This window comes from Alosa alosa, chromosome 23, assembly GCF_017589495.1.
Source record: "Alosa alosa isolate M-15738 ecotype Scorff River chromosome 23, AALO_Geno_1.1, whole genome shotgun sequence".
NCBI lineage: Eukaryota > Metazoa > Chordata > Actinopteri > Clupeiformes > Clupeidae > Alosa > Alosa alosa.
Window position 1 is genome coordinate 28791996 of NC_063211.1, and position 122059 is coordinate 28914054.

The 122059-nt window shown below is 42.4% G+C and overlaps 4 protein-coding genes and 2 long non-coding RNA genes across 15 annotated transcripts; 3 read left to right on the top strand and 3 right to left on the bottom strand.

Moving 5' to 3' along the window:
- Positions 1–9367: 9367 nt before the first annotated feature.
- On the top strand, positions 9368–22776 carry marchf7 (membrane-associated ring finger (C3HC4) 7). 3 transcript variants are annotated; one of them, XM_048234550.1, is made up of 10 exons: positions 9368–9422; positions 12975–13159; positions 14882–15034; positions 17114–17279; positions 17649–17822; positions 18061–19303; positions 19428–19597; positions 19803–19906; positions 20127–20228; positions 21754–22776. In XM_048234550.1, exons 2-10 carry the CDS (start codon positions 12977–12979, stop codon positions 21925–21927), a joined length of 2469 nt encoding a protein of 822 aa, XP_048090507.1. In that variant the 5' UTR covers positions 9368–9422; positions 12975–12976; the 3' UTR covers positions 21928–22776. The 3 variants fall into 3 exon arrangements, with proteins under 3 accessions (XP_048090507.1, XP_048090509.1, XP_048090506.1); XM_048234552.1 differs by lacking the exon at positions 9368–9422 and adding an exon at positions 9437–9965; XM_048234549.1 differs by lacking the exon at positions 9368–9422 and adding an exon at positions 20916–20964.
- A 1951-nt stretch (positions 22777–24727) lies between these two features.
- Positions 24728–57175, bottom strand: ly75 (lymphocyte antigen 75). The gene is given in 36 exon segments (XM_048234544.1): positions 24728–25347; positions 25667–25840; positions 26997–27119; positions 27633–27794; positions 27929–28106; positions 28606–28838; positions 29382–29567; positions 31318–31440; positions 32903–33064; positions 33467–33629; positions 34023–34246; positions 34639–34768; positions 34983–35137; positions 35406–35511; positions 35901–36037; positions 36905–36981; positions 37148–37215; positions 37487–37656; positions 37860–37895; positions 38369–38492; positions 39183–39254; positions 40637–40718; positions 41587–41729; positions 42451–42650; positions 45334–45491; positions 46565–46653; positions 47541–47645; positions 47796–47953; positions 48493–48684; positions 49217–49354; positions 49636–49749; positions 50301–50456; positions 51207–51395; positions 53778–53821; positions 53823–54162; positions 56426–57175. Coding segments are annotated over 36 exon segments (5193 nt in total). The 5' UTR covers positions 56532–57175; the 3' UTR covers positions 24728–25171.
- A 154-nt stretch (positions 57176–57329) lies between these two features.
- pla2r1 (phospholipase A2 receptor 1) lies at positions 57330–89402 on the bottom strand. 5 transcript variants are annotated; one of them, XM_048234545.1, is made up of 30 exons: positions 89118–89400; positions 83197–83580; positions 82778–82951; positions 82221–82385; positions 81732–81875; positions 80524–80676; positions 79815–80006; positions 79030–79187; positions 78723–78830; positions 77006–77118; positions 75603–75772; positions 75157–75365; positions 74010–74155; positions 73738–73834; positions 72859–72994; positions 72681–72716; positions 71619–71779; positions 70443–70504; positions 69863–69966; positions 69538–69674; positions 68745–68862; positions 68245–68384; positions 67572–67719; positions 66838–67073; positions 66318–66492; positions 65655–65792; positions 64810–64932; positions 62150–62326; positions 61684–61725; positions 57330–58676 (listed from the first exon to the last, which is right to left on the bottom strand). In XM_048234545.1, the coding sequence occupies exons 1-30, from the start codon at positions 89254–89256 to the stop codon at positions 58465–58467; spliced, it is 4497 nt and encodes a 1498-aa protein (XP_048090502.1). In that variant the 5' UTR covers positions 89257–89400; the 3' UTR covers positions 57330–58464. The 5 variants fall into 5 exon arrangements, 4 of the variants coding, with proteins under 4 accessions (XP_048090502.1, XP_048090503.1, XP_048090505.1 ...); XM_048234546.1 differs by having other exon boundaries at positions 65655–65786; positions 89118–89399; XM_048234548.1 differs by lacking the exons at positions 82778–82951; positions 83197–83580; positions 89118–89400 and having other exon boundaries at positions 81732–81871; positions 82221–82352.
- Positions 75584–119570, bottom strand: itgb6 (integrin, beta 6). 4 transcript variants are annotated; one of them, XR_007192472.1, is made up of 17 exons: positions 114953–115179; positions 114546–114625; positions 114254–114449; positions 113772–114018; positions 113279–113444; positions 112213–112374; positions 111809–111904; positions 111297–111386; positions 109318–109452; positions 101941–102200; positions 101638–101789; positions 100564–100786; positions 99427–99527; positions 92802–92918; positions 90723–90889; positions 90287–90480; positions 75584–75602 (listed from the first exon to the last, which is right to left on the bottom strand). XR_007192472.1 is itself a non-coding variant. In XM_048234553.1 (17 exons), exons 2-17 carry the CDS (start codon positions 115011–115013, stop codon positions 90379–90381), a joined length of 2355 nt encoding a protein of 784 aa, XP_048090510.1. In that variant the 5' UTR covers positions 115014–115031; positions 119161–119570; the 3' UTR covers positions 89865–90378. The 4 variants fall into 4 exon arrangements, 3 of the variants coding, with proteins under 3 accessions (XP_048090510.1, XP_048090512.1, XP_048090511.1); XM_048234553.1 differs by lacking the exon at positions 75584–75602 and adding an exon at positions 119161–119570 and having other exon boundaries at positions 89865–90480; positions 114953–115031; XM_048234555.1 differs by lacking the exon at positions 75584–75602 and adding an exon at positions 115196–115213 and having other exon boundaries at positions 89865–90480; positions 114953–115031.
- On the top strand, positions 87768–95549 carry LOC125288310. Its single transcript, XR_007192474.1, has 3 exons — positions 87768–87934; positions 90704–90828; positions 95463–95549. It is a non-coding gene; the product is annotated as an uncharacterized LOC125288310 (long non-coding RNA).
- Positions 99543–101631, top strand: LOC125288309. Its single transcript, XR_007192473.1, has 4 exons — positions 99543–99901; positions 100394–100471; positions 101055–101152; positions 101252–101631. It is a non-coding gene; the product is annotated as an uncharacterized LOC125288309 (long non-coding RNA).
- Positions 119571–122059: the final 2489 nt, after the last annotated feature.

Below are 122059 nucleotides of genomic sequence, written 5' to 3' on the forward strand. Positions count from 1 at the left end.
TTGTTTTATACATAGAGATATTAAACTTTCCCCCCATAACCCACTGCTTTCTTGTTTGCTAACTCTATTAAAACAACACTGAAAGAGTAGTATAGCCAGTTAATACGTATTTTAATATTAGAGTATTTAAATGCTCTATTATGTAGATAAATATTGCTTGAGCGGGTGTGTTATGACAGCTCAGTTTAACATTGTATTATCTGAGTTTTGTTTACCTGTTTACATAAAACCTTTAAACTATTTAAAAATAATTTGAGCCAAATACATGCCTCTCCTCATCAGTCCATGTGTGTGATGGAGGCATTGTCTGGACTGATTAGTCCTTTCAGGTCACTGCTATGCCCGGCTGTGGGGATGTTCGCCAGAGCCTCCATGTTGTCTCAGCTAAAATAGGACATCACAGGCGTGATCATAATGGCCACATCTCATTTCCCCTGTGATGTGTGTGTATGCCTGCGTGCACACTTTTGTGTGTATGTGTGTGTGTGTCGCGCATGTGTGCATGTGTTCCTCAGAAATCATCCATCTCAGCGAACACACAGTGGAGTGCACCAGGGAGGGAGGGGCTGACTAAGCCAATCACTCAAAAACGTTTTAGAGACAAAAGGAGAGAGAGAGAGAGAGAGAGAGAGATGAGGCTGAAAGGAAAACAAGAGAAATGGGCAGATGTGTAGATGTCCATGGATGCGCAAATAAAGGTTTATATAGCCGTATTTCCCCCCTATTCCTGTAAAGCAACAGCACAGTTCAGATTTGTTTTTGCTGTCTCTGTAATCAGATTTGCTCTATCTCCAACAACACCCACTGAAACATGTAGTGGCTCTCAAAGAAAGACAGCCACAGAGCTGTGTATATTTTGTTCCTTGCCAGGGTACTTTTCTGCAGTTATACTGTGGTCTGTGTCACTCGCTGGATCATGTCCCACAGACCCATATCCTCCCTGTGACACTGAAGTTTGAACTGAACCCCTTTTGTCTCCCAACATTGCGGTGATTCACCAGAGAGCACTGATATTGGTATTGATATCTCAGGACACATACCCTTTTGTGTCTCTTACTAAGCTTGCATTGAAAATGCATCCTCTAAGATGCACATGTGACAAAGAATGAAAGGAATTGGGATATTTTGGAGGAGAAAGCAAAAGGGGGAGGAAAGTGAAAAAAGCAGGCGGCGTGGGAAACGAGGGGTGCTGTGATGGTGGAAAAACGAAGAGGTCCCAAGGCATTCCTTTGTGATTACACACATCTGTGGAGGCCAGACATTCTTTTGGCTGTGTCTGAGGCCTTCTGACCCTCAGCCCTAATGCGCAAGCATCATTTGATACATTCATAAATGTAAAGAGAGAGAGAGCCTCTCTCAAATCTAGGGACAGAGTATTGAGAATGTGTCTTCTTTCTAGGATCCCATCTATTTTGATGGTTATAGATTCATTTTCAGATACATATATCATAGATATCATATATATCATATACATCATTAGCTAGGGCTAGCTTTGTTGCGGTGTCCGTACATCATCCTAAATCACTGACAGTTTAGTCCCTGCTATCCCTGCTTGACCAAACATCCGGGCTTGAGGTGGCCTTGAAGAACAGCGCTCCAGTGCGAGACCAAAATAAACCCAATGTGTGCTAATTATTCAATGGGCCACACGTCAGGAGATGGAGGGATTAGGGCAGAGAGGAGGAGTGAAAAGGAGATGGAGAGGAGCAGAGTGGAGTAAAGGGGAGAGGAGAGGAGTATAGGGGAGAGGAGTATAGGGGAGAGGAGAGGAGGATAGGGGGAGTATAGGGGATAGGAGAGAAGTAAAGGGGAGAGGAGAGGAGTACAGAGGAGAGGAGTAAAGGGGAGGAGAGGAGTAAAGGGGAGAGGAGAGGAGTAAAGGGGGAGGAGAGGAGTAAAGGGGAGAGGAGAGAGGAGGGGAGTAAAGGGGAGAGTATAAGTAAGTATAAGTATAAGTATATATACTCTTTTGATCCCGTGAGGGAAATTTGGTCTCTGCATTTAACCCAATCGGTGAATTAGTGAAACACACTTAGCACACAGTGAACACACACTAATCCCGGTGCAGTGAGCTGCCTGCAACAACAGCGGCGCTCGGGGAGCAGTGAGGGGTTAGGTGCCTTGCTCAAGGGCACTTCAGCTGTTCCTACTGGTCGAGGTTCGAACCGGCAACCTTCCAGTTACAAGTCCGAAGCGCTAACCAGTAGGCCACGGCTGCCCAAAGGAGAGGAGTAAAGGGGAGAGGAGAGGAGGGAGTAAAGGGGAGAGGAGAGGAGGAAAGGGGAGAGGAGTATAGGGGAGAGGAGTATAGGGGAGAGGAGGAGTATAGGGGAGAGGAGTATAGGGGAGAGGAGTATAGGGGAGAGGAGTATAAGGGGAGAGGAGTGGAGTATAGGGGAGAGGATATAGGGGAGAGGGAGGAGTATAGGGGAGAGGAGTAGAGTATAGGGGGGAGAGGAGTATAGGGGAGAGGAGGGGAGTATAGGGGAGAGGAGTATAGGGGAGAGGAGTATAGGGGAGAGGAGAGGTAAAGGGGGAGAGGAGTGGAGTATAGGGGAGAGAGGAGTATAGGGGAGAGGAGAGAAGGTGGTGATGGTGGTGGGAGGAGGGGGGGATATCAATGCCACCTGAGGCTGCCTTTAGAGGTGGCGCTGTCCATGCCTTTGCTGACCTCATCATTAGAAGGCCTTTGTTGTAGCGTAATCTCAAGGATTAGGTGCAGCAGCATAATCTGAAGCTCATCTTCTCCCCTACTGCTTGGCCTATTGGCCTGGGCTGCATAGCCTTAGTATGGGTTTGTTTGCCACTTGTCACAGCAGTAACAGCAATAGCTTAGGCTGCATGATTATGACTAAAAAAATAGATGTAAATAGTGTGATGTAAACTGTGATTATACATTGTCTACAGACCATATAATGTTCAGTTTTTCTCTGGGAAAATCTCCCACATATGTAATATATTTTTTTCTTTCATTTGCTTTTACTTTTATGCAATGAATTACTTTCTGTTGGGTCTATTAAGCTATTGCTTTAATGAAAATGGAAAATGAAATAGAAAAGCAATATGATATTGTACATCCATGAATTAACATAAATGTTTTATGCATGAGATTGTGTATATTAACAGTATCCTTTTGTTGATTTACTTACTAATTAAAACGGCTAGAATCAGTTTGATATTTATTATTAAAATTAATATCTAATTAGTGGTGTTTCAGAATGTTTTAATTACCTCTCTGACAAACAGCATGTTACATAAATAAGATAGATACTGAAAATACAATGCAGTGTCTGATTACATAAAGGTGTGAGTCCATATGCCCTCTAGTGGTCAACTTAACAAATCACATTTTGAAGCAAACGGAAAGGCAACAAATCCCAACCATCTTTATTTTTACACACAGTGCTGATTGTCTGCAGTAGTTTAGTTTAAGATAGCTGTCCTGATCCTATAACAACACCATATCAGACACAGAAAGAAAGGATGTACTGATGTTTGCACTTTCTTTCTTACATTTTTCTACTTCTGCATCTCCTTCCTACCTCTATTTCCTTCAACTACACTTTGACTTAAACTTCTACACTCTCATAATCTGATAGTCTTGTGGTGTTGTAAGCTAATGTCTTCTTTGCAATGAATGTTATCTTCATTTTGTAAGCTGCTTTAGATAAAAGCATCTGCTAAATGAATGAATGTAAATGTAACATCAATGTAAATCTCACTATGTCACACTATAGTCAGCCTAAATGCAAAGTGGGTTAACTCTACACACACACACACACACAAAAAAAACACTTCCACTTCCGGCAGATACAGTTGCAGTGTTTACTGCCTAGTAACATAAACATTTGCTTACATGTTTAGTTAACAATCAACAAAAGGGGGAGTGACGAAGAGTGCTTGCTGGTAGCGCTGGTAGCAATTTTTGGTCAGTGATTCCCGAAACTCCAGAACATCAGGATAGCCTCCCTAAGTTGATAAGGAATAGAAGCTTTTTGTACCCAGGGACCACATTTAAACATATATTAACGAAACTGAAATCGTGATATCCATCCACAATCTCGTGGACAGAACCACGAAACACATTCCTCACACACCCCTGGACGCTTTTGTCCAAACAGACTTACAACAATAGACTATCATGAAAACTAATACTTAAAAAATAGTCAAACAGCCTACATTAAACAGATAATGAAAACAACAACAAGTAGATGTATCGTATAGTGGTACAAAATATGATGACTGCTGCTTAGCCTTGCACATTCTCTCAGAAATAAGTCACGCTTGTCAATCTCCTACTCTTGCAACTCATTCTATGTGTATAAGTGAGTGTGTGCATGTTTTCTTCCGTGTGTAAGTGTGCTTCTGTGTGTGTGTGTGTGTGTGTTCTTGTTCATGAGGGTGTGAATGTGTCTTCCAGTTTATGAGTATGTGTGTAAGAGCTTGTCTGTAGCTCAATGCCACCATCCACAGGCCAACGGGTGAAAAGACAAAATTCAAGTTTTTTTTTACAATCACTAGATGCACACATAGGCCTACAAATTCATAAATCTCCTGGCCCCCACGACAGAATTTCATAAAACTGGTCCTGAACCCAGATTATGGGTTAGATGTCAGGGTGATCATGATCATACATCCTTACATACAGCCTTAGGGCTCCTGCAGACTGCCTGTGTGGCGTGAGCGTGCCAGCTGCGTGGCGTGTCCATTTTTATTTCAGCTCCCATGTTAACAGGTATGCAGTTGACATGCAATCGCCACGTTTGCGGTCTCTGTTTAGGGTGAGTTGCAGGAGTAGGGCATGGAAATTGGGAAGTCTGTTTTTTTCCTGTTTTGGGAAGTCTGTCTTTGAGTGGCAGTGGCAACACCATGTGGTAGATCGTGTTATTATTATTATTATCATTATTATTGTTATTTATTATGTGGCTGTTTTTATAAATATTCTATTAGGCTACTGTTCTATCTTTTTATTACTTTAAAATACTTTATATTGTATGCCTATTAATGTTTGGGTTAGTGGCACATATTAAGAAGGTATAAGATATATATTGGTGGTAAAATACTTTAAAAATGCATACAGACATGCAAACAACAGTGTAGGCTACCGATGTCTCAAGCATCAAATGAACTAAATTAACACAATGAAGTGTAATTGGTTGAAATAATCAAAATGACTAATTATATCATTAGGCTACTAATGCTAAACTCCAACTTTTAGAACGCAAAAGGGATAGGCTACCATGGATTAATAATAATAATAATAATAATAATAATAATATTAATAGTAATAATAATAATAATAATAATAATAATACATTTTACTTTTGGCGCCTTTAAAACCACCCAAGGTCACCTTACAATAAAAAAGTAGAAGTAAAAAGAGTATTAGCTAAAAAAAAGAGTAAAAAGAGTAAAAAAGAATAGAAAAAGTAATTAACAGCAACTAGCTAGCTAATGCTGATGGGGGTGCTTAAAGTTTATAGGCTGACTTGAAAAGATGAGTTTTGAGAGTGGTTTTGAACTGTGAAATGGAGTCTATGGCACAAATAAGGGAGAAGTGAGTTCCAGAGTTTTGGTGCAGCATGGGAGAAGGCCCTTGCTCCTATTGTGGAGAGTCTGATGGGGTTGCCAGTAATCTTGCTGATGATGAACGGAGTGAGCGTGGGGGTATGTAGGTCTGTAGTAATTCTGTGATATATGAGAGGGCGAGGTTGTGCAGGTTGTGTGTGCTTTGAATGTCATTAACAGGACTTTGAAGTTGATTCATAGTGATATGGGGAGCCAGTTCAGTTGAATCAGCAAGGGTGTGACATGGTCGGTGGACTGGTACGGGTGATGATGCGTGCAGAGTTTTGGAGAAGTTGGAGCCGGTGGAGTAGTTTATTGGGGATTCCTTGCAGGATTGCGTTGCAGTAGTCGATCCGTGAAGTCACCAGGGTGTTGACAAGAACTTCAGTGGAGTGTTGTGAAAGTGAGGGACGCAGTCTGGAGATGTTTCTGAGGTGAAAATAAGCCGTCCGGCAGACATTGATGTGGTTGGAAAATGAATAATAATAATATAATAATAATAAGCTTTATTTGTATAGCACCTTTCATACACAGAATGCAGCTCAAAGTGCTTTACATTTGAAGCATGTAACACAATAATAGTCAGTCAGTCATTATCAATCACTTTTGTTTGCTGTTTATGATCTACTCAGCAACATATCAAAAATATAGAAAATGACGTCATAAGACTGGCAACCTTAACCCTCTTACCCCCCACAAGCACGCCATATGGCAACTGTGGCAAGGAAAAACTTCCATATTCCAGGAAGAAACCTTGAGCAGAACCTGACTTAATAGGGGAGCCCATCTGCTTCTGGCTGGCTAAGCCCTCAATAGTAGCAGATGTAGAATAATCTGAAAATGTAGTCTACAGGATAAGATGAGTTAACTAAAAGCTTTCCTGTACAGGTATGTTTTCAGATCTTTTTAAAATATTTACTGAACTTCGCCTGCTTGATGTACAGAGGCAGGGTGTTCCATAGTTTGGGGGCATAATGGATAAACGCAGCTTCTCCACTTTGTTTGTGGAGCACTTTGGAGTGCGATTAAAAGATTAGAATTGGATGATCTAAGTTTCCTTTGTGGTTGATAAGATATTAAAAGCTCAGAGATATATGAAGGTGCTATGCCATTCAGAGCTTTGTAAGTAATTAACATAACCTTAAAATCAATTCTATAGGAAATAGGGAGCCAGTGCAGTTCAGCCAACACAGGGGTGATGTGTTCTCTCTTCTTAGTCTTAGTTAAAAGTCTAGCCGCAGAGTTCTGTATGAGTGCCAATTTCTTTAGATGTTTTTTGGGAAGACCAGTGAAAAGTGCATTGCAGTAGTCTAACCTGCTAGTGATAAAGGCGAATTAGTTTTTCTGCATCTTGTTGAGTTAAAAGGGCCGCACTTTGGCAATGTTTCTCAAGTTGAAATAGGCTGTCTGAGTAACTTTACTGATATGGGGCTTAAAACTTAACTCTGCATCTAAGATGACACGAGGCTTGTTACTTTTGGTTTGACCTGGTGTGCCAAGTTCCCCAGATTACTAAGAATAATATCTAAGCTTAAGTTTTGGTCCAACCAGAAGTACCTCTGTTTTGTCATCATTTAGTTTCAAAAGTTTTTGCTCATCCACTGATTAATGGAGGTTAGGCATGCAGTGAGGGAGCAAAGGCCATCTGGGTTAGTTGGCTCCACAGAAATATACAATTGGGTATCATCTGCGTAGCTGTGGAAGTTTACATTATGCTGACTTATGGCGTTTCCCAATGGAAGCAAATATAGAGAAAATAGCAGGGGACCAAGGCAGGTCCCCTGGGCCACACCAAAAGGCAAGTCATGTTTTCAGATACATGATCTCCTAGACTGATATAAAAATCTCTGCCAGTAATGTAGGTTTGAAACCAGTTTAGAGCATTATCAGAGAGACCCACCCACTTAAAGGCGGTGAATTAGGATGCTATGATCAATGGTGTCAAATGCCGCGACTCAAATCCAGAAGAATAAGGATTGAGACTTTGTTTGAGTCGGTAGCTAGTCTGAGATCATTGACTATTTTTACTAGAGCCGTTTCTGTGCTATGATTTGATCTAAAACCTGATTGGAATTTTTCAAGGATACTGTTTTAGTTGAGGAAGGTATTTAACTGATTAAAAACAACTTTTTCAAGTACTTTGCTCAAAAACGATAGATTTGATATAGGCCTGTAGTTGCTCAGATTGGTATGGTCAAGATTTGACTTTTTTAAGTAAAGGTTTCACAACAGCGGTTTTAAAAGCAGTTGGAAATATACCTGTTTCTAATGAGGTATTTATTACCTTGAGAAAAAAAGGGAGCTAAGCTATCATATACTTTTTGAGGAATGTAGTAGGGATTGGATCTAAAACACATGTTGAGGAGCCGGTTTGAGTTATAATTTTACCAAGCTCAGATTGAGTAATAGTGCTAAAGGACCTTAATTTTGGGGGGCTGTTTTTGGGTGTACTATCAAACATATTACTTGTGTTACCAATAGCCTCCCTTATAGAAATGACTTTGTTTTTGAAGAAGTCTGCAAATTCTTCGCATCTTAGAGAGGATGCCTGACTGAGTGTATCAAAAGGTGTTTGATGCAATAGCCTATCAATGGTACAGAACAACACCCTAGAGTTTCCACTGTTTTCAGCAATTACCTTAGAGAAGTGGTTCCTCCTCTCATTCCGAATAGCTCTATTATAATTTGCAATTTTTTCTTTTAAAAGGAAAGGGTACTGTCCAGAATAACTCCAAGGCTCTACCTGTTTAGAGACTGGTATGACATCCTCCCCAATGGAGACTGATGAAATGTTGGATTTTGAGAGTGTGGATGGAGTGCCAATGAGCAGTAGCTCTGTTTTGTTATTGTTAAGTTGGAGATAATTGGTGGTCATCCATGCCTGGATGTCATGGATACAGATGGTGAGGGTGTTTGGGGGGAGTGTGGCAGTGGGCTTGGTGTGTCATCTGCAAATGACTGGAAGTGGATGCCATGATGTCTGAAGATATTGCCTAGTGGAAGAAGGTAGATGATAAATAAAAGTGGCCCCAATACTGACCCCTGTGGAACTCCATGTTGGAGTGCTGAGCTGTCTGACTGGTGGCCTTCAATTTTGACAAAATATGTCAGGTAGTGTGTAAACCACTTAAGGGCAGTTCCACAGACTCCTATACTTTCAAGCCACTCACAAGCAACAGTTGGTGGGATATTGTGTAGAAGGCGGCACTGCATCTAGGAGGATGAGAATGGATAGTAGGCCAGCATCAGCTGCACGGAGAAGGTCAGTGATCTTGACAAGGGCTGTCTCTGTGCTGTGGCGTGAACGGAACCCAGATTGAAATTGTTCAAGAAGATTGTTATCATGAAGATAAGTCTGGAGTTTGGTTGCAACCACCCTTTCGAGTTTTTAGGCCTTTCAGCGTGATTTTTTTGTGGAAAAAATGTGCTGGACTATGCGGCGGTCATATTTTGTACCGCTCTGCGGTACATCTAGTTAAGGTTGTTATCAGTCCAGTCCTGTTTTTTCAGTGTGGATTAATTAGCACAACTCTTCAGGGTACATCAGCTATGTGGTAAAATCACCTGTGTTAGGTTGAACCAATACATGGCAGAACTTTAATTTTTTGAGGCTGGAGTTTTTCAAAGTTATCAAAATTATTTGAAACCTTTTAAACAACTCTGTATGTCAACAGACCCCACTGCTGTTCGACCAAAACGGTTGACTCTTATTTTGACAGCATACGGTTTGGTCTTTAAAACCATAGGTTACGTATTTCCTCTTGGTGTATGATTGCATTGTAAATCACATGACCTTCTTTATATCAACACACAGACGCCATTTATTTTGAACGCAGTGAGACTGGAAATCAGAGGTGAGGCACTTCTTGTTCTGTTTATGCGGAAGCACTGCTAAAGGCGTTGTTTTTGCCTACAGAACGTCATTTAAACGCGAGAAATTGAGACTATTTGAACGAAAGTAATTGTAAAATTTGGAGTAACACCGCATGCGATTGTAGTTAGCACAAACTAGCCTAAAATTAATTATTGTTGTAAGCCAGCTAAACCCTGTATTGTCAACAAAAAGCTATGCTGCTGCTAGCTAACTAACCAGCTAACGTTAGCTGTATTGCAAAGGCCCTGATGTGCGCCCCGTTCCTTGGTTCTAAATGCTTGATTAGAGGTGTTTATGAAGAAGTATTGCGTATATGTTGATCGTTATAGTGTTTTACTAAGACTATGCATTTTGAGCTAATCCTAACGTTATTTGGAGTGTATTCAGAAATGTTGTGTTCTTGACTGCTTGGTTCCAGAAGGAAATGGTGTTCTTGATTTAGCGAACCAGTTTGTTTACCTCGAATAGATTTAAGCGGAGTTCGCGTGTATGGGCCTACATCGGTTTTCCAACTAATTCGAATGTGAGTGCACGAATCTGATCTTAAAACATATTTCACTGTCATTTCGTCCAACACAAATAAAGCAATAGTATGAGTGCTAAACCACTGCTTTGCGTCCAGAGACAGACATTTTGAAAGGTCATGAGGGTGTTGGAGCCTCGAAGCAAGTTTTTCAGATAATGGAGGCGACTGGCTTGGTTTCTGTCTACAGCGTTAGCCTCACTGAAGTTGCACAACAAATAATTAGCTACAATCAGCACATGAGTCGTCAAACTTCATCATAATCTAAATGTGGCTCCGTTTTTACAAATTTGTTGTGCCAGATTCCACAATAAGCACAGGTGCAGAAAAAACTTGTTCTTATTCTGTTTGACAAAAATGGAATGTAGCCTACTGTTAGGGCTACTACTTGCTCAGTTCTGGGTCTGTGCTGTTGCGACATGCCATGTTTTGACATTTCATTGAAGTGCATACAACCCCCTCTAATTGACACATAATGACAAGGCCTTTGGCTTGTTTTTGGTTTGGGCTGGTTACAGCTTGACCTATGGGGTCTCATAGAAAATTCAAGAAATGGATGTGGACGCCCTCTTCTGAAAAACATCCAGACAGCAGGGTGTTAGCCCTTGTGTGCACATGTAAGATTAAGTGTATGTTTATGTCTTTGGCATGGTTAATGAACGATGCTAATGGAAGTTGGAAGTCCTCATCTAACCTGTCTTTGCTGGGGTATCTATTATGAATCCAACACAATAGAACGTGCAACAGCTTGCAGTTTGCTGGATTACACCTTTCTTACATCTTCATGTGTTCCATACACTGGTAGAAGTTGCTATCAAGATACAAAATCCATACCAGAGTGTGCTGTAGTCTGAGGAGGAAATGATTTGCAGGTTGTCCTCACGGGTTATGCATGTACTATGAGTTCATGGTCAGTAGTAAGGTTGTAAAGAGAAGCAGTCAGAGTGTGGGTGGGTGTGCATATTTGCAAGTGAAAGCTGTTCCAACCCTGGAAGTCTGAGCTATCGGTGTGTGTGTGTGTGTGTGTGTGTGTGTGTGTGTTTACACCCACAGTGCTGTGTCAGCGCTGTGAAGCAGTTATCAGTTTGCACCCTGATTAGAGTAAAACAGATCTGTCTGTATTATGAACACAGGGGCCATAAAAAACTCCATAAAAATGGTCAACACTACATCAGCTACAACTAAGTAGAATGCCCCCAGAGGACATTTTTACTTGTGAGCAGAATTGTTCTGCAAAAACCTATATTTGCAGTGTCAATCCGGATCAAATTTCTCGCCTCCAACAGGCATGGCTTGAACTACATAGTCTTTTGGCAGAGGATCAAGTCAACATGACCTGTTCCTCAGTCAACTATGTTGTTATCATCATATCAGAAGATATTGTTCAACTAGGAGAGTTAGCTTTGCACAAGCATTAACTTCAATATTCTGTGCAGTACTAAATGCATTGAGCATAAAGATGTTCCAGATTAGAATTTCATAGTTGCACTTTTACATTTGTTATTATTTATTACATGTTTATTGTCAGTTCACCTTTGATACTGAGAGCTTAAAAGTTGTATCAGCGGTTTCAGGCCCAAAAAAGGCCCAAACATAAATTATCATATTCATCTAATCTTTCCTAACAATCCGCTAGCTGCCTGCCCCATAAGCAGGCCATCAAAAAAACGTGTCTCTGTATGCAGCCTAGGCTCCGAGATCTGTATACAAAAACAATTGCTACCAACAAGGTTTGTCCTACTGGAGACATTGAAAATGGACTAGGCCTGAAACGTCTGTTGCTCCAGTTTTAGCCTCTGACTTCTTTTGTAACTTTTCGGCTACAATACACATTTTTCCACACAAGCCTTGTGTGCGCCTCCTTGTTTCATTACCTTAAGTAACCCCTCAAAAGCAAAATAAAGTGTTTCAACCAATAACCGACGATATGCGCATTTAGGAGAGTTTTAATTGCACGGAAGGGAGGGGAAGGGAGTAGCAAGCTAGCTCTCTGTTTTGTTTGAACATCAACAGAAGTGACGTATCCCCGCTATCGCTGATACAACCTTTAAATAAGCCTGATTTATCCTGAAAAGTGCATTAATGTATTCTAACCACCATATGAGATTTAACTGTTTTCACAATGTGACTCATTGTCCCAGAAGAATAACAGATATCGTGATTCTGTTAAATTGGCCTACATTCTGTGTCTCATGTCAGCATATTCACAATTTTCCTGTCTGAACTGTGATTATTTATAGCTTATATTTTGTATTTTGATGTTTACCGATAGTTTTGGTATGGATTTGGGTATTCTTTGTAATTCAGTTGAGTGTATTGGGTGTGACTCATAAAGTCATTATTTTGTTGAGGTTTTTATGATACACCAACTTTGTCTGGGCTTTATCAATGACTCGACCTGTGTGAAAACCTTAGCACACGTTAGTGTCTTGTTTACCAAATGTCTGAGCTGTTCAGGTGAAGGTCTGCTGCTGCTTTAAGTTTCGAGTCAGAAGCATGATGCATGGCCTAAGGCTCAGGAGATGTTGGTAACACTGAATTAGGAGTGTGGGAGTTCGGCTAACTTGTGGGGTTTGTTGAAAAGGCGCAGTTGAATCACCGCCACATTACTACAAGAAAATGGAATTCTAAGTTCTACTGTTCCTTGTAGCTCTGCAATGTGATATTAGAACACCAAAGCTATAATGTTATCATTTCTAATAAACTGCTCAAAGACCAACTGCCTGTTACAGTGAGCAGGACGAAAATGCTCATGCCAGTTGGACCGTAGTTTAAATGGCAGGAGTCGTTTTCTCAGAAAACCTCTTTTCATGGTAGAGCTCTGTCAGATTTTGGAGACCGCTTTTTCATAAGTATAACAAAAAATAAGCCAATGGTTTCCATCAGTTTGCGACCAACATGGCAATAGTTTAAATAACCTTGATAGACATGTCCTTTGCGCTCTTGTGCTAACTGGAAAGAATGTTCTGGAGAAATGAATCTCTTGTCTCTCTGTCTGCCTCTGTCTAGTGATGGATTCTAAGCCGCGCAGGCTGCTACCCTTTGGGGGTTCCAGCTCCTCATCGCTCTCCACACCTTCATCCCTCTCCGCCTCTTCCTCGCTGGGCGCCGGCTCTCTCTATGGCAGGGGCAGCGTTCTCTCTAGTGAGCGCTTCGGACGGACCTCTTCCAGCAAACTGGACTCAGACTACCAGGTAGTATGCCTCCCTCCCCCAACCACCACTAAATGAGCAGTTAACTACTAACTACTACTAACACTGGCTAAACTCTTGAGTAAAAATGTGTGTAATAACCGGAAGTTTAATTTTGTGTAAACTCATTTCCTGCACATTAGAGAAGGATGTCACCACATCCTGCAAAGCAGCACTGTAGGAGATCACCACTTCTTAGCATTATAGGAGGAAAAGTAGAAATAGATCTGAGCTATGGCATGACATCAAAAACAGCACTAACTGCATCAGTGTCAAGTGAACAATGCCTCTTATCAAAGATGGCCTGTTGTGGGCAAATAAAATAGCTTTTTGTTTAATTTAGTTTAGTGAGTGTCTTATGGATGCTTCTAGAAAGGCTACACACAGTGCTAACTTTGCAAGTTAACCCCGGGCAGTCTCCTGGTTGTTTAGCCTGCACCAGCACGCGCTAGCTGGCTAGCTGTCCCCGTGCTCAGGAGGGGAGGCTGTTCATGTTACAGGGGCTTCATTAGCCAGCTCTTTTTATAGGCCGGCCCAGATTCCTGGCCCCTGCACATTTCACTCTGCCTGTTAAGGTGCCGTCGCGCAAGATAAGGTTACTGTGTGTGTGTGTGTGTGTGTGTGTGTGTGTGATAGCATCATGAGAGGTGGTCACTGAGTTCATGATGTGTAATAATAATATTGCTGGATATCTTTTTCGTTTCAAATTATCTACTTTGAATTTTCAAATAATTATGAATTAAATTCCCTAAATAAATGTAATAAATCTGTCGTAGTCTGTTCCCTTGTTGATTTATTGTGCACGCTTGTGATGGTGTCTCCAAAGGTGTGCAAGTTCATTTCTGCTTCCACCGAATCCACCCTGTCTGGTGTGTCTCTAGTTTCTGAGCATGAAGTCAGACTTTCCTTTGGCCAACATCCACTTCTCATTGGTTAACGATAGAAAAGACCGCTCCTGCTGTCTCTTTGCACCACTGATGGCCATATTTATCTTGTACAGTACTGCCAGATGGATGCATACAAACATGTGTTCCCTCCCCACGTGTGTGTGGGGGTGTTATGTTTCAGAGCTCATGGGGTATCAGAGGCTCAGTCTCAGCTAATTGTAAACCATTGTTACATCACAGGGCTTAATGAACACAGTGTCATCTTGTGACTTAAAAGGTTTAATGTTACATTCCCCAGTATTTAAAAAAAAAATGTATTTTGGCACCCTCAGATAGTGTGGTTCATGTATTCCTCTCTGTCTTGCATATAGTAGCATCCCTTTTGCTTTCCTGAATTGCATCTTTAAAATAACCATTTTTTTCCAGTTTTCTTTCTTTATTTTTGTCTGTCACTCTCTCTACTAGCCAGGATGAACCCAGATGAACCTGTTAGCATATTTGAATTTGCTCTGCAGGTTGGTCTGGAAAGGAGCCCACTGACGCCCGTTTCCAAATCACCAAATACTCAGGAATGTGTATTTTCTTTGGAATTGAGAAAATAACGTCATGCCCTTTTAATGCACAAATGTACGTTTAATTTCACTTTGGTTACGCCTGTGGAAGTAAAACAGCAAGTTTGGAAACGGGCGTCAATGGGCTGCAGAGCAAATTCAAATTTGCTAACCGGTTTGTTTGGGTTCGCCCAGGCTATTTCTTTAACTCTTTTACACTTTCTCATTGTCCCCATCTTTCCCCCAGTCTGACTCTTTGATGTATTCTCTGTCTGGTTTGTTTCCAGAGTTCCCGTTACCTCAGTGGCTCCCGGGACTATAGCTCTTCCGAGAGCCGCCACTCAAGCTGGAAACTCTCCTCCCCTCTCTCCTCGTCCTCCTCTGTGTCCCGAGACCGCTCGTGGGTGGAGCCCTCCTTGGGGAGCAGCAGAAGCAAATTGGTGAGACCCATAGGAATGCCTCCAAAACTGGCCCCTGCACCCTAGTACCTAAGAGTGAAAGTGTGGTGCGTTTAAACAAGCTGACACTAGTGCTGTTCTGTGTATGTCGCCACATTCAAAGCTATATCCTGCCACCACACCTGAAACCAACACCTACCTAGACGTTCTGCTCAAGTTCTGTATGTCTACACAAATGGCACATTTGAAATGGGAACTGCACCCCTACTTCTCAATCCCAAGGTTTTGCGCACACTGAAGTCCAGTACTTTTTTGCCATTGTTTTTTGTTACTCCTTGGTATGATTTACAAAAGCAAGAACATGTTATGAGTTCTTCAGGGTGTTGACTCATTGCATCAGATCCAAATAACAAAATATTGCACTGTGAATGTTGCATACAACATTTCTTCACTCCCATGATTGAAAACAACCCACTACACATCATACTTGTGTAACTCAGTAAATTCGGAGGTGAGCGTGTTACTCTGCCCTTTTAACACTGTTATTTGAGAATTGGCCTGTGATACTATTTGGAAAAGCACACGTCTTTAGTGACTTGGGCTGTTGATCCATCAGTGCCAAGCATGTTGAAATTGTAGACTGTGTTCTATCCAGAGGTTGTATCTGGTTGTCACCAGAATGATGGCAGTTTTGATGTTGTGTGGGTGTGAGTTTGTATGAATGTGCCATATTTGGAATCCATACCCACTTACACCCACTTTGGCTCATAACTTGCTAAGAAAGCAGTTAAAGTTGCTTAGAACCCAGTGCCACAAACCTGTATAACAGCCCTAGTTGTTGGCTGGGTTGCATTAAAATAGACATATTAGAAGGGAAACTGTTTTGTTGAAAGGTATATTATGTGGGAGAACATTTTATTTATTTAAAATTAATTTACTTACTTTTGGTTATGAGTAGGTTGGAGAAAAACGTGTTTTCAGAAACTGCCTAGACTATTCACACTTCAGTGTAATTTAGTGGTCCACAAAAAGTTCACAACGCTGTAAAAATGTAAGAACTGCTTTCGCAGCACAATATCAGCATCAGCTAGCCAGCTAGCTAGCTTGCACCAGCACCAACTGTGAATCTGGTGGTGTTAGTGAGACAAGTCTCAGGTTTTAGTTAATGGGAACAACTCTGTTCTGTTGCTTTAACAGCATGTGGTGGTCTTATGAGACCTGGGAGTCCCAACAGCTCATCCAGATCTTATCCCTTCAGAAGCATGACCTCATCTAATGAGATCAGTAGATGAGCAGGGGGATGAAACAAGCCCACGCCCTGAATAATTCCCTCTGACATCAGTCTGTATGTCCCAGCAAGCCTACAAACTGTGACCTAACTGGCGATGGTCCTTTCTCCCAGTCACTTGTGCTGCAGAGGGAACAGAGCTAGAATGACAACATTGGCATTGAGTCTGCTGGGAAACAAGCTGTGGGACTAAGCGGAGGGAATACATCCTTAGCCCTATCTCAAACTGCCTGAAGTGTACAAAGAGTCAGATGACAGTCATTCGTCACCTAATGCCTCAGTCTGATTATACAAATGGGAGGAAAATAAATAGTAAAGCTGCAAGGCAGTATTACAGGGTTTCCCCCTGGGGTCTGAAAACGTCTTGGCCTAACATTTAATTATATGAATTTTAAGCCTTACAAAGTATGAAATACATTAGAATATTACACATTATGTCTTAAATACACTTGGGTAGGTCTTAATTATGTTAATGTTCATTTAACGCAACTTCAACAGTGGTCATTGATTTTTTTTTTTTTTTTTTTTTTTTTTTTCAGCTGCATAGATAGAACTTGTAGTTGTAATTCTTTCTCTCAATGGGACAGATACAGTATCACAATGTAAAGAAATTCTTACAAGAGTTGTGTGGAACTCATAACTGATAAAAACGAAACCTGCTGTTGAAACCTGTAGAAACCCTGTGTTATGCTACAGTATATTACTCAGTATTGGGTTTTGGCTTTTGTGTGGGTGTTGAGAGCTTATGAACAGTTTTCACCAAACTGAAAGGGTAAGGGGGAAAGGGTGAATGTGTGAAGCATGAGTACGATTTGTTTTCCTTGTTCTGACAGATGGACACAGAGAGGAGACTGGGTCCTTACACGGGCCTGCTCAGCTCCACGCAGGACGGCGAGTCCAAACGGGCCAAGCTGTCCTACACCAACCGAGCGGCCTACGCCAGGACCCTGTCCGGCTCGGCCACCAGCAGCTCCTACTCCTCCCTGAACAGCGCCTCAGGTAAATCCCAGCTTACCTCACCGTAGTCCACGTTTAAATGGAGAATCTGCTATCATACTCTGGTATCATAAAAGCCGTTTCTGAAAAATGAAAAACAATGGACAAGGAATAGTGAAATGGGCGGTGTCCTGAATAAATGTTGGTCCACACAGAGGAGTGGTGTGGGTGTGGGTGTGTAGAATTAAGTCAGAGAAGTCATCAGGCGTTGGCCGTTGAGGTGTGTGTATGTGTGTGTGCTCCCCACATGTCAACACAAAATGTCATCTGCTGGCAAAAAAGCACAGAGCCGGAATAACCTGATACCTTTGTTGTATCGGCTTGTACTTCTCTTTCACACGCAGGGGAATAACAAAGTGAACTTGTGTTTAGATATGCCGTGGAAGAGCCTCAGCCCTCTGTCCAGATCGTCTTCGTCCTCATCCACCTCCTCTAGCTCGTCTTCGTCCTCCGAGGGGCTGTGGGCGCGCAGGGAGCTGGACAAGAGGGGAGAGTCCGGCTACAGCAGCCTGGGAGAGCGCAGCTCCACCTTCAGCTCCTCTCTGTGTAGGTGTTCTTTTACACACACACACACACTGACCATTATTCTCCATTTGATCTCCTTAAAGAGAAACTGGGTTGACATTCATTTGATGTGGACCCACATGCATACCCAAACACACCACATTCTAGTGCACAACACTTCCTTCCATACACACACAGCAGGGCTCTCTTTCTGATGTGCGCACAATGTAGAAAAGCCAATAGTAATGTGTTTGTGTGCATATGTGTTTGTCCTCTCCAGACCGCCCAGAGCGTGTGACCTCCACCTACGCTCAGGGGGCCCGGCCCAAAGAGAGCTTCGGCTCCTCCAGCCGTCGGGAGACTCCTTCTAGCCGGTACCTCTCCTCCCCCGCCTCCAGCTCCTCGTCCTCCTCCTCCGACTACCTCTCCCCCTCACCGGCGCGCGCCTCCCTCTCATCTGACCACCTCACCTCCTCCACCTCCCGTGCTCGCTCCACGCTCTCTGACCCCTCTCGCCTCTCCTCCTGGAGCTCCATCCCTTACACACCGCTCTCTCAGCGCCAGTCCTCCACCACCACCCCCTCCTCCTCCACCTCTGAGCCAACCACCAGCACCACCTCCACCAGCACCAGCACCAGCACCAGTAGCAGCAGCAGCAGCAGCAGCAGCCAACCGGATGGCAGACGATCCACCCGCCATCTCCTCTCCCGCCTCTTCTCCCGCCGCTCCAGCCAGGACTCTTCCTCCTCTAGCTCAGCCGCTGCCCCCACCTCTCCTCCTCCTGCTCCTGCTCCTCCTCCTCCTGCCCCCCGACTGCCCATCCCCTCCCCATCCCAACCTCCGCTGGCAGCCCCTGAGCGCCAAGAGGAAGTAGCAGACCCCGTGCAGTCGGCCTTTGCCATGCTGCGGCGCCGGCGACAGGAGCTCTCGCCAGTGAGGGAGTCCCGTGGCCGGCCCTCAGTGGACGCCCAGCAGCAGCAGCAGCAGACCCTGTCCCCAGAGTTCTGGAGGAGCCGAGCGGCCGCAGCGGCAGCTGTAGCCTCAGGAGGAGGTGCAGGAGGAGGAGGTGGCGTCGGGAGCTCGTGGCTCTCCTCGTCCCTGCGGAACCGCTGCACACCCCTCTTTGCCCGTCGCCGCCGTGAGGGACGCGACGAAACGGCGGTGCGTGCCCACGTGCCCCCACATGCCAGCCCCGACGCCCCGCGCACACCCCTGGAGGAGGAGGAGGAAGACGACGACGATGAGGAGGAGGAGGAGGCTGAAGGAGCGGCGGCGGCGGCTCCCTCCATGGGGGCGCTTGGTCTGTCGGCGGCTCAGCTGCAAGACGCTGCGCGATTGGCCGGCCTTGGCCGTGGGCATGCCTTCACTCGGGTGATGTCCAATCCGCTGCTCCGCGTTCCTGATCACATGATGCTGGCAGTGGAGGTGGGTGGTGCTGGTGGGAGGGGCCAGCCTGACGGACAGGAGAAGGAGAAGCCCGCCCCCTCCAGGGACCCAGAGAGGCTGCGCAAGCTTCAGGAGAGGTGAGACAATATCCCACACCTGCAGTTTACTGGGGCTAGTAAATGTGTGTTGTAGCATTTTTCATGGGCACAGATGGTTGGGAGATGATTGCTCCATTCACTCCTCTCCACCCTCCCCCTACAGCCTGCTATTGGAGGACTCTGATGAGGAGGAGGGGGATCTGTGCCGTATCTGCCAGATGGCTGAGGAGTCCGGCTCCAACCCTCTGATCGAGCCTTGCCGCTGCACCGGCAGCCTGCAGTATGTGCACCAGGACTGCATCAAGAAGTGGCTCCTGTCAAAGATCAGCTCTGGTATGGAGCAACACACATACACACTCTCTGGATTAACAGATTAACCAGAATCTGTTGTGTCTATGCAAATTGGGACTTGCACAGCATATATTTACACACTACACCCTCAAGAAATTCCGTAGGATGTGTCTGTATCAGATATCATAGAGAATAACGGTGAAATGTCAAGAGAACAACATAGAAAACATGTCTTTCTTACCGTCAGGGTCGAACCTTGATGCCATCACCACGTGTGAGCTGTGTAAGGAGAAACTGCATCTGAACATAGACAACTTTGACATCAACGAGCTCTACAGGTCCCACGAGCGGGTTAGTGAGTGCATCTGCACTACAAGCAGCTGTACACATTTAGCTCATATTTGTCATCCATTCCTTTGAGCTTTGACTCAACTCATGATTACAAGCACTACCAATATAGCCTAGCGTCCTTGCTCATTCAACGTAGCAGTCATGGCCAACAGAATCACTTGGGAGTTTTTTTTATGTTGTGTTGTCCTTTATTGAGTGTGTGTTTGTGTGTGCGTTTCAGTCGGAGTATGAGTTTATCAGCTGTGGCCTGTACCTGGTGGTGCTGCTCCACCTGTGTGAGCAGAGGTTCTCTGATGTGCTGGGCGCAGCCAATGAGGCAGGGGTGAGTAGTGTCTGTCTGTGCTGCCCTCTCGGGCACAGCCCACATCACCGCTGCTTTAAACCGCTTTAGCATGTTCTCAGATCTCAGTACAGTTTTAAAGCAACGACCTGACCAGGGGTTATCCCGAAAGCGGGCTTTGTTAAAAAGAGTTTGTTGGGAATGATGAGGTAAACTCTGGGCTTCCCGTTTCAGTTAGAAACTCGTGTCAAACTTTGGTTCAGTGTTTCTCTATTATCTCCTCCCTCCTGTGGAACAGCCATTGTACATGCGTCTATCCATTTGATGTGGAGCTAATACATTTCCATAGCCTACACCCGGTAGAAACGAACAGGAATACTTGTATTCGTTTTTTGATGAAATGGGCAATGCAATGCACCTGCAACGAATATTAGAATTTCTAAAATGGTGTAACGTAGGAAGTGAGGTAACGGTTGCCATGGTAATTTGTCATTTCTGAGCTCCATTGATGATGATTTTTTATAGTAGTCAGGTAAGCACTAAACTCAAACAAATGTGTTTATTGAACTAACTTCAACGAAATCTCAGAGTCTCCCATCTCAGGGTAAATCAAGCCTGTTTGTTAACCCTTCTTATACCGCCCAGCTCCTTTTGTGTAGATTTCAAACCATATTATAACACCAGCGCTGTGATGTGTTATTTTTGAAACTCTCCCCTTCTCTCGCTCAGTTTTTCAACTTGGCGAGAACTCTTCATGAACACATGGACAATCTTGAAAGTATGTTGGAATGACTTTTTCCTTTTGATGCCTTGGTGTTTTTATTTTTCATTTGTTTGTCTTTGGATGCTGTTAACACTGTAAAACTAAAAGCTGCGACATTATTGTCTACACTATAGGACCTAACACTGCCAAAAGTTTGCTAAAACCACTCATTATGTTTAAATGTGCTTCCTTATAAAACATTTATAGGGGTAAGAAAAACACACTTTATTTCATTTGGTATTTGAAGTAGTCAAAGATAAAGATATTCATGCCCCCAAATGCAGTAGTTTAGGTCCTGTTGTGGTTATTTGAGAACAGTATGATCTGGTTCAGGAGCACTACTGGTTTAACAACAAGCTGTAGGAATGAGCAGATCCTGGGATGGACTTATGCTCCTCTGAATCTAGGAGTTTTCATCTCAAGGCAAGGCATGGGTGTGTTGGTGAGAAAGGAAGGCATAGCTGGAATATCCTAGATGATTCTGCACTCAGTGTGACCGGCAGAGCATGTCCAGATTGCTACGGCAATGCACCACAGTGCTGCTTTATTGCTGAGTATGGAATGCAGTTCAGAAAGAAGTCACGGCTGCCCAAAGGTGTTCACTGTCAAATGGCTGTGAGTTAAAGTGAAAGCATTATAGGTTAAAGGTGAGGATAGTCTTGGTATTGTTGTTAGAAATGAAGATGTTTGTTTACATTATGCACTGATATTTTTTCCCTCTCTGCCTGGGGTCTGCTACTTCCTCCTTTGTTTCTTAATTTGTCTTTTTTTCTCCCTCTCTCTCTCCCTTTCTCTCTTTCACAGGTTCATACGCTGAGTCCGATGAGGAGGAGCGGGACCACCGTCCGTCCATCGACTTCTGCGACCTGGAGGATGATGATGACGAAGAGGAAGAGGAGGAATACTGATCAAAGGGACGTGCAAAAGCCAGGGAGCTGCTTGTCCGCTCTCTGCTCCTTTCGCTCCAGGCTTGTCTGACTACACTCTGCCTTTGTCCTCCAGAAGAGGAGGAGCGAGCTGCTCCACCATGCCAAGAACAGGGGAGAGGAAGAGGAAGAGGAGGAGGAGGAACTTGCTTTTTCTGCCTTAAAAACACAAGAGAATGAAAAGTAAAAAAAAAAAAAAGTTTGTTTGGGTAGTTATTTTTCCCCCCTCCTTCTTTTGTTTAATCACTGTATCCCACAATTCCTCTGGAGAAAACGCTATGCCTTTTTTTTTCTTGTGTCTCACCATGCTGTTTTCCAACCATTATAGTTTTTCTAGTTCGTTCGTTCGTTCGTTCATTATTTCATTCATTCACTCACTCACTGGCTCTGTCACAAGGGTCAGGCACACTTTCATCAAGCTTGTCATTTTATGTGTATGATCGCTCTTGTCTTCATGTCTGCCCTGGGATATGATATGATATGATGTGTGTGTCAGTCATTGGGATGCGCTGAACCCTACTGACTGCGCTAGCCAGTTTTGAAAGACACTGAGGCAGTGATTATCACTGCTCTACATTTTCATCAACACCTTTTTGGTGTGTGTGTGTGTGTGTGCGCAGGCATGTGAAATGATGAAGAACAGCAACATGTATTCCCTTTAAACATCTTTCTTTTCTCTCCTTTTTCTGTATGTGAAAAACCATGTTGGTTGTTTTTGAGTTGATACTCTGATGTGAAACAGAGCTAACGTGATTTTTGTTTGTCTTTTATGTTCTCACTTTTTTTTTTGTCCTGTGTCACGGCTGTTTTGTGTTTGAAGAACAAAAAAAGGTAATGTAAGTTTTGCTTGGCTTACTGTTGATTTCCTGATTGAATTCCTAAAATAAAGCTTTCAAATGTATGCAGAGTAGGAATAAGGTCTCGTCCTTTGGGAGTATCAGTGGGAGTCGACCTTTACTTAGTCATCTTCACTGCTGTGTAATAATGATACTGCCAGAACATTGTAGTTGAGTAAAAAAAACACCTTGTATACTTGTATCCATTTTGTAAATCTTTTAGTGGTTTATTTTTTGTGCACATTTTATACATATTAGATTTTGTGTATTGGAACAATCTTCTGGTAGTATCATGCAGTTACAATGTACCCTAATCCAATCTGCTCACTGTAGAACACCGCCCTCCTCTGTGTTGGCATTGGGAAATTATTGACAGGCAGATGTATTATTGATTCATTGTAGTCATGCAGTTGGTGCACATGACACATGATCTCCATCTACTATGAGTGCAAAAAGGCGCTATTGTCTGCTCTCTCTGCAGTGTGTGTGTGCGTGTGCACGTGTGTAGGCCTTTAGAAGGACAATCTGAAAGGGAGGGGGATGTTGTTTGTATGGCTATTGAGTTTCAGAACAGCTTACTGCTGCCAGAAATCGCTGACCTTACCTTTTAAACCTTGAAAGTTGATTCCTCTCTGATACAACAGCAATCTGTAGTCAGCAAACCCAACACTACTGCATTCAAGCATAAATTATACAGTCAAGAGCCACCCTCTACCTGTGATATCTTCTTTGTACAGCTGTACTTCAGCATAGCAGTTTGTACTTCCCTCATGGACAGACCACTGCTCAATGTTGTTTTTTAACGGTACAATATGTATAATGTTATAGAGAAGCATTTAACATCAACAACAAAATTCTCGAGAGTAATTTGCTGTAGTCCTGGTATCCATAAATTGTTTGAGCCCGTTAACAAATGTGAACAACTTTTCCTGAGGGAATATCAAATCTTCAACAACATACTGTTGTACTTTACGTCGTCTCCGTCTAACATGGAACAAAAGATTCTATAGTGGAACCTTCTAGCTGGTGCTGGAAACAAGCACCCATGAAACGCCATTTTCATAAAGATGGCTGCGGTCAATTGCGGTGACTTGCACCCTGACTACACTGCTGCTTGATGAGTGTTTGTTTTTGTGTATGAGTGTGTGGTCTCTGCTAACAACTAAAACGTAAACATATTACATAAACATAATATTGAGTGGAAAGATATATTACAAAAACATAACATTGAGTTGAGAGATCTTTTGTTAGAATGGTATGTATGGTGAAGCAATATGTTTAAGTGTTTATTAAAAAAAGAACAGAAATACAGAAATCACAACTGCATTCCAATTTACACATAAAAAGCAGTGACAAAAATAAATGGAAAGAGTTTTAAAGTGCTCAAATTCTCAGTAGTTTGAGTGCATAGAAGAAGAGGGCTGAGATCTCCCATTTGTTAACACTTTAAATTGCACAATCTGAACACATGGACTTAACTGACATCATATGAAGGGAGTGATTGGAGAACTGAATCAAATGCCTTTAGACAAATTGCTTAATTAATGACTTAATCAAACAATACAAGTTTAGTCAATTAGTTTAAGGGCATTTACACCTTGATCAGTGCATGAATAAGAATTACGCCAGCTCAGGCATCAAACCCACTCAGAGATGTAAACATTTTTTTTTAAGAAATCAAAAACGTAATCTTCAAAAATATTAATTCATACACTCATGTTATCACAGTTTAAGCGACTTTGGCTTGAACAAAAATATATCAAGAGCTAAACAAGTTTATAAAAAAAAAAAAAAAAAAAAAAACTAAAAACAGTGGAAGTGCATCTTATGATCAAAATAGGTTTCGAAAAAAAAAAATTACTTAGTTTGAAACACACCATGCTAGTTACCTACGATATAGTCTCTTATTTTAGGGTGGCTTTTTAATTTCAAATTCAAAAACGAGACCCTGCCAGTGGTCAATCAAATCATTAAGCAAACAAATCACAAATCATCAAATAGTTTGACACACCCCCTCCGTTAAACAGAGCTGCTCACAGCATTCTCTATTCTCACATAACAACCAGTGTTTACACATAACTAAAGCAAGTGTCAGCAGTCCAGTGCCACCACTATAACTTTTAACATTCCACAGCCCTGCAGTTTGTCTTTTCATTAAAAAGATGCTTAGTCAAAACAGTTAATATCAACTAAAAATCGCAAAAATAAAATGAGTACCCGGATCTTAAGTATATCACCTGAAACATCATTCTGGACTTGAGTCAATATGTACACCACCTGTGAATATCAGCTTGAATTCTTGTTTCAGTTCTGGTTTTTTTTACGGTGGTTATGATAATAAATAATGGTGTTTATGCAGAGCAGGCGTAGTCTTGATTTTGGTTCAGTTGATGTCGGAAGCATGTTCATATGCAGAAAGGCACATTTTTTTTTTCCTCTGTTGAGTTGGCAGAAGTGCAGTTACTCTGTGTCGTTAATGATGCTTGTGCTGTCAACCTCATCGAAGCTGCGCTGGTAGCGGACAGCACTAAAGAAGTGGTGGCGCGTCTTCTTGAAAACAACATACAGTGCAATGCCCAATATGGCTGGTATCACAATGATGCAGAAGATCACTGCTGGTGTGATGCCACTTGACCCTATAGAGACAGACAGACAGACAGACAGACAGACAGACAGACACACACACACACACACAATAGCATATCAGTCTAGGCGGAACACTTTGGGCTTTTTTGTAATACTGAATGAGTTCAGACTGCACTTTCGTAGAGACTGAACCTTCTAAAGCCTTTCTGTAGGCTTCACCTTGTACTCAGAGTCTAACCTGGATCAGCAGCAAGTATTTGTAAAACACACTTCTTTACACAGGACTTGGGAATTGTACTATATGCAATTAAACAGTGGGATTTTTCGATAATAATCACAGACACAAACATAGATCCATGGGTCACTCACGCATAGGGGCCTTGCAGACGATGCGACTGCGGCTATCTCTGCAGCTGGTCTGTCTCCAGGTGCCTTCCTCATTGGTCAGCATGACAGCGCAGATGTTTGGAAGCAGAGAAGTCAACTTTTGATCTTTGTTCCACTTGAAGAAGTCCACTTTGCTGTCGTCCATCCATCTTAAATCTTAACAAAGGCAATATCTAATTATGGCTGTCAATGGCAAAAATCCTGGATGTCCATTAACCAATAAATCAATATTCTCTCAATAAGTATTCCACAAAACAGTGCATACGATATGTGGGGGCCTAGTAGTACACTAGCAGGAATGGCGTTGCCATGGCATAATGAAACACAGCAACTTTTTAATGGCAATTGGATAAAGAATGGTTAAGATATCAGCTCATTTACTTTATTACAGCGCCCCTAGAGGACAAATTACGGCAATTTCCTTGTGCGTTCTCACAATCAAGTACCAAGTCCCTGTGCCAACTTTGACTTTAGTACATCAAGCCGTTGCTGAGATATGAGCTCACTTTCTATACAGCGCACCTAGAGGCCAAATAATGCCATTTTCCTTGTACATCCTCACAATCGACTATAAAGTACAGTATAGTCTATAAAGATATAGACTATAAATACTGTACCAAGTTTGGACTTCATACATCAAAGCGTTGCTGAGATATGAGCTTACTTCCTGTTTTCAGCACCCTTAGAGGCCAAATGATGCCAATTTCCTAGTGCGTCATCACAATCAGGTACCAAGCCCCTGTACCAAGCCCCTGTAAGTTTGACTTTAGTACATCAAAACGTTGCTGAGACATCTCACTTCGTGTTTTCCCCCTATAGAGGCCCAGTGATTCCAATATCCTATTGTGTCCTCACAATCAGATACCAAGTCCCTATATCAAGTTTAGACTTTGGACATCAAAGCGTTGCTAAGATATGAGCTCACTTCCTGTATTGCAGCGTCCCCTGTAGAGGCCAAATTACATCACTTTCCTTGTACGTCCTGATTGTCAGGTACCAAGCCCCTGTACCAAGTTTGGACTTCGGACATCAAAGCGTTGCTGAGATACGAGCTCACTTCTTATATTGCAGTGCCCATAGGACATGCCAATGCCAACCATGGCAGAAGTAAGTATAATAATAAGAAAACATAGAAACACAATGGGGTCCTGCACTTTTAGTGCTTTATCTCTTTATCTCTCTATGAAAGTCTATGAAGTTAGAAGAAGTCATAGTTTAATTGACTTCCAAAATCAGCTTAAGAAACTGCTACATACTAAACCTCACATGTGAGAGGGGGCTTTCACGTTTAATCGGATTGCTGTTGTCTTACTTTTTGTGTCTGACTCGAGGCCAAGCCACACATGGCTGGTGATGTGGGGGTTGTCCCTGATGTACTTGGAGATAAAATCGTTCTCCACTTCGCTTTTGATGCTGAGCAGGTGTGCTGATGAATCTGTCAATCAAATGTAAGCAGAGGACATTCATGTAAAGGGATATTAATAGTAACACACACACACACACACACACACACATATAGGCCAGATGTTTTAATTCAGGTAATTTGAAAACCCTAGACAGAAACATCTTCACAAATATCTAAATATTCCATTTAATTTGGTCACACTCATCAATAAAGAGCAATGGCAATACATGAACATGTTCCTCTGTAAAGAGGGTAACAAACTAAGACCTTGAATCAAACAGACCTTGTCAAACCTGACCATTTATTTTGATATTGACACCAATTACCTGTCCAATTTACAAACTATAATTTGAAACTCATAAACTCTCATAAACTCTCAATTTATGATACCTGTAAACATAATCTAACATTGTCCATAAATAGACACAATATTTATACTCACACAATCATTTAGCACTTATGCAATTAGTTGTCAATCAGCGTAACTGTCTAAAGTACACAATTCATTAAAAACAAGTACTGCCTCCTGAGATCAAAATCTACCTAGCTCTTTGCAGACTCTCTTGGCGTCGTCAAGGGTGTAGACAGTGAAGTTGTAGAAAGTCATGTCGAAGGCGTAGCAGTGGTCCTCATGTTCCATCCATTGAGCGATACCGTCTGTCTTGGGGCAGCGGTTGGATTTCAGGGCTTTCCGAGGGCTCGTGCCTGTAGATTGTTGTGAGATTTTAACATGTTACAATCAATAATATCAATTAGAAATAATAATAATAAAAACTAACAAAAATAGTGTAGAGTGGCTCTTGACTGCTGATAGGAGGCAAAGTCACCAGCATCCTTACGCTCTAAGGTGCTGTTGTAGCAAAGTGCCCCCTCCATCCTCTCCTGGCAGCTGATACTCATCCACATCCCGGAGGTGTCCATGAACACACAGCCGTCCACCACAGAGCCTTTGTGGAAACCTGTCGGGATGTAGTCAAACTCAGATCCGTCTGACCACTCATAGTGGGAACCATTACTCTGATTGGTGGGCACAGAGAGAGAGAGAGAGAGAGAGAAAAGAGAGAGAAAAAAATAAGAGAGAATTTAAATGAAAAATATATGCATTAACACTAAGAGAAAATTACAAATACTAAAATATATAATATACAATATGTACTCTAATGTAAAAACATATTTACTAATATCAATTTGAATGACCACAATCTTACTGTGTGATGCACTTTGCCAGAATGAAATGCTAAAATGCTTATTCCAATTTGCTCCATTTTTTTACAGTCGTTTGAAGAGGGGGAGTTGTATATGGACAAAGTCTTAATTTTCTGATTACTCAATAATTGTTCAGTCATAGAAGACAGCCTATGATGACTATTTCTACATTCTGGACAATTATTTCTCTTTTTTTTTAATTGACTAAATATATTTAGTGAAAAGTCCTTGAAAAATTTACATCAACTCCAATAACGTCAAATCTGACAAAGGTATTATGTCCTGATCAAAATGAAGACCTGACACTTACGAAGCTCACATCCTGATTGGACAGGCCGATCCAGAGGGGGAACCCATCCCTTTTAGCCATGGCCAGCAGCTCCGTGCCCTGGGTAGTGTTGTGAATGCTGGCAAGATGGCCGCCGCCCCGTGCACATTCCTCCTGAGCCTGGAACCAGGTGAGCTTGCGGCCCACTACGTGGTAGCTGTAGTTAATGTATTTCCTTGCCTCCCATGGAGATATCTTGAATTCGTCCTTGGGATCTTTAGAGGGAAGAATTAAGAATTAGCATTTGTCTCCAATCCTTTGACAAAACATTTCCCCTAACTAAAGAGAGTAACATCTCCTGAAAGGCACAGGTGCCAAGTTCCTCTGCTCAGAGAGAGGCTCCTAATGGCCAGGCCATAATGAATGTGCAACTGAAGCACAACATCCACAGAGCATATGCTGCACCAATATGCTGCAACTATAATCAAAGGAATGGCTACATTAGACACAACAGCAGCACATACGCAACATCGGAGAAAAAATGCCATAAAGGTTTTGTTGGCTTGTGCTCAGTGTAGCCCTGCTGTAAAGGTTCTGTTGGCTTGTGCTCAGTGTAGCCCATAAGGTGCAGCTATAAGGGTTCCTACTTTAGGAACTTCAGAACTTTCCGTTAGAGGTCTCCATGTGGCCTCCAAGGCAAGGCATTACTGGGATCACTAGTGGACTTGACGACAAGATAGTAGGTCTTGTCTACAATAACAATGGGGCAGATGGTCACAAACTGCAATGCCTCGGACATAAGGGCAAACTGAACTCACTGCGCTCAATCTTGCAAGCCACTACACTCCTTTGCTTGAAGTGTTGGAAGTACTGTTCCTTGGAGAAGAGATCCCAGCTTCCGTCCAGACTAAGACCTGCCAGGAACTGCCCGTTCACCTCCGGCCGACCACCCTTCCAGTTGGAGTACTGCACATACGTGTCATCATACCACTTCAGCTGCTGGGCTGCGGGGGGTAAAACACAGACCTCAGATCAGGGACGTTCAGGCAGACTGTTCTCTGATGACAGTAGTAGAGTAATTAATCCTGATCCAGGGTCATCAAGGCAAGACAGGACATTACATGTGCCAAAAATGTCCAATAGTTAGTTAGTTAGTTAGTTAGTAAGTAAGTAAGTCAGTAAGTAAGTATTAATAATAAGCAGGACAGTAGGAGTAGGCTATAGCCACAACACCTATGCCATATTGGCTGCAAATAACCATCATTAGTAACATGTCATTATTTAAGTAATTAACTGAATTCATATTTGGAGTTCAGAGGGTACACTTCTTTACATTATTCAAACTATGCTATCGTAATGTGACGATCATTATTTAAGCAGGCCTACCAAACTGACAGCAGTTTGGTAGCGAGTTCCAAATATGTATGGAGCCATCGTTTGCCGAAAAACAACCTCAAAGTATGGCACCCAAACTTAGATCAGGTATAGTTGTGTAATTTCTCTTCAAACTATTTGATCTTAGTCCACTCTCATTCAGTAAGTGCTTTTTAATTTGGAAAATATTAGGGACACTTATTCTAAAACATAGGCTACAAAAAGCATGTTTAGGCCATGTCAATTATTATTATTCTGTGGATAAACCATTATTTCCAATCATGGTTTATCCACAGAGCGTATTATAGTATTTCAATGCATAGCCAACACATATAAAACAAGGCAGACAATGTTTTGGCGCTCTATAAGTGAAATTAAATTTAAATTAGAAGATAATTTTTGCCATTATCACAGAGTGAAACACGATTCAGCGTGACCATTTAATATGTAATATTGCATATGGTTTGCTCAAAATCATATTAGTCTACTACAGGGGTGTCAAACTCATATTAGGTAGTGGGACAGGTTTGTTGGATGGAGACCTCGTGGGGGGCCATCATTTGTCATGGTCATTATCATTTTTCTGCATCGGTGTCAGAGTGTTAATTGATGATATCCCTTATAAGCAAACAAGTACAAATAATGAACTGATAATAATGATGGTTTGTACTAGGTTTAATCAATTTATCAGATCATAGAGATATTGCTTATTACACAATGTTGAAGACAACTGGATGTGCATATCTTTTTTTTCTAATTTTCCTTACCCAAAACATCTTGGGGGGCGTATGAAACCTGCTGGCGGGCCTGATCTGGCCCCCGGATCTTTGTTTGACACCCCTGCTCTACTACATAAAATAACAGCCTGGTCGAGTGTTATATGGTGTTTAAAACTGGTTTGAAAGCTACAACCATGTTTTCGTGTTTTCATGAATTTAATTGTTTGGAATAGCAGAAGATATGTAAGGCCTATTATTCTTTGAAAGACTATTCAGATGCCCAATATTGAGATTTCAAAAGCTATTGTAATCTCATCTGACACATTCCATGTAAAGGTATTGGTCAATGCTGCGATTGGTCAGCTTTCACCAAACCTTTCATTAATTGAATCTAACCTGGCCCAACCTACTTATTGTGTTTGATCACACCTCCCGCTAGCAATTCAGTACAACACTGTGCATGCTCTACCATATTTGCCGATGTTATATCGCCGCCAAACTCGTACCCATAGTCTCCTAAAGACTAAAGTCCAAAAGCCATTTAGGGAAATAAATAAAGATAAATAAATGAAGATGGCTGAGAGAATCTGATTAATAAATAATATAAGTCAAAAGGGCCCATGCAGCTGAGTGAGGGGCAGTGTGTGGGGCTGGAACTCACTGGCGTTGTCTTTGTACAGCCCCAGCCATACAAAAAGGGCCAGGTCCTTCAGGGGCTGGAGCTTCTCCCGCAGAAACGCATTCTCATCCTCATCCCTGATGGTCAGCAGCACTGCATTTGGGTCTGGAAGATACACAGGTGAAATTCCTACCTCTGAAAATACGAGTTTTCAACTGTCTCGGAGTATCAATTTCCATAAAATAAAACAGACATGTAATAGCTGGGGCAATTAGTAATTGGTTTTATAACTATATGATATTTATCATATATTCTAAAGCAGTGGTTCTCAAACTTTTCACAATGAGTACCACATCAGAAAACAATTGGTTCTTCAAGTACCACCATTATGAACAGCATTAAAATACAGTAGCGTAGGCCAATTTAATATATTATACACTGTACACTGTTTTGCATTGTTGCTGGTAGGTACCATGGAAATTTCACTGGCACTGCTCACGTTGCCAGTAGCACTTGTCCTGGGCTCAATGTCGCAAACTTCAGTTTCTGCTCAACATATTCACACCACTTCAATTTCTAACCAGTCGTGACATACTGGTTAGGGCTTCAGGCTTGTATCCAGAGGGTTGCCGGTTCGATCCCCGACCAGTAGGAATGGCTGAAGTGCCCTTAAGCAAGGCACTTAACCCCTCACTGCTCCCCTAAGTGCACTGTAGCAAGGCAGCTCACTGTCTTTGGGTTTGTGTGTGTTTCACCTCACTGTGTGTTCACTGTGTGCTCCTGATTTACATTTCACTAATTCCCATTTGGATGGGATAGAAAAGCCTTGCTTGCAATCAAGGACATGGGTAGATAGATGGAGGAGAAATCAAAAAGGCACCCAATAAATAGAAAGTTCTATGGAGATGTGCAAAAGTTGGAGAAAGTCAGATATGTGTGTGTGTGTGTGTGTGTGTGTGTGTGTGTTTTGACGTGTGATGAAATAATAGTGTGAGTTCAGGGTTGGGAAATGTTTGCTGAGGAGTGAATGTGTGCAAAGTCAGTATAGTGTGAGTTCAGAGTTGTGTGTGTGTGTGGCCTGTGGGGATAAAAAAGTTCTCCTGAGTCTCTCAGTTCTGGCTTTGTGACTACATGAGTCTCTCTCAGTTCTGGCGCTACTTCTTGATTTCAGCGTAGGAATAATCCATTGTTAGGATGAGAAGAGTCTTTTAGAATCTTTTGGGCTCTTAGGAGTACTCTTCTGGAATAGATATCTTGTAGAGCAGGGAGTTGAGTTCTTATAGTACGTTCAGCTGAGTGCACTACTCTCTGCAGAGTACTACAATCTCTAACTGTAATCTCTAAATGTTCCATACAGTTAAACTAGCCTAGTAAACCTATTGGCTAAAAATCCTTAACCACACTACTTTTAATTTAAAATAGCTTTTGTCTTTCATGAAAATAGTATATTTACTCTTGATATATAATTTGAAGTTTTTATTTTCACTCCTGGAGTACCACTAGAAAGAGTCTGCATACCACAGTTTGAGAACCACTGCTCTACTTCTTTGGAAGTGTATAAGGCCAGATATGTCTGTTAGACTTCCACACATCCAGGCCAGTGGGTGTGCAGCAGGGCTTCACTCACGGAGCTGCAGGCATGTCTGCTGGAATTGGCCTCTCTCCTGGTGCTCCCATCTGGAGTGCACCAGCTGGAAGGTGTAGCAGTTGTCTTTGTAGGGGAACCAGTTGGGGCCGTTGCCCTTGTGGGGGCAGAGCCTGGAGGTGTGCTCCGGGGTGATGACGTCTTCTACAATTCAGGATATTTGGGGAGATATGTTACTATACTGACCTCATTCCACCTCATGACTAACTGTTCTTCTTTCCTTGATTGTTATACTAACTAATTTTACATTACATTAAGATAAAATGTGTTTTCTACAGTAGTTAAATAGGTAATATAATAGAGAATGTGTAGCTGTAAGACATTGATATGAATGCCATCCTTTTTTACCACAGTCCCTTAACCAACTACGCCTGGTCTTTCACCGTACCAGTTGTAACTTGGAAGGCAGCAGGATTGTATAGCTCAATATACAAGCTCTCCCTGTTTGCCATTTGCCATTTAAAAGACTATAGGAAACCTCTCTGAGTCCTTAAAAGAAACTCTCTCTATCCTCTTCCCCAGGATACCCTGCTGTGGCCATCTCACCATGGGGGACGTGGCAGATGGCTCCACTTAGGCCTTGGCCGCACTCAGTGGCTTTCCAGAAGCCGTCCGTGTCCAGGTAGACACAGCGACCTGCGGTGCTCTCTTTGGACCAGCGGCTAAACATTGTGTGGCTGCGGTCGGTCCACTGGTAGTACTGTCCATCCTGCCATGCACACACACAAGGAAAGTAAGATGTGGTAGTACAAACATGCAACCAATCTACTACTTTCAAATACATAAAACAATTAAACAAACATGGATCACAGAAACTCTGTCAAATCTCTGTCAAAACAGACCAGCTTTAAAGAAAATATCCAACAGAGTCACATTTTACTTGTGTAATCCACCTGCAAACGGTTAATTGAAATTCAAGTTTAGCCTTTAAAATAGGTGTTGAACAAAACTGAACATCACCTTAACCAAACCCAAACCCACCTAGTCAGATTACCAAGTAAAGTGTGACATAAAACAATGCTACAAGTCCCTGTATATAAGGCAACTGTGTAAAACCCTGCATAATACTATTACTGCATATTGCTATTAGAAATGCACGTACGTCCTCACTATACAGGCCGATCCAGAGGGGTTTGCCCAGTCGGCTCACGTTGACCGTCAGCACGGCCTGCTGGAAGGCATCGGCCACACTGGCCAGCTCCATGTTCTGGTTCTTGCAGAGTTCCAGTGCATCGAACCATGTCATGTTCTCCTGCTGCACTAGCTGGTAGGTGTGGTTGAGCACGTGGAAGGTATCCTTGGAGATTTGGGCCACCTCGGGCTTGTCTGAAAGAGAGCAGCAACGCATGACTTCAGGAGAAGTAGAAGACAAGAATGAGGAATGAAATGAGAAAAGAGGAACAGAAAAGAGATGATGTAGTAGATAAACAAATAAGAAATGCAAGACTTGACTAGAATAGAAACATCAAGAACAGAGTGCAAACAGAAGTGCAAGGTACAGAGGGATCTGAAATGGACACGAGAGATTGAAAAAAGACGAGATGTTGGAACTGACATGGCAGTAGACATACTGATATGGTGTGTGAGAGAGAGGAGATGGAGAGAGAGTAAAATGTCAACAAGTGTGATAACATCCAGACAGACAGACAGACAGACAGACAGACAGACAGACAGACAGACAGACGGTAGGTGAGGGAGGGAGGGATCTGCATGCTTACCTGCATAGTGCTGGCAGATGGACACATTCTGGAAGTCAGTGCAGAAAGTGTAATCCCAGGTGCCCAGCATGTCTGAGTTTGGATCACTGAAGATGTACGCACACAGCTCGAGCGCCTCTGGGGAAAAAGCCTGGAAGAACAGGCAAGGTGACATTATAAACCCAGCAGTTTATATCTCTGTGCCGTTCTGTATCAAATATATGTAGTATCTAATATCAGTATCAGATAAATAATGACTTTATATAGCTCTTCATCTAATATTTCTGAAAATACAGCTCAGCCTCTTAAAAAGCATCGAAAGAAAAAAAGAAAGAAAGAATGAATGAATAAATGGTGGCACTTGCATTGATGTGCATGCGTCGGTACTGCCCATGCACCAGTGGGTGGAAGTTGAGGTAGTCGACGGGTGTGTTGTCTGCCCACTGCATGGTGCGCAACTTGAGCTTGAGGCCGATCCATGTCCTCAGGGGGAGGGAGGGCAGGAGGGTGGTGATGAAGTCTGAGACAGACAGAAAATAATCAAGTGTGCAAATTAGGAGTGAATACGTGACACGTGAGTGAATAAGTGTGTGAGTGAGTGAGTAGAAGTGGTTCGATTTCTGAGAGTGAATGGATGAATAAGAAAGTGTAAGTAGAGTAAGAGTAAGGAAGCAAATGAATCAGAGTATGTGAACCATAAAGCAACAGTGGAAAAGCGTAGAAGGATAAATGGATGGATAGATACAGTAAATAGACAGATTGATAGAGACAATGAGGTCACAGATCACCTTGCTCCACCTGGTCTCTGATGGTGAGCAGCTGGCCTCTAAGGCCCTTGCAGATCTCACCAGCCTTCTTTGCAGTGGTTTCCACAGGCGTGACCACAGTGTAACACTGCCAGGAACACACACACACAAGCATACACAAAAGGGAAATGAAAAATTACATACTACTGAGAAAATGTAGTGGCACAACCAAGAGCAAAAGGTTCCACAGCATCTCTGTGAGAATGTTCTCTCTCAAAAAGTCACACAAGTAGATGTAGAAAGAGAAGAGTGAAGTTCCATTGTCATTGTCTGGTGATGCTCCATGAGAGTGTGGTGTTTTGGGTGTGTATGTTTAGGGCAGGCTGAGATTACTAGTGTGCGTGTGTACAGTATCTAGGAAGAAGAGAAGATACTATATGTGTGTGTGAGTGAGTTAGAGAGCTACTGAAGTGGGTGGGAGAAAGCGGGAGAGAGAGAGTATTTGTGTGTGTGTGTGTGTGTGTGTGTGTGTCAGACCTTGTCTCTGAAGGCAATGGAGCCAGCGTCACAGGGTAGGCCCTGAGGATGTGGCCCTATTGGCTGCGCTTCTGCAGTGGTCACATTCAACACCTCGCACACAAATGGTAGCTTTTCTGAGCACCTCTGGTCGTATTCTGCAGAGAAGGACATGTAAAGCCATTAAGGTGTCAAAGGAAAAAAAAAAAAAAAAAACACACACCTTACGCAAACACACATATAATATATGTGTGTACCAACTGCTGCCACACAATTACTGAGATCAAGTTCTTTCTTGTATTTGTTCAAACATAAGCCCATAATGGCTTCAGTCATTACATATTTGTTAACCACTACACTACCACCACCCCAGACGGTGTAGTGAAACTGTACTACAAGCAAACCTGTATTAAAACATTACACTTGTACTGTCACAGAAAATGATGCATTCACTGAAAGTAAGATTGTGTCTGACTACAATTCCAGTTTAGTTTTTACATGGGACATGTGATTCATGTCTGAAAGGACTATACCAGTACCATCTTTTCTAGTATAAGACACATTGTGTATTTAAACTGCATGACAATGTTTTATGTACTGACCACACCAATGCATTAAACAAGCTGGTTATCTGTGTCAGGTTATCCACCCCTTTGTAGCTATTTGCTCACTATTCTTAGGTTAACAGTATTTACTGACTTCAATTCACTTGTGAAAATGTCCTAATGCCATTGACATAATGCCACTATCACTTTCATAATACTCACAAAAACTATACAGCCTAGGTCACTCATAGAGTGAATAAAATCTACAGAAACAATTTCACGTTAGACTAAATGCCACATGGCTATATGGTGCACACAACAACAATGAAAACCAGAGAAAATAATGAAGACAAGAAATGCATTAAATGTATAGCCATGTAGTAACATCCTGGCTGAAGACATTTTGCACAAGTCTAAACCAATAGGTTAATGTGAAGGAAATGCCAGCAGAGCGGCCTAGGGAAGAGAAGCTGCTGTTACCTGGAAAAGCTGAGTCCTGACCGAGGGAGGCACAACGGCCCAGGAAGCCGCTACGATATAAGTGCAACTGAGTGAAACTAGAAGAGGAAGAAAGGAGGGAAAGAGAGAGATACGTGGTGCATTGTATTTGAATTCATATCTATTCATGTTAATAAAAATCTATAATCCAAAGTCTATTTCAGGACAGACAAGCCTCTCCAAACTCACTGTGATATGATAACACAAACAATGAGCAAGACTCACGGTGAGGGCATAGCAGAGCCTACTTCCCTTAGGTCAGCCCACCAATTCAAGTACACAGATCGAGAGAGCTGAAACATACAAGGTAAGAATTACACTCACACACAGAATCGCATATAAACACACACACACACACACACACACACAACAAAGAGAAGAACAGTGAGGTGCACACAAACAGGAAGGCATGAGCACATAGAAAAGAAAATCAAAGGTGGAGAAACCCCGAGTGAGATCAAGAGAGAGAGAGAGAGAAAACAATATGTAGGGAGAGAACGGAAGAAAGAAAGAGAGAGCAAGAAAGAGTGTGTGAGAGAGTGACAGAGAGAGGGAGAGAGAGACCTGTTGCATTTTCTGCTGGATGGCCCTAATGGCGTTGGTGCTAGCAGGTGCAGCCAGACGGCTGCTGTTGCTGGAGCAGTACAAGCTCGCCTCCTCATATGATAGCCATCTTTCCGGCTCAAACCAGAACTCCTCTCCGTCCACAAACACCGACGTATTATGGAAGCCCCCTGACGCACACATATAAACAAACACATTTTTGCTTTAAATTTGATTTGCTTTAGATTTTAGATTACAGTACTTTGAATCAAACAATTGTTCTCTTTAGTCCACATGACAACATGTATTATATTGCTAATAGTCACAGTTAGACTTTACAAGACACCACTCAAATAAAACACATACAGGACTCATTTTTGAGCACAAGTCTTACCTGGGTTATACCAAGCAGGGATCTTTGGAGTGGCACCTAGTGGTTTGTAACAAAATAAATAGACAACATTAACATTCTGCTAGGAGTTGGTTGATATGTTGCAAGGTCTGTGTGTATGTGTGTGTGTGTGTGTGATGATGCTGCCCTTGCACACTATTCCATATATGCCTTTCTGTGTGCATCTTAGACATGTTATATGTGTTTAGGTGTAGGATTTTGCAGGTGTGTGTAGGTGGACATGTGTGTGTGTGTGTGTACAGTATGTGTGTGTGTATGCGTGGCTGTGCACATGTGTGTCTCTGTGTGTGTGTGTGTGTGATGTTGCTGCTCTTGCACACTATATATGCCTTTCTGTTTGTGTCTTAGACATTTTTAGACATTTTATATGTGGGATTTTGGAGGTGTGTGTAGGTGCACATGTGTGTGTATGTGTGTGTATATGCGTGCACATGTGTGTCTCTCTGTGTGTGTGTGTGTGTGTCTGTCTGTGTGTGTGTGTGTGTGTGTACCTCTGGGGATCTGACAGGCCCACTCAAGCGGGGCATCACAGTGGAAAGGTGTGGCATAGAAGGGCCGCGGTGGGAGGTCGTGCAGCATGAAGAAGAAGAACAGGTGGAAACTGCCACGCAGGGACTTATGGACAAAACAACAACAACAACAAAACAGAACAAACAAACAAAGAAGCATTCATCACTCACTTCAACCACGCTCACCTGCTCTCTAAGTACCAGTGAAGTATCAGCAGCTTATTACACGGCTCTTCAGAGTGCTGCAGAAAGTTCCATTCACATGAATGAGCCTTCCCAACGTTCGGGCCTATGTTAAATCTATATAAATCACCGCTGTCAATAGCAACGGGTTGATTAACATCTTTCATATCCCTCCGTTGCGCGTCGAGATTCTGTTCACCCTGTCGGGACTTATTTTCTGATAATTACCGGCAGACAATACATTATCCCTTACATAAACACGCTGCCACAGATATAAATACAACCTGGACACTGATTCCATTTTTCATGAATAGTAGTACCAAGCTAGGGTATGGTTGACTGGGTATGGTTTTCCATACATCTGACCCAATGCACTGTATTTGGTAATAGTGCTTTTCATGTATGGTTTTTAAGTATTTTCTTTGCAGAGATGGTTATCTAACTAATTGCATGTTAGTTGTTTCCCCCCCCCCCTCCACACCCCGATAACGTCCCCGTCTCTGCCATCCGCATGATGGAGTGGTATATAGAGTGAGGTATGAGAGACTGTTTGTCTTTGGAAAACTTTGAGAATACTGGTAAGGGGGGGGGGGTTGGGGTGGTGGAAACTCACCTTGAATGCAGTGCAGTCACGATTATACTCGTCATCCTCATGAATCTCCATTGGGAACATGGAGGTAGACAGCTGAGACAAACACACACACACAATTAATTAATGTGCATCATCAGGAACATTAGTGAATTATTTTGGGCCCTATCATGACATTCTAGTCATCTCACTCGTCAAAAGTCTATTCAAATTTAGTAGGATGTCCAGTTCACATTGGGAGGGGTTTCGTTATCAAACGTGGAGCGCATGGCGCAACAAGGTGTTCCTAGGTTTTTTAATCAGTCATATGGGTGTGTTTGGGGCGTAACATCATTTTAAACCAATGAGAATGACATCTGTCATTCCCTTTAACGGCCAAAGCGCGATATGTCAAATAAATGCATCGTTATTTTGGCATTCAATGGCGCATTTATAGGAGGCTGCTTGCGAGACCGTATGTAATAGTCATTCTTAAACCATGCTTTACTAAAACCTAGCATAGCCTTCACGCATTTGCACTCGTCTATTATTTGAACTCATTGGCAAAGTGAAACTAACTTCACCAAGGAGTCAGTCAACGACAAGACAGTTATATGCAGTTACTTTCACTATTGACTGACAATGGGTTACCACCGAAAACATAGGCTGGAAAAAGCAACACTTACCCTAATGTTGCTCAAATGACTGAATAAAACAACATTTATCCTGCAGAGGAGTTGCTTATATCTCGTGACAGTGCGTCTTCAGCTGTGCTCCGTACTTGTCTCTCGCCTCTCCCCTAATCACTTTTAACCGTCATTACCAATTGGCAAATGATGGTGAATAACTACTCATCATGAGATGTACAGTATTTCGTAATATCTTTATTCTAATTATGTTTCCCATTGTAATCGTGCAATTTGTAATGTTTTGCATGGATGTGCGCTGGTGTGCGTTCATGAATGATAGAAGGATGGTGCGTGCACCTGCCAATATGACTGTTGACATGCTCTTAAAATAGCATATGAACAACTCGCCATTGACTTCTGACCAGGTTTAGGTGGTGTATGATAGCGATTTTTAGACAACGCGCTAGTTCCCTCCCTAGGTTGTTAATTGCCACACCCCTGGGCGTGATGTTTAAAAAATAAACGTGCAAAATACCGAATTCAACTTTGCGCGGTGAAAAACTAACTTTACGCCATGCGCAGGTGCCCAAAATACAGCCCTGAAGCTTTGTTACTGAATACTGTGTAACTGTACACTGACAGTATTCCCTGTTTAGCTGTATTCTCTACATTTAGAGAACTATATAATAATGTTACAGCATAACAGGCCAACACAGGACAGGCTAATAACCCTGACAAGTATCAGTCAGATTTTCACTGAACTACAGGGTATAGGGCACCAAATGAGGTCAGATATGCACACACACACACACACACACACACACACACACACACACACACACACGAACACATACACAAATCTACACTTACCGGTCTGCCGTCGCTCCATTCCCAGGCGTTCTCATTGTTTGGATTTCTGCGGTTCAGCCCAACCCAGAAGTATCGGTCATCACTGCAAGAGAAAAAAGAGACAAAATTAAACAGATCTTGGTACACGCCCACATCCAGTCCAGGGGTGGGGTGGGGAGTGTTGGGGGCCTAATGACTCTGACCAGCAGTAAGGTCAGTGTCATTATGCAGTCAGTAGCACGGAAAAAGAAAATGGACTGATATTTGATCTGGTAATGGTCCTAGTGCTGCTTATCAAGAAGGATCACATTTCTCAACTAAGACTCACACAATGAGCCATCTGCAGTGCTGAGGCACATCCTGTCTATTCATTACAGAATGCATGGAAAAAATCAAAACAAATCTGAGAGATTAAGACAGACTGCTGTGGGATGGAATGTGTTGGAATGACTAGGGGATGTCTACATTATTATATAGGGGATGTCTACATTAGCATATAGGGCATCTCTACATTATTATATAGGGGATGTCCACATTAGCATATAGGGCATGTCTACATTAGTATATAGGGGATGTCTACATTAGTATAGGGGATGTCTACATTAGCATATAGGGCATGTCTACCTGATTATATAGGGGATGTCTACCTTATTATATAGGGGATGTCTACATTAGTATATAGGGGATGTCTACATTAGCATATAGGGCATGTCTACCTTATTATATAGGGGATGTCTACATTAGCATATAGGGCATGTCTACATTAGTATATAGGGGATGTCTACATTAGCATATAGGGCATGTCTACATTAGTTTATATAGGGATGTCTACATTAGTATAGGGATGTCTACATTAGCATATAGGGCATGTCTATTTTCTGTCAGCTTAACATCTGTAGAGAGGGAGAGAGAGAGTAAGACAGACAGAGGGAGAAGAAGAGAAAGAATGAGGGAAAAGAGAGACCGTGTACCTGATGGTGTCCCTCATAACAGAGTGTAGTGCGGTCATCTCGTCCACATGTCCAAAACTGGGCAGGTGAGCTCCCAGTGAGCGGCAGAATCCCTCCGCCTCCACCCATGTACGCGTTCTAGTCAACCGCTCCTCATGAAACACCTGCGACACACATACACACACACACACACACACACACACACAATACCCCCCGCCCCAAACACACACACACACACACAACCCCCCAACCCCCCGCCCCCCAAAACACACACAGACACACACAGTGACAGAGAGAGTGTGTGTGGGAGAGAAAGAGAAAGAGTAAGAGAGTTTCAAAAGCCAGATGCTTCCGCTCTTTCATTACACAACTTTAACTCACAGAACATTTCCCAACCTCTGTGTTGCCATCTGTCTCTCTCTCTCTCTCTCTCTCTCTCTCTCTCTCTCTCTCTCACACACACACACACATATTTCATGCACACAAGAGGATGAAGTGTGAAGTGTGTGAGAAGTGATGAAGTGTGAAGTGGCTCTTCACACAGAGCATTTAAGTTACTCTTTTTTTTCCAGTATATTTTTAGGCTTTTTATGCCTTTAATTGACAGGATAGTGGAGAATGACAGGAAGTGAGTGGGAGAGAGAGTCGGGGTGGGATCCAGAAAGGACCACAGGGCGGGAATCAAACCCGGGTCGCCGACGTACGGTGCAGGTGCCCCAGCCAGTTGCGCCACGGCTGGGGCCTATTTTAGTTACTCTTTCTAACACCCTTCACTCTATCACACTCTTTTCTCTCAAAGTCGCTCATTATCCTTCTGTCTGTCACATCTGTCACATCTCTCTTTCTCACACGTGTGCGCACACACACACACACACACACACACACCTTGTAGCAATATGGTATTCCAGGTTTGGAAAACCAGTCAGTCGGGCAAGGTGCATTGATGTTAATCTGGGGTACAGGCATCGGGGCCTTCAGGTATTTCTTACAAATGGTGCCAGCTTCAAACAGGCTGCAGTTCTTAATGTACCACTTCCCCAGGGGCCTGTTGGTGGACATCACAGCACAGCCACCACCATTCAGGTCTACACACACACACACACGTAGAGATGGATGGGGCAAATCAACAATGGCTTAAATACATTATACACAGATATTGTAAACAAAACCCATATCCTTAACACACACACACACACACACACACACACACACACTAGAGGAATAACCACACAATGACCTTAAAATATACAATGATGATAACATTACAAGTGAAGTGAATAACACTGCTTACTGATTATCATGGAACCTGTTAGTGTGTGTGTGTGTGTGTGTGGGGGTGCACATTGATGCACATGGGGAGTGAAGGCTGGCCCATGTTGTCAGATGCAGCAGACCAGTCAGGCTGCCCATGCTGACCCCTGTCCACTCCTGAAAGTGTCAACAATGAGCATCAGAACTGGACCAAGGAGCAATGGAAGAAGAGGGCCTGGTATGATGAAACTTGTTTTCTTTTACATCACATGGATGGCCAGGTGCATGCACGTCATTTACCTGGGCAACACATGGAATGACACCAGGATCAGAAGAAGGCAAGCGGGCGGAGGCAGTGTGATGCTTTGGGCAATGTACTGCTGGGAAACCTTGGGACCTGCCATTCATACTTTGACACGTACCACCTACCTAAGCATTGGTAAGCCTACATGGAAATAATATTCCCTGATGGCAGTGGCCTCTATCAGGAATGGTTTGAGGAACACAACGTGTTCAAGGTGTTAACTTGGCCTCCAAATTCCCCAGATCTCAATCCAATCGAGCATCTGTGGGATGTGGTGGACAAACAAGTCCAATCGATGGAGGCCCCACCTCGCAACTTACAGGACATAAAGGATCTGCTGTTAACGTCTTGGTGCCAGATACCACGGCACACCTTTAGAGGTCTAGTGGAGTCCATGCTTTGATGTGTCAGAGCTGTTTTGGCAGCAAAAGGGGGGACTACACAATATTAGCCAGGTGGTCATAATGTTATGGCTGACTGAGCACAAATAAACACAGATGAACCTGAGCTAAATGCAAGTGCACGCCACATTAAAGGCATCCAATGCAGTTACATTAAAGCCACATTAAAGGCATCCAATGCAGTTACGTTAAAGCCACATTAAAGGCATCCAATGCAGTTACATTAAAGCCACATTAAAGGCATCCAATGCAGTTACGTTAAAGCCACATTAAAGGCATGCAATATGCAGAGTATTTGAATTTTACGGTCATGAATACCACTCATGGCTTGCGCTCTTCCTCTGCACACTGTACATGTGGATTTATTTACAAACCGAAGGATAAGAACTGGCAAAGCTGATCTCCAAAGAGCCATGTTGAAGGGTCTCAGAGTCGCAGTCAGCACCAAGGCCATCGTGTTCTCAAAGCAGAAGCCCTGAGGGACAGGCTCCCTTATATACCAGCACTCTCTGATCTCACACAAAGCTACAGAAAGCACACACAGGGAAAATGGGGATGTCCACGATCAAAGTGCATTTGTTTGCACAGGATGAATGTGTGACTGCCAAAAGAAATATTCCCATTTTGCTTGGCTACTCTTAGGTCACATGGGGACATGGCTCTGACTGCATTAAAACTCCACTTCCAGAGAATGGAAAACAAATAATGACATTAAAAACACCAGAGAGGCCAAAGCATGTTATTTGAGGCTCTATTTAAAATATAATTAGATGTACCGCAGAGCGGTACAAAATATGGGTATACAAAATACCGCCGCCCAGTCCAGCACATTTTTTCCACAAAAATAAATCACGCTGAAAGGCCTATATGATTCTAACTGTCTCACTGAATTGCATTATGCACACTCAATTCTCACTGGTATCTGCTAGACAACAAGTACCAAAACATGATTAGTTCATAGATTTCACATGTAAAATTCATTTTATACAACCCCACCCCCATCTTTTGGACATGAAAAAAAAAAAAAAAAAAAGAAACTGACGAAACCTATATGACCGCCGCTTCGCTGCGTGGCAGTCATAATTATGATCTACTGGAGTTGAAATTTGTATAGAAAATATACTAACTCTGGTAGCTCTTTTGTCTCTCACACTAACCCTGCTGAGCCCTATGTGATTGCTCATATACCACTCAACATGTGTGTTGCACTTTCCATGTCATTACTGAGCTCTAGAAAACAGCATACATTACAGTAGCAAAACATGGCCTGGTGAATAAAGCTCTTGGGTCGGATGCTGAGGTTTTCCTGTAAATGAAACCGAATACAGAGCCTACAGCTGTGTGAGAGCACAACAGGAGCAGTTAGTGCTGCGTGTAATGTGATGCAGCAGACCACAGCCTCAACCTTTTACCGTAACCATGAAGTCAGCCCGTAATTAGCACTTGAACCAAGTGTCAAATCGGCTTAAAGTTAAACCAAGCTATTGCAAATTCAACAAGATATGACTGCAGCACTGCTTTGAGGGAAAGTCCTAAAATGTACAACACCAAAGGCCTGTCGAATAAACTAATACCAACAAAAACATAAATGCCAAAAACAAGCAAAACACATAACCATCAACAACAATTTCTTTATCAATTTCAGTATAAAAAAACTTGTACAAATAATGCTAGTAATGTATGCATCTGTGTCAGTTTGAATGGGTGCACCCATGTGTGAATAAGTGCATGTCTGTGTATACATGACAATGTGTGTGTGTGTGTGTGTGTGTGTGTGTGTGTGTGTGAGTGAGTGAGAGAGAGAGAGAATACCTGGTTCTCCCCAGCCCCAGTTGGTAAAGGTGACATTCTCTCCGTTGGTCCAGCCGTACTCTCCGTTGCCCTTGATGTCCTGCAGTCCAGTCCAGAAGAACTGTGCCTTACTGCCCAGTTGCTCCCTCAGGAGTCGGTTAATGAAGACCTGCTCAAACCTGCACACACACAGCATCAGATTACTACTTTATGGACATCCCCCTTCCTTGACTGTGTGTGTGTGTGGTTTCTGAGCTACCATAGCTTAGAGAATAACCATTCTGAACTACCATAGCTCAGAAAATAACCATTTTAAGTATAAGTATATATACTCTTTTGATCCCGTGAGGGACATTTGGTAATTTGGTTTTATTATAACAACTAATGTTATTATGTAATAATGCTTGAATATATTTGATCAAGTTGTGTCACTTTGGCTAACTAAAGACATAGGCTCATAACTTTAAAAGTGAAGCTTGTCCTCCTGAAAATCCAATTGAGTACAATATGAAAAATGTACTGTAGATCTTATTATCAAGGAATCTAGGATTCTAGGATGAATCCATCAACAGACATTTGGCATGCAGGGTGAGAGACATCTGTATCAATCTTGGCTTTCCAACATCATGGTATTCCAAGAATCTCAGAACGTTCCAGGCTCTCTCAAAGCAACACATTTGAAACCTTCTTCTCTTAACCCAGATCCTGATACTTGAGCTCCTCACAGAAGCAGACATTTGAGCATATGAACAGCACTTAGACAAAGCAGATACATCATCAGAGTGCATTGAGCTAATGCATTTAGATGGAGTACCCTCCAGAATTATAGCGTAGCTATAGCATATAGCCTAACCGTTAAAACGAGGCAGATATGAAGAGGCACGGCAACAATGTTTACAGAGAAACATTGTAATGTTGGCTGCAAAGATTATGCAGATTGTTATGATTGACTAACATACGTGTGCACACACACATTTTCAAAATCATACAGCGGACGTTCTATGATCTTTCTACATGGGTTCTACAAACCGGGACATTAGCGTCCTGACAGGCTTTTGTCAGGACTCAGGACATGCAACACAAAATCAGGACTGTCCCAGTTAAACCAAGACGTCTGGTCACCCTAACTTTAGCAGAGGTACCAATAATTCTGGAGGGTACACACACACACACACACACACACACACACACACACACACACACACAGAGCCATGAAGTGGCATCAGCAGGGCATGCTAAATGTGGCGCTGACCTGTCTGTAATGGTGAGATTGCAGTTCTGCTTGAAAGAGACAGGGTTGGGGTCAGCCTTGTAACAGGCATCACCGTGCCTTCTCCAGTCCTACAGGTCAAAAGAAAGAAATCCTCTTATATGTTATTCTTTTATGAACTGAATGTGGGAATATCAGGCTATGGTACTCTGGGTACTTATTATCATTATGCTAATTTACAACACTTGTCCCTAGAAGGGCTTTTATGATCGAATACAGTAGAAAAATAATATTAAATAAAAACATATGGGAAAGACTGAGGAAGCACATAGCAATAGAACAAGATTATCATTTTCGGCAGTCGTGGCCTACTGGTTCGGGCTTCGGGCTTGGAACCGGAGGGTTGCCGGTTCAATCCTCGACCAGTAAGAACGGCTGAAGTGCCCTTGAGCAAGGCACCTAACTCCTCATTGCTCCCTGAGCACCGCTGTAGCAAGGCAGCTCACTGCTCTGCGTTAGTGTGTGCTTCACCTCACTGTGTTTTCAATGTGTGCTCTGTGTGTTCACTAATTCACTGATGTGATAAATGCAGAGACCAAATTCCTTGTATACGTGGCCAAGTCAGTATACTTGGCCTACAAACCTGATTTACATTTTAAAAAGAAGGGAGAACAGAACAGAAGAAAAAAAAGACAGGTACAGCACATGTGGAAACCAAAAGAGAAAGACCATAGAACTATGCACGAATACAATATTGTTGATGAATTAACCAATATTTTGGTGACAGATTGTCAGATTCAGATTGTCTGTAACAGAGAGGAGAGAGAGAAAAAAGAAATAAAGAATGATAGAAAGAGAGAGAGAGCATGCACAGTATGTGAGAGAAAAGCATATGTAAGTGTGAAAGAAGAGTGAGTGACAGAGTGGCCAAGATAGGAGCAAGAGAAAAAGAGAGAGTGTGAGAGAGAGGGAGGGAAGGAAGGAGAGAGAAAGAGTGAGTATGAGCAGAGAGGCTCACCCCCTCAGGGCAGCCCTCGTCGTGGACACTCTCGTTCACCACTCCCTGCTTCACGCACAGGTAAGGCAGACTCAAGTCACAGCCCGACACCATCCACTCATGGTTCTGGGGGAGACAGAGGAGAGAATCCCATGTTAACAATACAATACCACTGCCTCAACAAATATTGTTTGTACTGCTAGCATTTGGGGGATAGCAGCTTCTCTCTCTCACACACACACACACACACACACACACACACACACACACACACACTTCTCCAGTGAAGCGCACGCAGATTGGAAATCTGGTGCTTGGATCAATGCGTGGGTGGTCTTTGGCCCAGTGCGTGTAGTTGACTTCAGAGCCGTCCAGCCACTTGAAGATCAAAGGGAGCCCATCGCCTGTTAAACCGCTCCATAGATCTCTACGCTCTGCAGCAAATATACCCAACACACACACACACAAGACACAAGACACACACACAAAGTGTTACAAGATGAACTAACATGCACTGAAGTTCTTGACTACAATGACAATTACAGAGGAATCATCTGTATATCTGTGTGTATGTATGTATGTATGTATGTATGTATGTATGTGTGTGTGTGTGTGTGTGGTGTATTTGTCTTAGTGGCTCCAAGTTTCCAATCCCACATGATGGCAGTGGACCATGAATCTTGTCAACATGCTTTTTGTTACCCTATTGTAATGCTGTTTGTACACACAAACAGGGTATGGTGTGCCACTGCTAATTAACCCTGCACTAAAGACAGTGTTTTCTGCTGTCTTATAAATACTGTGCAGCCACTCTACTTTTCAGGAGAACCATGCATTAGGAAACAGGAAGACACGCCCTAGCCCTGCAGGATGGATGCTGATCAAAGACCCGCTTCATCTCACAAGCCTCCTCAGCCCTCCTGAACCGCTGTGTGTGTGTGTGTGTGTGTGTGTGTGTGTGTGTGTGACACACCTGATGGGAGTTTGACATTGAACATAAACATGTCCTCCAGGCTGTGGATGCTGAGCAAGCTGGCGTTGTTGTTGGTGCAGGAATCCTGGGCCATGGACTGGGTCATGGCCACCTCCTCGAAGAGCCGGAGACAGCGACTGTCCCATGGGAACCAGCCGTCCTCACACACAGTAGACTTGTACACCACCCTCTCTGCAGACACAAAACAGACCAAACAAAAGGGTCAGTTGAAATGTTACACCCAGGGTTCACTAAAGCATGCTGCACTGGGCGTACAAAGAAATGCTTCAAAATCCAGTTTGCTTGACACAGCCAAAAATGTCTGCTTTCCTACTGGAAACTGATACACTGGATGCATTTACTGAAGGGGACTTATATTTAGTAGATGCTTTTATCATAAGCAACATGGATGGCTGATTCCCAATTTGATTCCCAATCCCGAGCCAACTGATTGTAGCCTAAGGCGGTGAAATAATGGACGCTAGACTTCTGGCGCTGAGCACCACCTCCTATTCTCTAGGAAAGGACAAGAAGGTGGGACAAGGAAGAGTTTCATGTATGGATATTGAATGGGCTGGGAATATGTGACTTGTGCGCGTTTTCACAAATAATGACTTTTTATAATTACTTTTTTATTTTGGAATTTCAATTGAATGTCAAATGAACAATTACTCCTCCTTATTTGGGATAAACCCTGTGTGTGTGTGTGTGTGTGTGGGCTCACCTGTAGGCTGCGTAACAGGGCTGCTGAGCTTCTTGCAGATATACGGCAGCTTTTTCTCGCACATAGCATTCTCATACTGCTTCCCTGAGATCAACACGCCACAGTCCAGCTCGCCCAGGCCAATAAGGGTGGGCATGTCTGCTCAGCAGTACACACACACACACACACACACACACACACAGACAGACAGACAGACAGAGACAGACACACACACACACAAACAAACTGTGGTCATGTTTACCCTTTGACAAAAGAAAGCATTCAAGTAGTTGACTTGTTATTCAACAAAATCACACACATACACATTGTGTGCCACAGTCACCCTACTGACAACAATATGTTCTTTGTTATTTTGATAGTGTGTCACGCCAAAGCAAGATGGCCACGAGGTCACCAAGACCACATGCTGATAGACCCACCTGTGGCCCAATTTACCACATGCAGTGGTGATCCGTCAGACCACTGCCACCCCTCCGCCCAGTCCATTTGGTTAAGCCCGATCCACAGCTTATCAGGGAGGTCCATTGCCTCCACTTGGAATACAACAAAGAGAGGAACATGGGGTGATCAGGAAGATGAATAAGATGTTAGATGAATTCATTTCAATAGAGAGGACATGGCTGAATCTCCAGAGATACCCTTTACTACCGGTCTATTTTTGGCTACAGTATCATTTTCAGGCTAAATATATTAATTAATGCAGCAGATGTTACCAACAACCCAACCATTTATATTCAGTTAATTCAATAACATAATAGTGGCGCTTTGTTTTCTGAGCTGATCTGCATGCAACTATGCTTACTGCCCTTGCAAAACTGCATGAAAAGGTGCAAAGACTTTGCGGCCTTCTGATGCTGTTGAGACCTTCTCTGATGATTCACTGTCAGTTTGTGAGTCTGAATTGTACATATGTGGGAGTATATCTGTTGAACTATACACATGTGTGTATATATATATATATATATATATATATATATATATATATATATATATATATATATATATATATTTAGGCACCTGCCTGTGTGTGTGTGTGTGTGTGTGTGTGTGTGTGTGTGTGTCTGTGTGTAAGAGAGAGACTCACAGGCTTTCAGCTCGGATGCACTGGACACACTCAGTAGGTCTCCTCCCTGACTCCGGCACGAGTCCCTCGCCTGGTGCCAGGTGACAGCTGCCGTGGCAACTGTCTGGTAGCAGTGTCCGTTGGTGGCGTTCTCCCACAAAGTGTGGCAGCCTTCCACTGCCAGGGCACACACATCACAGTCAGGGCCCATAACACAACCGGCCTGCACAAGTCGTGTATACGGTACATGCAGTGTGTGATTTTGTGTGTGTGTGTATGTATGTGTCTGTCTGTCTGTCTGTGTGGTGGAAGTGTCCATTGGTTGCATTCACTGTCAAGACTGTGTGTGTGTGTGTGTGTGTGTGTGTGTGTGTGTCTTGCCGTGGCTTTGTTGCTAGAGTGAGGGAGGCGGGTGAGTGAAATCATATCGGAGGAATGCACCCTGCACTGAGCAGACAGCACTTCCATCTCTTGACTCCATGAGAGATCAGGCGTCACTTCCAACTTTCCATAAACACTCCTCCTCTTCTCCTCCCACCCACTTCCCTCCCCCCATCCTATCCGACCTGAGGCACTGTGGCGACACCCTCCTTCTCAGGAATGCCATCAGCTTGGAGCTCTTGGGCTGGTGTCTGAGGCCGTGTCGTCTAGCTTTAGAGGTTTTATTACATTGGGCTAAGGCCCTGAGCTCTGTTGTAAACATAAACAGAGTATGTACTTCTGACACGTCATTGCATGCTGCCTCAGTGGATAAGCCATCTCTTGGAAAAACTGATACTGCATTCCAAGAGGGGTAAAAAACACATACATAGCACAACATCACAGCAACACACACACACACACACACACACACACACGTGTCAACGTGCTGAGAGGAAATCAGACGACACAAGTGATCAAAAGGAAAAATGAAGCCGCTCCACTCACCGTACTGCAGGCAGAAGCCCCACCTTCTTTGCTGGTCATAGTTCATGGTGGGGGAACACCAGCTCATACCCTCTGGAAGGTTCTCTTGGCCAGGTTGTCCTGGGAGACAGCGATGGTGCCAGGTGCCATTATAGCGGAATGGAAAGGCACAGGGAGCTCCCAAAGCATTCCCATCCCTGGTGTGTATGGCTGAGCGGGAGAATTGAGATGGGTTGACAAACAAACAGAGCGATAATATTACAGCGAGAATTTTAGGAGTGACAAGGAGACTCTTGCAGAGTTCTACCTTTGGTCTAATCTAATACACTGTATGTGAATGAACAAAAATATTTAGTGCTGTTGGTGGCACTTACCTTACAAACTGCAAGCCTACTATTATCACTATGCACTATACATCTCATAGATATACGTGTAATGGTATGCCCCATACTAAATCAAATTACAACAAGGCCTTGGATTGTTGCCCTGTAGAAACTGCCAGAGGAATGCAATCTGACCATCTAGAAAGCCAGGATGCCCTAATAGCATCATCAGAATTTGGTGGTAACACTGCCTCCTTCAGTTCCTGCAAGGCATCCTGCACATCCAGTGTGCCATGCCAAACTCAACACTTGAAGGAGCAGAAACCCAAACCTTCCAGGCTGTTGTCGAAACTAGTGCAAAACACCCAGACTGAACCTGCAAGCAGACAAATGAGGACAAACAAGCAACCTCCCGCATCTTGGGAAAGGCTTGGTTTATCAACCCTTATGAGTTGAAGATCAAGTGAAATGGAGACTGTATTTACTGTGAACAATGCATTCAATAAACAGGAACTGAATAGGGGTCTAAAACTGTTGGCATGAAAAACATCACTGACATTTACACACTTGAATACACAATATGAAATCTCCATGTCACATCCACAAGTCAAGGCTGGAGAAACAAGGACCAAAACAACCAGGGTTTGGAGCTAAAATAAGTCCCCTGAAAAAGCATGATTAGAGAGCTGGAGGAGAAGTAGGTTTGTATGCCACGGGAAGAGACAGGACTGGCACTTTATATGGCTCTGCTGCAGACACTGTTTGGAGCCAGGAACTATTTTATGGCAAATACCATCTTACTCAAATGCCAGATATCCATTAAATACTGACAACCAATGGGAAAAATATTAGAAATTGTCTGTTGGAATTTGTGTAAACAATTACAGAAAAAAAAGCTTGTCTAGCTAGAATTACTTTCAATTCCTTTTCCTCTTATGCCATAGACCTACTTGTGTTTTTTTTTATTGCCAGCCTCTTTTCAAGCCACCAATTAAATGTAACTTTCTGTTTCGTTCATATTCTTAATCAGGGGCAGCTGGGTCCTCTTTTTACCCCCAGAGTGACTAACCAACATGTGCATCACGAGGGAGGGTGAAACGAAAGTAACATAGCTTGAGCTCAACAATGGGAGTCTTAGGGACTTTTGGTGCCGTGAACACTAACAACACTTAAACAGGACTACAATCAAAACCAGCCGGAACTGGATAATCGAGTCTGTTCTCCGAGAATCACAAGAAGGTGGAGGAAATCCCCAACAGCCAACTTCAGCACTCGTTAAACAGGAAATCTATCATGCTTCCCACCAGCATGAGTGCAGATGAACAAAGGTCACATTAGTCCACTGGCTTGCCAGTGAGCATATCTCATACCGCATATCTCAACTCCTTCTGTGCCGACTGATCTCAGGGTCAGAATTAAATGGGCTAATCAAGTCAAAACATGATTGTATGAGGCAAGGTCTCAATTGAGGGGTAAGACAGCAGGAAAAGAAGGCCTAAAAATAATACATCCCGAGAAAAGTGTGTGTGTGTGTGTGTTTTAAGCAATACTGAATGTCAAAACACTCAGCAAGGTTTACTGTTTTGAAAGAGATACTATTTCAAGGTGAGGACAGTGGATATACCTGTGTATTGTATCTATCTCTGTATACGCACAGATTCTTTTCAGCTTTATGTATTACCTTTTTCATCATCAGCTTTCATTATTAGTGTGCTTGTTTAAGCAAAGCACACTATTGTTTTTCTTAAGTTCCCTATCTTCTTATTATTGTTATTATTCTGATTCACCTGTTTTATGGTAGCACACTAAGCACACTATTGTTTTTCTTAAGTTCCCTATCTTCTTATTATTGTTACACAAAGCACACTATTGTTTTTCTTAAGTGCCCTTTTTTCTATATATTATTATTCTGATTCACCTGGGCCCGCTGTTGCTCCTAAAACTTTTGAGATATCAACACCATTCCAACTCCAAAACGTCCAGCCAGAACCAGTGTATCCTCTTCGCAAAGATGCCGTCACTGGCCCTGGTCATTCTTCCGCCGTACAGGATATACCAAACTCAAACTCAAGACTTGATTATGAGGATGCACAATAAATGTGGTGCTCTTTCACCTTTGGGGGGGCACTGCAACTAGCAAAGATGTGTGTGTGTGTGTTTGTCTATCTCTATATTTGGGAGTGTTTGCGGAAGCATGTGAATGTGTGTGTACGTGTGACAGAGAGAAAGAGAGTGTGAGTGTAAGTGATTGTGTGTGTGTGTGTCTTACTCTTATATGGCTGTTGGCAGATGTTGTCCTGAGTCCCCTCGTGTCCAGCCATCTGTGGGCTTCCGCTTGGCGATCACGACCGCTGTATTGCCGTCACGAGTCAGGCCCATCTCGTAGTTGGTGTAAACAGCCTGGCCCACACACAGCCACTTGAGCATGGTGCCTTGCGAGTCACAGTCAGAAAGTGCCAGTGCCTTCTTGTGCACCTCCAGGCCCAGGCACCAGGATGAGCCCACATGGAAGAGTCGGTTACCGGAACCCCACTTCCAGAGCAACCTTGGGCCTGGTGGGTTGGTGCAGTTGGCCAGAGCGAGGGACTGGGTATCTGCACCGGCCACCAGGCACTGAGTAGTATTCACATGTTGAATAGTGAAAGCATCATCACCTATGGATAAGGCAAAGCTGGTTAGGCTGCAGGCAAGGGTGATCAGGTGCAAAGCTACTAGGAGGGATATTCCATGTCAATTCAACCAGGGCCCACGCACATTGAGGGACAGCTATGACCATGCAGGATCATCCAGACCAAACGTGACGATTTTGCTACATACTATTCCTATTTATGTACCAGCACGCAAAATTTGAGCCTCCTACAGTACATGGTTTAGTTCTTGCGCTATGGGCTTGTGAACTTTGACAAAAAAAAGAGGCCGAACAAAATCGACACCCCCTCCCCCTGTAAAACTGGCAGTATCTTGGAAAGTATTGATCTTACATAAAAGCAATTTTACAGTGTATCTCCTGAATAACATAGGTACACCTGGTAATTTTTTCAGAATTTCTTGAGACCTGAGTGCATGGGCCCTGGTTGAATTGACGTGGAATGACCCAGGAGAAAGTGAAAGTAACTGAGGAAAACAGGAAGTAACCATGTCAGACATAACTAATGTCAATGACAAATGAAGAGTGATATGACAACAAATAATAATATAGAAAACCTCCAATGCCAGACACATTATTGCCTTAGAGCAGTGTTTCTCAAACTTTTTCAGACCAAGGACCACTTAACCAATAAATAGAAACCTCACGGACCACCTACTGTAATAGGTATAGCTAAAAAAAAAAAACAGACCTACTTCAACAGTATATTACACAATAGGCATACTCACTGAACAACCTTGCTTATTGTCTTGGCACCTTGCTTATTGTGTCAGAGGATTCATTTGATTTGAACTGGCATAGGTTACATAGACAGTTGCAGAACTGTTTGGATTTACATAGGCTACAAGTTGGTTCAATATTCCAAACAACTAGGCTAATTTATATTTTACCACGTCTGCCCGCGGACCACTTGGGATAGCTTGCGGACCAACAGTGGTTCCCAGACCACACTTTAAGAAACACTGCCTTAGAGTTTAAGGTTGACAGGCCTATTTGGCCCCCTGATAGATGATGCTGCTGTACCAGGAAATAATGAATCAGAGATCATTCTTGATATGCTTTTATCTGAAAATACAAGTAGATTAAACATTTTCACTGGAGTGAAAAACATTCTTTGAAAAGTGCTACAACATACTCTGGGCAGTTTATTAGAGAGCAGTTGTTCTTGCAGTTGTTTGTTGTCAGTGACACTGACTGCAATGGCTGTGACTATGATTTTTACAATCCAGAGGGGTAATTTCACAAAACCTAGATAAGGGATTAAGCTAGGATTTTTTGGTCATCATGGATGAATTTAGCTTCGACTTGGATACACAAAAGAGATGGCACATAACCATGGGGATTTATTCTCTTCACCCAGGCTAACAGTATATATCATGTTCTTTCAATGTTATTTTAAGATGTCTGTTGAGCAATAATGTTAGAACTTTAACGAACTTTTGAACAGGCAAAAACTCAATTACACAGAACCATTGAATGTTATGTTTGTTGTGGACTTAAATTGGAAAATAACTTGTTTCAAAGTGAGGTAAAATCTCTTTGTATGTCTCATGTGAAGAAATTGACAATAAAGCTGACTTTGAAACTTTGAAACAGCATTAAGCCGCTTCATACTATCATTCTAAATAGGCACATGACAACTTTCGGTTCATGGTTCAGTAGAGGAGCTGATCTAGATTAGTTTTAAATAAACACATGCTTCCGCTTCACTCTTGTTAGTCTTTTCTAAGACACCGATTCAAAGTATAAAAAATAGTTTAGACACTTTCAGAAGCTTGCAGGCGAATTCGCAACAATAGTCATCACCTCATTTTGATTTATAGACAGGGACGCACGCACACACACACACCGACGCACATAGTGCGAGAGATTGGCAGGCCAACAACCCATTTTCAACAAAATAAGAACTACTACTCAACACTAATAGACATAATTCAACATAATTCACAACTTTTATGTTACTGTTGCGTTAAGTGTTTGTGGCTCACTGGGTACAATTGTTAACGAGCGGTACACGGACGAACGAACTATATTACACTGAGAATATTGACTGCCATTAAATCTCTTAATTTCCACGTGCCTACGTTTAAAATTGAGTAGGCTATGATCGAGTAGTAAAGGCTAAAGCGCTCGCATACGGTTTTGCGCAAAACAAAACAATGTGGCATCCAAATTTGCGCAGTCAAAAACAACGTTTCCTGATCGCTTGAATTCGATCCATCGTCATAAGGACTTAAATAAATAACAGTTAAGCCAACCATCTGACTTACCTGAATTCCCACTTGGTGCACAATATCCAAAGTAACTACTCCTAAATCCACCCAGAAACGCAGCTAGTAACACAGTGAAGTGTTTAGCTTGTATGTTCCAACTCATAATTGAGAAGTTACAGCCCAGCTACACATTTAATCCAGGTATACAAAAACTGATCCACTTTGATGACCTGTCATCGGGAATTTAAACGACGTGTAAGTTGTTGGCACTTTGAGAAACCATTTCTCTTTGCTTTTACTGCTCTTGAAAATGCTTGCCTACGATTCGTCAGCTGTCAGAGACGTAGTGTCAGTGATCACGCCCAAATTCCAGAAATACATTTTACCGAGCCTCAAATATGTAGGCTATTCCAGTTCTTCTCTAGTAGGGAAGCAAGTGATGTTTTACTCCCACAGTTTCATAGGCTACAACTGCTGCTCTCTAGATATGTCAATATTAGTGCATTAATGGACGACACCCCGGTCGCACTTCCACTGAATTACGCCGAAGGCTACGAATGCTGGGACAAAAATAGCCAGCCAAACAACATAGGCTAACGCAGTGCATCGGAGTTATTATTTCAGTTCAGTACCACTCTACATACAGCGTTGTGGAACCTCGCTTGGACTAAGCATGTTGATGTCATTTCTACAGGGAAATATGCTGATTCGTGGTGAGCATGGGTGACAAGCCAACAGTTAAATTGGGCGGGGCGACCGGAACACACAAGCCCAAACCTTCGGTTTATGACCGACCACATTATCAGATACATTTTTGTACTCTAATACATTTGCAAAGTAGTGATACGACTAAACAGGCTATACAGGGTCAATACTAAATAAGCTATCTATTTTATAGTCAGAGGGTTACATGCATGGAGTTCAGAATGACAAGAAATTAAGGTGCGTCATGTCCCTTAAATGGATGTAAGGTCATTTAATGTTATCAATAAGTCATCTTTTGCCATCTTACATGGATGAAAAAGTCTTAATACACATGGCACTGTGTGGGATGAGGCTTCAATTTGTGGATATGATGGGAATACTTCAGTGAAGTGATTTAAGATGAGTAAAGAAAAAAAGTTTGATGCATCTTAAATAGAAAACAACACTTGCAGGTTCCTCAAATCTATTATTATTAAGACGTAGCACAGCTGAAGTACTTCCATTGAGTAAATCTAAATAACCACAAAAGGTCTAAAGAAAAAGAAAATGTGAAACAGTGTCTCACATAATCATGAACACACACACACACACACACACACACACACAATATGAGCTACTCTCATTAGATCTGGCTAGGTTCCATTGAGCCGTTTGGGGTGATAAAGTGCTGTTATAAAAGCAACTTAAAAGCTTCTCAAATATTTTAAATGACATTTCGTGTTTACTAGGGGAACCAAAAAAGCATGTCCAAACTGTGAAGCTGTTAGTGTCCAATGTGATCCAAGATGTTTGTGGCTTCTGCTAAAATTTCTCTTTCCAAAGAAAACCTTCCTGGACCCTGATTCAGTTCTACAGTTGCTTTGGTTACAATGCTCCATATCTAACACACAAAGTTTTCCCTGATCTTAAACAGAAAGTCATCCCCAAACTCTCAAAGGAAAGTGTGACCCCTCGTTAAAGTTGAGACCAATTACAAAGAGGGGCCTCCAAAGGTCTTTGTGCAGATGCTGTTTATACAATCCATTCATCTCCCTGTAGCCCTGAACAGTAAAGTCTGGTCTGGGAGGTGCAGGGGTCAAAATGGCCTGAATGTCAGTTTTGCTCACTACAATAGCCTCATCCCTGATCATCTGTAAATCACATGGTTCCTTCATAATCCAAGCCCAGAGAAGAGAAGCAGTCTCTCTGGGTGAGGAAACACATACCTGAATACATACACCTATACAAACACACTGTATGATCTCTCTCTCTCTGAGACACACAAACACACAACTGCATTCTCTCTCTCTCTCTCTCTCTCTCTCTCTCACACACACACACACACATACACACACACAGACACGGGCAAACAAACACACACTCACTCACACATTCACAAATTACTAATATCCCTATTCCCCTGCAGTCAATTCTAAGTCTCCAATGAGCACATTCCCATCTGATTCGGTGGACTGGGAGCTGGTCTGTCTGTAGTAGGCTGGCCCCAGGGACGTCAGGCGCCGGAAGCCGATCTTCTTGTAGACAAACCAGCCAGTGCAGGCCAGCAGGCCAAACACATGGATGGCCAGGAGCACCGCCAACAGCACAGCACCATGATGCATACCTGAGAACGAGAGATGGAGAAAAGTAAGGAGATTTAATATAGATGCATGCAAGATCTCCATCTTATGTCAGTTCTGTGGTATTTATCTAATGTCAAGTTGTGGTGGTGGTTAAGTCCCCCAAATCCAGGATGACACTACTGTGAAGTCGTGTAGATAGGAATGTACAGTACCCCCCAGAATTATTGGCACATGTGGTAAAGCCAAAAACTCCAATACAATTTGGATCAACTTTGAGAGACAGCTAAAGACATGCAGGATCATCCAGACCAAACATGATGATTTTGCTAGATACTATTCCTATTTATGTACCAGCATGCAAAATTTGAGCCTCCTACATGGTTTAGTTCTTGCGCTATGGGCTTGTGAACTTTGACAAAAAAAAAGAGGCTGAACAAAATCGACACCCCCCCTCCCCATAAAACTGGCTGTATCTTGGAAAGTATTGATCTTACATTAAAGTAATTTTACAGTGTGTCTCCAGGGTAACATAGGTACACCTGGTAATTTTTCTTCAGAATTTTTAGACCTAAGTGCCGCCATCTTGAATTTAGTCACGATAATAAAGGGGGTGCCTCGGGCATTGGCCTAGCCATGCAAATAAATCGCTGTTTTACACCATTTACGAAATATTTGCATTTGCATTATTTAAAAATAATTCTGTGGAAATGCATAGATTCCAGTTCCTGCTACTGGAAGCTACTGCAATCCATGTATTTTCACAGAATTATTTTTTGTAATCTAATCCCTTATCATACCTGTTCATTCGTACTCGTCGCTAGACTTATCGTGACTAAATTCAAGATGGCGGCGAACGGTAAACTTCCTGAAAGTACTTTCTGTATCGTCTCGTAAATAAACTACCAGTGCTTTTTCAAAGTTCTCAATGTCTCGTTTTAAATGTCAGGGCCCTCCGAAGTCTACCAATGAAGTGTGGAGCTACTTTGAGCCTCGTAAATGGTGTAAAACAGTGATTTATTTGCATGGCTAGGCCGATGCCCGAGGCACCCCCTTTGAAAACCTGTTGGTAGCATCGGCTAGCGCCAGATTTCGGAGTGCAGGGGACAAGCCGAGATGAGCTATGAGACAAAAGTTCACACTCGGTATCATGTTTCAACACACTTTAGGTCAATATCACACTGAACTTCTCCTTTAAGAAGGTATTAGAAGCAGGGGTGCCAATAATTGTGGGCGATGTGTTTTTGTTAAAATGAATTTGCTTCCCTTCAAGGTATTATTTTTATTTTCATTCTGAGACTACAATGAAATCACCAAAAGATTATTTTTATACCTGTTTTTAGTCAACTTTACAAAAGGTAATAATTCTGAAGGGTATGTATGTACAACCCCAAATCAGAAAAAGTTGGGATGTTGTATAAAATGCAAATAAAAACAGAATACGATAATCTGCAAATCTCATTTACTCATATTTAGCTGAAAAAAGGATGCAGACAACATATCAAATGTTGAAAATGGCATGTATGACTATTTCATGGAAAATATATGTTCATTTTGAATTTGATACCAGCAACATGTTTCAAAAGATGTTGGGACAGGGCCAAGAAAACACTGGAAAAATGGTGTAATGATAAAGAAAACAAAAGGAGGAATATTTTACAACTAATTAGAGTAACTGGCAACATGATTGGGTATAAAAAAGAGCATTCTAGAAAGGCAACGTCTCTTAGAAGTAAAGATGTAGAGGTATTCATCACTCTGTGTAAACGTGTGTGGACAAATGATGAAACAATATAATTATAATGCTTTTTTGGGAGTTCCTCATCTACAGTACATAATATCATTAAAATATTCAGAGAATCCAGAGAAATCTTTGCAAACAAGAGACAGAGCTAAAAAGCAATATTGGATGACCGTGGTCTTTTGGACCTCAGATGGCACTGCATTAAAATCAGACCTGTTTCTGTAATGAAAATCATTGTATGGGTTCGGTAAACCTCTGATAACCTGTCTTATCTGGGCCTGAGCTCATTTAAAATGAAGTGAGGGTAAGTGGAAAAAGGTCCTGTGGTGAGATCAATCAACATTTGCCAATCTTTTTGGAAATCATGGATTCCTCTGAGCTAAAGAGGAGAGGGCCTATCCAACTATCCAACTTGTTATAATGCTCAAGTTCAAAACCAAGTATCTATGATGGTGTAGAGGTGAATTAGTGCCTACAGCATAGGCATCTTGCACATCTGAATGATGTATACAGGTTTTGAGCAACATATAGTGCCATTCAAGCAATGCATTTTTCAGGGAATACCTTGAATATTTCTGGAAAACAATGGCAAAATGAATTTGGCACATATTTAAACAGTTTTTGGATATGGTTATGGGATTTGGAAGACACTTTTGTCCAAGCGACATACAAATAACAGTACAATAGTTAAATTTAACAGTATACTATTTAAAAAGTTGATAAGACTAGATTAAGGAGAATAGCAATAATAAACAACAGTGTCAATTCAATCAATAGCCTAATAAAAATAAACAAATGTCCAGAGTCCAGGTGCCAAAATGGCCTGTCTGCAGTCCAGACCTGTCAAATTAGGTGCATCATGGAATGAAAAACATGATTAAGAATACTCCATATTGTGCAGGAATGGGACATTTCATTTCATTCATTCTCAAAACTCTAGCAACTGGCCTCCTCAGTTCCTTAACATTTACAGAATGTTGTTAAATGAAGAGGTGAAGCAGCACAGTGGTAAACATGTCCCCATCCCAACTGTTTTTGAAACATGTTGCTGGCATTAAATTTCCAGTCACCAGGTGCTGTTGTTTTTCAAGCCTCTATATAAGAAATAAACATTTATTGCCCCCATTCTCTCTCTCTCTCTCTGTGTGGATTTTCCTAAAGCTTGTTTCTGCTTGTTGTTGTTGCCACCACATTTGTCAGGCCACTTTGTCAGAGGCACAACTGTGTATTGTTTGAGCCCTAAAGACCCAATGGTGGCAGCTTGACCAGTGGAATCATTCACGTGGACCATATTGGACAGAACTCACCATTCAGGGGCTGGACTTCCACCTCAGCACCTCTGTCGGCCACTTGAAGGAATAAAGATGGGGGGGTAAAGAGAGGAGTTAAGATATTAAGATATTCTTAACACTTACAAAACACACAGGAATGTGCTGTGCTTTGCTCTGTCTGACTTCTTATGTCAGGGTTATGTTCCAGGTACATAATTATACCAGCATGAGAGCGGCCGTTAGCCCTTTTGAACAACTACAGGCAGGATTGACCAATGCTGACAATCAGCTCCTTGTTTGTTCCAGCTTTGCTACGCTTATGTCACTGTCACAGTGAGCTTATTTATTAAGACATTACACAAAACACACACACACACACACACACACACACACACACACACACACACACACACACACACACACACACACACACACACATTTTCAGAGAATGAGCCTCTATTACATTCTGAGGACAAAGGTCTGTAGGTGAACACATGCCCACCTGTTTTGGTCTTGCAGACGAAGCCCAGCTGGTCTGTGCAAGAGGCTAGGTTCCACACACCATCAGACACGCGCAAAGATACGCATGTGTCTGGCCTCAGGACACTGGTGTCCGGTGCTCGGAAGTGCCAACTGGAGTAGTCCAGAGGTGACCCGTCCAGCCAGGTCAGAGTGTCAGCTGGGTTGGGGGAGGGAAGGGTTTCGATACATGTAGTTAAATAGATTTTGCAACCTCAAAAGAAGAGCCATGCAAAAGAAAAAAATAAGAATAATATTCAGGACTTTGCTCACGCACACACACACCCACTTATATACAGTACTCAGGCTAATAAACCCAGTAATAATACACATTTTGGCTGGACAACTTGCTTTCTCTGTGTCATTATCTACAGTTAGTAAGTTACTGAAAAATAATTGTGCAACTTTAATTTGAGAGCCTGAGACATACGCTGTATAAAACTGTAATCAATACAAGATACTCTGACATACTCTTAAGTTGTTCCTTAGCATTGCCATGATGCAAAATGTCCATAGATACCTTGTATTTATCAGCCAACCAAATGGCTTTTCTATTTACAATACAGCCAACTAGGCTCAACCTAAATAGGACTGATGAGCTCAAATGAGGGCAACAACGACTGGAATGACAAGCTCAGTTACTCGGAGAAAAAGGGAAAGAAAAAGTACCAGTGCCACCTTGACACTTCCATGGAAATCTACTGAGAGAGGAAGGGGGATCTCTTTAGCAAATAATCTTGGATTCATTTACTAGCTTGGTGTTTAATTTAAGATGTGGAGAAGTGGAGCGCCTAATCTTTGTTTCTCAGAATACATTTGCTTCTCTTCAATGTTGGATTTTCCCTCATTGCTTTCATTGTGAGATTACAATAAATCACCAAAAGATTCTTTTTTATACCTGTTTTTAGTCAAATTTACCAGGGGCGCCAATAATTCTGGAGGACATTGTATACCTTGCAAGATTTAAAAATATAAAAACAGCAACAAGTAATTTAATGATTTATTAATAGATAATCATTCTTCCGCCAAGCAATATAGGATATTTCAGAATCAGAATGGTTGTCAAGCAAGGCCAAGATACACCAACTCTAACTTCTGTATCAATTTCTGGTGGCACAGTAATGTAGAATGAAATACGGTTCACGTGAAGAGTTGCATTGGGTTTTACAACGGCATCAAACGCGATTCAGCCAATCACAATTAAGGATCGGAACTATCTGTTTTAGAATGAATACTAGACCACTAATGTGAGGGGCTGGGGAGACTTCTATTTGACCTCTAGGAAATCACACACTTAATTAACTTTAAATCTGAAGCCATAAGGTTCACATATAATATAGCAATAACTACCAGGAGACACACAGGCAAATATCATGAAGCCAATTGAAAGCTATGTTTTATCTGTTCTTTCATCTCTTCCTGGCCCCTCCTACAGAACTGTCTGACTTCCTTATAGCTCTTATCTATGTTTTGTGCTGTTTCTCATATCCTTTGCCAACCATTGTACAGACAATGAGTTTATGATATATCACATAAACACGATCCGCATAACAGTAGCCACGTTTACATGGACAGTTTTTTTGTCCTTCCGATTAAACTATTCTAATTGAAAAATAAGTGCCGTCTGTTCACATGTGCTACGTTCTATTCCGATCAAGTGCTCTCAAGCGCTTTAGAATCGTTGATCGGAATAGCCGCTGTTGCCTACTTTTCCTTGAGAATTTATTCCGATTGAGCCGTTATTCCATTGGAATAGAAGTGTCCATGTAAACATGACCTGGAATGGAATTGTAGGTCACTTGACAAACTGCATGATAGAAAACCAAAGACAAAAAAATCCCCTTTAATGAGAGGCAGGAGTTGGTGATATAAGATTTGTGTGTGAAGGTCAAACTTAATCATATGACTTCAGAGCTCATACATCTGCTTTGCATTTATCACACACTCACTGCTAAATGCTTTTGGGCCAGCTTGGGAGTGGCTTGTGACACAGTTAACCATTTAATGCATGGTGTTCACTACAGTGGACGGATATTCAAACTTAATTTAAAGGGTAGTCAGTGATCGTATGCAATTTACATTTTTGTCACATTCAGCCATCATCTCAGCACGGCCACTAGCTGCCCATTCCGTGATTACCTAAAAAAAACTGATCTCTGTAGGCAGCCCAGGCTCTGAAAACTGGAAACAAACAAAGTGGGGGCAGCCTGTCCCCCAAACAAAAACAAAACTCTGCATGGAGTTTCTCTGGCAATACTGAGGATAGGGGAGAGCTACCTTTCTGGTGTGCTTCGTTTGCTCCTTGGTTAAAATAGTAGTACTTTGTTTGACAAAAGTGTCTGCTAATATAAATATAAACACAAACAAAAACGACTTCCTGCACAATCACTAAAGATGCATCTTTAAAGTTGTAATCAAAACAGAAATGAGCCTGGTACACTTCGGTTTGGCCACAAGTGCATACAGTATGGAATACCCCCTGCTAAGTCTTAGTCTGAGTATAACATATTGACATATCTGTGTGTGCACTTGTGTTGTGTATATTTGCTACTGTGTTTTGTTTGTTGTTTGTTGTTGTACCTTATCTGTGTTTGCAAAGTTGCTTTTTGAACTGAGTTGTAATGATTGTGTGTGTGTTCTTACTGTCAGTGTCGAAAAGAATGCCCAGCCACACCGTCTGATGTGGGAGTCCATAGGATCCAAGCTGCTCCAGTATAAAGTGACTCTCCTCCTCACTCCTAATGGTCAGCATGTCCGAGGAATTCCCTTACAAAACAACCAACCAAAAATAACCAATGAATTTTAAAAGTTTTAAAATACATCACTACATATGAATAATTGAATTCTATTAATTGGTAGGTTAGGTATGCATTGATTGTCAAATCCTACAACAGGTGCTTTATTTTCCAGCAGAGGGTGCCCCAACTACAGAAACAGAACTGGTACCATAATACTGTACATGAGAATTTATCCATTGCACTTTTCCTTCTGTAGGGATTACCTGAGTGCATCTTACTGTACATGTGTGTGTTTGTGTTAAAAAGAGAGCCTTGCATCAAAAACATCAAAAAGAGAGTCCTGCTGTGTGTGTATGTGTAACCTGCGTTGTGTTGAACCTGCGTGATTCAGCCCTGCACACGCCCGGACTCGAACAGCAGCACCTCGGATCGGGAGGTGAGCGAGCTAACAATTGAACAAATAGCCCTCGCATGCCAGCAGCACTCTTGAGGCATCGGGGAGTGAGGTTTACCAACGTTCCACAAGCACAGCTAAGCTAGCTGGCATCCGTTACATATAGAAGGAAGTGTTGTGCACTAGAATGTGGTGTGTTTGGGTATGCATGTGGGTCCACATCAAATGAATGTCAACCCTGTTTATTTATTGTGTGTGTGTGTGTGTGTGTGTGTGTGTGTGTGTGTGTGTGTGTGTGTGTGAGAGTGTGAGTGTGTGTGTGAGAGAGAGAGAGAGAGAGAGAAATAAAAGTGTACCTTTCTGTCGGCAGTGCTCTCTGGCCTCCTCCAGGCCCAGTCTCTGAAGCACAGGCTCAAAGTTGTAGCAGCTGCCCCTGAACTTCAGCCAGCTAGAGGAGCAGGCCACGCCATGGGAGAAGGCATTACTTTCTGCACCAGAGGGACACACAACACAGAACACACACACTCATACACCTGCTCACTTGGCACATTACACAGATACACCACATGCATACACACACAAACCAGGCACGCACGCACACGCACACGCACACACACACAAACACACGTGTCCACCTGTAAATGCTTTACCTCCATCTGGTTCAAAAGATGCTTTGAGGATGGTATTCAAGAGGCATGGGAAAAATATTTAGATGGACCTCAATTGTGTGCTCCAGGAATTCATGCTTTTGCATCTGTCTACTATATTTAATTTTGAAAACTACACCTTCCAACTACCACATGATGACACAAAATACACTTAAAAGAGCAAGAGTATCCTATAATGTTGAAAGTAAATGACAAATCACCAGGCCATCAGTTCAAGGCCATTTCGGCAATATGCAGAACCAGTACTACCACACAAATTCTAGAGCAGATAAAAGTTCTATCAACATACTCAAGTCCACATGGCAGAGCTAGAGATGCTCTGGACAGACAGAGGGACGTCTGGAGACTTACTGGGTGGCGGGACATGACACAGTGCCCCCCTGAGGCCCTTCTCGCAATCTGCCCGTCTCCAGCCTCCTGTGATGTCCATGTAGACGCAGTCTCCCACATCGTCATCGTCGTCGGACGCTTCCCAGTGCGTGTACAGGGTGTCACTGCCGTCTGACCACTGGTAGTTTATGCCATCCTGTGTGCGCGACAAGTAAACATTTTCATGTTAGGAGATTGAAATATAGCTTGCCATTGTTAAAAGGAGATGTTAAAATGAGTCAGAAAACGTCCAAATCCATCTATCCATGTATACATACACTACAGTATCCTGACTCACACTCACTCTGTTTTTCTTCCTCACACACACCCTCTCTCCCTCTCTCACTCACACACACAGAAAAGCTTTTCTGAACCGGATAATAGATGAGGTCACACACCCACACCCACAAACAGACACACACACACTTTTTTCTTATAGAGCGCGCGCACACACACACACACACACACACACACACACACACACACACACACACACCCATACATCTTGACTGTAGAGCCCAATCCAGTGGGGGAAGCCCAGCTTGTTGACGAGCACGGTGAGGTAGGCCTGGTGGAAGGGGTCCGTGATGCTGACCAGCTCGGCCTCCTGCTCCACGCACGCGCTCAGTGCCCCGTACCAGCTCAGGTTGCTGCGCACCAGCCGGTAGCTGTGGTTGTTGTACTCCGAGATCTCCAGCGAGCCGGGCAGGTAGGAGTGAGTGGGGGGCTTCTTTGGGTCTGAGAGAGAGGGAGCAACAGAAGGAGAAAGCGAGGGAGGGAGAGAGAGCTTCAGTACCCCTTCAGCTTCTCTAGCTACCACTTTCAAATCAAAGAATTAGGTAAACACATGCACATTTTTAAATCTTGGCTACGTCTTCAGCCTTACATAAAAGAGAAATACAGAAGAAGTATTCACATGCCTATTCCATATTTCAAAATATATACAGTACATCCCCATGAGATCTGAGGAGCAAAGGCATCAGCAGAGGCAACAGCATGAAAAAGAAAAAAAAAAAACAAAAACAAGTCAGACAGATAAACACACATCTCATTATACTTCAGACAAACAGACAGACAGACAGACAGACAGACACAGGGACATCTGACCTTGTGCTTTCAATTCAGACAGACAGACACAGGGACATCTGACCTTGTGCTTTCAATTCAGACAGACAGACACAGGGACATCTGACCTTGTGCTTTCAATTCAGACAGACAGACACAGGGACATCTGACCTTGTGCTTTCTGACACACAAAGCCGTAGCCGCTCTCGGTGCACTTCTCGTCGTACCATTTCCCTGTGAAGTGGAAGTTGTGGTTGTTGGAGAGCAGCGTGCAAAGGGGTACATCTCCAGCAAGAGGACCATTCAACCACTCCTCCTGCTGCATGGGATGGACACACACACACACACACACACACACACACACACACACACATGCACAGACAATTTATATTCAGTTCTTTATCTGATTTCACATTACAAGTAACCTTTCTTCAGGAATCAAATTGTCTTAATAGTCCAAATTTAAGCAGTTCAACAATCTATTATGGGTTTTTACAATATCTTCCAAATAATGTTTATTTCTCTGCCTCCTATATAATTGTCACTACTTGACCTTGGCTTTGGATTCTTTTAGCACCACAAAGTCCACAATGCAGACTATTCACACACGCACGCACACACACACACACACACACACACACACAGAAATAAAACTGTGACCGCATACAAACCGCGGCGCACACACAAAAATAAAACCGCAGCCGCATGAGAACAATACTCCCAAACACAAAAACAGGATCCCAAATGAGACACAAATACTGTAGCTCATTTTGTTGCACACTGGTGGATGCATATAAGGAACCTCTCTGAAATAAAGGAACCGGTGTTTGTGTGTGATGCTTACAGTGAGAGAGCTCTTGGGTTCTATTGGGGACCAGTTGGTGAAGGTCACCGGTTTCCCAGAGGCCCAGTTCATGGTGTCCTCATCTCGAAGGCCAATCCACACGCCTGCCGAGTTGCCGTCCAGCAACATAGTGATGTATGCTGTAGTCAATCAACATTAAACATCAAGAGAAAACACACGTTCAAACACCCCACGCACAAATACACATTTTCAGTTCATCTCCTCTAAGCTGCCACACAACTAATCGCTGCCACTAAAAATTCACTAGGGATAGCATACATGTCAGGGGGGGTAATAGGGTGTTTGAGAGGGGGGATGATGAAATTATGTGTGTGTGTGTGGGGGGGGGGGTGTACGTGTGTAAGATTCTTAATAAGAAATTGCATTTTTGTATCGTATCATGTAGTTTGTCATGCAAAGTAAAAATATTCATTATGAATGTGTCACCACACTTGGAATGAGTACATGGCTGATGGCTGTGTGCTGGGCAAGTGACCCACCTTGTTCAATCTCATCCTCGATGGCCACCAGAGAGCCCTGGAAGCTGGAGCAGATGGACTGGGCGTCCCTCCAGCTCTTCCCCTCCTCGGGCCGACTCGGCAGGTGCAACAGGAGGCACTGAGATCACACGCGCAGGCGCATAAATACATGATGAGAGAAAGAGAGGACATACCAAACACTCACACACACACACACACACACACACACACACACACACACACACACACACACACACACACACACACACACACACACAGCAATATAACACAGAAAAACACACACAAATGCCAAACAAACAGCCAGGTTCCGGCACACAGAAGTACACCACACATGAAATCACCAACACAAGAGCAACCTCTCAACCACAAGCATTCAAAACATGTTCTCCTTCTGTTTTCTCACGATACATCATTGTGTAAGGGTAGCTGGAATTTAAACCAGATGATCTCTAATTGCTTTGATGTCAGAGCTGTACTGTTGACAAGATATAAGAAAATAGCAAGAACCTGATCAGCTTTTATAGCTTTAATGCTAAAAACAGACTCACTCATGATTCTTTTATCTTTGTATTTATAAATATATGGAGTATTACAGAGTATTTATAATATCTTTATGTTTGATACAAGCATTAGTAATCTAACTGTCAAGTTCATTACCAAAAAAAAAGAAGAAAAAAGAAAACAACTTCATGGGTCTGTATAGGACATGTTCTTTTGTGGAAGGTGATGTCCTACAGTATCTTTTTGACAGGACTTTTCAGTTCTGTGAGTCTGAAGACTTGTGCGGCCTCACCTTGTGTCCAAAGTAGAACCAATTGCTGGGGCACGCGCCAATGTAGTGGGGCTCTCTGGGAATCTCCATCACAGAGGCTGTCTTGCGTTTACACACGTAACCATGGAGCTCAGAGCAGGGGTGAGCAAACCAGCCTCCTGCAGGACCCCACACACACACAGGACATGTGAGAAGTGTGAGTGTTTGTGAGAGTGCACATTAATTTCTTCCTGATTGATTGATGTATGATCGATGTATAAGATATGCATGCCAGAGTGTGTGCGCAGGTGTGTGGGTATAATCTAGCACACTGTTTGTGTGTGTGAGCTTTCAAGATCTGCGTCACCTGTTTCTGAGGACATGTAAGCACATCGCTTCCTGCTGGCACTTTGGCTGCTGCTGTTGACTGCTTCCCAGTTCGAGTAGTCATAAAATGAGCCGTCTGTCCACCTGCACATCAACACAGAATCAGACTAAACCAGAACAATGTGTGTTTCAAATACTGGAATGTCTGTTATTCCTTGACTTAGACAGACCCATTTCCAGATGCATCTCACTTGAGAGCACTGTTTTCCAACACAAGTGGACATTCCTAGCCTTCCAAGCACATACCCGTAAGCTGTTCGACTACATCAAACTAATTTAAGACACACACAACAGACACAACACAAACAGAATGTCAGCTATGTTTACAAAAAAGTTTAATCTCTTCCCTTGGGCAGCACTGAAAACATTCGTCATCACTTAAGCATTAGTACTTTGATATGTACACTTGGCAAAAGCCAACACTTTACAGTGTGCTCCTTCTGATTTATGTATGAAACTGAATGCAAGATAATGTCTTTTTCTCTTCTCTTCTCTTTCTAGGATTGTGAAACGTGCCATATAGTAATTTATCATTATTATGGAAATGATAGGTAACTTACTCAATGTCTTGACCACTTTCCATTGCAAGGCCAATCCACCACTTAGTGGGACCATGTGGATGCTAAGACACAGACATAGATAGATAGATAGATAGATAGATAGATAGATAGATACTTTACTGATCCCCAGGGGAAATTCAAGGTCTCAGCAGCATACAGACAACACAAACACATTCTTTAACAGCAGAAAGAGTAATTAAAGTATATAATATAAAAACACAACTAAGCAATAAGGACAGTAGAAGATAAAGAATATGCTAAATATACTAAAATACAAATTATACTAACTAACACTTAATCTAAATCAATTCTAAAAACAGTATCCACATAGTGGTGATTAATCCATCAGAGGCGCTTGCAATGACTGAGGCAGGGATTGAGCCTGTGATTCTCTGTGCATAGTAAGGTATGGTAAGGTATGGTAAGGTGCTCTACGGTGCTCTGTGTGAATGAGTGTCATGGTGGTAGTGCAATGGTGATAGTGGTCATAGTGCAAATAAGTAAGTCCAACAGTGCAACAATGCAAAAATAAAGTAAAGTAAAGTCTATATATCTATATATTTAACTATTTAAAGAAAATGTATAAGTGTGGCCACAGTTCGGCTGTGGCATGGAGGGGGGTTATGCATATGTACTAATGTGCTAATATAGCACGCAAACAGTGAGGCATAAAGATAGTGGTAAAAGTGGCTAGTGAACAGACAGTATCCAAACATGGAGGGGGTGAAGAGGCAGACAGACTATGCAGAGAAGTCTATCTCTCCTCTTCCCTTAAGTGAGGCATTGAACAGTTCAATGGCCCTGGGGACAAATGACTTTCAGGTGCATAGAAAAAAAAAAAAACAAGAAAAAGACAGAATTTTAAAACCTTTCTTTTAAAACCTCACAGCTTCACGCACACACACACACACACACGCATGCCGCACACACACACACACACACACACACACACACACACACACACACACACACACACACACACACACACACACACACACAGTAGTGTAACTGCGTGTGCAGCATAGATGTACTTTGTAAGCATGCAATATGTGTGAGTGTGTACTCTCACATATTGAATTCTCATCTGAATAGTTTAACTGTTAGAAAAACACTTTTGAAATGTCAGCTCACACAGTGTGTGTGTGTGTGTGTGTGTGTGTGTGTGTGTTGAGGCACCTTGTGTATACGCTCCATGATGAAGTTCAGCTCCTCTTTGGAGTGGATGGAGACCAGGTCAGCTCCCATCATCTTGCATGCGAAGGCCACAGACTCCCAGGGGAAGAGCTGTCGGGCCACAAAGTACTCCGCCCCACGGTAGAACACCCAGGGTTCCTGCTCTGCATGATGGACAGGACACACATCACACACACAAGGCTATGTCATCACCATCACAGCACAGCACCTCACTGCAATGATATCTTTGGGCTGGGTCTTATACAACGTTCCTTAAAACAGGTGCTAACCTATGTGTTCCAAAGCCATGCATGACCATAGATGGTTTTAGATATGTGCAACAGATGAATAACTCATTAAAATGGAGTTGATGTCTGTGGTGAAGACTTGAAGGCGTGAAGACTATTTTGGTGCAAGACTTTCAGCCCAACAGCCAACACAATTATACTCTTGTCTTCCATGCTCCTAAAACAATGCATTGATTATCTGGAAGTGTTTCTGGCCTGGCTGAACCGCTATGATTGCTTACAGAGCTGGGACTGTGTATGAACACCAGAGCTTTTTGAGCACACACACCGAAAGGACAGAAGAAAACCAATGTCAGAGTTAGAATCACAGAATCCCATAGTCTTAAGATAAAGGCTTTTCCTGTCTCAGATAGATGCTGCTACTGTCTTGAGTGGCCCTCTCCAACAGATGGCGCTACTAGTTACTGGATTGTGTGATGACAGTGGTCAGTAAGCAGCCAGTGTACAGGCAAATGCCGACAGACTGAGGACCATTACCACATGCGGTCATGAAGTTAGAATAGGTTGGAATTGATTGAAAGATGTAAAACACAAGTTATGAGAAATGCACATACAATAATATACTGTAAGGCTTTCTGGGTCAAATGAATGAATGGATGGACCTCTGAACAAAACTGAAACTGTTATGTGTGCAAGCAAATCCATACATCTAAGTCCCTCAGCACCAGAAGCAGGTGATCCATTGTCTCAGTTTGGCTGCTGGTCAGTTTGCCTTAAAAGATAACGACAGATCCATAGGATACCAGGCTATACTTACGGCTGTTATACCAATACGGCTTACTCAGCTCTGTACCTGTGTAAACACATTTAAAGACAAACATTTTTTATTTATATATGGCGATGATTAATGTCCACACAAACACAAATGCACTGGATGTGATTTCATGGATAAAGCATACATAAACACATGCACACACGGACACACACACACACACCTCGGGGTACTTTGCAGATCCACTCATGTTTGGTGCTGCAGGACTGAGGGGTGAGGTGGTTGGTGAGGTCGCTGTAAAGTGCACACTCATGGTTCTCATCTTCCCCATTCTTGTCCTCTATGAAGGACGTCACCACCTGTCACACCACACACAGGCTCAACAACAGAGCACACACAGCCAGTCTGTATAATATGGAAACACTAGAAACAGGGACAAAACAGCACACACATGCATGCTTATTAAGCAACAAAAGTGATGTGTCATTTGCCTTGCTGTTGCACACACTGACCAGCAGCAAGTGGTAGATGATTTTGGCTACTGTATGGTTCTCCATCACAACGGTAGCTTAGTGATTTTGGCTATGGTTCTTCATCACAACGGTAGCTTAGTGATTGTGGCTATGGTTCGCCATCACAACGGTAGGTTAGTGATTTTGCCTATGGTTCGCCATCACAACGGTAGCTTAGTGATTTTGCCTATGGTTTGCCATCACAACGGTAGCTTAGTGATTTTGGCTATGGTTCTCCATCACAACAGTAGCTTAGTGATTTTGGCTATGGTTCGCCATCACAACGGTAGCTTAGTGATTTTGGCTATGGTTCGCCATCACAACAGTAGATTAGGGACAAGGGAACTGAACACTGAACTCGGTTCAACTTCCTGACTGTAAAGCACAACTCATCAATGTCAATTTAATGTGTCTAAGGAACATTTCAGTCATTCTGTTCAATCAAAGCAGTACAATTCTTTATAGGGACGGGGCATTTGTTTTCCATTGTAGATAATTGAGCTCATCACTAGCGCTTCAGTATTGTCAGTGTGCTCCCTGCCTTAGAGCCTATTGGTGTGTCCTGCCAAGGGGTGTATGTATGAAGTTACCGGTGTGCCGTCGGACCACTCCCAGGACCCTGCAGATTTGGGGTCTCTCCTGGTGAAACCCACCCAGAACCATCTTCCAGAACCCTGACCTTCTGTTCTGAAAGAGAAGAGAAGAATGAAGAAGTAAAATAGACATTGCACAGAAATAACTAAATAAAATAGACATTACATATACATTGTGACCTTTTCAATTGCTTAAGGTTATGCTCATCTTTACAGTTTATTATGCAGCCTTATGCAATTTATTATGCAGCCTAAGCGCCCCCACTAACCCATCAAACATGTTTGCGATGGTTCTCTTCAGGAAGGTCTCCTCCTCATAGTGCAGGAAACTGGCCAGGTTGGCCCCCAGCCCCTTGCAGAAGACGTCCGCCTCTGCCCAAGATCTCTTCATCAGCACCTTCTCACTGTGAAACACCTGAGCACCAATCACACACCAGCAGTTCAGTTCAGTCATACAATATGCTTTTATATTTTGTGCATCATACACTCAATTCAGCAAGGATTTTAGGATGTCATTTGAGCTTATGTCAGGTTGTGGTTGTTTTTGTAAAATGGTGAAAAATATATACAGAAATTCCTTATAGAATACTCACAATGACCATTAAATAGGTGGAAGATGTTGATTTACTGAAATCTACATAACTATCTAATGTTTGCTGTAGGTCATATTGCGCTAGTGAATATGCATGGTTTATATTTGACAGAAAGTTGTGGGTGCAATGTTTGTTTGTGTTTGTACTATGTTACTGAGCTAAATCATTCAGGCTTTTGCTGTATGCAGGCATGGCAGGTATGCCTGTACCAATGGAACAGCCATCGAGAAAGACAAAGGGCTTTTAACCGTTGAAGAGCACTCCTTGAGTAAGTTAGACATTTGAACTCACTTTTCAACTCACTTTTAACTCTTGAAGAGAGCTCCCTAAAGCAGATAAATATGGGAAATTCCTGAACTCTCACCGAACCACAGCGGCCTACTGAGGCAGGCCGGTGCATGTTATCTGGCCAGAGGCAGACCGGTTGGTTAGCACTGGGTTGCTAAGGGCTGTGATAAACCAAATAGTACACCCATTCACACAGATACAGCAGATGTTAAAGTGATGAAGTGTGCAAAGTGGGGAAAAACACCGGAGTTCCAGGGAAGTCCATGACATCTATCTGATGGCTACGATAAAGACAATGAAAAGTATAAAAAAAGATATGACTGGTTTGTGGTGAGATACAGTAGGGAGAGAAGCTGAAAACAAAGAGTAGAAGAAATGGAAAATAAACAGAGACATGAGGTGAGATTCTGGGTCATGTACAGTAACAGAGCGTGTGCAGTACAGATGACATGAGGGGCAGAGAAGGAGAAAAAGAGAGAGAAAAACAAACACATAAACACATAGAGAGAGGCCTTAAAAGAGGCAGGAATCTGACCTTGAAGCAGACGAGCAGATGAGGACCGGTCTCCCATCCATCTGGACAGGGCGCAAACAGGTCTATATGGGGCAGAGGTAGGTGCAGGTCCTCATAGCCACTCACGCTCTGTTTGCACACAGATAAAGCCTTCTGGGATTTGCAGTCTTTCACCTCCCAGTGACCCAGAGCTACACCTCCAGACATCGCCACACAGCCTCCATCACTCACTACAGAGACGGAGGGTGAGAGAGAGAAAGGGGGCAGTGTAAAGACAGACAGATAGATGTACACACATACAGAGACAGAGACAAGAGATGTAGATGCACAAAGGAGAGGGGAAGAGAAAAAGAGAAAATACTGCAGTATGCATTATGTGAGGAAAAGTTTAAAAGGTCAATGTGTCACCCATACAAACGTATCTCTAGTACAAACACATAAACACACACACACACACACACACACACCTGGTTGGTGGTGGTTCCAGTTGGTATAACTGAGTGGCAGCTTGGAGCCGTTTGGATGGAGCCAGCTGTACTCCCGGGTTTGGTTCATGTCCTGCAGGGCTGTCCAGTAGAACTGGCCCTCAGACGCACCGGAGTTCTCCAGCAGACTGTTTAGGAAGGCCTGTTCAAACCTGACAAACCAGAGCCAACCAGTCAACGAACAAGTGAAATGGACTGCTGATGTACTCAACATCTCTCCTCAGCCCTGAGCCACTGAAATTTGGAAGTAAAACAAATGTGGGGGAGAGATGCAGCAGTCTGCAAACCAGTGACCAGAGGAATGGACAAAAGGGTGGTGTGAAGAAAGAAGTTCAGATATTTCATGGTCAGTGGTCACCATGAACAAATACTAGAATGACCATGTAGAAATGTATTTGTTTTTATCATCACTGCCATCGTCTTAAAGGTTCTCTAAGCACGGTTGGGTAACGTAATTTCGTCTCAAAACAGAAAGCTAAGTCGCCTCTCCCTCCACCTCCCTCTTTACAATTGAAACTGACATGAGCGCGTATCTTGTCAGTAATTGGCTGGAACAGTTTGTTATGTTTCATTGTCCAGGCTGGACCAGGCTGTTTTTGGAGCCTGGGCTGTCCACAGAGACTGCGTTTTTTTTACAGTGTATTCGGGGGGACAGGCAGTTAGTTACAGGCACATTCATAGCAGCTGTCATAAACTGCACATAAAGCATTCAAGACTGTTTCATGAGTCATGACTCAACATTCATACCAAACCGTTCATGAATGTGGAAGACAGAACGACAAAAATGTGTCAAAATAAAAGTCCAACAATTGCAAAGCAGCATTGCCGTTTTTGTTCCAAACCTCTTACCTGATCACGTCACATCTGAGTCAATGGGCTACTCCAGTGCCAAAAAGACAGAACATGGTCAAGCAAATAATTTTTGTTTCATAAAAATGTATGTTTTATGATACCTTTGCAGATGATTTCTCATCTTTTGCTAAAGTGACATTCAATGTAGACTTCATAAGATATTCATGAAATATTTGCAAAGGCTGGAGAGAAAAACGGCAATGCTGCTTTGCGATTGTTGGACTTTTATTTTGACAAGTTGTCATCGTTCTGTCTTCCACATTCATAAAAGGTTTGGTATGAATGTTGAGTCATGTCTCATGAAACAGTCATGAATGCTTTATGTGCAGTTTATGACAGCTGCTATGAATGTGTTATGAACTCAGCCATCAAGTAAAGTGTTACCGCAGATGTTTGCTGTATGTGAAAAAAATGTTTTAGCTTAGAAACCGCGTAACATAACTTAGAGTACCTTTAATTCACCTTTACATAACTTTATACCTCTACATCTTTACTTTAAAAGATCTGCAGGACTCTGGAGGTTTCTGACTGACCTATCCTCCACAGTGGCCAGAGGGGCCTTGCAGTAATAGCCCTTCATGGCATCCTCAAACGTCTGCTCCTTGTCAGTCAGCCGGTAGCAGTTATGGCCTTTGCGCTTCCAACCCTGCAGTCAAGCAAAGCAAAAAAAAAACATTACAACATCTTTGAATGCTACAAAGACACTTGTTAAAATGATCAGAAATAATGTGCATGAAAACAATTACAAAACAAACACAATACACACCCATGTACACAGGCACACACACACACGTTGCGACTTTCATGCTAGCACTAATTTCACCTAATTTCACAAGGTTTAGCACTTTGCCCTCAACGCTCTGCATGTGTGTGTGTGTGCATGTGTATATTTACATTTGCAAGTATGTGAGGATGTGTATCTAATGAACGGAATGACTGAATGCATGTGAATTTCCTTTGAAATGACATTCAAACACCCTAACGGACACAAACACATAAACCCTGGAGGTCATCTAAACACCCTCTCTTGAACAGGGAGCCTAGATCACACACACAAATACACATACATTCACACACACACACACTCTCTCCCCTACTCTACAAACACACAGGGGTCTAACCAACTGGCCATCTGGATGGTAGGAAGGGGGGCAAAGTTTAAGATGGGTCTCACATTGCCATGGTGATGTTTTCACATGTGGCATTAATTTGTCACTGGGTTGAATACGACATCTGACACTTTTCAAGCCTACACTCACACACAAAGATGGAAAACCACATAACTTTAAAGTCATGTAGCACCATCTTCACACAGATGTACACACATAACATGCAAATGTGTCGCTCTCTGCCAAAAACTAGTAGGCCTACACATAAAAATAAATACACACAGGGGCATGGAGCTCAGTGCATGTGTGGGAGACAGACAGAGTGTGTATGTGTCTGTCTGACTGACTGTCTGTCTGTCTTCAACAAAGAACTGTGGAATTTATGACACTGGTTGTGTGATAAAGGCCCTGCTGTGAGCATTCAGTAATTGTGTGTGTGTGTGTGTGTGTGTGTGTGTGTGTGTGTGTGTGTGTGTGTGTGAGAGTAGGACAGGCATTCTTTCCAGCTATGTCAGGACCTTTCTCTCGGGCCAGCACGAAACAAAGAGGGTCCCTTCCGAGTGAAAAGAACTAAAAAATGTCAGACGCTACGCTAACCATTTTGGTGAGTAATCAAGTGTGTGAATAGACTCATGCACATGCACGCATACACACGAGCGCACACACACACAAACACACAGTGACAAGTGGTGATAGCGGTGTTTGCGAACTTATAGACAAAGGCAGTGACTGGGTTGAGTAATTAGTAACACTAGTAGTAATTGTTATGATCTAGAACAGTGCTTCTAAATATTTTTCAGACCAAAAAAAAAAAATTTAAACTCACAGACCACTTAAAATAAATTGGCTTACTTCAACAGTATATTGCACAATAATTACTCACTGAATCATTTACATTAAGTCTTTGCACCTTGCTTGTTGTGTTAGAAGTTTCATTTGGTGTTCTTTACCTAACCCAGTCTTGGCAGTTTGATTTTATGTTACTAGTAAGCCAATCTTATTCCAGATTCCCTTTCATCGGTCATGCTGATCATTCAAACATAAATTAGCATGTGCCATGGGATTACATGAGCAAAATTATCAGCCCTAAAATAATGACTTCTTCACTCAGTGATAGGGTGTGTGTGTACAGGTGTCTCACCTCTGGGCAGCCCTCATCCCACTCCCCTGATGGATGCAGTGGCACAAGGCCTGAGGTTCTGCAAACCACCGGCAGCTTCTCAGCACAATCTCCCAACAGCCAGTCCCCCTATCACACACACACACACACAAATAAAATATACACTGCTAACCAATTACACGTTACCTATACTTGTATAATTATACATGTACCTATACCTGTACCTGTACTTGTAATTGTAATCAATATGACACATTTTAGTATATAATAAAATATACTGCATTTATAGATCACAGACATTTGAGTGTGTGTGGGGGCTTGTGTGTACCTGAGGGTTGGTTTTGCCACACACACGAGTGTTGGGGGCCACTGGGAACCTTTCGTCTTGGTGCCAGACTGTCATGGAAACAGGTGAGCCATCTGACCACTCTACAGATGATGCTGCCGCTGACTTGACCAGCCCAATCCACACTGCTGGGGCCGACACTATCCACACCACACAGAACACACACACAAACACACAACCCCTGTTGCTTTAGAGAAAAGTGTCCCACTCATTTACTTTACTTTACTTTGTCTGTACATAAATAGAACGTTGGTAAACAGACTTACTCTATTTTGTGGGTGTATGCACTGTTTAAATACTGACTGTTGATGAGCAGGTTGTACTTTGTCTCTATGCACACTGACCATTAGTTAGAAGGCTTTACTGTACTTTACCATCTGGCTCTGCAGAAAATTCCGTCAACATGAATGTTTTCGCAAGTAGCCTCCACTTTGTGTCCGGTGGACAATACATTATCTCTTATTTTGTATGTGCATATACTGACCATTAATTAAGTTGAGTGCAGAAATCATCTTACGACGGGGCTCACATGTGATTTATGAAACTTTCGGATCACTCCAATTTCAGTTTCAAGCGTAGTCACGCTTACTAATTAACGTACGTACGCCTGTCCTAACGCCTGCTTTATGTCGTACGCACATTTCATAAACGAGGGCCTATGTGTAATGACCTTTGGTATGGCTTTACCATACTTTACTTTGTCTGTGTATGTACTGGTCATTGGTGAGAAGGCTTTACTATACTTGACTTTGTTTCTGTGTACTGACCATTGTTGAGAAGGCTGCGAAGCAGCTCCAGCTGGGAGAGTGACTGCACGCTGACAGGCTCAGCACTGTGGGAGTGGCACGCGCTGCTAGAGTTGTCCCAGCTCCGGTGCTCCTCCAGGACCCTGTAGCAGAAGCGGTTGTGGGCCACCCAGTCATTGGTGGGGCACACTGTGGCCCGGTACTGCCAGTGTTCTGCCATACAGACACACATTTTAACCCCCAATACACACACATCGATTTAGCCTCTCCTATCTGTGCATTCACATGTGTATACAAGTGTATGTCTACACATGTTCAGAGCTACAATCAAATGGTGACTGAATCATTGGTGGTGGTCAGTGAGGTTCCTCTTTTCCTGTGAAGCGCTTTAGTGTCGAGAAAAGCGCTATATAAATGTAACGTCTTGTTGTTGTTGTTGTTGTTGTTGTTTCAGCACAGAGATTCACCTACTATCCAAATATTCACCAAAACCTCCATATAGACAGGGCTTTTTTCTAAAATGGGACCACCAAACAGGATAAAAGCATCTGCTAAGAACTAAAAATGTCTCATAACCCATTCCAGGCATTTACCGGTACTTATGATGGAATTCAGATTATGAATAGATCCCATTTTGGACATTGACTGTCTATCACAGACATGGCAAACAGACATAGTGGAGGTGCTTTACAGACAACACCAGTGCTGCAGTGTTAAGGAGCTCTCCTACCTAGCGGTTCAGCCCGGCGGGTATTGTTGGGGGTCTTCTTGCAGACGTAGTACAGAGCTGACTCGCATGACATGCTCCGCCACTGCTCCTTGCCCGAGGCATAGCTACACACGCGGCACTGGCGGCTGGACGGTACAGGAGCCGAGGGCACGGCTGCAGGACACAGGGAGAGATGCGGGAGAGGTGATGGTGGGAATCAAAACAAGCCAAGTCTGTGGTACCAGAGAGTATTCCTTGGCCGGAACTTAAAGAACACAAATGGATGAGTAAAAAACCTAAGCATTAATCCAAACCTCCTTCACACTACATGATGGGAATATGTGCTTAAACCCATCTGTCTATACATTCCATACTGAATATCAATATTTATCCTGTTTTTCTTAAAATATATTCTGTTAATACACTGCATATATCCATATTATTCTTACTACTCGTACAATGCCACTGCTACTGCACTGCACATGTTGTACATGTTGTTCATACTATATAGCCATATTTATTCTGCTCTTATAATGTTACTGCTAATACACTGCACATATTTTTATTAAACCTCCTCCTGTAAACCAACTGTATATACTGTCTACACTGCACTGCACTATATATCTTGTCCTGTTTATGCAACACCTGTCTATACTTTCTATATCACATTGCACTTTTCTGATTTTTTGCACATTTGGTTAGCCGCAAACTGCATTTCGTTGTCTTTGTACTTGTACTCTGCACAATAACAATAAAGTTGAATCTAATCTAATCTAATCATCTGTGGATGCAAGTGTGTGTGTCCATGAGCTTAGCAGTGCCCCTTACCCTCACTTACCCACTGGTTTGGTCCCACTTCCTGGCCAATAGCTCTCTATCGCCAGATACGAACTATGGCCAGCTCAAGGACCGTTTCTGTTTTGCAATAGCTGTCCAAATGCCACAAGTTCTCCTTCACATACGCACAGAACACACTACAGAACACACTAAGCTCACACAGGGGGCCTGACCTCACGGTGTGTGAAGATGCCAGAACAGGTGTTTCTTTTAATCAATTAGCCACAGGTAGTGACATCACTTGAAGCCCGACCTGTAGGTCAGAGCCTTCCCACTATGTCACCTTTTCCACTATGTCACCTTACCACTCCTGGCAGGTACCAACGTAGCAAGTGCAAGAAGAACTAGTGCTTCAGTTCAATCAGACTGCAGATAAGGAAGGACTAAGTAACCTCTTGTAAATCTGCTGGGGTCATGTCGATTTGAGAAAAGGTCAATCAGAGTGAGGGGAGATCCATCAGACCACTGCCACCCCCCTTCCTTGCCCAGATGGTTCAGTCCAGTCCAGACCATCACCCCAACATCAGCAAGTCTGTCTGGAAAGCAAGCAACAGTCACACACACACACACACACACACACACACACACACACACACACACACACACACACACACACACACACACACACACAAATTAAACCAACAGGACTATGAACCAAAGCATACATGATACACCTAAGACAAACATTGATATTGCACACATAGCACAGATATGAACGTTTAACCACCTACCTATACAGATAAACAAAAAATCAAATACATAGTATATCTGTTATAAATATTTACATTATAAATGTTAATCATATCATTATTTTATTCTTGATATTTTAAGTGTTTTTACACACACGCACGCACGCACGCACGCACGCACGCACGCTTTACCTCTGATGTACTTGCGCTCTGCCAGGCTGGTGATGCTGAGCAGGTGACCTCCCTGAGCTCTGCAGGAGGCGTGCGCCTGACTCCAGCTCACTGAGGTGTGCAGGTTAAACTGGTAGCACGCACGCAACTCCTCATTGCTCTCCCACAGCCAGTCACAGCCTGTGTCTGAGCCATGGAGAGGAAAGATAAGACCGCTATGAGTGTGTGAGTGTGTGTGTGTGTGTGTGTGTGTGTGTGTGTGTGTGTGTGTGTGTGTGAGCTTGAGCGCATGCGTGCATGCATGCATGTGTATACAAGTACAAGCATTACACCAAAATTATTCAAAAACATAAACAATATACATAAAGTACAGTGTCAGTCAAATGTCAGTTATTTAGAGTGATTGCAATAGTGTGTCTGTGGTGCTAGAGTGTATGGACTGAGCTGTTAGCAGGTATAAAGGCCATAGTTTGCCAGCCTGAAACAGATTACAGAGAGAGAGAGAAAGAGAGACGAATGAAACCTGTGGGTCCTGTGCTTGTGCATCTGTACATGTGTGTGTACATGTGTGTGTGTACCTGGGCTCGGACAGAAGCCCCATTTCTCATCCTGGTCGTAGCGGCTGGTAGTGGCACACCAGAGGCGCTGGTCCTCTCTGCCCTCACTGGTGCACTCCGAGTACCACTTGTAGTTGTACTTGAAGGGCAACGCACAGGGCATCCCATTGGCATTACCCTGCAGAGTGTAAATCACTGGACGCACACATAAACACATAGACATGTAAATACACAAACACTCCCACTAACATACAAACACACAAATGTAGGGGAATATGGAGGGGAAGGAGATAACAAACAGGGAAAGACTCGAGGAAAAGAATTGAGGGGACTGAAGTCATAAGACTTGACAAATCAAACTGTGTGTGTGTACAGCGTGCTTTGTTTCCAGTTCATGAAGGGGACAGTGGATATTACCTGGCACCACCATCTGCACTCACCCTCATATGGGTAGGCACAGGGTCCCTCCCCGGATGTGGAGTACCTCCGCCACTCGTGGTACTCAGTCCTCTTGGCCACCAGCCGGCTGCCCGCTAGCGCCAGCTTCAGCTGTGAGGCGCCATAAAGCATGTTCCTGCTGCAGCGCCACCACAGCGTGCGGATGGATGCGTCGCACTCGAACGTCCCCAGGGGCTGCGCCATGCGGCTGGTGTTCAGGCCGAGGCACCGGCTGTTGCCCAGGTTGAAGAGCCGGTGCCGGGAGACCCACTTCCACAGCATGGCCCGCGTGGGCCGCTCGCAGTCCGACAGCACCAGGCCAGTGGAGCCATTCAGCGTCACGCAGAGCTGCGTCCGCACGCTCTCCAGGATGAACGCACCTTTACCTGCCATAGAGAAACACACACGCAAACATACTGTAGGCTTTCAGTGATCAGACTCTGTTTTGGTGATGCTATGATACCATGATCATTTCAATAAAGTAGGGCTGCTCATTTAGAGGAAAGTTCATGAGAATTCTTTTATTTATTGAAATACTGAGTCATGAAAACATTATTACTCATTGATTGCGTAAACATCTTAAATTCACTGAATGGGTGGGTGCCCACAACATTGAAGAAATGTAAAAGAATGCAGCAAAATAATTGTAAGAAAGACAAACACAGACACAGACAAAACATATCACTGGATAAGAACACTGTACAGAGTACTGAGCATTGAACACTACTGTATGGGCTACATCTTCCACTCGCAACATGGCGCCAAGCGTTGGGGCCGCCGTGGCCTACTGGTTAGCACTTCGACCAGTAGGCACGGCTGAAGTGCCCTTGAGCAAGGCACCTAACCCCTCACTGCTCCCCGAGCACCGCTGTAGCAGGCAGCTCACTGCGTCAGGATTAGTGTGTGCTTCACCTCACTGTGTGCTGAGTGTGTTTCACTAATTCACGGATTGGGATTTATGCAGAGACCAAATTTCCCTCACGGGATCAAAAGAGTATAAACAAGCGCAATGCAAGGCTTGTTCCTATCTTACATCCAAGGCAGTGATGAATTTTTCACCATGTGCTCCAACACAACTGAATATTGCACCCATGGGTGTGTCAATTAAAACAATAGGTGTGGTCAGGTGCATGATCCAAAAATCGCTATCTTACACCCATTAAAAATCATTATAAAACGCCACTGACCAAGAAAAACCTGGTCTAAAAAAGTGGAAAGTGCATATAAAGCACAGCTATTTTGAAGACGCACTGTCAGGAGATGTAAGCAGCCCTTAGCGAGCCCCAGGCAACAACTCTGCAGGATGAATATCCTTAGGATTTTTATTCAGTCATTGAATAAAAGTGCTATAAGTGCTATTTTCAGGCTATGTTTTCAATTACCCCTTGTAAGTGTAGTATTGTTGTGTCGTTCCCTATAACACCACGGTGATATGCACTGACTAATAAAATACCATGCTGTTGTTGTGCTGATGTTGTGCTGCCTGCTCTTAAAGGGAATGACAGATGTCACTCCCAATGGTTTAAAGGATGTTACGCCCAAAACACACCAATGACTGATTAAGAAACATAAGAACAACCATTTTGAACAATGTGCCTGGCATCTGGCGAACCTATTAAGCCATCAAGGTAGCGTTTTTGGACAGGCCACACTTTAAACCATCCATTTCAGAACGTGCATTTCCGATTGCTAAAATAGAGCCCTTTAAGTGCATGCTTCCAATCCATGACACAGAACTTGCATCTGAGAGAGATATCAGAGAGAGAGAGAGAGAGAGAGAGAGAGAGAGAGAGAGAGAAGTAACTATCCCAAGATGGAGACACCTTTATCTTCTTCACAGATGCAAAAGAACCCCTTTAACATGGGTGCCAGACTGGATAGTATTATCCCTTCTATGGAGTCCATCAGACTGACCCGATAAGCCAGCCGCCTCGCCATCAGAACAGGTGAAGAGCTATGCCTTAGAAAACAAACCTGACACCTGAGCTGACCACTCTGGCTGTGGGGAAAAAAAAATCACCCATCCACCCCCATTGGTGATGGGGAGGGGGGGGGGGCTACAAAGAAACGGTAACCCTTCCTAGCTGTTTCCTCTGAGGAAAGCGATGACAGAGCAGCACCCTATCAAGACATCACCCACCCATTTAGGGATGCTGGAGGGCAGGGGGACAATGATGCACAGAAGACAGATAAAAAGATAGCAGCACTGTGTCCAGTTTCACTGTGGCAAAATGGAGCATAATATTTCAGTAAGCAGGGGGAGTGAGGCTCTTTTGTTGGCCTGTCTGCGACAGAATAGTGGGACAGAAAGGGAGAAGTGAAGAGAAAGCTACCACAGGTAACTGAAGAGGCTGACAAAAAAGGCAAAGCAAGTTAAAAAGACTGACTCAGACGCAGACAGACAGACAGACACAGACACACACACACACAGCTGCCGAGACACAGACACACACACACACACACAGCTGCCAACTTCAAAGCACACACGTGTCTATGGAGCTCTCGCCATATGCCTGAAATGACATGCCTGCATGTCTGAGTGGACAGTCATACCTTCTGCTCACCCTGCTCATTCTCAAAGCCCCTGAGTATCCTTACACAGTTCCTAATGCTTACAAAAATATACATAATATATTTCAGTTCACATTCATGCTATTTGCTAATAAATTGGTGATACTGACAGGATGCCATATTGATGCCATATGGTCAAAGCACTTACACACGACACTCATCTTTTTCCTCTCCAATGCTCTCTGAATCATATGCACTATTTTTCTATTCTCTGACGGGATGTTGTGTAAAGTCTTGTAAACCCATATTTAGGACCAAAAAGGACATAGACAACATTAAAATTAAATTAAAATATTCACTATTTCATGGAAAATATTAGCCTGACGAGCCATACCCACATCAAGATGTAGGGTCTGGAACTATTCATTGGCACTGCTCAATCCAAGAGGCGGGATAAACAGTTGTCTTTCAAATTTCCTCTGCACGCAATAGGATAGCGATACAACTCATGAGTCCCATGCATTTTCCCACCAGCGGAGCTAGTTGACTAGTTGATCAAACTTTTGCCAATTTAAAAAAAGCTTGACTCGAGTCGTGATTCAAAGTTTGCTGTTCGTCAGCAAGAGCATCCATCTTCTTTGTTTTCAAGTAGCAGGGAATTCACTTGGAACCGTCGCTGACTCTACAGTATACATGATGTGATTGGCCTGATAGAAGTTTAATTTTTCCAGCTCGCAAGCCAACGGAGAGTTGCTAGACTACCCTGGCGGCAAATTAAATTTGCTGCCACTAGGGCGCGTCTAGATTTCTAGGCTAGAAAAACATATGATCATTTTGAATTTCATGTCAGCAACATGTTTCAAAAAAAGTTGGGACAGGGAAAGTTTACCACTGTGCTGCTTCACCTCTTCATTTAACAAAATCATAGCTGTCATAGATGTTGGGTTTCAAATTGAGGACCAAAACAAGTTGGAAAGGTTGGATGCTTGGATAGGCCCTTTACTCTTTAGCCCAGATGAGTCCATTATTTCCAAAAAGAATGGCACATTTTGATTGGTCTAACCACAGGACCTTTTTCCATGTTACCTCTATTTTAAACAAGCTCAAGACAGTAGCATTTTCTGTATCATGTCTCAATACAATTTTGGCTGTTACAATTTTGGCTGCAGTCTTTGAATTGAGTATCAAACTACACACATAGACAATGGTTATCAAAGGGTTTCCTGAGCCCATACAATGACAGGTCTGGAAACAGGTCTGGTGTTGATGCAGTGCCATCTGAGGTCCAAAAGACCATGGCCATCCAATGTGTTTTTCAGCTCTTTCCCTTGTTTGCAAAGATTTCTCTGGATTCTCTGAATGTTTTAATAATAGTATGTCCTGTAGATGATGAACTCCCCAAATACTTCTCAATTACATGTTAAGAAGCATTCAAATTATATTGTTTCATCATGGCACACAGGTTTACACAGAGTGATGAATACCCCTAGACCCTGCCTCTGTGGGATGCTCTTTTTTAATACCCAATTGTGTTGCCAGTTACCTTAATTAGTTGTGAACCATTCCTCCTTTTGTTTTTTTATCATTACACAACTTTTCCAGCATTTTGTTATCCCCGACCCGTCCCAACTTTTTTTGAAACATGTTGCTGGTATCAAATTCAAAATGAACATATTTTCCATGAAATAGTCAAATTAGTCATTTTGAACATTCAATATGTTGTCTGTGTCCTATTTACAACTAAATATAAGTTTAACAGATTTGCACATTATTACATTCTGTTTTAATTCACATTTACACAACGTCCCAACTTTTTCTGATTAGGGATTGTACTATACACACACACATACTCTCTGTCTAACAGCACCAACCCCCACAATTCCCCCCACAAAAAAAGAATGAGCTATTTAGTAACAATTCCTGATTTGATGTGGGAGTAGAGATGCTTCTCAGAAATCTACAAGTCAAACTAGGTTTGTTGAGCATCCACTTTTTTCCCAAATAGTTCCTCCAGAATATGTGCTTCTCTCTCTCAGCCTGTTTCACTTGTAAACATGTGATTCACTGCAAAGTCAAATAGATGAGGTCATATGATTTGCCCGCGACAGCTCAGGAGGACAAGTTTTGACCTGTAGTTGTGTGTGGGTGTGGGTCTGTTTCTGTGTGTCAGTTCTTCATTATCATTACCTCGACTGACCTCGAAAGGGAAGAACTCAGTCTTGCGATTGGGTAAGTACAGAGCCTCCATCCAGGGACTTAACAGGAAAAGGTTTATAGAGGAGGATGTCTGTGTCAGCAGCAGACACCAACTTTCCCTTATGCTTTCAACTGAGTGTGCACTTATGTTGCCTTTGTGACTTTGATTTGATGCAGCTTTATTATTCTACGCTATTTATTGCGCAATGCAATTCCCTAAAACTCAAAAGAAACTCCAGCTGATGGTTTTGATCAAAACAGTAATTTGCCATTTGTAGCCTACACGCACAGACAGCAAGGTAACCTACATTGGAAATTTTGTGCAAAGCTTAAAACTTCAACATTTAGTGATAAAGTGAATAATACATAGAGAGAAAAGTCCATTTAACATTTGAGAATATGTGTTGGTTCAAGTGACATAGGCTACATAGGCTTATTTGTCTGACTGTGGCTGGATAAAAACTATTTAAAGCGTGCTATGTGTGTACTGATGCTGTCCGGTCTGGAGTGTGTGAGGTTGTAGGCTATGTTGAGTGTTTAATATAGAGCCTAATGTAAGCTACCCTATGATCTGCTTAATGTTCGCTGCAGTTTACAGCACGGTCCTGTGCCCGAAATTAGGATACTGTGTTGCGCACTACAGTGTCCAAACTCGTTTATTCATTTAGTGAAAATGTGGAATGTCATGTGATACAACGTGCCAGATGACCTCTTGATGATGGTGTGGCTCCCAGCAAAAAGGGTCATTGTCAGTGCTTGGAAAGGAGGTGGTGTAGCCTACTATCTAATTTCTCACATGCAATGAGTAAAAGGTAAAAGCAATCTCAACACTGTCGTGGTGCTGAGTTTTGGTTGCAGTTGAGCTGAGGTCTGTGAAGTAGCAAGGCTGCTCACTCCAAAGTTGGCAAAACCGAAGGTTCACGTTCAGTTCGCATTCGGTTCGCATACGTTTACGGACAGCAACATTTAAGCGCAGACTCCTAACGGAATCGTAGCTTAGATGTTCCTCACAGATGTTTAAACGATCTGTTTTGACGTATTTTACATATCACTGTGGCCAACAACCTCATAAAGGAGAAAATTTATTTATTTTTCAGTTGCATGGGTCTGTTAGCCTATTGCGCGTTAAACCGCCGACAATCCATTGTGTTTTGTTACGGCATGTTTTAGACAAAGTAGGCTACATTCGAGTTTCATGCAGGCCGAATGAACTTACTGTACAGCTCCGTAAGTTGTTTTTCCCCCAAAACCTCATCGTCCTCAGAGGCACGAGCAGAGCTGTTCAGCAGCACAATACAAAGAGCGAAAAGCGCCCCGTCTGTACAAACATTGCGACGTGAAAAGTATTTTTGCATATCCACAACTGAGAATGATAGACACGGAAGCGAGGTAGCGCATTTCGCGTCTCGGCAAACTCTGGCGTATGGATGTTTTTCACCAGCTACTTTACGCCGAGTTTTTCGGTTTTCCCTACGTCACGTCGCTCTCAGCGGGGCAGTGAAAGTGGAGTAGGCCTACTTGTCCCTCAGACAGACAGAGAGTGGACTGGGCGGGCTCGTCTGGTCCTGCTGCTAAACCGGCATTCAAATAAATGCTCAAAAGTACCAAACCTTGGGCCCAAGTTCGGCAGAAATATAGCCTATGTAGCGGGAAGAGCGTCAAGGCGGTTACTCTGAAATGGGCGAGACCTCTCCGGTGAAGTGAGATTTAATAAACCAATTACATGCAACCAGTGTTAAATTCTAATCTAAATATCTATATTGTATTAATTAACGTCGGCCCACTTCACTTCGCGCATGCACTGTCGCAAAATATACGCTTTCAAACTCCAACCTCTTTGAGGAGTTAACAGAAGTACATGTAGGCATACGCGTTATGGTAAACCTTCGAATGTGGAATGAAAAATGAAAGCAGTTTAGAAATAATAATAATAATAAAAACACACGTCGTGGGAGTTATTTGATCCAGCCAAGTTCACATTTATTTTAATAATTATCCTCATTTTATCACACAGATCAAAAAATTCAAGGCTCAGCCTCAATTAAAAAAAAAAAAACCAACAACAACAAGGCCAAATGTGTTTCAGCCAACATTTCCAGAAAACCCTAAACATACAGAAAGTTAAAATAATTAAATCATGGTCATATTGTTAAAGCACACAAATATCCCCTAAACACTAAAAACAAATTCAGTGCCCAGTCAAGCAGAAGAATCAGTGGCAAAACCAAGTAGTTGTACTTTTTCAGTAGTAACATAAGTCTGTAATGTCATGGTAGTTCAAAAATGTAAAAATCCCTGAATACACCAAACATCTGATTCAGAAAATAAGGTGAATCTTTATGAGAATTCTCTAAAAATCATTATCTCCCTTTCTTTCTTTATCACACACACACACACACACACACACACACAAACAAAAAGTCAGCAGTGCAGTCAGCAGCTAGAGTGCGTTTCATCTGTAGTCTTTCAATCTGGACTCAGTAGTTTGATAGACCAATGTCCACTTTTTGCCTCCCATTGTTTTTGTATGTCACATTTTTGAAGGTTGACGTAGAACTCCTGAAGAGTGGATTTGTTCCCTTGAAGAAAAATGAAAAGAAAAGGGAAAAAAAAAAAAAAAAATGGACTTTATTTTTAACAGAAGAAACATACATTCATCTGTGTCCACTGTTTACTTTAAATGGACATGACTTACACAGAAATCTATTATAATGTGCTGCTTTTTGCAAATAATATGAGCAACATACACTAAAGACACCAGTTTTACCATGTCACTTCAGTGTTGCCATCCTGTTATTGTAGGTGCTGTGGGTAAACATACCGACTGCCATTTGGCCTTTGCTCTCTCTGCCTCAAACTTAGCCACCTCCTTGCGGTCGTGGACAGACACCAGCAGCTTCCAGACCCCCAGCAAGATGATTCCGATGGTGAGAACTGATAGGGACACACCCAGCACGATCATCGCAATGTCCGGAGGCTCAGGGCAATCTGGACAACAAGGATGATTTAATTATATTTTTGTTTTAGTCTTTAGAGAAAACTGAAGGAAGCTGAGTGACAGGGGACACTCTGGAAGGTTCTGTAGTGAATGCTTTTTATCATGGTCTACCAATCAGAACTATCATGGCCTCCTCTGTAAATACAAGTCTTTCTGTGGTACTGTACCAACCATCATAGACATACAGGATAGAGATTTAAGAAGCAGATATTTTAGGTGGGCAGCCATGGCCCACTGGTTAGCACTCTGGACTTGTAACCGGAGGGTTGCCGGTTCGAGCCCCGACCAGTGGGCCGTGGCTGAAGTGCCCTTGAGCAAGGCACCTAACCCCTCACTGCTCCTCGAGCGCCGAGCGTCGCTGTTGAAGCAGGCAGCTCACTGCGCCGGGATTAGTGTGTGCTTCTGTTCACTGTATGCTGTTTGTTTCACTAATTCACCAATTGGGTTAAATGCAGAGACCAAATTTCCCTCACGGGATCAAAAAAGTATATATACTTATACTAGGTGTTTTGTTTGTTGTGCAATGACAGGATGTGACTACAATGTAGTGTCTTTAACATATCAGCAGTGTTGGGAAGGTTACTTTTAACATGTATTCTACTACAGATTACTGAATACATGCCCTAAAATGTATTTTGTAATGTAGTCCGATAGATTACTAAAAGTGAGTAATGTATTTTGAATGCTTTGGATTACATGAACGTTGTATTATATTTTTATTAGCAGTGGATGAAACTGTTATGTGAGGGTATGTGAAGTTATAAGACTCATAGAGTCAACAACATTCCATGATCTGCTTTACAGTGAGGATGGATTGATTTAATATACAGTATAAGCTACAGTATGTGCTATGAAACAGTGTCAAAGAAGAATGGGATGTTTTGAGAGATGTTTTCTGCACATAGGCTAAAAGGCTACCACATACCAAACAAAGTATACCTTTTTTTGATGAACACAAGGGGAATTCCATGCCTTTTTGCAGAACACTGTCAAGAAATGAGAACCTACTGCCCTAAAACATGCTGGCTGGATATAGGCCTAATTGGCCTACAACAAAACACATTTTACATTCTACATTCCCTGAGAGGTTATTCATTTAGGCTAACAGTATAAACAGAGGGAAATAGAAAGAAGCCACCTGATAGATACAGTACATATAGGCTACATGGAGTGGTTAAAAGAATATTTGAATTTGAGTTTGAAAAGGCATGGCGTACATGTTATTATGATTTAAAGTGTAATCCATTAAATGTATCAGTGTATTGGTGGTGGTACAGAACTGTATTCTGAATACCACCCACTTAAATTTAAATACAGTTACTCATATTGTGTATTTTAAAGACGTTATCCGGAATACATGTATTCCGTTACTTCCCGACACTGCATATCAGCACTTCTGTAGTGGGACAGTTATTTAAGTGGAATTTTACAGAACATTATTACAATGTAATCATTTAAATTCAATCCAAACCAACCTAAACTGGCTTTCCAAAATACTGGAAAGACAAATGGAACCTAAGTAGGTAACAGAGACTTTTACTATTTCATTATGGTAAACCTTTATGTTATTGTCATCTTTTTCCTTTACGTTCAGCAAGATGCTGAAGAAAGTCTTATCCAGGTGTGTGTTGAAGCCACCGTGTCAAGTGAAGGACACATACCTGCCTCCATACACACCACTACCTCCCTGAGGTCAAAGAGTTTAGCGCATTGCTTTCAGTGCAGCTAAAACGGGGAAAAGAATATAAGTTTCCCTCAACAACGCCATTGTGCTCTAATAAGATCTGGCAGTGGAAGAGACCAATGAAATGTGCGTCTGGTAAAGCAGTGAGCTTTGGTGCTGCGTGACTGAGCAATGCTGGTGGTGTGTGTGTGGTGGTGGGGGGGCTGGGGGGTCCTTACCATAATGTTTGAGGTTGTAGATGGTGAGGCCATGGTCCGCTTCAACTAGGCTGAACGATATGAAGCACTCGCTGGTGGTCTGAAGGGAACAGGGCACGGACTGACTCTCATCAAAGTCTGACAGAAGAACACACAGATTGTCAGAGAGAAAGAGGGTGTGTGTGAGTGTGTGTATGTGGACCTACGTAATAAGTAGAACAAATCCCTCTTTGAGACACCAGTGTGGGATTGCATTTACAACCCCAAAACAGAAAAAGTTGTGACGTGTAAAATGTGAATAAAAACAGAATGTAATAATCTGCAAATCTCTTAAACTCATATTTAGTTGCAAAAAGGACACAGACAACATATCAAATGTTGAAAATTACAAATTTGACTATTTCATGGAAAATATATGTTAATTTTAAATTTGATACCAACAACATGTTTCAAAAAAAGTTGGGATGGGGTAACAAAATGCTGGAAAAGTTGTGTAATGATAAAGAAAACAAAATGAAGAATGTTTCTCAACTAATAAGGGTAACTGGCAACACAATTGGGTATGAAAAAGAGTGTCCCAGAGAGGCAGGGTCTCTTAGAAGTAAAGATGTAGAGGTATTCATCACTCTGTGTAAACCTGTGTGCACAAATGATGAAACAATGTTTCTTAAGATGAAATTGTGAAGTATGTGGGGAGTTCATCATCTACAGGACATAATATTATTAAAACATTTAGAGAATCCAGAGAAATCTTTGCAAACAGGGGAAATAGCTGAAAAACAAATTGGATGGCTGTGGTCTTTTTGGACCTCAGATGGCATTGCACCAACACCAGACCTGTCTCCAGACCTGTCATTGTATGGGCTCAGGAAAACCTCTAATAACCATTGTCTATGTGCACAGTTTGATACTCAATTCAAAAACTGCAGCCAAAATGTAACAGTTAAAATTGTATTGAGACATGATACAGAAAATACCACCCTCTTATCTGGGCCTGAGCTTGTTTAAAATGGACTGAGGTAACATGGAAAAAAGGTCCTGTGGTTAGACCAATCAAAGTTTGCCATTCTTTTTGGAAATCATGGACTCATCTGGGCTAAAGAGGAGAGGGCCTATCCAAGTATCCAACCTATCCAACTTGTTTTAGTGCTCAGTTCGAAACCCAACATCTATGACGGTTTGGAGGAGCATTAATGCTTACAGCATGGGCATCTTGCACATTTGGCAAAGCACAATCAATTCTGAATGATGTATACAGGTTTTGAGCAACATATACTGCCATCCAGGCAATGTCTTTTTCAGGGACGACCTTGAATATTTCAGGAAAACAATGCCAAAATGAATTCTGCACATATTTAAATAGTATTTCTCCATAGAGGAAGAGTCCAGGTGCTAATATGGCCTGTCTGCAGTCCAGATTTGTCAAATTACGTGCATAATGGAATGAAAAGCATGACTAAGAAAACCCCATACTGTTGAGCAACTGGAATCCTATATCGGGGAGTAACATTTCATTATCAAAACTGTAGCAAATGGTCTCCTCAGTTCCTAAACATTTACAGAATTGTGTTAAATGAAGAGGTGAAGCAGCACAGTGGTAAACATGCTCCCGTCCCAACTTTTTTTGAAACATGTTGCTGGCATCAAATACAAAATTAACATATACTTTCCATGAAATAGTCCAAATTTTTCATTTTCAACATTCGATATGTTGTCTATGTCCTTTTTGCTGCTAAATATAGGTTTACGAGACTTGTATATTATGACATGTTTGTATATTATGATCTGTTTTTATTTGCATTTTACACAATGTCCCAACTTTTTCTGTTTTGGGGTTGTACATTTATATTAATTATTTTAGCAGATGCTTTTGTCCAAAGCAATCTACAAAATGAGGATTAACATTCAAGTTACATTACGAAGGAGACCTTAGGCAACAATAAATACTACTACAATAAATACTACGGTGACACTATGTAATAACTGTGCCTGTTAAGGTGTCCACAATTTGGCAACCTTGACAGGGACAACAAGGAGGAGGACATCCCCCTCTTATTTTTTGATGCGTAAAAACGAAATTCAAATAAACATTTTTTAAACAATAATGGGGTGCTTTCAGATTATTTAGTTTGTGGTAGAATTATTGTATAAAAGCAATACAGCACTTGTGATCATGGTAATGGACATTCCCATGATTCCCATGGCCGAACAACACCGTGGGAATACCCATGACCAACCCCACTCTCACTCATGCTATGTTGCTTAAATATAAGCCTGCATGCAATATACAGTGCAGTGTGTCTTAATGTGCTTTTTGGTTGTTATTTCCTGCACATGCAAAAATGTTGCATTTATAGTATTTTGCATTGTAATTGTACATTGCATTGTGATTGTAAAAACAATCCATGTTTTTGTATTTCTATGGCAGCATTTCCATAGGTGTCTCCTTCCCCCCATTTATCAACTGTGACATTTTGGTGTCAGTTTGATTTATTGCCTTTGTGTGAAGTCAATACAGTTGATCAAATTACTAAACTACAGTAGTGTTTCTACAACAAAAGGCATCACCAAACTATATAATTTCTTTAAAGGAAGAAGGAGCCATGCAAACTGATATCACCCCTCTCCCTCCACCTTTCGTCCTTCTCTCACCCTCTACTTCTGTCTCTTTCCCTTTCTCAGTTTCTCTGAGTGAGACAGTGATGGCCATTTCAGAGTTCAGTCTCCTAGCTCAATGTCGCCACCATTGTGTCTCCCCTGATGGGCCGCCATGGGGTAGTGAGAAGCGACAGCAGTACACAGCACTGATCCCAGCCAAAGCTCGCCATCAGATACACGTCTCTGCTTGTGCCCATGTGAGTGCTGCACCACAAAGGATCTCGCTGTGAAAAGGGCTCCTGAAGGAGCAGCACTCGTGTTCAATGGGCCCTAACAAAAGCCCCAGCTACACGACAAGGTAAATAGCATGTCTTCTTTTGTGGAGTGGCGCTCCAGATAATCTGGCTCTTGTTGGGGAATGGCGGAGTGTGGAGGGGGGGGGGGGGGGAGGTGAGAGGAGCGCTCTCAAGCTAATGAGAGTCTGTGTGGTCCTGACTTTGTCATGAATAAGACCAGCTCAGGCTATACAGCACTACTGAATGAACGTTATCAAATAGTGCTGCTCTTGCAGGCCCTAAGCCACTCCAAAGTGACTATGAAGTAAACAAGAACAGTACAACAACTAGATGTACCGCATAGCGGTACAAAATATGACCGCCGCTCAGTCCTGTACATCCGTTCCGCGAAAATAAATCACACTTCAATTTGTCTCCATATTTTACTCCATCCCCACTCTTGAAACTTTTGTGTATGCTTGTTTGGCATGCCTGAGTGTGTGTGTGGGCTGCACAGAAAGTACCCTACTGGTGCTGAAAAGGTGAATAGATTGTAGAATAGCCAAAGAAGATGTAGAATTGTTATAAAACCTTTAAAATCTCTAAACAATCACAAGTAGGGCAGTTCATCACAGTTCATCCATTGCAACTGGATTGATGAAAGGTCACTTACACCTGTAGGCTACATTGTATTTGGGAAAAGCAAAGGTATCAGCATAATGTTATTTATTTATTTATTTTTTATGTATTTATAAACAAAAACATCTCTGTCAGTTCCATGCCGTTTTCAACAGCTATCAAAAAACAAAGGTCATTTTGGATGGATGGATTTTTGTGAATGTTTCTTCTTCTACATAAGATTTTAGTCATCTTTAGTTCATGTAATACTTTTATTGTCAATGCACAAATTAAGTAACAGTAGTCTGAAACGTTATTGTTAATGCACAAATTAAGTAACAGTAGCCTAGTCTGAAAACGAAGTGCTGTTTTACATCTAACCAGTGGTGCAAATAACTGACATGTCCAAATGGGCCTTGATGAAATGCGTCGCTAGACTGTTCATACACATTTTAACGGGCCAACGTTGAAGAGCTTTTGTCCGTTATTGTTAGTGCAAATATAGGCTGATTCATGTTCCCTTGCATTGTTTAACTGAGGTCCATGGCTAGTCTGGCTTTCATCAGACCAAGCTCAATCTTTTAAGAAATCAAAAAATAAATAGCGGGCAGATCAGGCTGGGTTCACCCAGCCTAGTCCATAGGCACCCGATATTGTTTAATTTTCCGATTGAGATATACACTCTGGCTATTCTAAATGCAAAAAATGCATCAGGGAGTTATGACAAAACGGTAACTAACAAACTAGATCCTAATAGAAAGTTGTTAGCTTCCCTAAGCTACAGGTAGGATTATAAGGTAGGCCTATTGACAACATAAATTGTCAATAGGCTATGCTGGCTTACACAAATAAAATCTCCTTTGAAACCAATGGCTTACGCCTACAGTATCAAGCGGACTTAAACTGTCATATCGTGGCGAAAAGTTGTAATAACATTCACGCAGCTCCATGAGTCAAGGAGCGCAAATGAAGTAGCCACTTCTAAATGGGACCTACTACACAGTAGCTTAAGGTGTTTTGCTAAAACAGCCATAATGAAATGAAGGTGTCATTGTTTGATACTTCACACACACGCGCTTTTAATTTCACAGACTACAACTACCAAGCTGTAATCAAAGCACATCGATTCCCCTCACACCCCTGCACGCACTTAAAACAAAATAAACAGGCGCCTCAGTCTCACGCATGTATAGGCAAAACTGCATCAGACCGGTGTAACGTTGGTAAATCTTCCATTGCACAGAATGATTTTGTAGCACGTGCAATAAATGACAGTCGAAAGATACAAACAGTGCTGCTATACATTTGCTTGGTATAACCGCATTTATAGTTTTCTACAAATGCAATAAATCAAATGCCTCCATCACTCAACCAACGCTTAACGGTAACATTACCTAGGTCCTTATTGATATTACAAGATTAACGTTATTCTGCAGTAAAACCAAGCATGTCCGATAAACATCCTCAGATTTATTTCGCTTCAAGAAGAAATGGGAATTACACTTCATGTGAACATCGTCCCTATCCTTATTAGATGTTCGCTGCGGTAAATTACAGTCCTTGTATGAAGCGTCCATTGTTTTTCCAACCCCTTTAACTTCCAACAAAATTACGTCTCACTGCAACGATGCGCCATCTAGTGGACAAACGACTACTTCACCAAATACTGAAAATGCAGCCATGATGATGATGATGATGAATATTTATTTTGGCTTTCTTTTAATCCTACTGATTTTCATTTTTACCGGGGAATCACAAATGAGTGATTATGAGCCAGGTTTATGTGGGCCCTTGAGACCAACATACCATAAAAGATTCACAGAGAACTGTGTCTGCCCCCACCCTCCTTTCGGGGTCCAGTCCAGCGGGGGGCTGCAGATGAAAACGAAAAAATGACGGTTCCATGCTATCCATATGGGGGTACATGCTCACCAAGTTTGTGTACCCCGGTCTTTCAGTGTCCCGAATCCTTGTTGGTGTACGCCACTAAATGTACACATAAATTATTTTATTGTAAGGCCCCCCATGAACGAAAGTACACAAAACTTGGCATGCATTCAGAGGGTGTCATAATGATCCTACACTTTTAATTTTGTGCAGTTTTGACCTTGTCAGCCAGAGATATTGAGATGAAAACACCTAATTTTATGCTTTTTAATTTTTAACTAGGTGGCGCTATACATGAAATAAGTGGTAATGGGATGGGTTGACATGACCCTTAAGACCAACATACAAAAAAAGGTGGACCTCCTAGGCCCTACGGTTCTCGAGATATTCACAGAAAACTGTCTCCGGCCACCTACAGGCCAGTTGGTGTATAGTAACATAAATTAATTTATTGTGTGGCCCCCATGAACGGAATTCCACAAAACTTGGCGTGCATACAGAGGGTGTCATAATGATCCTACACTTCCAATTTTGTGCAGTTTTGACTATGTTAGGTCACAGATACCTTCAATTACACCACCTCATTTTTTACTTTTTTGTGTTTAACTAGGTGGCGCTATACATGAAATGAGTGGTTATGGAATGCGTTGACATGGCCCCTTGAGATCAACATACAAAAAAATAATGGTCCTCCTAAACCTTACGGTTCTCGAGATATTCACAGAAAACTGTGTCTGCCCTACCCTCCTTTCGGGGGTGCAGTCCAGCGTGGGGCTACAGATCAAAACGAAAAACGATGGTTCCATGCTATCCATATGGGGTTACATGCCCACCAAGTTTTGTCTACCCGGTCTTTCAGTGTCCCGGAATCATTGACGGAAATTTGGACATGAAAAAAAAAAAAAAAAAAAAAAAAAAAAAAAAAAAAAAAAAAAAAAAAAAAAAATAAAAAACTGACTAAACCTATATGACCGTAATAATGAGGGACTGAACAAGATACTTTGTTATACGAGAGTGTTACCACACCTTGTTTGTGATTACAAGACACAATAATGCGCCAAATGAATCAGGGAAAAATATAAAGAGGCTGAGAGTGAAGGCCTGAAGTCTCAGAAAGCAACCCACAAAAATTTTTATTTTGTCTTTTAGATTACATCTTAAATCCTCCAGAGAAGGCTACACACCACACATCACTGAATTAGACATTAGAGAGAGATTAAGTTGAAAGAATGACCGGTCATTGAAGAAAGACTTTTAAACAGACTCACCTGTGGAATTGCTGATAAAGGTGAGAGGAGAACTGCAAGCATGAAGACATCTTTCTCTCTCAGCAGAGTCATCTTGCTGAATGTGACACTCAACACAAGACCTGTGAGGAATCACACACACACACACATACACAAGCAGTCAGTCACCTCTTTAAAGAACACTCCCCTTGAGAAAGGGCCTTTCATTGTGCATCTCTGAATGCAAGAAAAAGGGTCCACTTTCAAGTCAAGGCACTCCCACAAGTCCTGGCCACTTGGAAGTGTTGTTCCCAGGGCTGCCCCGCTCTATCTCAGCATCTTGGCGCTGGATGAATGGAGGCGGCCACAGGGCCTCTGGAACCAGGGGGAAAGGGAATACTCTTGGACCCGTGTGATGTGTCTCAGTGTCTCTCCATCCCCCTCGAGGATCAGAGTGAACGCCGGTTGAACATACGAAGAAGAGGAGAAGAGGATATCCCTGCTCTTGGACCTAACGGTGGGAGTACATGGTGTAATGTGGCACACATCAAAAGAGACCATAGAGCTCTCAGGGTGACTTGGTGAGGAACACACTCCAGAGGCCTCGCTCTCCGATGGAAAAGGCTCTGTCAAACCAGTCTGTTAGTACTATTAATGTAACTGCATATAAATCAGTCCTTTAGGGAAATGCCTACCCTAAAGTTCATGATTTAGCAAGAGCAAAGACATGTATTTCCAGGGATCAGTGATAAGTAATGATCAGTTATTAAATAATCAAAGCCTACAAAGAGATTAATAAATACATCACTGGCAGCAAATAGGAGTACAGCACACTCATCCTCAAATAGGGCTCCGGAGTTGTTTAAGTGAAATTATTTTGAACACCACTAACAAACACAACCATTGTTATATTTCTGTTATTAAGGAAAAAGGATAAGTCAAACCGTGTTTGCTGTTTGTCAATATCTAGAAAACATTCAATATAAACATTTTTTATATACCTATACAGAAACTACTGTAATCCAAACTACGGAGCACTGTGGTTCTCATCCAAACTACAGAGCACTTTACTCTACACTTTATGTGGGTGAGTGTGTATGTAAGAGCGAGAGAGAGTGAGAGTGTATGTATTTGTGTGTGCATGTGTGTGTGGACAGTTGCCCAGGTGGGGTGTGTTACCTGATGGCGGAGCAGGAGTCTCCACAGGTCGGACATTTCTCACAGGTGTCTCCTGACGCTCCGGCCACAGAGCACACACAGCTCCCGCACACACACGCCCCCCTGCCACTGCACACGGCCCCGTCCGCCGACACACACGCCGCCATGCTGCTGCTGCAGTTACACGACTCTCCCATCCAGCCATGGGCACAGACACACTCTCCGCAGTCACACTCACCACGACCTGGGAAAGCAAAGGACATAATACACACACGCATACACACACATACACCCGACAAGCAAAGAAACACACACACACGCTCACAAATACATACATGCACACACACACACACAAACACACACACACACACACACACACACACACACACACACACACACACACACACACACACAATATGTGAATAAAAATATAAACTGCATGGAACTGTACCTAAACACACCATATGTTTCTCTCTCCCACTTTGTGTTTCTTTTCTTCTTTTCTCTTTAAGGTAAAAGTAAACCCATAACCAAGACAGGACAAGATGGTAGGAACATTCCAACTGCAGCAGTTGACCACATGTCTCATGTACCCCTCTTGAAGCTATGTGTGAGTGTAAACGCTAATTTGCTGTGTTATCATTTCATTAACATTCCACAGGGGGGAGTGGGTTGGTCTCAATTACATTCATTCCTCTTGTTTTCACAGGAGCAGAGAAATATTTTACCACCTCAGCAGGTCTGGGTTTAAATCAAAGACACTTTTACGTGCACATGTATCAAGGTGTGTGTGTGTGTGTGTGTGTGTGTGTGTGTGTGTGTGTGTGTGTGTGTGTGTGTGTGTGTTTTGTGTATTTTGTGTGGGTTTTATGCAGTACTTTTGTACTGTAAATTATACAGCATATTTTGTGTCACTATACAGTATTAACATGTGTATATAGGAATATTGCATGTATTATTTTCATATCACAACAACGTATACAATGTTCTGTGTCTTTGGCATATGGAATATATCAATGTGTTTTGTGAGTTTGTACAATAATGTGAATATTTGCATGTACACGCACGCATGCCACCATCACGATGATTACTGACCCCCACAGAGTTCTCCTCGAAAGCGGGGGCAGGAGAAGTCATCACAATTGCAGTAGGGGCCGTACACTCGGCCAAAGCTGGACGGGTAGCACACACACTCCCCACAGAAACACATGCCCTGACCACTGCACATCTCAGCCTCTTCATCCACTCTGCAAGGAAAGGAAAGTGCAAAAGGGGGGGGGTTGATGACAGTAATCAAAAATCAGTCAGAAATCCCCTCTAGAGGGTGAGGTAGTGAGAAAATGTTTACCACAAAAAGCTTGTTTAGCCAGATTTCCTTCTTGTAACTGGAGGACTCACCTGCAGTCACTGCTCTGGGCCTTTTCTTCTGTGCACTCACACCTGGGCCCCATGTAGCCAGGCTCACACACACAGGTGCCGCAGGTGAATGTGCCATGGCCGCAGTCGCTGCCGTTGGCTTGCGGGGTGCGCTGGCAGTCGCAGGTGCAGAGGGACTCCAGCTCCACCTCCAGGGCCTGCTGCATGCCCACTGGACGGATGTGGAAATGCCGTGGCCCCGGCAGACACTTGCCCAGCTGCAACGTCACGTTGAACGTCACCTGAGAGGGGAAATGAGGGGGAGGGGTATAAAGATGCTTAAAGATATAAAGATATCCCCAGTTCAATTTTACAATTCAGTTCAGTATTTATTTATATAGCGTTTAGTTCAGGTTAACATTTTGATGCATTTTTATATTAAATTCTTATTTATTATTATGTAAGCTATTTCTAGTTTACTTCAGGTTTTATTCTATTTATTTTTTTGGGAAGGGGGCTTTTGCCTTTATTTAGATAGGACAGTGAAGTGTGACAGGAAGTGGGAGAGAGAGATGGGGTAGGATCGGGAAATGACCACAGGTTGGATTCAACTTCAGGTGTCAGGTGTCTTGCTACGGGCACGAGTACGTGCAGTGCCAAGTTTAACATTGTTTGGATAAGAAATGCAAAATACATTGTTACATATATCAGTAAAAGAAGCACTAATTGGCTTTTGATTTCAAGACAACATAAAAATTACACAATAAACTGACACTTTGAGGCTACTTTGGACTAGAGATTTTGAATAAACAAACGACAATTCCGACAGTAAGGTCCCAAATTCAAACGAGCAATAGGCTAATGGTCCTGAATTTAAGAAAGTTTCAGAATGCAAATTATAGCAAATTTTATATGATGATCTTCTCTATCATGAAGTTATTCAATAGGCTTAACAATAAACATATAGCCCTAACTCAAAACAGCTGTTAGGCTTATGTCATTTTTATCTGTAAAAAAATGTCACATGCAGCCATGCCTAAATTCTGCTTACTGCACATTTATTATAGGCTAATGTATTATAATATAATATTTGATATTCATTATTGGATGCTTAGCTGCATGATGTTTTTCCTTATCATTCTATTTTTAAAGCAGGCTTTCCTGCAGGCATGTAATTGGGCTACGGGTTTTCTAGTGTTTGGGGCACTGCACTAGTATAAATTAAATTTCTTCCAATGTTTGCCATTGGGAAGGTTAAAAGAAAGAGGATAAATGCACACACACAGGGTAGGAATTTCACAGCGGCCACGACGGCCATGGCCGTCGTAGCCCCTTGCGTTGGCCGTGAGGCCCCTTTGAAAATCAGAGGTTTACAGGCCACGGTGGCCTTGGTGCCCCCTTCTTTCAATATTCTGCTTTGCGTCCTACTAATAGCGATTTTTATTTAGCCTGTGGCCTGTTAAAATAATCTTAGCATTCACAGCGCAAATTAATTTAGTAATTTACGCAGTGGAGAAAGTGGCAGCGCAAGAAAGAAAGTGCGTCCAAATTCACCCATTCTCAGTTGAACTACTCACGAAGTAGCCTTTTCATCACACAGACATCACACGTATCACATGAAAGAGCTTTTTCTCAGCTTGTAAACGATGTTAGCCGATAATTGCTGTGTTGAACGGTTCGCGAGAAAAGTAAATAATATAATTCAATTTAATCATACATTCTACTGAAGGTTTTGCGTCCCATGATCTCCATACCCATTCATCTCGGTGTAATACTTTACGAACCCTTCTTTTAACACATGACAACCCATATATCAGAATAAACAGGAGACCTTACCGAACACAAAGGTGTAAAGCAGTCCCCTGTACAGTTAGCCGTTCCAGAGTAATCCAGTTTTGAATTTGCAGTAAAGTTCGACATACATGGATGTCTCCAAATTTGGGCTTTAAGTTTTACAATGTGTTTAAATTGTTCCACATGATTTCATAACGGGCCAAATACAAAATAAATGTTACAAATATCGCCTATATATTGATAAATCAGAGGACAGCTGACTAAGAGTTTGTAAAAGTAGCCTCAATGATCACAAAATGCTAAGCATGCATCTAGGCTATTTGAGTTTCTTAAAGCTGAGCTGTGCTTAAATTGTTCAATACATGATTTCATAACAGGCCAAATATAAAATAAATGTTCTATATAGCCTAGATATCTGTAAATATTAGATAGTCAGATGATTTACAGTTCTATGTAATATGTCATGTTTTCATTTCATGTTTTTGTAATGTTTCATACAGTGATGCAGGTCTACTGCAGTGAATAGGCTAAATACAACTTTGATCATTTTTATAGCCTACTACTAATAGTTAACTTTGGCCTTGGTGCCCTGACATGTGGCCTTTGTGCCCCCCACCAAATATGCCCAACTGAAGGCCAAGTGGCCTTGCCCCCAGAATGGTGAAATTCCAAGCCTGCACATGACATAACCATCTTAGTTCTACTACTGTCTGTGGCCACAGGTGACAAAATGTACCATAAATGTCCCCCACCCACTCACCCTCCTTTACCCTCCCTTCTGAATCATCCAGCTCATTTTCTTATAGAACTCAGACACATTTCACATTTCACAATCACATTTAGTAAGCCTGGATTATTTTGTTTCTATTCTGTTTGCTTTAAAGTTTTCCCACTTTATCATAGAAATACTTTGCTTGCTTTACTTTTTTTGTCTCTTTTTCTCACTTTAGTCTCACCTTGGGAAGGACATCCCTATGCATGCACCTCTCTCTCTCTCTCTCTCTCTCTCTCTCACACACACACACACACTCTCACACACACACACACACACACACATACAGACACACACACACACACACACACACACACCACACACACACACACACACACACACACAGCCTACATACACACAGGGTGCAATTTGGGGGAAAAACAGAGGGGATGATTTTGAATAAGTTTGTAACCCCCCAAAAAAAAAAAAAAAAAAAAAAATGAACGAACAATTCATAGCCTAGTAATTGTTATGGCTAACAATAACCTATATCAATTTTGCCATCTTTGTAACATTTACCTTTAGTTTAGTTTTAGTTTACCGTTGTGTATGACTTTAAACAGCAAGTGTGCTGCAACAGCAAGTTCGGTATGATAATCAGCTCCTCTAAGCTTAGGGTACGTTTTGACAAGCATATAAATTTACCTTGTTCTTGCCCATCTGAGATTACTCCTCTACCTTTGCTGCCTCCATCCTTTTTGTTTTTGTTGTGTAAAAAAATGTTGTATATGATTACATTAAAGTCTTGAGTTAGTGAATTGGCTTTGTTTGTTTGTTGGTTACCTACAAACCTTACACATTAAATGTGCAACATGTTTGTAATCGCTGCGTACGTGCATTCTCTCTCATGCAGATTTGCTTCCGTAGCCAAGTGCGTAATATTGCAAAAGTTGAAAAAATAAATGTGTTTACTATAAAGAAAATAAATAGCCTACTGTCATACTGGCTACAGTGCAGTGAAGAGTTTAGAGAGTGAAGTTATGATAGGGCAACTAGGAGTGTTATGAAAATAATTTACAAACCAGAACATGGGCCATGACCATGAAGTCTCTATTTCTTGCAGCTGTTAAAAAACACCCGCTAGATAGTTTAAATAGCCACCAAGATTCGCTTTTGCAGTAGGCTACGTCCACTAGGCCTACTGGCTGATTTATCAGTGGTTTCTCATTCGTCCTTCACAAAATACAGGTAGTTCGGTAGAGAGCCATTGAATAAGCGATGCCAAGCAATTTCTAATATGTAACACTTTTTGTGACATTCAGCAAATATCTCCTGACATAATGTAAGTCGCTTCGGACAATATGTTCTAGCCTACTCTACGTGGAGTGGTCCTCCATCGCAGCTGCATCAGTTATCTGATTTTGAAGGTTCTAAAATATGACGATATGCTGCACTGTATCCTTCTCGTTTTCTTTCATTTGTCCAACTAACTTTTCTATTGAAACTCGCCATTTATGATTGGTTACACAGTCGACATTCTGAAATGTCCTGCATGATCAAGGCCAAATTAGCCAGTCATCACGCAGCCACTGTCAGCAGCACGAGTGCTGACAGTGACAGTGTGTTTCTGATGTCAGAGGAAAATAATTAAGCAGAGGGGAGGATATCAAGAGAGGGGGGGTAACCCCCAAAAATCACACCCTGCATACACAGACACACACACACACTTTTCATATGATCAAACCCACAAATACATGTTTTGTGTGCTGGCTGTACCTCTTCATCTCTGCCCCATCCACTGCTTGGAGCATACAAAGCCACCCCCCTCCCCCACATTGGACTTTCAGACCATATCACTGTTATGCTAATGCCTGCATACAGACAAAGGGTAAAAGCGAACAAACCGGTTCGTAAGCAGGTAAAAGTGTGGCCTGAGGGAGCCTCCGATGCTCTTCAAGACTGCTTTGACACAACAGACTGGGAAATGTTTAAGCAGGCAGCCACTTACAACAACCGGACAGACATAGAGGAGTATACAGACACTGTAACCTCTTACATCACCAAGTGCATCGATGATGTGACCCACACAAAGACATCATCATCACTGGGCTAACTGGAAGCCATGGCTGACAGGGGATGTCCTCAGGCTGCTGAGGGCCAGAGACAAAGCCTACAGAGCTGGGGATGAAGCTGGCATGAAAACAGCGAGAGCCAACCTGTCCCGTGGCATCAAGGAAGCAAAAAGGAATACACTCACAAGATAACCACCCACTTCAAAGACAGCAGGAACTCACAAAGCCTATGGCAGGGCATTCAGGCCCTCACGGACTACAAGCCAAGCCCACAGAGCTGTGAGAGCAACATCCCTCTGCTCAACAACCTGAACCGCTTCTTTGCTCGCTTTGAAGCACAAAACAGCACCTGCCCACAGAAGACCCATCCCCCCTCTACATGAGCAGCCCCCCTGTGCCTCTCTGCCCGACAGCGTGAAGAGGACACTTGCTGCTATCAACACCCGTAAGGCAACAGGTCCAGACAACATCCCAGGACGGCTGAAGGACTGCGCGGGGAGCTTAAGGATGTCTTCACAGACATCTTTAACACTTCCCTGAAGCAAGCCATCGTCCCATCATGTTTCAAAGCTGCCACCATCATACCTGTGCCAAGAAAACTGCTCCATCCTGCTTCAATGACTGCCGCCTGTGGCACTGACACCCATCATCATGAAGTGCTTTGAGCGCGCTTGTCATGTCACATATCAAAGCCATTCTCCCCACCCTGGACCCCTTCCAGTTTGCATACCGAGCCAAGCGGGTCCACAGAGGATGCAATCTGCTCTGCCCTCCACCCAGCCCTCACCCACCTGGAAAAAAAAGAGACTCATATGTGAGATTGCTGTTTATAGACTTCAGTTCTGCATTCAACACCATAATACCACAACAACTCATCTGCAAACTTGACAAACTGGGACTCAGTACCTACCTCTGCAACTGGCTACTGGACTTCCTCTGTCAGAGGCCCCAAGTAGTGCGTGTTGGCAACAATACCTCAAGCAGCATCACACTGAGCACAGGGGCCCCCCAGGCCTGGGTGCTCAGTCCGCTGCTCTTCACCCTGCTGACGATGACTGCACTGCAACCTACAGCAACAATCACATAGTGAAATTTGCTGACGACCCAATCTCTGGTGGGTCTCATCACCAAGGGCTGACGAGACTCAATACAGGTTGGAGGTCGACCATCTGACCACGCGGGTGCAGGGACAACAACCTCCTGCTGAACGCCAGCAAGACCAAAGAGATTGTTGTTGACTTCGGAGAGGTCACACCCAACACCTGCCACTGACCATCGGCGGTGCTGTGGTGGAGAGAGCGAGCAGCACCAAATTCCTGGGGGTGCACATCAGTGAAGACCTCTCCTGGACCACCAACACTGCATCACTGGCTTAGAGAGAGCTCAGCGCCGCCTGTACTTCCTCTCTGAAAACTCAGGCGCAGCAAGTGCTCCACCAGCCATCATGACCACATTCTACCGAGGGCACCATTGAGAGCATCCTCTCCAGCTGTATCAGCTGTGTGGGGGGGCAGCTGCACTGAATACAACAGGAAAGCCCTGCAGCGCATAGTGAACACAGCTGGAAGGATCATTGGTGCTTCACTCCCCTCCCTGAAGGACATTTACACCACCCACCTCACCCAGAAGGCGACCAAAATTGTGAGTGATGCAAGTCACCCCGCCACAATCTGTTTGATCTACTGCCCTCTGGGAAGAGGTACAGAAGCCTGCGCCCCCACTACCAGACTCACCAACAGCTTCATACACCAAGCTGTAAGGGATGCTGAACTCTCTCCCTCCTCTCCCCTCCACCCTCAGCTACATAACATCCTGGACATTGGACCCACAATGGCCGCCTGCACTACTCCACCTGCACACTTGAACACTTGCACACTTGTACACTTTACAACTTGGTGTTGTTGTCCTGAAAACACAACACTTCTGCTGCTCTTACATAACTTGCACCACTATGCCACTTTCTTTATTACTTGGGTCAAACAGTATTTTATAGTATTTTACAGTATTTGCACTAGTATTTTATTGACTGTCTATGCACAATTTGGACAAAATTTTGCTGCTCTTATTTTTTCATTATTATATGTGCCCTCTTATTTACTTATTTACTTACTTTTTTTTGTTTACTTGAATGTTATGTTTGTCTCATGGACTTAAAATTGGTCAAATATGTCTTGTCTTCACCGTGGGATAGTGAGAAACGTAATTTCGATCTCTTTGTATGTCTGGAACATGTGAAGAAATTGACAATAAAGCTGACTTTGACTTTGACTTTGACTTTGACTTTGACTTTGACTACATTTCCAACACCCTGCGTATTCCTCAATCACCATAGTCTTTGCTGCCCAGACATGCTATAATCTCAGTTTCATTTAGATAAAGGATTGTCTGTTAATTGGTTGAACATGAATGAATGGACACAGTGTTTCTTTCTGTTAAGATAAATGTAAAATATTTCGAAGAGGCCATTTTGAGGAGAGCTGGGCGAGATGATACAATGTGTTGCTCTGAGCACATCTTGTTCTGTATCCTTCACCTTTACAATGACACTTACTTTTGAAAAGACAAAACATTCTCTTACATTCTACGTACACTCTCTCTAAGGAGAACAAATGAAGCAAATCGTTTTTAATTTTATAATTTCAATATTTCAAAGGAAATGATTCCTACAGTCCTCACTCATATTCATTTTAAATTATGTATTACTTTGTCAATAATCTATCGAACGTCACTTAGACGTCACAGTAATTGCCAGAAAGAAAGGAAGGACCTAATCTGAAGGACCTAATCTATAGCACTTATTTTCTGCAGAGCTAAAAGGATACTTCCTGAAAGCCAACATACCATGTCGCCGCCTTTGACGTTGGAGCAGCGCTTGAGCCCTGGGTGAACACTCCCATCCTGGCACATGGCAGTGAAGGAGAGCTGAAGGTCCTCTGTGTCCCCCAGAACCTCCAGGTCAATCTCAGAGCGCAGCTCCTGCATTGACACCAATTGTAAACACACACACACACACACACACACACACACACACACACACACACACACACATATACACAAAATGATCTTCCTAGCCAACATTTATACATATATTCAAGCACACAAACATACCCAATTCTTATACATGGCAATAATCATGCATGCAAACAGCATACAAACAGTTCATTCATTTTCTTACACACCATGCCATGACAAAAGATGCACTCACCTCACCAGACATACATAACCAAATCTGTTTTTGTACATTTTCTCTTTTTAAAGATGAACTTTGCATTCAAATGAAGTCATAAAGATTGGAATAACTGTGAAATGGATATTTCCCCTTTCTAACCATTTGCATTCACATTCTCTTTCCCTTAGTAGTCTGCGGTGTGCAGGGCGCAGCCATGTGAAGGGAAAAGAGGAAGCAGTCACAGTGTAAGGCAGTATCACACCACTGAGTCCGTCCACGCCACACAGTAGATCAATCACTGCAGTGTTCACTTTTGCTCCACCACCATTGCACACACTTAACACACCTTGTCAGTCCATACCATACCACATGCTCTTTTGTTTTTACATTTCTGTGAGTGATTTTTATGTCTGTGAGATTTATGTGTGTATGTGTGTTTGTTTGTTTTTGTTTTTCTTTTTGTTTGAAATCTTTGTTTGTTTGTTTGATCTATCTATCTATCTATCTATCTATCTATATATATATATATATATATATATATATATCCATGTGGCTCCATTCATATTTCCTTAAACCAGTCAACCAGTGTCATAGCAGAAAAGGATTCATAGCTGCTAATTTAATTCAATAATATGATTAATACAGTATATGTAACTTTGTACACTTGTACTAACGTTGTACAAGCATTTCAGTGAGATTTGCTATGAACACGTCACTATCTGTAATTTGAAATCCATTTTAATACATGATTTCAGTAGGCTTATAGTTAGCCACTACTGTTATGGTTGTAGCATGATCAGACATTTGAAATGAGATTTGCAGCGTGCAGCAAAGCAAAACTAAGTAATGGTGACACCTAACAGGCTGTGTGGCACATGAGGGATCATGTTTGGTCAGATGCACCGGAAAGAAGGATATCATGTGTCGACACATAATAATAAGCTCAACATACAGCATGTATTCAGTGTCTGCATTCTCCGTTCTGCATGCTGATGAACTGCATGTGTTCAGCAAGCAGACAAGAGAAGGCAAACACTGATTCACATCTGAAAGCTTTGAGACATTATCCTGGAAGGGTGCACATCAGAAACACACACACACGCGCATACTCCACACATAGTTACACATATTCTTTTTTATTCTCTCTCTTTGTGTCACAGAGACAAACACTTTTTTGTTTACAGAAAAGTACAGGGCTTGTGAACAAAGTGTGGAAAGATAATCAAATAGAGACAAAGAGAGAGAGAGCGAGAGAGCGAGAGAGAAATTACAGAAATAGAAGGCAAGACAGAGGATAGGACATGTTTGGACTTGCTGCTCCACCACTAAGATGGAGCCCATGAGGATGGGGTTGTGTAAAGAGAGGAGGTAAAAGAGAGATTGGGGCGGAGGAGAAGTGGTGAGGCCTAGAGCTAGGTCACCAGAAACACACACACACACACACACACACATAGACACACTTTCAAATTGCCCTTGCAGTGTGTGTACTAATGTGCTTGCCTATTTTTTTTTGTCTAGTTTCATGTCAAATATGTTCATACAATGCAGATCATTTTACACCAATGTATGGAGAGACACACACACACACATAGTACACAAAGTAACACACAAAAATACACACAAACACACATTAAGAGTAATGAGCTCTTACCTTATAAGCTGTCATGATAAGTTCCTGGATGTTCCTGGAATCGTCTTCCAGTTTGCCAACTGTGGCACCAGGTATGAGATTTGCGTAATGCTGAAAACACACACACACACACACACACACACACACACACACACACACACACACACACACACACACACATGCACACACACACAATACAGAGGTGATCTCAGAGTTCCACCTGTCTTTGGAGAGGGTCCACTGTACCATGGCTAGAACATTAACTGCATTGTTTTTGCTTTGCTAAAGTTGGAACCGGCAATGGAAGCTTGTGTGAACTTGTCCTATAGCAGAGCTATTTAGATGTGAATCCAGTGAATCATGGAATCTACCCTCAGCGAAATCATGGAATCTACCCTCAGCGAAACATGCCGATATTGTTTCCTCCAACAAGGCTCTCACATTTCAGGAAACACATCTTATCAAAGCCAAAAGAACACACATACATACATAACACATAAAGGTGAGCAGGTGCAGAAAGGTGTTGTTCTCACCTCATAGTTTTGTTTGACTTTGTCAGTCACTGCAAATATAAGCAGGATGTTATTCTCCACCACTTTCTCTATTAGTTGCCCCAAGGTAGGGTACTCCTGAATGAGCCAAAAGCAAAACAGACATTTTTCAGCATAACCTGGCACGCCAAAGAGTAATTCACAACTCAGTGAAAGGTTTTGAAAGCAATTCCACAGCAAAACAACAAGACGGAATTGTATAGCATTCATTCAGTATCAGGGATACTATCCTAGTGATAGTATACTGTAATCAGGGATATATGCATTTATGTCCACTTGATACCAGTACAGGTTTCAAATGCACTAATACATTCCCCTTTGCTTCAAAATTACCATTCATTTTCTTACACAAGTTATGAGTTACAGGGCAGCAGACTTCACCTTACCAGCTGAGCTGCCATGGAGTACTCATTGTTGCTGTCCAAGTGGCACTGGCCATCGTTAGGGAGAACGATGCCAGCCATTTTGCTGTCCATCCCAAAGTGGGAGTCATCGTCGCTGACAAACACCAGCAAACGCATGGAGTCATTCCTCCAGCCGATTTTATCCTCAAAACGAAAGCAAATGCACTTAATTTGCATATGCCCATATGTCAGTGTATTATATATATATATTATAATAATTATCCTTATAGGCTAATATATAATATATAATATGACACTGCCACATGGCTAAAGGTTGTAAGACAATGTGGTATAAACATGGAATCAAAAAAAGAAGCGTTTTCATCTTTTTTTTGACATTTTTATGAAAAATGGCATGTCCAAAATTATTCATTCCCTTTTTATATAATCAGTGGAAACATCTTTATTTGCATTCAAAGCTCTCAAAATGGTCCTTATAATACCTACCGCACCTTTTCAGCAGCAATCCGGGTTTTGAGGCATTATTTGCCATCACTCTGGCCTTGTGCTCACTTTTTTGACGGATTGAGGTCTGAACTCTGGCTGGGCCACTCTATGTGCTGGGCCACTCTTAAATGTTGACATTGTTCTCTGTTAACCATTTCTTGCCTTGTATGGCTGTATGTTTTGGATCATTGTATGATTGCAAAAACAAATATTTACACTGATTATTTAAAAAGGGTATGAATCATTTTGGACATGCCATTTTTCATAAAAATGAAGAAAAGATGAAAACGCTTCTTTTTTCGATTCCATCTTTCTACCACATTGTCTTACAACCTTGTGGTGCCATGTGGCAGTGTCATTTTCAGTCAGAACAATCATATTGGTCAAGACAAAATCAACATTAAATCAATATTTGCCAAGGGTATGAATATTTTGTTTTTTTATATATATATATATATATATATATATATATATATATATATATATATATATATATATATATATATATACATACATAGGTTGTTATAGTGTAGGGTACTAATGCAAATGCCACATCTGTCTGTTTGTCTATCTATCTATTCTATTCTGTCATTGTGCTTACCCCACAAACTGTTGCCTGCATGATGGCATCAAAGCCACATTCTGGCAGGTCAATGTTAGCAGATACTTGTTGCTTGGAGACAATCTCACTGAACCTCTGTGTGCTGCTGGTCAGAGACAGAACATGCCTGTAACCGAAGACTGGAAGACATGTGTGATCTATACCCCTGGAAGAAAGAGGCAGAGATAAAGAGAGATAGAGAGTAAAAGAGAGAGCAAGAAAAAATCAAGACAGGAGTCAATCCAGTTTTTTAGCTTGAAAATGACACATGCAATGAAAGTAAGCACAACCTTGCCCATACCATTGCTTGATTAAAATTAAAGGAATATCAAATGCTTTGATTTATATTTGCACAAATAGTTCCTATAGCTCAATTCTTTGAGCAAAGTGCAAACAACAGCCACATACTGATTACAAATATGAATCTGTACGTTTAGGTGAAATGCAAAATGATTAAATGCAATTTGCTGTTTTTTGTAAGCAGAATATGTACCAGCAGGGATTCTCCAGTTCCTCTTTGGTTATTTTGATGAAGGGTAGCACAGGTTTTTCTACAAAGGACCCAAAGCCTAGCCTGAATTTACTGGTCAGCTTGGCCATTGCCTTGGAGAGAGTGGACCCTAGGTTCTTGATCATTTTCAAGTCATCGTACATGGATGCGGAGAGGTCCATGAGGTAGTAGAGGTCCACTGGGTAGTCCTCCGTTTGCTGGACTTTGATTTGAAGTGTTATGCTACTGTCTGAAAACAACATAGAAAAATGAACGTATCTTAACAAAGAATTTACACATAAATATCACATGATTACAAATCACTGAGTTATATCAAACAAAAAAGTGCATGTAGGCCTTACAAGTAGTTGTAGTTTAGGTAACATTTACATAACATAACATCAGTTTAAATGATTTAACTAATTATGCAACAAATAACTTATACCAATTGTACTGGATATAGGCTCACGTGTGGGTTAACCTACCTGGCCGCAGCTTAACTGATATCCTTTGAGGTGCTATCTGCGTAAGGTTTGCATCGTCGGCTTTTCCTAAGGCGTCATTCAGCTGAACCTCCATGCTAGAGACTGGGAACTCCACAAAGCTGCTCAAGCATCCCTTCTGTTGGAGAGCATCTGCAGTGTCGCATCGCTCGCTCACTGAGAACATTTCTGTGAAGTTCTGTAAAGTTGAATGCGCTTTGATTGTTAACCTTGTTTACCATGAAGCCTACATATTTTACACGCGTAAAACACGTGTGCAACAGTTTTGCACTACCTCTTGCGTGCACCAAGCACACTGGGGGCCCAGCTGAAGACAACGGTCACAAGTCACTGCGCTCCCAACTGAACACGTCCCTAGACCAGAAAGCGACACATGCAAGACAGTCGTGGTCAGGACGTGGTTTCTCAGTCTCGCAACTACAGTTTCTCACGAACAAGCGAACCAAAAAAAAACCGATAGATCAGATGACATGTCATGTATATTTAACCAACGTTTTCACATAACTCGAGCGCGTCAAAACATGTTGAGAAATAAGCATATAGAATATTTTTACAATAGCTATCTTTCATTGAGATGTTTAAAAAACAAAATCTGGGAGACACAATTATGTTGTGGTATAGATGTCAGTTTGAATCCTTAGGTAACACATTAATGTAAGCTAGTGGTTGCTTTTATCTTACCTTCGACAGTTCGGTGGCAGTACTGTAGAATAAAGCCAAGAAAAACCAGTGCAATACCCATTAGTCCTTACGGTTTCAGCTGCGAGGGAAAATAGGTGAGAAAAACAATATTCTTCTTAGTCTTCTTACATCCACTATTATGGATAGCTACTCTAAATGGTTCTAACTTAACCTTGGTGGTATGGAGCCAACTGTCTCCCGTTGAATGCAACGCAAGAGTCTACCTTCTTCTGACATACTTACCTGCCCAACCTTTTATGTTCACTTCCGGACAGGTGAGAGCATGAGTCTAGAATGCGTTTTCGTGGTAAGGTGCACACAAAGGGTGGAGTGAGAACTTCTGTATGCATACAGGCTAAGCGTGTGTCATAGCCTACCTTCAATAGAAGTATATAAATTGCAAAATGTTTATGTCCATAAAGTAATGCCAAGCTGAATGTTCTCCAAACCTTTACTTTTTACCTTAACTAAAATGACGCATGTTTCAATCAATCTGATTGGCCCTTATCATGTAACTTAACATTCAACTTGTACCTAGCTGTCGTTACTCACGTCGTTTAAATTAAAATGACTGTGAATAAATCCACTCTAATTGGACTATGTTGTATTAGGCTGTAGGTTACCATAAGCAATATATAATATATGGTATGCAACATAGGGTCAACAAATACTGATGGAACTACTGTCCTTGAATCGATTTCAAATAAATATCAGGCCTTATTATTATCGTTTCGATAAGACAATATACTGTGACACACGAGCTCACACACGCGCACGCATGCACTCTCACACACACACACACACACACACACACACCACATACACTCATGTATGTAGTGTGTAGGCTTCCCAGTTATTTGATTTTTTCAAAGTGTATAGGTAAAAAGTAGCCTATACTACATTACTGTGCACTATAAGTATATCACACCAGTCTTCTATTTTGAATGGAAGAGATTAATTTCTTAGATATTATTATGACCAACGCTAAGAAGCTAGCGAGAAGTGATCATATAATGATTAATCAAAGGTTTTTTTTTTTTTTTTTTCATCATCTACTTCCTGAATTTTTTTGGTCAACGATACCCAGGACACCAAAACACCGGTGCACATGAAATTTGGTGGGTATGTAGCCCCACTAGACTTTTCTGGAAAATTTTCGTTTTAGATCCCGGGGAGCCCTCCCCGCTGGGCCCCGAACCGCAAAAAGCAGTTTTTTTCTAAATAACTACCTGAACCGTGGCACTGAGGATGAAGAATCTTTTATGGTATGTTGGTCTCAAGGGCCCACATCAACCTGGCCCATAATCACTCATTTGTGATTTGCACCCCCGGTAAAAAATAAAAATGCAATATTATTCTGCTTTATTAAGCTATCTTCAGTTAAGATGTTCAGAACTGCACCAAATTTTATGTGTATGATTGACCTGGCATTTTCTGGGGATATGCCAAGTTTAAGTAGAATTTCATCCATGGGGGTCTAAAAAAAAAATGAGGTTATGTGTACATTTAGTGACTGTACACTCATTGGCCTGTAGATGGCGGTGCACATATACACATGCACACACAAACAGGCACCCACATACTATCGGTATTAGAATGGCGATACATAATTACAAATTCAGTAGGATTAAAAGAAAGCCAAATATTCATCATCATCATCATGGCTGCATTTCCAGTATTGGCGATAAGTAGTCGTTTGTCCACTAGATGGCGCATCGTTGCAGTGAGACGTAATTTTGTTGGAAGTTAAAGGAGAATTCCGGTGTGATATTGACCTAAAGTGTGTTGAAACATGATACCGAGTGTGAACGTTTGTCTCATAGCCCATCTCGGCTTGTCCCCTGCTCTCAAAATCTGGCTAGTTAGCCGATGCTACCAACAGCTTTTTCAATGGTGGTTAGCCATCATCGGACTAAACCATGCAAATAAATCACTGTTTTACACCATTTACGAGGCTCAATGTATCTCCACACTTCATTGGTAGACTTCCGAGGGCCCTGACATTTAAAACGAGACATTGAGAACTTTGAAAAAGCACTGTTTACTTACAAGACGATTTATACAGACAGTATCTTCATGAAGTTTAGCGTTTGCAGCCATCTCCTTTTCTATTCACCTTTTCAGCACCAGTAGGCTACTTTCTGTGCAGCCGCACACACACACTCAGGCATGCCAAACAAGCATACACAAAAGTTTCAAGAGTGGGGGATGGAATAAAATATGGAGACAAATTGAAGTGTGATTTATTTTCGCGGAACGGATGTACAGGACTGAGCGGCGGTCATATTTTGCATCTAGTTTATTTATTTATTTGTACTAGTACATCTAGTTTATTTATTTATTTATTTATTTATTTATTTTATAATGTCTTAATTTGTCATATGTCATACTCAATGCCATTTATGGAGAAGCTACTGAAAAACATTGTATTACACTTCTAAAGGTAATAAGTGATAAAAGCACACTATTGTTTTACATACAGAAGGATAAAACCATAATATGACGCATATCAAGCTAACAGGTGCGTCTGAGCGAGTGTGACAGGGGTGACCACGCCTGCCTGCATAGACCGTGAGTCAATATGTCTCCTTCAACAGCCTCGGGGAAACTGAAGGTCCCTGTTAATGGTTAACACCAAGGAACCTACATGAAGTCTTACAAGTCTTAAAATCAGTTTTAAGTGACTGGAACAAATGTAATGATTAACATCAGAAGTAATGTTAGCTGATGTCAGTGACACTTTGAAAACATGCAAATGTTTAAGTGGCACAGTGTTTTATAATGATTCCATATCATTTACACATACAATGCAGTGTAAGCAATTTTTTTTTTCATATTCATTTCTGACATGAAGGTTTGTCTTGGATTTCTCTCAAAAACAGAGAAAAAAAGAGAGAGGGAGAGACTACACACTGATAGATAGACATTGGACAGACATATTATGCATAAAGATAGACAGACAGAGAGAAAATGTGAGACTGAGAGAGAAAATAAAAAAAAGAAAACAGGTGAATGAGAGAAAGAAAGGAAAGATGAAGGGGTGAGTGAATCCAGCTGGCTTATCAGGAACAGGTGGTATGTTGTAGCAGCTGTGGCATCCGATTCCTGCATTATAAGTGATTCCTCAGGAGCATGTATACGCATAGGAAATCTGGGATGGGGGGGGGGGTATTATCCCATCACTAAAATAGACTTTGCTGCCCACCCCTGAATATCAGACAGGTGCAATCTTCCCCTGGTCAAATTCCACCATGTGCTATTGTTTATTAAATCCCATTCATCATGATCATTATGATCCACACCTCAGCTCTCTCTTTCTACTCTGTCCTTTATTGCATCTTTTTTGTTCTTCCTTTCCTCTTGGATTCTCCAACACCCATGACATCTCCCTTGCCTGTGTTTTTCTTTCTATCATTCCTCTCTTCTGCCTCTGGGAACTCATGTTCTCCCCTATCCATTCTCTCAATCAGCTTCTAGTCAGTAGGGTGTATTACCTGAAGCCCAGTAAAGACTGACTAACAGAGCCACTGCCATGTCTTTCATGGACACATTTCTTACTCTTTCATTCATATTGTGAAGGGTGAATGTCTTAGTCTACGCACTGAATGAATGTGCATTCCGGCCACAGACAAGCAGCCAAATACAGTCAGCTTTCACTAGAGGCTGCTGGGAAAGGTCCACAGCTGTACGCTTTGGGTTGTATGTCTCTGTCCAGATGTCCATTAAGCATTACATCACTTTATATGTGTGTGTTGTGTGTGTGTGTTGTGTGTGTGTGTGTGTGTGTGTGTGTGTGTGTGTGTGTGTGTGTGTATGTGCTTCCATGTGAAATTCATTTCCTCTTCCACAAGATGTACGTATTCTGACACTGAAAACAGTTTATTTTCTCCATCTACTGGGGATCCCTTGCATAATTTCTACCACACACACACACACACACACACACACACACACACACACACACACACACACACACACACACACACAGACACACACACAGACAAACATAAATCTTTGAATTAAGCCAGATGCTCTACCATGTGCACTGGTGAATTATGCTGCTTACTTTTTCTCACACAGCTATTCACACACAATCCTGCTAGAACAGTGTCGCCACGACAGCTCTAACCTTTGAGCTGACTTGCATGATCTCTGAGATGCTAGGCTGCTGAACATACACGTACACACACTTACACACACACACTCACCGGCAGAGCCCTCCTTCGATACCATGCTGTCCCTGCCGCTGCTCGCCGTGTTGTGATCAAAAAACAAAGACGCTCCCTCCTCCACCACCACTACCACCACCTCCCTCTTCAGTTCCCCCAGCACACCGCTCCACACCAACAGAAAAGTAGAAGCCTGTCAGTTCTCCGCTGTCCCCTCGTCTCTAAGCCCTGGGCGTAGTAGCGTGTTTGTCCATTGGAGTAACAGTAGACCTGATGTAGCACACGACTTTATGAAGCATGACAGACACACACACAAAGAGACACACAGGGCTCTCGTTGTGTGTGTGTGTGTGTGTGTGTCTTTCTTTCTCCAGCCCAGAGTTCGCCCACCACCGGCCGCACAGCCTCCCCCCCTTCTCTCTCTGTCTACTTGCCGGGCTGGGCTTTGAATGATGGCAGCAACTGTTGGCGCTCTGCCCAAGTCCCGGTGCCCCCTTCATTACTGACAGAGAGAGAGAAAGAGGACGAGAGGGAGGGATTGAGATAGAGTGGGAGGGGTAGAGAGAGATAGGGAGGAAAAGATTGAGAGAGTGAGAGAGTGTGTGTGATAGAGAGGCCATTGTCGAGATTGACAGGCCAAGTGTGCTTGTGCGTAGTAGCGTAGGAGAGCGTCTGTGTTGCTGTTGCTATGGACATGTGGAAGCGCAAGACATGAGGAAGTGATAGACAGTCTGGCCTACATGTTATATTGCATCAGGTGCTAAGGGAAATTTTGTATGTGTGTGTATGTGCTTGTGTCACTTCTCATGTAATGGTTGGTTTAGATGACGTTTTCTGTCTTTCACGTCATTCAAATACTGAAAATCTGTGACATTTCTACTGCCATCTCCCCTCCTGGCTAATGCTTCAATAATGTAGGAGTGTGTGAGGGAGTAAGTGACAGCTTGGCAACACTTTCTTTATGAATTGTCATGCCAATAAAGCTTTTTGAATTGAATTGACAGAGAGAGGGAGAGAGAGAGAGAGAGAGAGAGAGGCAGACACAAAAAATCATGGTTACCCAAGAAGCAATGGGTATGTGGTCACTACAGGAAATGTAGAGTCAGAGGTACACTTCCTTCTATACTGTGATAAGAGACCAAAAGAGTAAGACCCCAAAGAGACCAATGTTTTGACAAATGTAGTCAAATCATCCCAAATGTCATAATCACATTGGAAGAGCAGAAGCAACTCACAGTACTCTTAGGAGAGGATTCCCAAACACCTGCCAATCAGCAGCAAGCGATGTCTCTTCACATCTCCTGTTTATTTGACTTGTTTTGTGTGTGTTGTATGTGTACAAACAATGCTCATTGCTTTTCTGACAAATTAAAATGTTTGTATGTGTGCATGAACGTGTGTGTGCGTGTGCTTGTTTGTGTGTGTGTGTGTGTGTGTGTGTGTGTGTGTGTGTGTGTCCATAGGTTTGCTTATATTTTTCATCACACATACTGTTCTTGATTTCTATGTGATTTTATGTTCTGATGTTTACTTAATGTAAAGTGTATACCTTGTGAATGGTCATGCCAACAAAGCTTTTTTAAATTGAATTGAATTGAATTGAATTGAATTGAACTGAGAGAGAGTAAACACAGCCATATGATATTATATGTATCTTGTAGTACAAATATGTGTCAGTCAGCCTACAGAAGGCTAGTCTCACTGCTAACCCATATGTCAATGTATATCTGTCTTCCCAGGTGAGGGCTCAGCTGCAGCTCACCGGCTAACTGCAGTTCTCAGATCCGTATGACTAACCCCAGTCTTGTGACTCTTTGATTCTCAGTACAAAAGTGACATTTCTCGGGTGGCGGAGGGGGGACATCCACTGCAGCCACGGGGAACTGAAGAGGCATTGTTTGAGGAAGTGCCTGCTTGAATTCCACTCGAAATGAATAAGCAGCCCACCCAGCCACCCCCTGTCCTCTTTCCAGATGCCCGCTCAGATTTGGGTCCTAAGATCCTCTGACTCCACCACTTCCCACCACCACCACTGCACTGCCCTGCACCCCCCATCCTTCTCTTCTCCAGCCCAGGCTGTGCCCACCCTGACCTTGACTCTCCCAGTGGGACTCAAGCCATGTGTCCCACTCAGCTGTGACTTAGACAGAGACAGAGATAAAGAGAGAGATAAAGAGTGATAGAGAGAGACAGACAGTCATACACTTACAAAAATTACAATGTGACTTCACTGGAAGGTCACTGGAAATAGATATGCGTGTGGGTCTGCCTGATGGATGTGGCATATGTCTATCAGTGTGTGCATGTATATTTTCTTTTTTTTCTTTCTTTCTTTTTTCTTTCTGACATTATTTCTTTCTTTCATCTATGTTATTCTTGTTCAGCTTGCTCCCATACAGTATCAATCCATTGGCAGCAGTTGTTATGATTAATGCCAACTATCTTAAGTTGAAGGTGAACTTTAACAAAAGACAGAAAACAATGCCTGTTTGTATTGTAGGTATTTGGATTGCAGTTTATCTATTTCAGAATCAGAAGTCAAAAAATGAAAGACATTTGATTTCTGTATGATGAAGTGAAAGAGAGATATTTCAAATGAAAGACAGGGAGAACAAGACTGGCATCTGTTTGTATATGTATGATGTATGTGTGTGTGCTTCTCATGTTTAGAGCTTTAAGGTTCAAGTGGCATGGTGTTGAGTGGTATACGACTGGAATGAAAGACAGTCAGAGAATGTTACTAGGGAGGGGTAATCTGTGTTACTGCACACTTACTGGTTTGATTCTCTCTCTACACACACACAAACACACACACACACGCATACACACCCACACACGGTGCCACCATGTCTGTGGCACCATCTTTTGGAGAGCCCAAGGGCTTTGTAGATATCCCTGCACGGGCTGACGTTACAAAGGAAACATAAGGAGGCCCTTG

Coding starts and splice junctions, on each gene's coding strand:
- pla2r1 (XM_048234545.1), bottom strand. CDS start 89,256: ATGCAAAAATACTTTTCACGTCGCAATGTTTGTACAGACGGGGCGCTT. Junction 83,581..89,117: donor ACAACTTACGGAGCTGTACA/GTAAGTTCATTC, acceptor TCTCTATGGCAG/GTAAAGGTGCGTTCATCCTG. Junction 61,726..62,149: donor CGTCTGCAAGACCAAAACAG/GTGGGCATGTGT, acceptor TATTCCTTCAAG/TGGCCGACAGAGGTGCTGAG.
- itgb6 (XM_048234553.1), bottom strand. CDS start 115,013: ATGGGTATTGCACTGGTTTTTCTTGGCTTTATTCTACAGTACTGCCAC. Junction 111,905..112,212: donor ACTCCATGGCAGCTCAGCTG/GTAAGGTGAAGT, acceptor TGGCTCATTCAG/GAGTACCCTACCTTGGGGCA. Junction 100,787..101,637: donor TCGAGGAGAACTCTGTGGGG/GTCAGTAATCAT, acceptor TTGCTTTCCCAG/GTCGTGGTGAGTGTGACTGC.
- marchf7 (XM_048234550.1), top strand. CDS start 12,977: ATGGATTCTAAGCCGCGCAGGCTGCTACCCTTTGGGGGTTCCAGCTCC. Junction 17,823..18,060: donor CACCTTCAGCTCCTCTCTGT/GTAGGTGTTCTT, acceptor TGTCCTCTCCAG/ACCGCCCAGAGCGTGTGACC. Junction 19,304..19,427: donor CTGCGCAAGCTTCAGGAGAG/GTGAGACAATAT, acceptor CTCCCCCTACAG/CCTGCTATTGGAGGACTCTG.